We start from the raw sequence: 124,752 nt of genomic DNA on the forward strand, positions 1-124,752 counted from the left end.
CCTACGCTCATGAGATTCTGTGCATGATGACACTTGCAGCATCACACCTCCATTGGAGCAGGGGGGGGGGGCTGCCCTGTCTGTGAGTCTGGGCCAGGTGCTAATTGGGTCTGAAGCTTCTAATGGCTATTGTGCTACCTATCTCGTGGACTAGCTTATGCTATAAGAGAGAATGGCAGCCTTTGGGAAATGACATAGAATAGCAAATCATGTAGTCACAAATCCTCAGTGGAGAGAAAGGGGGCATCAAAACTGGAGCAGGTGCTGGCAGAAGGGCTGAAGAGGTGCTAAACAAATACACCAGTGGAGAGTGTTCAGCATCACTGAAGAGTGCATTTACAAGCAAAGGTTTGCATATGTGTTTGCTTCAGTATTATATCTGAAATATCTATGGTTGCCTAATTTGTCAGCTGCAGTCGACCATTGGTTTAATTACTTTCCCTTCGTGAGCAATACTCCAAGCCTCCTACAGCCATGATCACTTAGAATAGCAGATATATTGAGATTAACAAGATCTTGATTCTGGTTTATAGCTAAAGCTGAGAAAAAAAATCACCTCCTCCAATTTCATACTTAATCATTAACTGACATTCCCCTTGAAGAATAGAAAACTAAGAGATGGAATGAGGTCTGGAAGTTGTCCGGACGGAGTCGGGTATGTAAAGGCTGGATATGATCAGAAAGAGAGCTGAAGTCTACTGATTGTGCAATTTGAAGGCCGTGCAGGAACAGGGTCAGCACTTTACTGCGCCTCTGCAGGATCTTATATGAAGAGATACTTGAAGAGACTGGCCCTTAAGTTGCAGGAAAGCAGAGTTACTGAAAATCTTGTACCTTTTTGATAAGTCTACCAGCCTGTCCTCAACATGTTGTAAGTTAAGGATGCAACAGAATTTAGGGATGCTGCGAGCTGCGAGATCTTTACAACATCTTACAACCATAGAATTCCCGTATGGCCAGTAAATGACTTAAGTCAAAGATATAATGTGTAAATTGGCAATGCAGATAAAACATAAAATTTGCTATTCAGGATGAACTCTTCATTGACTGAGCCTCAACTAGGGCTAACTTCAGTTGATCAAACATGCAAAAATAAAATTAAAACACCGATTTAAGGGTTTTAAGTGCAAACTTATATTTTTAACGAACATTGAGAGCGTAGTAAAACAATACTAGGTCACAGATCCTTTATAATTGCCCTCCAAGATCATCTTTCTGATGGATGTCAGAAGTTTCTCACACTGCCTAACTGTTGAAGTAAGGATGACAATGTTTCCATAGACATTAAAGCCTAGAATTACTTGAAGCAGTATAGCTCATAAGGGAATGTGAGAAACCAGCCAATGCCAGAATGCCTTGAAAATCTCAGACGGGTCCCTTCAAAGCAAGGATTTCAGTGTACTTTAATGGGACCATCTAAATGGATGAACAACTTCAGGGTGTTCTGCGTCACTCCATCTATAGTTATTATACAACAAGGCTGTGTGCTTGTAGCAGCATCGCCTCCACTTTCTCTCCCCAACCAGTGGCACGCACCAGGAAGCTGTTCCTTGTCCCATTTGAGCTAATAACCTGAATCACCAAGTAGTAGTGGATGATCAGATGCAGATGCATAGATAATGGCAATTTAAATGAAAAATTAAAGTCTTTTGAATTAAAAAGCTATTTTAATCTCAAATCCTTACCTGAGGGATTTGGAGTTCTCAATGAGCACTAAACTGATCAAGTATGATTACAAGACATTGAATAAGATTAAAATCATTTATTTGTTACGGTAATTAACATCAGTTAAACTGCAAGACAGTAAATGACAAATAAAAGGACGAAGAGACCTCACCACAGCATATGTGCCACCCCATGCTCAGGGAGCCGGGGGCTCAGTTCTTGTGCATTTTGCCAAAAAGGTTTATTGTCTAATCTGAGATTTAGCGGGCCTTCAGGTGGAGATGAATGCTGAGGAGCACTTGGCCCCCTCATGTGACATGTGTTTGTCCATTGTGTGGCGTACGACACGCAAGGGAGTCTCTCTTACCTCAGCTTCCATCCCGGCACCTATTCTGCGTATTGTGCTACCTATCTCAGTGGACCCTCAGCTTCTGCTGCTTACAGAGGAATGGCACGCCTTTGGGGAATATGTGGGAATAGAGATGCAAATCCATTTAGTCACAAATTCCTCAGTGGAGAGAAAGGGGGGCATCAAAACTGGAGGCAGGTGTGGAGGAAGGGATGAGCAGGGTGCTAAAACAAACATACCACCCAGTGGGTAGAGTGTCTCAGCATCTATGAAGGAGTGATTTAAAGGCAAAGGGTTTTGCATATGTGTTTGATTCAGGATATTATCATCCTGAAATATCTATGGTTGCTAATCTCTGTCAGCCTGCAGGCGACCATTTGTTTACTTTAACTTCTCCCCTTCGTGAGCAAATACTCCAAGCCTCCCTACAGCCGATGAGTCCAGCTTAGAATACAGATATATTGAGATTAACAAGCATCTTGATTCTAGGCATTTATAGCTATAAGCTGAGAAAAAAAATCACCTCCTCCAATTTCATCCTTTAATCTATTAACTGACATTCCCCTTGAAGTAATTAGAAAACTAAGAGAAGGGAATGAGGTCTGAAGTTGCTCCCGGCGGAGTCGGTTATGTAAAAAGGCTGTGATATAATCAAAAAGAAGAGCTGAAGTCTACTGGATGTGGAATTTGAAGGCCGTGCAGGAACAGGGTCAGCACTTTACTCTGACGCCTCTGACAGGATCTCTATATGAAGAGATACTTGAACGCAGAACTGGCCGTTAATGTGCAGGAAAGCAGCAGTTTACTGAAAACATCTTGTACCTTTTTGATAAGGTCATACCAGCCTGTCCATCATAATGTTGCTGAAGTTAGAGGATGCAACAGAATTTAGGAGTGCTGCAGAGCTGCTGAGATCTTTACAACATCTCTACAACCCTAGATATTCCGTATGGGCCATGTAATGACTTAAATCAAAGGATATTAATGTGCTAAATTGGCCCACAGTCAGATAAAACATAAAATATTGCTATTCAGAGATGATACTCATTCATTCTGAGCTTCAACTACTGGGGCTAAAACTTCAGTTGATCAAACATGCAAAAATAAAATTAAAAACACACAGAAGTCTTAAGGTTTTAAGTGCAAACTTATATTTTTAACAACACATTGAAAGCGTAGTAAAACAATACTAGGTCACATGATCCTTTATAATTGCCTCCAAGGAGTCCATCTTTTCTAATTGGATTGATAATAGAAGTTTTCTGCTGTTGAAGTTAAGGATGACAATGTTTCCATAAGACATTAAAAGCCTATAATCTACTTTACGAGCGCAGTATAGGCCTCATTAATGGGAATGCTTTGCAGAAAACCCAGCCATGCCCACGATGCCTTGCAAAATCTCAGACCTGTCCCTTCAACACACAGAGGATTTCAGTGTACTTTAATGGACCCATCTAAATGGATGACCCACAACTTCAGGGTGTTCTGCGTCACTCCATCTAAGTTATTTATAACCAACACAGGCTGTGTGCTCTGTAGGCAGCATCGCCCTCCACTTTCTCTCCCCAAACACAGTGGGCACGCACCAGGAAAGCTGTTGTCCTTTGTCCCATTTGAGCTGAATAACCTGAATCACCAAACGTATGTAGTGGATGAATCAGCATGCAAGGGATGCATCAGCATACATGGCAAATTAAATGGAAAAATTAAAGTCTCTTTGAATAAAAAGCTATTTTTATCTCAAATCCTACCTGAAGGGGACATTTTGGTTCTCAATGAGCCTAAACTGCATCACAGGTATGATTAAACAACATTAGAATCATATGATTAAAAGTTCATTGTATTTGGTTACGGTAATTAAACAATCAGTTAAACTGCAAGTACAGTAAATAGACAAATAAAAGGACTGAAGAGAAGCCTCACCACAGCATGATGCTGCCACCACCATGCCTCAGGGAGCCCAGGCCTCAGTTCTTGGCATTTATGCCAAAAAAGGTTTATTTGCTCATCTCATCAGAGCACTTTTTTCCCCTAATGGATATATGCTAACTGAAAACAGCGTCTCTAACCATCTTTTTCAGCTCACCTATTGCTTCCTGTTTTCCTGTAATAATAATAGTTGCCACGTCAACTGATTTTCTTACTCTCCACTCGTTGATCTCTGCAGCTCCTCCAAAGATACCCAGTGTCTATTTATGTGAATGTTTTTCTCCTCCAACAAACCACCCACAGTTAGACAAAACTCCAATCAGCCTTCAATGGCCCTCTCTCCCTACCATATTTCACAGGTGGAGGTGTCTTTAGGGTCAACACCTGTATTTCTACAAAAATAAATAAAACACAGGTAGAACCTATTTACTATTCAACATCTGAAACAAACTGTATTGAATGTAGGGATGTTTGCCATTAGGGTTCTGGTTTAATATGTGAAATACAATGCACAAATGTTCCTTATCTTTTATAATTTGGCACTACTATGCTGTTTAATGTGTCGAAACCTTACATTAATGGTGCAAAAATGTCAAGTTTTTCATTAAAATGGCTTCTTCACTACCTGCTTCCTCTTGGTCCATCACTTTTCAATCTTCAGGATATTTCCTATCATTGTTATGCTGATGATATCCAGTTCTACATCTCTTTTACTCCAAAAGAAGTTTCAAAACCCCACATTTAATCAAGCTGCCTGGATTTTATTAAAAAATTGGTGTCTTAAAGGTTTATCTAGCTAAATAATGATAAAGTAAGGAAATAATCTTTGCACCAGAAATAAAACGTTCTGTCATGTAACTCCACTATTATAAGATATTTCGCTTTGGGTTCAGCATCATCTGCATTTCAAGATTTGGCAGGCATTGCATGGACAGACACACATGTACATTGATTAACTTTTATATCCCTTCACCCCTATCAGGTTCTGTGATCAAGACCTGCTTATTGTCATACAGAGAGAAACACCCATTTCTTCTTTTGCCCAGAGACTTTGGAAAACTGATCTTTTTAAATCTGCTTTTGCGTAAGTATTTTTTTATTTATTCTGTTTGTTGGTGCACTTTTTCATTTTTTTATCCAGAATGGTGCAATTCAATAAAGTTTTACATACATGCAGGCTTGCACAAGGTGCTAGCAGTGAATATGCACTAGGTAGCCGTAGCTGTCAAGTCTCCTGTTTTGGCAGTGGAAACTACAATGTTTTACCCCTCTTTCCTGCCAGTCTCCCGTATTATCAGTCTCCCATAAATGTTGGATATTATTGTATAATCAGGGTGCAGTGGATAGCTTGCATCATGTACGGAGGTCTTAGTCCTCGACGCGGGTTTGAATCCAGTCTTTGGTCCTTTGCCGTATGTCTCTCCCTCTCTCTCATACCCCCTTTCCTATCAGCCTACTGTCAAAAAAAAAACAACAAAAAAAACAAGCCAGTAGTAAAATATAAAAACATTATAGATAAATGAAGCTCCAATAACTCTACCCTTATTGTAGTTTACAATTGGTTGACAAGTTCTTAGACTTGGCCAATTTTTATTGTCATTTTTACACACAGAGAGCAAACCAAACGAAATGTCGTATTGTACAGCTTTCATTACATTTCCATTTCTTAAAGTGCAGCATTGATCAAACGTAAACAGAGTGGAAGAAAAAACATGGTGCAAAAAATGCACTGACAGAAAGTTCAGAGTATTAAATATATATATATATGGTGCAATTATGCAGTGTTTAGGTTCGGTGTTGACAGTGTGATGCTGAGTCTGTGACATGATGTAGAGTTTTCTCACCAGTTCAACAGTCTGATGGCGGTGGGGAAGAAAGCTGTTGCAGAATCTGCTGGACCTGCATCGGATGCTGCGAAGCCTCTTTCCACAGGGCGGCAGGGAGAACGGTCCATGGTGGGGGTGGGAGGGGTCATTGATGATGTTACAGGCTCAGGACAAGCAGCTCTGGGATGGAGGGAAGAGGAACCCCCATGATCTTCTCTGCTGTTCTCACCTGCTATTCTGCTATTTTGGTCCAAACGTCTTAAAACATAAGACATACCTGAACTTGACAGGAGCAGTCAGTTGGCTCGCAGTGGATATCACAAAATTCCCCATATTTCTAAATCCAAAACTTGACAGGTATGTAGTTAACATGTTTATTTCTAAAGCAGTAGAGTAGCTCATCTTGCTTCTGAGCCATTACTGTCTGATAATGACAAATATTCACAAATCATGTAAGGCGTTTAGATCAGACTCAGCAAACGGTTGCTGGGCAGAAACATTATTTGCGTATGCATCTGATCTAGTGCCAGTATGGCAAGTGCAGGGTTGAGGGGGGGTAGGGTGTCCCAGAAACTGGCAAACATCCTGCCCCCCCCCCACAACATGCTGGGTATCCACATGGATAGTGACAGACCTGGAAAGGAAGAAGACACAGAGGGGATGGCAGGATGCCAGCATGTCTTCCCCCTGGCGCCCAGATCATCCTCATAGTCGCCCCCCCCCCCCCCCCCCCCCCCCCCCCCCCCAACACACATTATCAGTTGAAAACAGATTAGGGATTAAACAGCTTCAAACCATACAGACTCCCTATATAGCCCACTTCTTCTTCAGCTCCTTCTCTTCTTCAGAATCCCTCTCTGAGCTTCACTGTACATCCAACACCTTTTCTCAAGTCTAGACCGGCGTTAGTCACTATCCCGTGGTTGTCTAGACTTCTTTCCCCTGTGGCTGAGCTGATTAACTCTAACAGGAGATAACAATGCATGATAATTTGAATTATAATGGACCAATGGCAGCGGCCTTTTGCCCCATGCTCCATATAGAAACAGTGGCTCTGAAATGCTGTACATGAACCCTGCAGGGACAGGCCAGACAAAGACATGCCAGATTCCGGGCTAATGTAAGTGGAAAGGACACAAGACGCCTGGAGGGGGGGGGCAGGGGGTGTTGCAACCCTCGCCATTGTGTGCAAAACAGCCCAACATGAAATACAGTTCAGTTTCTACCGCGGACACGTCACTGTTTGTCAGAGTGAGCTCATTAAAACAATCAGGTCATGGTGAATAGGGGCCAGATGTCAGCTGGTGTGCCTAAAATGAAGCAGTTTGCTTTATTGGACTTAAAGTTTTTTATTTGTGAGCAGCCGAGTGTGTTCAAAGTTTTTGGCTGCCAGCTGATGATGGGACAGCTCAGCACTCAGGCCTTCTTGGTGGGGGTCTTACAGGATACAGTGCCAAAGCCAGAAAACAACCGCAGTGACTTTTATACGTCTTTTTACTCTGAATTTGTCTTAGGGGGGGATTAATGAAGTTTTCTTTGATGAAAAACATAGAAGGGGGAAAAGATGTCGGTGCCTTAAATAAACAAGAATCAGATGGTAAGATGCACATCTAAAGTTTGAGATGGTATTCTAGTTATAGTCAAATAGTCAAAATCATGTGCATACATAAAATTGAGACCTGACGTGTTTTTAACATATAAAAGAAAGCAAAATAAAAGCAACCTTTTCAAAAAGGCACAGGTTCTTGTATGTCAATAGCTTTACATCAGTATTTATAGTAAGAAAAACTACATTACATTAAATTTCTATATTAGCATAATTTATTAAACATGACTTGATTGGTTATGAATAGGAAATTAGTAATCATTCTGCTTTTTTTCCTGCTCAGGAAATGAAATACAGAAAAATCTATTTTTCATTCTTCAAATGCAGCAAAACTAAAACCTCTCATCATATATGTTCAATAAAAAAGCATCTATTTGTAGCTGGGCTCTCTTCTTGGTTAATTTAATTTGATTAAGTCTTGTCGGCCAGGAAAACCATGATCTTTTTCTTTGCATTAATGTAACCACTATTTCATTTCTCAAAGATCAAATCTAGAGACGGTGCAGGACTCTGGCTCTATCTAGTGGAGAGTTTTGTAAACGCATGCATCCCGCCTCTGGAGTGTTTCTGAAGAAACTCTGGAGATCTGCTCAGATTTAACTGCTTGTTTTGAATCCTGCAGCCTGAGATGCCTGAACTAAGTGTCCAAAATCCCTCCTCATAACTTTACATATCTCTATATCTATTGAAATTTTATATTTTATTTTGATTTGGGGTCTATTGTTCTTTTCAAAGTGACAATGTTGTTCTTAAACCTGACAATTTAACCTGAGGGAGATGCTTTTGATGTACAGAAGCTAGAAATGGAGCTGTTGTGTGTCTGACTGACTGTAATTGTCTTTTCTAGTAAAGTCTCTTAGAGGATCAATAGTAGATGTACTTTAAAACATTATCTTAATTTTTAAGGATCTCAATTAATTTCAATTATTCATTTTCCCAAAGATCGAGCACAGTGAATTCCTGATGACTCCCATTCTTTAAATATTGGCTACAGCACCCTTCCCTGATAGATCTGGATTATTTAGAAGGGATATTTAGAAAAAACAAAGTGAAGAATCTACTAACAATTTCTTCATACTATTCCAAGACATAATCACATTTGTAATAACAGGGCTGTCTCTTACCATTAGTGGTAATGCTTGTCTTGTCCAACAGGTTTAGTGTATGAAAGGGTTTGTTTGGATCTTGTACAACAGTGTTTTAGGCTTACTTTAGCTTGAGTTGATTTAATTTGCTCCACTCTGCTACTATCCCTATTATGATTTCTGTAAAAAAAAAAAAAAAAAAAGTAAAGCTTAGATGTTTTAAATATGGCTTCACATTCTTGACACAAATTTTTAACCTCACAGTATGTGAAGCTACCAGAAGCGCCATCGAAATGGTTTCACATATTCAGGCTCATCCTCTCCTGAGGTTCTCATGATCTCAGACCAAAAGAGGTTAAGATATAATTAAAATAGTTATAGTTAAAATATAATTATCAGTTTAAAATAATAATAATGATAATGCTCAAATGGAGTGGGGAGAAGTACAACTTAAAGAGCCAAAGCCCAGAATTGAAAAACAATAACACAACAAACCAAATGACGTCCTTCTCCATTCAAAATGAACATCGAGATAATCATTGCATTGTAGAAAAATATATTACCACAGGAAACACTGCTTGTTTAGTTCACTTCATTAATGCTGGAACCGGTTTTGTAGGATCAGTTAAAGTCAAAACAACGCCATCTGCATGAAGCAGAACTGTGTGGATCAACATTTCTAAATAGTAATAAATAACAGAAGCAGTTCTATTGCAGAAAGGCAACTGGAATTTGTTTTAAAGTTAATCTTTTCTTTTGATGCAGTAATTACTAAATACAAAAATAAAACTGATGGCATACGTGATCTTATGGTGGCATAAATTATAACATTGAATTTGAGTTTTCAATAAAAAAACAATTCTTATTATTTCCCAATAGAATAAACACGTTTTATTCTGATAAAACTCACTAGATTAGTATTTGCAAGAGCTGCAATAGATGAGCAGTAGTCAGGGTTGGATTCCTTGACTGGAAGGTTTTATTTTAGTTTTTAGTCTATTTTAATGTAATTTTTTCTTTTTTTAACAAAGCCAGTGAATTTAATCACCTTCTCACTGGTTGCATCATACAGCAATACAAAAACTGTTAGCTGTTAAAGACTATTTTAGTTCTTTTTTGACAAGAGGAAAAACTTTAGAGTTCATTTTAAAAGTTTTTACTGGTTTAGATCTGAATAAATAATCAGTGTGTGAAATTGAATGCCTTCATTTTGCTTTAAAAATGATCAAAACAGCTCAAAAATAAAAAAGGCCAGTCAATGCTTTGAGTTTCTAAACCACAGATCCAGTTTGATACCATCGTTAAGCTCAAAAATAAAAACTGTTCCTTTTACATTTTTCTAAAAGTCAAATCATTTTGGGAATAAGTTATTTGAAATAATATAATGCAATCATTTTAATATGTAGTATTTTAAATAATGGGAACTGATTTATAAAAATCATGAATTAGATTAATTAAATGCAGAAATATATTAAAAATATTTCTATTTTTGGCTTACATCTATCATGAACTCTAAATATCAGACATTTAAATTCTAAGATCATCCAATGATGAATAAATTCAGATTAAGTCAACAGGCCGAGGCTGTTTGAGTAGAAATCCATATTTATTAGAAGAGTCAAATATAATGGTGAAGTATTCGGTGTCTGGTCTGTTTCGCTCTTATTTCACAGAAATAACTCTTGAAAAAACGAGACACAACCTAATATTCAAAAAAACGGTATAAAACACGAAACACAAACAGTAACACCTGAAAATGATGATGGATCCTCTCCTCCTGCAAGGCAAAAATAATAAAACTGCTGGGACTTTTTTGTTTTTGTCACTTTTTGTTGTTTAAAGTCTCTAGGATGACAAAGAAAAAACCGAGGTGGGAAAGCAAACACGTAAAAAAAAACGAGGCAGATGAAGGAGAAGATTCAATATCTGTATTTTGTGGAATAATCCTTGGGAGACACGACTAAACCGCGTCCTTTCCTCGCTCCTCGGTACACAGTCTCAACAATGTCGATCATCTCCTGCTTATCTTCTATGATCCAGTTGATCTTGTTGTTGTTACCAGTGCCTAAATCAATCATGATGTGTTTGTTCCTGGAAAATAATAAATAAAAAAAATAAATACACAATAGCCTTATCCTATAACAGTGGAGGAGAGAGTCCCTCCTCAAGTATTAACGCTTGACTCAGTCTCCTACCTGAAGAAGAACATGACAGTGCAGGGGTCATACAACTCGTACATTTTATTGAAGTCAGGCACTTCTGTTATATCCACCAGGTAAATGACGGCAAAGTTTTTTACCTGTTCGGGAGAAAGAAGCTTTTATAAACTACGTCCAACAGCAGATAATGAAAAAGGAAAAACTACAATCATACTCTACTGGCTAACAGAAACAATCAGAACACAAAGCTGTTTTTGTTTTGCAATATTAACACCATCATGTTGTGAAAGACGGACTCGCATGAGATCACACGGGTTCACAACTAGAATGAACAATTAATGATGCACCAATCTAACACCGAACAATAAAAATCAGAGCCATTTTTTTGTTGTTGTTTTTTTTTTTTTACAATACACTGATGTGATGATGGAAATAATCCTGCAGTAGAAAATTGAAGGGAAAAAAGGGATTATTTAAGTAATGACATGTTTTCTATAATCTGGAGGATTTATCTGTGTTTGTTTATTATCAGTGATGCAGAAATGGAAAGAAATTGAGACATAACTTCAGGGGGTGTTCCTCAGTGCAGAGTTATTATGTTTTCATTTATAAGAGTTTATTCATACAGGGTTCCTACAGCATAAGGCAAGTTAAATTCAAAACTTTTTAAGACTTTTTAATGCCACTTGAAATAAAATTTAAGACCAAATTCACAAGAAACACAAGAAAAACCCGCTTGCAACAACTTAACCCAAAGGTTTATTTTAACATAAACCACTGCACTAATGTTTCAAATTTTGAAAAGCTTCCCATACAGGAAGAAAGCTAAAAACAAACAAATGACAGATATATTTTAACAATTATTTAACTGAATTCACAAACTTTGTTTTAGCAGGGAACAAAACAAATCAGTTTTAAAGCCACAACATAACCAGTGCTAAGTCTTTTTTGCAGCTATTTTTCTTTGTATCGTTTTCTTAGTATGTTTGATTTGGTGATAAGTGGAGGCGTTGCAGAGACAAGGGTGGAACAAAACCGAGAAATACCAGCTGTTTCTCGGTAACTGGATTTTGACGCTTTGTGTTTCGTGCTTTGCATGTGCGACTCCCCTGCCTTAATTCCCATCGTTCCGAGCTTGAATGACTTCTTGCACAAAATACACTGAGCCTCATGTATGTTCCCTGGTTCTGGTTTTAGCCATGGAGAAAACTCTTGGCTGGATAGCCAATTTTCGTTGCATTTACACTTGCTCAGATTTTCCAGACAAAAAGTAAATGGAGCATCTCCCAAATGTCCCGGCTGCAACAACGCTTTTATTGGTTCCGCTATCGGGACAGAACCAATAATGGCAAGCCGTTATTTTTTTTAATTAAAAAAAATTGTCAATTTTTATATTTTATTTAGATTACAAAAATAAATCGTAATAAACCTGATTGTATTTATGATGTTTTAAAAATTAAGACCTACGAATGACTGATTTAAGACATTTTAATACCAATTAAGGCCTTGGTTTTATTTTGAAGAATTCAATGCCTTTTAAGACTTTTTAAGGACCCGCAGGAACCCTGTCATAAGTTTTGCAGATAAAAAAAAAGTTTAACAACACAATAGAAATGGTTCATACTCCAGCTCTTTGATCTCTGCTCTTGCTCCTTGTTTATAAAAGGATATTACTGGCATATAAAGATCTGACTGATATTCCAAGCTCTTCTCCTCTTAAAATAAACTCCCTAAAAACTCTAACTCTACAAAATCTGTTTTGATGATTGAAGAGTCCGATTTCACAATTATAATCTATATATTTTATTGTCATTGCAAATTATACTTAAATAAAATGTGTTGTATGCATTTAACCTATCCATTGGGAACGACAAATCGCTACCAGTGAGCATTTTGGGCATCAAAGTAGGGCAGAAACAATTAATCTGATTAATCGTGATTAATCACTAATTGAAATAATCGTCAACTATTTTAGTAATCGATTAATATTTAAATGAAGTTTACAGACTGTATAAAAAGCCTTTAGTTGACAGAGTGACCCACTTAGAGCAGTAATTACATCAAAATCTCAAAAAAAAATATATGTAAACATTTTACATTTAAGAAAAAAAAACTGGAAACTTTTTTGTCTGTCAATATGTTCTATCCAGAACTCCTGAAGTGGAAACATTTAAGTTTCACCTGGTTTAATTTAGTAAAAAATCTTCTCTAAGGAACCTTTTGTTGTCTGTTTATTAATCCATTATTTGAAAAAAAATTATTGAAAAATTAATAGATTTGCAAAATAATAGTTAGTTGGAGTTTTGTTGGATTCAAACCAGGGAACTTGTTGCCTTTCCAAGATGCAAACACTCTGCTCTAACAACCACATGGATTTGTAGGATTATTTTAGCTTCTCTAACTCAATGTGTTCCAGTGTTTCTAGTCTCCTTTTAATCAAATGCTGCTGCTTTGGTTATATAAACGTCTTTCCTTTAATTTCCCATCAATTCATTTGGATTCTCGTCTTGCATGGCTTTTAATTGTCACCGTACAGAAATGACAACATTGTGATGAAGTCTGTCCTGAGAGCGAGGGGGAGAAACAGCGCCCTCTGCTGGGCGTTTATATTCTCTCAATACAAACGGACTAACCGAACCTTTTCAGCGATGCTGTACAGAACCTCGTCCATTTTCATACACGTTGGGTCCCAGTCGTGTCCGAATCGGATAACCAGGGCTCGGTCCTCCTCAGATAGGATGGCCTGGTCCACCTGCCAGCCATTGTGGAGATGCGGCAACATGTACGACATCTTGATTCAAATGTAGCGAACCTCCAACCTAGATATGAACACATCAGAGTTTTATTAGGAGCGAGAGGAGATGCACATGATGCAAACACAAGAGGCTGGTTTATTTAGGGCGACGCAGCTAACAGCTAAAGGTGTTTACACTATCAAAATGTTGGGCTAATGAGCTGTGGAAAGATCTGGAAGGAGCAGAAGAGAAACGCTAAATGAAGCACAACCCTGAGGAAAAATATGGAATCGCTTACCTTAAATAAACAAATATGTGATATATTGACTACCAGGCAAATCAACTCGGTTATATCAAATAAAACAGTTATTTGTTGAATGCTGCCTGTCTTGGACTGTTACGTCGCGCAAAACAAACGTCCCAGTAACTACTACGTCATCAAACCAGCGACAAGGTAGACGCGACGTGTTTACGTCATGATGTTTTTCCCCCCCAAAGATTTTTAACCCTGTAATCACTTTCTGTGGCGATTTAATTAAAGCGAAATTAACAATATTTGTCTCCTCAATAAAAAATGAAAGAAAAATATTTTATTTTCTCTGTGGAAAAATTAAAACGCATTATAATGAAACATCTATATAAAGGGAGGATTTAATGCGCTGGACTCTCCAGCCATACACCCAAGTTAAAATGGCTTAAAGCATTTATATTGCAACAAAATTCAATGTGGTTCCACATCCCCAATTGTATGCTATCTATTTAATTCAATGCAGCTTATTTATATAGAGCCATTTCACAACACATCCCATCTAACGGCACTTTACAGAGACCATTCAACTAGATCACACAGTCAAATTGGTTCAAAACTTTCTATCTAAGGGAAACCAACTGATTGCATAGACTCATTGACTCAAACACAATCCCTCACACCAAGCATGCATGAAGTGACAGTGGAGAGGAAAAACTCCCTTTTAACAGCAAAACCTGGCTCAGTGTGAGCGGCCATCTGCCGAGGCCGACTGGGATTGAAGAAGACAGGAGCAGAGAAGCAGAAAGAAGCAGAGATACAAAAGGCAACTGTAAACCAGCTCCACAGGCGGCCCCGTCCAGGAAACACATAGCCAGGCAGATGAGCTCCCAGCCAGCTCCCATGTCAGAGAATGAAAAAGAAAAGATGATCGGGGGACTTTTTTTTTGCATGCACAAAGTTTTGTGATTGACATTGGGAACTGGGTTTAACTTAAACTCAACAATCCTATTGGTTTGATTCTATTTTATTTACATTTTTAACTTAATTCCAGCCTTCTCTGATTCCATAGATAGAACTTTTATTTTAGCTAAATACATAATTTTCACTGCAATAAGTGGGAAGGAAAGAAACTCTCTGGTTCCTGTTTTGTCAACAAATCTAAAATAGATTTATCATCACTATGTAAAAATAAAAAAAGTAAAATTGCGTAAATTGTCTTGCAACAGATAGCAAAAAAAATCTTTGTTCTGATTTCTGTTTAGAAGTTTTAATAAAAACACGTGAAGTTTTAGGATCAAATAAAAATGATAAAAAGCCAAGACTGATGTAGCAAAAACCTATTAATTCTAAGGCAAAGATCTTCTTATAAGTTATTATTCAACAATATAAATCCCTTCAACGCACGAAGCACTACGTGGGTAAAAAATATTAATATATGTGATCATTCTACTGTTGTTGCATTCACATAAAGTATATTTATGATTTTTTCAAATGTTTTAGTGAACTTGAAAAAACACAATACAATTAAAAACACAAGTTTAAATTATGTCACTTTCATTCATCAGGACAAAAATATGTATTTTTATTCTATTGTTGTGTGCTGCAGCACATACTCTGCAAATTAAAATAATATAGCTACTAACATCTTTATAATACTAAATCTGTCCACATTTTATTAGGTTGTACAGATTTAATAATTGAATAATTAATCATTGTTTTGCTGCATTGTTGATTGTCTAAAACTTTAATACACAAAAAATATATAAATATAAAAAGTCCCTGATGAAGACGGGAAATCTTACGGTAAATTAAAAGTTGTAAAATATTATCATTATTCTGAAAAATATCAATGTTTTAGAGCTGTATCCAGACACTTTTCTAATTTGGCACGGTAGCAATCCTAAAGAAAAGCCATGTTTGCGTATCTTTGCACTTGATAAAAAAAATTCTAGATTTTTGCAGATTAAAATAATGGTTCAGACATCCTTAAAATATTTCAATTGTGTTATTTATTTTTCATTATTTGCACAATTCAATCAGCATCAGTGATTCTGTTGAGGAAAAGAAGAACGTCCCGCATGGAGACTGAAAGGGTGGATTTTTCCTTTGTTTTTGCCTTTATTGCATCATTTTTTACCCAATAGTTTTGGAAATAGTATCGAGTCTGTATTCAGGGTATCAATATTGACTTAACAATTTTTCTATCATGATAGCCAATAATGATACAATAATGTTTATTAGCAAGAAAAGCAGCATTCATTTTAATAAGAGCATTTTTCAAAAGTAGGAAAAAATTATTCAGGTGGGAAGTAATTCAAAGTGATTTAACTCCTTTTACCAGGAGGATATTTCTCAGTCTTCCACACTGTTACATGAAGTAGGAGCAAAGTGCAACAGAGGGATCTTTGACCTTTGCTACCTGCAACAATATTTTATTCTGTGAATTTCTGAGTTTCTGGTTCTAAAATTGAAGCATTAGAAAGAACCACAGATGAGTCATTTTCATCAGGGGAGTCCAACAGGTATTTAAATATCCAATATGTCACACATCTTCATATAGAGAGAACAAGGCCCCTAGTATGATAGGTCCTCCACCATGCTTTAACATTTTCAATGTGAGAACAAAATGTCACACCTGTATTGTCTTAATTAAAAAGGGCTTATTTTATTCAATGCGTAGGAACACTGAACTTTAAAATGGTTCGTTTACTAGAAGAAGACACGAAGATAAACCATTTATTGTGTCGCAATTAATTACAGTACAAACAGAGAGAACGACAGACAACGGACAGGCTCAAAGGTTACAGAAAACTTTCCAGTCTATGACATAGCAGCACATTATGGCACTCCTTAGAGAGAGTAAGGGTCACAATTAGATATGTCTGAATCTTTCTTTAGCTTCAACACTAAACTACACAGTCACGCTACTGTGCTACATAACCGTCACAAGATTAATGGAGCTTTACAATCTCACGTTAGACAATTTTGGTTTAGGCGGCATGATTGTTTAACAAACAGCATCGGTAGCCAGTTTAGGAGGGGAAAAAAGGCTCTACTCACTGACTAGCATCAACAAAGAAATCAAGCCCTTAAAAGCAGATAAAGGCTTCGCTTTATATATTTTGTTTGGCTATTTTTCATATTGCACAACATCAACATTCTGGAGCAGTCACTGGACCTAAATCAACTTCCAACTTCTTGGATTTAAAGGTCCTCTTCTACAAAACAACACCCAGTCCTAAAAGGTCTGGACCAGAATCCGCTTTGCTCAGGTCCACTTCAGGCTTGACGGGTTGAAAAAGGAGCATTCACAAAAACAGAACAAAAAAAAAAAAAAAAAATCGGAGAGAGATGATTTGTCCAGCAGTGGCTTTTTTCCATCTATCAACATAAGGACAAACATCCAAAGTCCATCTGTGTTCAATGAGGCAATATAAGGAGTCCTGCGAGTCGTAATGTCCTGCAGTCCCTGAGGAGAGCGTGATGCTCATCTGGACCAGGCAGCGTTGGGATAAGGTCTGGGTGTAGAGTCAGCCTCAGTGATGAACTGCAGAGTTAAGCTGCACTTCTGCAGCGTCTAGTCGGCAGGATGCTCCGGACAGGAGCGATTCACCTCAAACCACTCATCTATGCACCTGGAACAAACGTTAGAAAAATGAAAGCAAGAGGTAATTAGTGCAAGAAGATAATTTCTATTTTTTTTTTTTTTTAGATCATTTTAAGCCTAAATGTTGATATTACACACCAAACACTGAACTCCTAAAAAAGGAATTGCTAGCAGCCCATGCTATTGAGCTAGATGGAGCTGTTGGATAAGAGTTATCAGATATGGAGAGAAATATGTTCCACTATTATTGCAAATGAAAAAAAAGTTCAAAAAATAGAAAAAAAAAGTCTAAAAAAATAAAAAGGTACTGAACGTAATTTTACAAAGTGTATGTAAGAAATGAACCATCTTTGCATTTTGCAGATTTTCTTTCTTCCAAAATCATTAATTTATTTTCAGATTTAATGCATTCAATCATTTTTTATATCTATAGAAAATGTGTGTATTTTTTAAAATTAAAATATAAACAAAACTACAACTGATTTTTTTTAATTAATCCAATTTAACATAAATATGTAAAAAAGACAATTTATTTGATAAATCTAAAGCCTTTTGTCAATTTGCAATTTTTTTTTAGATTTTTTGCTGTCATCTATTTGTAATATGAACATATTATAAAAAATCTTTGAGGGAAAGCAAATTAATGGTTGATATTGTATTTTGTTTTAAAGGTTTTTTTTTTTGTCTGCAATAATATTGGATGAAACTTCTTTTCTTACCCATAATATTAACAACATTCATCTTTTTTTTTTTTTTTTTTTTTTTTAATAAACAATCTAAAACTTCAACAAACCATAGAGTTCAATGAGAAGTTCAGACCGGAGCTGTTTTACACACAAAAAAAGTCCCAAACTGTAACAGGACATCCTCACGGTCATTCTTGAAGATCTCTAGAGCTCCAGAACTTAGGTGGCTGTGAAAAAAACACCATCTCCATAGAGAAACATGGTGGTGGCACCATCATCCTTTGGTGAAGGACAAGTAAGTCTTGCTAAACACTGGTTATAGATAACGTTGGAAATACTCAGCAAGATTTGATACTAAGCTTAACGTTTATCTATGAGCAGGATAAACTGTAGCTACATGTAAAAGATGCAGCTATAGTAAAGTCAATCCCTCCGATAAAGGAGGTTAGGGTTAGTTTAGGGTGTTTTCAGTTGCGGTTGTTTGTCTGCGACGAGTACTTGAAAAGCTATGATTGTATTTTAGTAATATTTCTACCAGTGGTGGTGCTCATGCTAAGGAACAATACATTACATTATGGTGAGGATCTGGATCCAGGAGTTTTTAAAGGATTTCTTATCCTTATTTGTTGGAACAAGCAGTTCCTCCCTAAACCAGAGGGTGGCAGCAGTGACTATTGACCGCTTCAGCATTGGACTTAAAAAGTACAGAGGTGTTATACTGAAAACAAAAACCACAAAAACATAAGAAAGGAGAGCCCTGCCTCACTCGAAGTGTTGATCTGCTGCTCAAAGAAGAAAAATCAGAGTGCAGAGCGAATGAAGAAGGTGAGAGCAGGAAAGACACCAGAGGCTGCAGACACAAGCTGTTCCTTACTATAAGGATTTAAATGGAATTTTAACCAGAGATGCACCTCATGCCAAGGCACAATTTATTTATATTTGGTAATGATCCAGATCACGAGGTTTTACTTATAGGTGTAAGTAGGGTTGTTAAAAGTATCAATACTCAAAAAAGTATCAATACTGAAACGTTGTATCCGGATACAATACTCATTTTCAAAAGTATCGATACAGTGCTACCACCAGTGGCACCTAAGCAGTCATTTATCTAAAGTGCAGAATAGAGGAAAATTTACTTTCAGAACACTGTATGATTGAATAATTCAGTGCGCTTTTCAGTTTCAGACTTTTTTTGTAACAAGTGCAGCTGCTGATAATTATTTTTGTTTCTTAACCGGTTTGGCTAGTGTTATGTGTGCAAAGCACAGCCAAGTAAGGAACACTTAATTTTAATTTTGTATGTTTTTTTTTTATCAAGCTTGCCTCATACTGTGCACAGCAAACAACCTCAAAATATAGTTTTTATTGTTTATTGTATTTATTTATTGTATTTTTATTATTAATGAAAATATTTCTGTTGAATTTTGGAGTCTTTGTTTTTATCTTTGTGGTATCGAAAATGGTATCGAGTATCGAATATTTCGGTATCGGTATCGAGTTGAAAAGTTTAGTTTCGTGACAACCCTAGGTGTAAGCACAATTTGGGGCAAAATGTGCTGCATGGTGGAGGTCTCCGCTCTTCAATGAATTTTCTAGTTTAGATCTGTGAGAATGGTCCAGTTAAAGTCCACTAAATCTTTTTTTGGAAGAATCTGTGGAAGGAAACTATTAATACCCCAAACAGATTTAGGTTTAAATAAATTTTTTGATTGTTTCCTTGTTGTATCTGTCAAAATACATAATATAGAGGGAGTTACGAGGCATACCTACTTCTGGCCATATTGAGTAAAAGTAAAGAGAGTCCTCACAATAGTTAATTCTTTATTTAAAGAGATCTTTATAACATTTCCTCTACTTCATGTCTCTTCTTATAACACTACTTTTTAACCTTTTTTTTTTCACTTTTTTACTGGTGAGTTTAGATGGAACCCACCTGGTTCATTATAAAACTCTTACAAAGGTCAATTCTGGATCTTGTGACTGAAAACCGCAAAACAGCTGCAACTTAAAAAGCCGTCGCTAAAGTCTGACTAAATGTGTATTTGTTTGGTTGCTAGAGGAATGCGTCGCTGTCACTCTCCTTCTTTTATGACGGCGTCTTTGCATAAAGATTAGAAACACATTATGACAGACGGTCTTGCTAAATTATATCACAGTCCTCAAGGTTAGAGATAACCAATGGTTGACGTACATCTGTTTCTCAGTGCATCAGAGCCTGCTGGCCATGTTTTAGCACGTCTCCGCTCCAGCTCATCTGATCCATCCACAGTTTGCATTAACTCCTATAAAAGCCTGTTAATCAGCCTTTCATTTAAACATGCAGAACGTGATGAGAACCAAAGCTCTGTATCATAGAACAAAGAGCAACGCGTACTAGAAATATACGGTATGAGGGACGGTTAGTTATCACAGCTGGTTGATTTAGACTGCTTTATAAATATAAATATGATTTAATGAGGTTCAGTTGAAAGTTGTGAGCCAAATGCTAATGGTGGGTATTGTAAAAAAAAATGAAAGAAAATAGCAAAAAAAAAAATGGGTGCTTCAGGTGTTATTGTTAGGGCTTAGATAGTCTATAGGAGACATTTTTTACTTTTCTTTAAAGGCATAGTGGAAAATTATCACAATTGTTTTGAAAAGACCTGCCCTCTTCATTTAAAATGAATAAAAATGCACTTGTACATCCCCTGTACTCGCTCCTAAGACTGAACATCTATGAAAGGCATGCCAGAGCATGAACAGGCCCATTTCTCCTCGTGCACGCTCTGTTTAAAAGTTTCTGTTTGCATTGCTCATTCTAGCTTACTTTCCAAAAGAAGATTTGCAATTTTTCCAATATGTCAGACTCTCCATTGGTAAGCGAAAATAGGGACGAGCACGTTGGACGGCCTTACGTAAACATATCACCAGAATGATTGACAATAAGGAGGACCACTTATTTTGATGATCCACCCGGAAAAAAGAACATCCTCCACTAGGGCTGGGTATTTTCGCCAAAGTCCTGAATCGATTCGATTTTGATTCATAAAGTTCTAAATCGATTCATTTCGATTTGATCTGTTTTTACAATTATGAAAGTGGTTTAACTGTGTTTCAAAACACTCATGTATTTTATTTTTTCCTTTCATATTAAACACAAAGTGCAAACTTGTAAATCAGACAGTTTAAACTTGAGATGTGAGCAAAACTGTCTCAAAAGTGGAAACTTGTTTGTGAAAAGTGAAAAAGTGAAACCTCACTCGAGCAAAAAGACGTGACACAGCAGACATGCATGAGCTGCATTATCTTCAGTGCACAAACCATATTTGCAGCTTTGTCTATAATAACCACAGGGTGTTTGCTGGTCAGCCCCCATGTGTTAATGTCTTCAATCAACCTATTGGCTTTATTTGCAGCTGTCTGGCTTGAAGTCATTTTAATTGCATCTTTCCTGCTCGTTTGAATGTGAACGTTACGTGCGTCACTATAAAACAAATCTATCTCATTCCCTAGACATTGATTTTGCAAAAATGTAAAGGAATCGATTCAAAATCAATTAAATAGATTTTTTTTTACCCAGCCCTATCCTCCACTAAACCTTTTACAACTGGAATGAGTGCACATATATGCAAGGAGACATGTGATACTTCATGCCTACTGACAGATTTCGATTTAAAATAATACAGATTTTTCTTTTTTTATGGACATATGGGTCTACTGACTGGAAGAAAAATTCATGTTTTAGCCTCTCAGCTAGAGTCCTGATTTAAATTTGAAATGCAAACTGTGGAGAGACCAAAATGGTGAGCAGGTCTTTAACATCAAAGACTTGGACCTACTAAAAAATTCAAAAGCACTCCAGATGTTACACCAATCACTAATTTTCCAGTAGTAATTCCAAAGGGTATATATAATTCATGCCTTAAGTCTCTAGTTGAAATGTAATTTCAAAAAATATATTTTTATTTTTCCTTATACAATACCCTTTAAACCCTGTCTTATTATCTGATAAGGAGACATCTGCCTTGTCTCCTATAAGGAAAAACACTTTGTGGTTGAGTGAAAGCAATATAAATGAAAGAAATGCAAAGAAGGCCGATGTCCAAGGTGCCCATATTAGCGAAAACATTCATGACGGCTGCAGCTGTAGCTGTGGCTACCATGTTCGGCATATATAACGTCTTAGGATTTAATGTTTCCAGGAAGAGGGTTGGCTCAGGAGGAAAATACTCAGTTCCTTTGCAAATTAGTGCAAAGGCCCAACCTCAAGGATAGAGAAAACAATGCAAGGCAGTAATATTTTACGATGCTCAACATTGAAATTCTCACTGGCAGTTTTCGCTGAATGAACTCTTAAAACCCTCTGATGATTTTATTGGCAATAATTGTGATATAACTTGTAATAACCCATTTTCATCTGTCCTTTGCTGATAATCCATGCTTTTTGACAGCTGCAGCAGATTGATCATAATAACCAGGTCAGGTGAAAAACATCTACTGCTCTACTTTGATTTGCGTGGAGAAGGTTTTACAAAGTGCATTAATGGTTCCTGGCCAAGTGAAAAAGATTGATTCAGTTAGTACCCCACATTAGTGTCTTCTTCAATATTCCTTTCCTTTACAGATCTGAACGCTTTTATCTTGCAGCTTTCAAACCAATAATAAACAATCAGACTGAATCTTATTCCTTTGATGGGTTTGACAGTTTCTCATTTTCATTTCCGCTTTTTGAGCTTCTCTTTTAGAGCTTTGCTTACCCTTTGTGATAGATGCAGAGGCAGGGCAGCCTGGCGATGGTGTCTCCCTGCTCCAACTCTTCTAAACAGATTGCACATTCCCCAGAGTCTCTTGACAGGATGTCCTCTGCAAAATGCATACAAACTGAGTAAGCAAAGAGCTGCAAAACACTTCAAATCTCTGCATTTTTAAATCTTAATGTGTGGAAATAACTGCATTCTCAACATTGTAATGGTCTTTTACAACATGGTAATAAAGATAGAATAGGACATAAACGCTGCGTCCTAAGAAGTTGAACACATCTACCTGTAGGGGAAATATAATGGCCCTAAAAAGTGTACACACCTCTCTTAAAAGATGAGAAATACAGGTCACCTTTGACCCAATATCTTAATATTCCTGCTGGGAGATAAGGGTTTTTTTGTTTTTTTATTCGAGCATACATTCAACAAACAAAGGAATGACTTCATGAAAGGAACATTTAGGACCAAAAGAGATCTGGGAACATGGGGTTTCCTCGCATTCTGAGAACCTTGCTGTTAAGTCTAGATGAGAGAAAAAATACTAAATGCGGCAATTCAAGCAAAATGTGTTTCAAGAAAAATGTTTGTACACTTTTGCAGTGGGTGTTAGCACCTTTATGGTTTAAAGACAATTACAATGTCGGCTTTCTATCACCTGAAGAACATTTCCAGGATTAAAGTACTGCGTTTATTTTTAGTCGAATTGATTACTGCAACGGTGTTTTCACAGGTCTGCCTAAAAAGTGGATCAGACAGCTGCAGCTGATCCAGAACGCTGCTGCCCGTGTCCTCACTAAGACTAAGAAAGTAGAGCACATCACCCCTCCCTGTATCTTATAGAATAGACTTTAAAATACTTCTGTTAGTCTATAAATCTCTGAATGGCTTAGCACCTAAATACATCACAGACTTGCTATCAGTGTATCAACCCTCCAGACCACTCAGGTCTCCTGGCTCCAGCCTGCTCTGCATACCTAGAACCAGAACTAAACATGGAGAAGCAGCATTTAGTTCCTATGCTCCACTTATCTGGAACAAACTTCCAGAAAACTGTAAAAGTGCGGAAAGCCTGAGTTCCTTTAAATCAAGACTAAAAACACATTTGTTTAGGATTGCCTTTGACTGTTCTAGTTAAACAGTTCAACTGAAACATCATTAGTTTAATTTTTTTATTTTCTTCAGTCTTCAGTTTCTGCATTTCTTATTTATGTATTTTTCCTACTTGCTTTGATTCTGTTTTATCTTCCTGTATTTTAATCATGTAAAGCGCTTCGCATTGTCTTTCTACTGAATTGTGCTATACAAATAAATTTGCCTTGCAAAATATTTTGTTCACTGGAATTGTAAAGGGTATTCTGTGACGATAAAAAGTTTTAAACCCCTTTGCAAAAATTATTTTTAAACCCAAGTCTACTTTAAAGGGGCGCTATGTGCAATAATTTTACCTGTTTTATGAGTTAACACAAGGACAACACCTATCAGCAATAAGACCTTTCACCAAGTAAAGGACAGAACAAATGCGCCCAAAATAACCAATCAGGATTGTGTTACATCCCAAACCAATAAGAATAACATGTTCTGTTCACCTAAACAGACAGACCGGATTAAAAGGACATTAAGCAAACAAACGGGGAAGGAAAGGTCTTTGTTAAAGATTGGAGCATCGATCCATTAGATATAAAGTGGATGACGACACAGAGAACACGATCCCTATAATGAAGCATAGAAGTGGCAGGGTCATGATGTGTGTTGTTTTTTTTGTTGTTGTTTGAGATTTTTATGGATGTTTTTGTTTTGTTCTGTTGAAAATAAATTTAAATACCCAAAAAGTTATTTTTAAAGAATTGAACATTAAATGCTGTGATATAAATAAACATAAATGTAGGAGGTTTGAATAAACTTCAGGTAACAAAACAAAGAAAGTTTTAAAGGAAGGTCAATACTTTTGCACCCTCTAGATCAGTGGTCACCAACCATGTCAAGGCTGAGGGCAACTTCATGACTATCAAATCATAGGAAGGGCTACCAATACTGACCTATGAACAAGAGGGGTCAGCGTTCACCTAAACTTCATCCAAATTAAACACATTTTTATTGTTAACTTTTAATTTCTAATTTTCCTTTAAACATTATAATTTAAAAATCTCTATAAATGCTAAAATGCCCGATATGATTACTATGATGAAATGCTCTATAAATGATTAAAAAGAAGAGTCACAGAATAAAATAAAATTTCAAACTTAGCCCACTGCTGAGTTGCTGTTTTCAGAAGGCGTTGAGGGCACCCCATGTGGTCCTTGAGGGCCCCTTGGTGCCCGCGGGCACCGCGTTGGCGACCCCTGCTCTAGATGCTAATATCAGATCCGTCTTAATAGGAAATGTGTTTAATAGGTAACATTTTCAATTACAGTTTTCTTTAATTGAAACTTTTGGATCTATTTTTACATTTAAATGTAAATTATTTTTCATGAAAGTGAATGTGAATCTCTGAGTAGGAAAAGAAGGCTTTTTAAAACTGCTTTCGGGTTTTGTTGGAATAAAACAAAAGGAAGGTTCAATCCAAAGCAGTTTTTACAGAGAAAGTCTGACATGTAGGTAAAAAAAAAAATAGATGTGGTGCAGGTCTTCCACATCTGCAAGGTTGTGATAACGTAATTGACACTGTCTAGCTGATGCCCTGGATTTGCACATTTATCAGCAGCATGCAGGCTGTTGTTGGGTGTGTGCAGGGAAAACGCTAATTGCAAAGTCCTAAAAACAAAGAGGATTCCTCTCCTGTTGGCATTCATGCAACAGTGACGAGGTTGGAAAGAAGTTTGCGACTAGCATCATTTATGTTAATGTTTAGCTTCTGATGTTTTCCACAGATCTGCACATCTTTCCTGTGTGTCTGGCCCGTGCAGGTGCTCACAATGCTTTGATGTGCAGCTGCATCACACATTTGTATTTTTGGTTTTTTTATCTTTTCCTGTTGACGTTTCTCGTGGTTTGGCGAAATGTGAAGCGTATATTTTTGTCATTTCAATTGATAGGGTGTAGGTGAAATCCATTCTCAGAAAAAAAGGTAATTTTCATCATTTAAAACATAAAGCTGCAAAAGAGCTTTTTTTATGTACGGTAATAAAATGAATATCCAGTTTGGGTGTTTCCAAATGTGTGGACCTTTACAAAAATCAAAAGCCAGGTTTTCTGTGAGGACTTTTTCCATGTACTAAAATCAGAGTCCAAATAACATTCCACATATGCAGATGATGCTCTGCTTTGCCCATAAGGACCATGACCATCATTTAAAAAGTCTAGCCTGCAAATGCCTCAAGGTTGAAAACTAGCATCCATGCTAAATTTATCTTCAAAGTAAGCGATTTATTTGGCTCTGTGTCGACTATCATGCGGCCAATTAAAATTTGTGATAAATCTGATATGAGCTTTCGCAGAAATGCACCATGAAACCTTCTTCTCATCACATTGACCAAAAATAATGAGTTTCTCAGTATGAAACGTTAATTGGAAATATTCAGGTGCCACATGTGCTTAAGTGGCAAAGCAGAACAGGCTTTTGAAGTCTCTATATATCATGTTTTTTAAAGCCTTCAAATTTTATATGATTAAATATTGATCTTTGCACTATGGATTATTAATTTGTCACAAAATATTTTTTGTTTCTGTTGTTTTTTCCAATTCAAGAGAAATACACTTGCCTTTACTGGGACACTGACTTTCCCTATGTGATGGCGCCCATTTCGCGACACCGTCAGAGCCGCTGCAGCATTTGTATAACACCGTTTCAGGCAATTAGTCTCATCCTTAAGATGGCTTAAAAAAGTAAGAGACCTTTTATCACTGAAAAACAGATTCTCATGACTTACCCAAAGTGGGCAAGTAGTTTATTTTACCAGAACAGGAAGGGGCTGCTGCTTAAAGACCAAAATTAATTAGGTTTAATAAGACATACATGAACTAAGTGAAATAACACTTTTCTACATGATTATGATAATATGGATGAAAGCTATAAAAGAGTTGATTTTGCAAGACTCTCGCTCTTTGATCCCGACGTTTATCTTAAGGCGGAAGCACCGGCCGCTGGATGCTTCTCTAAAATCTGTTCTATTTTTTTATGCGTGATATTATACCTTCACATCAATCTGGAGTAGGGTGCATCGTTCAGGCAGGAAGTCAGTTGCTAAAAAGCATCCAGAGGAGTTTCAAAGTTAAGCACTACATGTGCAGACTTAGGATTGCATTTTACTCTGAAACATCAAAAAAACATTAAGCCCTGAACATAGCGAATCCAATTTTGCGTCCGATCAGACAGAAAATCGTGTTGGACGAGGTCTTGGCATTTAGCGTTAATTGAAAGTCAATGGGGATGATGACACCCGGCGTGATTTTACGCAAATGAGCTTATGTAGAACCCTGGGTCTATATTAGTCGGAGTAAGCAGCAATTCAGCGGCAATTTCAAGGGTCTGACAGGAAGAGAGATGCAGCTACAAAGTAAAAGACATGCACTTTGGGGGAAAATACAAAATAAAATCTGTTAATCGCATAGGAAAAGATTCAACTTTTTGAGATGCACCCTGCGTAAATAGTAAGCAGGTCAGACTCGTGCAAAAACAATCAATGAAACATTTTAACATATTTTACCCATGATAGGAATTCAGGAGGACAGAAAACGGATAAAGTAGTGATCCTCTCTGAGTCTCACAAAAACAACGAGGGACAGAAAAGCGCAGTTTATCAATCAATCAGGAGGAGAAAAAACGGATAAAGTGAAATAGTGATTCCTATTGAGCCTCACAAAAAACTAAATAATGAGGGGCAGACAGAGCAGCTAAGCGCAGTGTATCTCTATCACCCCTATATGAAAAAAGAAAGAAAAACTTTGATAAACTTCACAGATCCCTCTCTGAGAATCACTTCTCCCTGCCTCAGTCAGCATAGAAACTGTCCCACGGTGTTCATTGCTGTTTTTTTCTTTAGACGTAGATCTCATTATGTTTTTAATATAGGCATATGAACATTCTCTATCTGTTCTGGTTTGAGATGCTGCACAGACTGGGTGGGTCTTTGCTTTATAGAATGTACCAGGTTTTTTTGTTGTTGTTGCTTTGTCTGTCTTTGTAATCAATTTTGATAATCTCTCCAAATGTGGGAAATTGTTTTAATTTGTGTAAAGCACAGAGACAGAAGTGAAAAAGATCTGTGCAGATCTGCCCCAGTACCTAGTCGGAGCCTCTCCATACGTAGTCAGTGTGATATGGAAAAAAATCGTATAGGAGATTAAAAAGTCGCACACATCCGGTGTGTTCAGGGCTTTACCTGCAGCTCCAGCACAGAAATGAATCTTACTTCATAAGACACCATAGATGACGAAATGTTAATTTTGGAGGTGTAAAACACACCAATAAATATGAAACGACTCCTTTTAACGTTAACACCAGAAAGGGAAAGGCATGGGCTAAAATTGATGAATAATTTGGTATTGAAGGTGGGTAACATTATTTTGGTTACATATGAAATGCTGCATGTGCAGATTTACAGTCAAAAGTTTATTGTTCTAGTCAAAGCCTACATGTATGTTACTATGACACGATGAATAAATCCTTGTTCGATCCGAGTACAACCACTCCGCTCTGAGAAGCGGAATAGGGTGCCGGGCAGAAATGCCCCGCGGTGCCTGCGTGTTAAGTGGAACCTGGGGTTTATTTGTTTATTCTCTTTAGACTAAAGGAGGACTTTTAAAAATACAGCAGATGTCAATTAAGTATTGAGTTATTTTATAGAAAACACTTTTGTATTTATTATGACCACTTGACGCTGAGTAATAATCCTTTATTTCAGAGCCTTAAATAGCTTCTATAATGCAGCAGCTGGTTTCTTTTCCTGCCACCATATTAATATTCTAACTATCAGCATCCTTCTGCATTTTATTAGTTCAGTAGAGTCACGGTTTGCTGCCTTCCCTTCTACTGGCTGTTATTGATGCATCTGTAAAAATATGAGAAATTATGGCAGAAAAACAATGTTGGATCTTCACGGTTCTGCTATTAGGAAGGAAGTATAGATCTGGGGTTGTTTTTATGGGCCTCTACCGAAGCTTGTAAGCCTTTTTTTTTGCCCTGCCTCATCTACCTGGGTGTGACTGTATAAAGTAAAGGCCTTTAATTCCATTTTATGACAGTTACTGTCCTACAACTTTTACATGGATCCCTGCTACAACTCATAAATCAAATAATTGGCTCTTTATCAGGCCTCAAAAGGAGTTGGAATGATGCTGTTCAAGAAAACTAAAACATCCCATGATTGAAAATGCATTTGAACAATCACAATGATCTATTATTTTCTTTCTTTCTCCAATAAAAGCAAAGCCACCAAAGCTGCAGTTTCCTATACCACCTAGTGTTGCACAGATACCAATACCAGTATCGAGCGGGGCCCTGAGCCAGTACTTAAAATGGGGGTAGTGGTATCAGTGAGTACGGACAAATACAGCATGGATACCATTTTAAGAGCAAAAAGTTTATTCAACTATTGTCACCAATTTCAGGTAGGCAATAAAAAGTTCATTTTGTATTAGTCTTTTTCCTTTTCCTTTTTCCAAACAGATGGTATCCGTATCTGCCGATACTGCACAGCCAGGTATCGGGTACTAGTATCGGGGCTACAAAATTGCATCGGCGCAAGACTAATACCAACCATGATGCTTCTTTCTCTTTAAAGACAACATTTTATATTATCATAACATAGGAAGATTCAAAATAAAATAATAAAAAATCTTACTGTTGTAGGTAAGGCGTGTTTTACTGAAACACACAAGTAGGTGCTTCTCTATCTCATCCGCTGTCATAAACTTGGAGCAAACAGGACAGTGGAACCCTGGAAGTACAAAAACAGAAACACAAACAGCATTAGGACCCATATTTAACTTGAACATGCTTTATTTTTCCCAGTAGGTTAATGAATATGATTGTAAACTAAAGTTAAACATTGCCTTCGAGTCATAATAGATGGTCATGGTTTGGTCTCCAGAGGAAGCTTCTGACCGAAGATACTCTGATATCCTGATGAAGTGAGAACTGAGAGTTGTAGCGATGTCACAGCATGAAGTAATGTAGGACTGTTAGCATGTACTGGATCTATTGTATGTCTGGGACAATACAGAACGATAGCTTTGTAAACAAGATATATTGTGGCTGTTTATTTAGGGAAGCCATGTTTTTAAAGGTTGGTTTCTAGCCAGGATTGTGCTGTATTCAACTCCATCCATTGGTTCCCTCACCATCACACTGCCATCACCATGTTTCACTGAGATAATGTATCCAGGGCGATGGTGAGTAATTTTTGCATGACAGGTGGTCTCAAGTGACCAAAACAAGTGTTTTTTGTGTGTTTTTTTCAAAATCTGAGGAAAAGATTAATTGCATTTTCTAGAGGACAGGTATTCACTACCAAGGTAAGCTTCAAATACAATAGGTTGAACTGGATTTTATTTAAGTATCATCTTTACAATTACATCATGTGTTGTTCTGTAACTAAAAATACAAATACAATAAAAGGTTTTACTTTTAACATTATGAATTGTTCCCAGTTCAAGAGCTGCTAAACTTGGGATAAACTGGCTAGGCCGGCTATACCCCAAACAAGCACTTTGACTACTCAAATGTAATTTGCCAAAAGGCAAAGGCAGAGGCCTTCTCTGCAGTCAGCTCCCACCCCCACTGAACATCCAATCAGAGTCAAATATGCAAACAAGCCAAAGAAGAGCCTGTGGTCTGTTGTCGGACCTCTGTCTCAAACTTGGGCAGATTAGAGCTCAAGTGTTAAAATTTTAAGGAAGCAGTGAAGCTCAGTTAACCTCCCAACAATATTTTATCAATAATTAACAACAGAAGAGAAAGGTAAATATAGCATCTATTTATTCTGACGACTAGGGAATGCTATCCTGTTCTTATCCAAGTGTGAGCCTGTCGAGTGTTTCTCAATCACTAAAGCCGAAACCCAAGCCTTGTCCCACCCTCCTCCTTTACTCAGCCTGGAGGGGAAATTGCAGAAGCTGCCGCCACACCCCTAGACAGGTAATGTCAGATTTATGGAATCTCAAGTGTTGCTTGGTGCAAAATTAACCACAATGATGTTGCTGTTGAGAACATTATGTGGCTGGAGGAGATTTGGGCATACCTCCTGCTAAACAGTGCATGCTTTCTTTTTTTATATCCATGCATAGTTGCATTACATATAGAATACAACTTTTGCACTTATGAAAACTGAGATTTCAAAGCCTTGTCCAGCTGTTTTCCTATGTTGTCAAATTTAATGGAAAGAGAGACAAAGAAGGAGATTCAATTATTGTCACGTAAAACTCAAGCAAAAAAAAAAAGCATGACCACAACGATTTTGGTGTAGAATGTCAAGTAGCTCTTAGGTGTTAAAAACAGAAACATATGTGCAGTATTTTATGCTCGCAGCATCCATTCAAGTGCAAGAAAAGTCACCTTTGGTCAAGGATTTTACACCTGCCTTCTGTCTCCAAACTGTTCTTTTCTGTCCAGTCGTCTCAGATCACCCACACACACCTCAGATCACCCACACACACACGAGCCCAAAGACTGTCACAGGGAAGATACTGCATTTTCACATCCCTTCAGTAACCAAGGTTGTTGAGTGGCTCAGGTTATCTGAAATATCTCTATAGTTATGCTGCTTTAGGCTTAGACTGCTGGAGGACATATGGATCACTCTTCCTCAAATCCAAACCACTGCATTTTCCTCCTAAAGTTACAGATCATAATACCATAATATAGTATAAATTGGCATTTATACTTCAACAATACATAGTATTAATGGTACTAATATCTCTAGATAATACCATACATCCATTTTCTCCCTCTTAGTCCTTGTCAGGGTCAAGCAGGAGTCGGTGCCTATCTCCGGCAGTCTATGGGCGAGAGGTGGGCTACACCCTGGACAGGTCGCCACTCGCCAGTCTGTCGCAGGGCAACACATGGACACAGAACCATGCACTCACACACCTAAGGTAAATTTAGAGAAGCCAATTAACCTAACAGTCATACTTTTGGACTGTGGTAGGAAGCCGGAGTACCCGGAGAGAACCTACACATGCACCGAGAGAACATGCAAACTCCATGCAGAAAGACCCCGGGCCGGGAATGGAACCCAGAACCTTCTTGCTGCAAGGCAGCACTGCAATAAATGGTGATATAGGCAGGTCCAAACCTTAGAGTAATCTATGCCGTGTTCTTAGAGAAACATTATATTGATTATTATGCACCAGACAACATTGATTTGCTTCATTTTCATATGCAGCATAATGCCAAGAGACGACAGGCTACTAAAAGCATATTTACTTTTTTGCTGTTTTTGCCAACACCTGCTGTCAAATACGTCTGTAGTTGGAACTACAGAACTCCTAACATTAACTGCATTTACGATCGACAAATATCATTTCAAAGTGGCACTTATAAAAACCCATCACCATCCCTGACTGATGATTTAATGTTTGAAAACGATTAAGTTACTTCTAAATGGGATTTTATTTTTATTTCAAGCCACACAGGGACAACTATTTAGATACAATTTTCACATGAGTACGGTACTTCCTACAATACAAAACCCCAAAGCTGTTCTCTCCATGCCTACATTTTCAGAAAACGTTTCACAGCTCTGAAGAGAAGATTGCAGCTGCAATGGGGCAATGTTTTATATGGTTAAAATTGCAATGTTTCTTTCTTTTAAATGTTTTTTTTTTTGTCACATCGGTATTTAACCAATTGGTTCTAACACTTTCCGCTGACTCTATTAGTCCTGCCTATATGAGGATACCCCCCCTGCACATTTCTGCCTGCCTTCTTGCATACGGGTGTGCAGTACAGGCCCTGTGAACTGGCCTCCTTTAAAACATGATAAAAGCTTAAAACCTCCAAAGAAAGATAAAGAAGTGCAGCTTTTGTAAATAGCACTGTGCCTGGAGTCTACACCGTGCTTATGTCATGTGTTTATGAAGGACTCTAAAAACAGCGTGAGGCCTGGAGAGTCACATGGCTCCCATGGTGCAAAGGTTACAGATGAGGTTATCAGTGATTAGACTTCCTCATTACCTCTACCAGTAACCTCAAAGAAGGAGGGGGGGGTGTTTCAGTTGGGCTTTTTATGGATCCTTTTTCTAAAACTGCAGCACTGTTTCCTCTTTCAGCCCCATGACCGTTACGTTTCTGTCGGTTCGACTCCGGCTTTTGTTGCGCTCGGATCTGGTGACTCCCTCTCGTTCTGAAGAAAACAGCTAGACTTGCAGATTCAGGAAGTTTGTGAGCGTTCTTTGTGTTTCAGCTGCGTTTGTGTCTGTCCATGTCAGGCAATGTGTAACCAGCAGGAAGCGCTTATCTGTTGACCTACATAGTGCACTCTTCCCTCTCAGAGCAAGGAAAAAAAAAAAAAAAGTTGGCCTGTTTTGCACAACGTAAGAGAAGCAGAAGAAGGAAGACAAAAGGGCAAAGCAGCGCAGCAGCAGCACAGCCACCTGTGGCTTCGATAAAGAGGCTAAACAAAGCGCTCAGCCGTCATACAGCTATTAAACGTATCCAGGTATCCAGTGTCAAATGGAAAAATACTGAGCAGCTCTGACTGCATCAGTAACATCTAATGATCGTGAGCAGAGGTGACGAGACCGAACACGATTTGTTCATGAGAGCAGCAGCTTTTAGCAACTCTGTTAGGGCGAACTCCTAGACGTTCCTAATTTAAAGAAAAGCAGAGGTTCCTTTTTTTTTTTTTTTTTTTTTGGACAAAGGCATATTTCATATTTTGCTGATTTCAAAGAAACTTTTCCAGACTGTGCTTAGTTACCAGAATGAATATAGGTTCCTGTTTCCTTTGAAAAAAGAAACAGCTCTGTGCCTTCAGCTAAACTTATTGACTGGTTGGACCTGAATCCACTTTCAGGTAAAGGCTGCTGGATGTTTGAGGTCCTGATTAATGTGAAATTAATAAGAAAGCAAAAAAAACAGATGATAAATAATAAACGAATAATTTATGATTTACTTTAAAGTTATAGTGGAGGATTATATTTTTCCGGGTGGATCATCAAACTAAGTGGTCGTCCTAGTAACTTTTAAAAAGAGCGTGCACGATGAAATAGGCTCCTGTACGCTCTTGCACGCGTTTAATAGGCGTTCCCTCTAAGGAGCGGGTACAGGGTTGAGCATGTGCATACATTTTTTTTACATGGAGAGGGCGGCTCTTTTCAAAGATATGCAAACATCCTCCACTATACCTTTAATTCTTTTCATTTTTAAGAATTTTAAACATTTATTTACTTTGCTTTCATAAATAACTTCCATATTTAATGAGGAGGTAACCTTAAAATATCAGTAAGGCAATAGATGTCGTTAAATAGTAATTACATGAGGTTGACGTAACACAAAAAAAAACAGCCAATCGGATTGGAGATGTTTCCTATTTTACAGAAGAAGAAGAATTTATATGTTAACATAGTGATTGTGTGTTGGAAAATAGGGGAATAAAAATGATTTGGTATAAGCAATCATGTTGACTTTATCATTAGTTATTACTCTTTGCTCTCTCTCTTAAAAAAATGGAAATGGTGCTATAAAACTATACCTCAATATTTATCAAACCATTTAAAAAAAAAAGTTTTATCTCGATCCAATATTACCAAAAATAAAGTGCCTGATTTTTTAATTGTAGAGGACTTTTTCATTGTCTATGTGTCAATAAGACAGGACAACTCAATAAATATTTCCTTTCTTATTTCAAAATAAAAGTCCCAAACACTGATACAAAATGGTGCCAAGTTTAAAACTGTCGTCCACAACCCAAAATAAAAGCGTACACCAACTTCTCTAGTTATATGCTAACAAACCCACCTGACCCAGAATTCACTTAGACACGCATCACTTTACGTTAAATTTATAACCTTTTAAGCGGTTATAAATCCTGTTAAAGAGATGCTTGAGTAACCTGACTTAATAGAGAAATGAGGTAACATATTGCTGCCCCTTCACCTGTTGCTGCGCACTGCCAGCTCAGGTGGCAGAAAGAAATGTACTGTTGTTATTCATTTGTTTAACTTTTAATATTAAAAACTAAAGCTGATGAACTACAATCTGTCTGACAACAACAGCAGTGATCATATTTCTATCTTTGCTTTACAGTTGGTGAAAGTTTGTGATTTTTACCTGGATAATCCCATGCCTGGAGGGTAAAGTAACAGAATCTGATATAATAAGTCAAGCATGAAGGCATCACCTGTCAGTATGAAACCAGGAAGTAAACCAGTTCTGCCCTTATGGGTAAACAATTGAGGTATATTTGCTAAAATAAGTGAAAAGGGGTCAAATAAATCACATAATCTACCTTAGATGATGCAAATATATATTCAGAACCCCCATCTCAGGTCCTCCAGGTGTTGTTGTTTTGGTTGTGTAATCTGTGCTTCAGGATCTTACCTCCCAGCAAGCGAGGAGACAGGTGAGACGGTAAGGAGCCAATAAACAGCCTGTGCGCCTCTGGGGACAGCTGGCCATCATCTCCATCTGGGCTATCCAGACCCTGATTGTTTGACCCTGACCTTCCACCGGTGGGGATCCTCAGCCCGGAGTCGGTGGGCCCTCCACCCGTGTACCGGATCCTCGGGCCATCGGGTCCATTCGTGTACCTAAACCCCGTGATACCTTCCGCCACAGCCGTGTTCCGAGAAGGGAGATCTGAGCTGGAATAAGCGCGAGTTCTGCCGTCAAACCCGGGGCTGCTCTGCTTGGCCCCCATGTTGTCTCTTTTGTTGTTGTTTTGCGCTGGAAAGTTTGGGTTCTTTCAACCACGTCGCATGATCACAGTGATCCCTGAAGAGCTGACACTAACAAAGGAAACACAGACACGCTGGAGCAGGGCGAGACCGATCCAACATCTCACAGTTTAACGGTGCGCTCTGTGCGTAAAGTGCACACTCTGAGCGCACTAACTTGATATTCAATTGTTCTGTTTTCCTCCTACTAAGCGGAGCCCTTTCCCTTTTTGCAACAAAGAAGACATGAAGAGGAAAACGCTTTTTTTTTCTTTCTTCTGAGCCCCCACTCCCTCCACAGCAGCCCAACACGGACACGCAAATGTTTGCGTGAAGCTCGTCTGGCCCAAGTTTGTTTTTGAGCTTTACTGCGGCCGCGAGGAAGGAAAAATAAAAGCAGGGATTGCCCTCCCCCTCCTCCTGCAGCGGAGCGCTTGGATCAAACTCACTCTTGTGAACAACTTAAACAAGCCCCGCCCTTTCAAAATAAAAGCATAAGCTTAAAGATGATTGAAACTAAAGGTTAACTTATTAACTCTTTCAATGCTCTATCAAATTAACTAAATGCTTTGTTCCAACTGGATGGAAAGCATCTCTTAAATGCATTTTTTTAATCAGGCCACATCATTTCAGATAGATAAAGTTTTAGATAATTAGGCTATAATCAAATCCAAACCATTGCATTGTAACCCTTTTTTTGGTTTTTACAAAGTTTTAAATGTTGCAGCTTTTCTCTCAAGATCCTCCTTAATCTTCTGCTGATCTCCACCAGCTTTTCATGTGGGATTTTCTCCCACCTGAAATGTGGATCTCTGCAGTCCCTTCAGAATTATTAAGGCCTTTGTTTGCTTTTTCACTGGTCAACTCTCTCCTTGCTTGACTTAAAGCGTCTCTGTAGGTTTGCAATTGCGTCAAACCCCTTTTATGCAATATGCCATGTTTAAAACTGTAAATGATGTTTTACGACTTAACCCTGATTTAAGCATCTCCGCATCCCTGACCTTTCTGCCAGATGGCTCTCTCTTCATGATATTTGTTCATTAATTTTGTCTTATAAAGCCCTTAGATCCAAAGAGAACAACTGCAGTTAATCTCAGATAAAGTTAAACACAGCTGGATTCTCTCACTATTTGCACTGCATGATATTTAGGCAATCATGTGAAATGGAATTGAATTTTATTTTTATTTTATTGTCTGCTTCCTAAAGCTGGTTCTCGTTGTATTTTAATCTTTCCTTCACTCATTTAGGATTGAATTCAATTTTTTTTATAAAGTGTTTAACACATCAGATTATTAAAAATTAGCTGCTACTTAAGCTGCTGTTTGCAGGCATGTCAACCTTATGCCTGCAAACGTTTCAGAAAAGGCATGGTGAAGTGCTGAACTTTACTAGATAGAATTATAAATGGTGTTCTTGTTCTCTTAGATAAAGCATCTTGCACATCAAAAAATATCTGAAAGCATTCAAGGTTACTGTAATAAAATAACAAATGCTTATCCTGTTAGGAGAAATTTGAACTTGAGTAAAATCGTTGTCCATTAATGTGAATTTCAGATTAATAGCCTTTCAGGTTTTATTTTGAAGGGTAAGCCTTACATCCGGTTATTGCTGTACCTTGTCACAGCTTTGGAAGGCTGCAGGTCAGGTGCCTCCTGACGTCAGCTCCAGTAACCCTAGCAGGCTGTTAGCAGAGCAGCAGGTCGAGGGTCCTCAACTGAAACCTGGAAAAGGAAAATCTCTGGTTCCAAAAACCAAACACTGGCAAAGACTTTTAGTTCACGCCATTTATTGACCGATGTCACACATGTCAGAGGACAAACAGAGGATACACTGCATGAAAAAAACAAAGAACAGACAGGCAAATTATATTAAAACAAAATAACAAAACATTTACAAGCCAAAGTAACTTGGCAGAGGAGCAGTTCGTGATTTATCTTGACCTAGTTGTAGAAAGCAATAGGAAGCCTTGCAGTGCATTGGGTGGGATTCGAATGGAAAGTTAAACTGTGGAGGGCCAGAGGCAGCAGAGAAAAACAGAGAAACAAAACAGGAGTTTTCATGCATCTTAGCTACAGAAATGATGTGATGAAACAGCATGTTTGCACATTGTTGATGCATTAGATATACAGCATTTTCCCTCTAGCGGCCAGTGTAGAAACATTTAATCGACCCAGGTCGGACTTAAGAAGCAAATTATTAAGCTCAGGGACCTTTAAGACCTTTGCTTCACGAAAGCTTATTTTTTCTTTCAGGTATGTGTGATTTATCAACTGTATTTTTTGAAGTTTAAGCCCATATTATAAAATCATCAATTCTTTGCTCCCTACATATAGATGTTGTGTATCTAATACATGTGGGTGAGGCAGCAAACTACCTCTAACCCAGGAGCCAGATTGAAGACAGATAAAAATCACATTTTTTTTGGCCTCTAGGTAAACAGGGAGGTCAACAGCATCCAGTTCCCCATTCCTCCCATGCACTCCAAGGGTGGTCGAAGGTGTCCTTTGCTAACATATGACTAAGACAAACCCTTAAATGAGACAATAGATTCAAAACCTTTCATGAAAAGAGGGATTTTGGCAAATTTTTACAAAGGTATCTCCTCAGGTGTTGCCAAGGAAGAGCAGCACGCCTCGGACCGGAAGGAAGACTACAACATTCAAGAGGCGGGGTGTCACATGGTGATGAGACACCCAAATAAGGAAGGATTAAAGCTGCAGCACGGGCTATTATTGTGACGGTCATAAGATAGCAACAGCGGTTCAATGATCCTCATGGGGGTGGGTTTTAACTAATGCTCGATGCACAGCTTTACGAACATTAACAAACACTTTTAAATGATCCATGCCTCTAAAAAAAAAAAAAAACTTCAGAGGGAATCACTGTAACTGATATAACTGCAGTATGTTAGACGTTGCTCGGGTGAATTTGTGCCACAACTAACTTCCCCCTTCTCTTTCCTGCACCTGCTTGACTTTTACTTTCAGCTGCTCCGTGTTGCCGCAAACTGTCACTTTACATTTTTTTGTTGTTTACGTGTGCATCACTTATGTCAGACGGGCAGAAAAAAGTAACCATCTGTCACATTCATCACCACGGGGAGGACGTTTGCATATTGCCGTAACATTCTGTTGTTTTTCTGCATATCCGATGTAATATTGCTGTGCTGTCGAACTTTAACTCACTGGAAGGTGAATGATTATGACGCCTGTTATGGCCTTAAATATCACTACAGCTCACCTAGCTCTGAAGTATCAGTAGAGCATGTTTGTATTTGTGTGTACCTGTCTAGATCACCTATTTTCTGATATATTCCAGAGAATTTTAAAGACCTTGTTAGGGATAAAAACCAGTTCTAACATGGTGGGCACTGTTTTAGGGGTTAGGCTTAGTGTTATGGTTCAGTTAAGCTGTGGTTAAGCTTAGCTTTAAGAGTATACTGGTAATGGTTTGGGTTGGTGATGTTGGCGAGGCGTATATGGAATTACTAGAACAAACAAAAAATCCTTATATATTTAGAAATACAATCTTTTATGTGTTTCTCTGATAAAAGGAAGAGGAAGGTCAACAAAGTGCACTCTTTGGAAAGCAAAGCCACTGAAACATTCAAGAACAAGGTGGTGATATTTCAGCATGTCTACTATAGGTTTGCAAGAGTGTGTGCTGTTAGGTGAGCTAAGGTATCAAGGCCCAAGTCTTCTGGAGCAGGTTTTTGGGGCGTCCTCTGCTTGGATCATCACTGCTGGCTGACCCCCATCTGCTGGTGGTCGGGCCCAGGCTCCCCCTCCATGTCAGCGTGGTAGTGCTCAAAGCTGTCATCTTCGATGTCTGGAAGACCTAGCAGCTGGAACAGAATAGAAAATCCATTTACTGTCCCACAATGGGGAAACTGGGGTGTTACAGCAGCAAAAGATTATAGCAACAGGGGTCACTGAAAGGTGGACCTTAAAAAGTGTACAAAAATAACAGAATAAGGGACAAAAGCAAATAAAAGCTAACAAACAAAGAGGGGAACATATTATTGGTATCAGACTTGTGTTTTTAACAAACTGTGAAAGCAAAAATGTAATTACCTTCAAAACCCCAAAAGGTGACAATTAATCCTATTGTTACAATGACAATTTTAACTATTCCTCATTACAGTTTTAGTGTTTGTCATCCACAGCATTAGTTTTTGACCTTTCAAAGTAAAAGGAGATTTCCACAAGTTTGTTGACCAAATCATGTAAGCTACACTATAAAAATGATATTAAAATTAGTAAAAAATAATTAAAAAAAAGTTTATTTACCCTAAATTTGAACGGAATAAGTATTATTATATAAGTATATTTAGCTTTAAAATACGATTATTTGATTGCATATGCTTGAAAGAGAGAGATTGGAGATTAGATTGTTGTTTTTTTTAAATGTAAATTGTCTAATTCCATCGTCAAAGTGCCTTACTTGCATGCTCAATTCAAGAAAAAATGAACTAAATTTAATAAAATTACAAAATTACTAACTTAGATTAAAATTTTTTGCAGTGCAGGCTTTCTTTCAGCAGGCTGACAAGGCAGTGTCCAGCAGCATGTAGGAGAGGGGCAGAACCATATTTCACAAAATGCTGGAGAAAACTCAGGTTACTCTGGCACCTTCTCAAATGATTTTAAAGCTTAGCAAATGTATTATAAACCACTTTAACAATATTGTAGTAACATTTCCAAATTATTTTTTACCCTGATAAAGGAAACCGGCCCTTCCTTAAATGCTTTAGGTGTAACAATTAGAGGAATTCAACTCTTAATGATTCAAATTATTTTATTCTTAATGTTAACTTGACTAAATAAATCCTCAGATTTATGTTATAATTAGTTTTTATTGATCTGAGATTGTTTTTTATTTAACAAATGAAACCCTTAACGTATTTCAACAAGAAGACTGATGTTTAATTTGGCGAGTCGTTATTCTTATTTATCCTGGCCTAGCATCTCTACGGTTCCACTCTACGAATTCTGGGAAGAAATTATGACAGAAAATCTTTATCACGATCTAAATGTAAAAATCGATGAGTTCCTGGTAAAATATCATCTTTAACCTCTTACACCCTAAGGGGGTATAAATAAATTTCTGCCTGACAAAAACACACAAAAGTAAATAACTTATAGCCTCACAGCTATTAGATTTAAGAAGAAACTTTTGGTACGTCTGTAAAGGTAAGATGTCATAGAATGGTTTTCTGGTGTCAGCACCATTGTAGCTTTGACCCTGTCTGAAATATTAGGGACAAAATACAAAATATTTTGCATTTTTTGAACCTCGCCAAAATTTTCTTTGAAATAAACATTGTAAAACACTACCAAAATATTATTTATAGCACAAAAAAGTAGTACAGACTTTTAAATCTAAATGTTGTGTAAAAATATACCAAATTTGGACTCAATCAGATGAATCATATTTATTTTAGAATGGTATTAGTGAGAAATTTCTTAGGCGGAGGGGCCATTTTGGCACATTTATCCAAAAATGTCACCAAACTGTGCCAAATGTGTTTTTTACATCAATACTGGGGGTTTGGTAGAATTACGAGGTCACGTAGCAGCTGGACCCACCGGTGGGTCCGTAGGGTTCAAGGGGTTAATTCATTCCAGATAGAGTAAAATAAACTGAAGCTAGTACAACAACATAAAAGAAAAAAGCATATTAGCGTATGTTTGCTATCCGGTTTATCAAACCAAAACCCTGTTTATGTAAACACCACCTTAACCTTAAACCTAATGTTCTTCTTGAACTTGTTGGTAAAATCGTTGGCACTTCTTTTTTCTTTAACCAGCTGATTTATTTTGACTTTCATTACAGTCTGGTATGTTTTCAGGCTTAATAGTATCTTAAATATTCAACAAGTTTAAAATGATCTTATGTTTTAAGTCAGTTTTAAATACAGGAAAGGATTAATGGATGAAGATATAATTCTTTCAAAGGTATTTTGTTTAACGCTCCCTCTGCATTTTAAAAGTGCAAGAAAAAACAACTTTAATCCTTCTGATATTATATAAGGTAACAAATACCATGAAAAATATGCTAATAAAAAAAAAAAAAACATTCTAAAAAAATAAAAAGAATGTCTAAATATATAAATCATCTGTCGTAATGCAGATCATATTAAAAAAAATCATAAAAAGTCTTAAATTTAAGATCATATTTCAGATCCTTGAGGTAATTCCCCATGGTGTTGTTTAGTCACAGAGAGAACAAACTCAATGAAGTCAAACTGAGCCAGCCACAGCAAACAGAAGCTACTGTGCTGCTACTGCAGCAGCAGGGTGTTAAAAATTAAACCTTTATTCATGCTCTTAGTCTCTTACAGGCCTGAAGGACGTAAAGACTTTCTCCAACACCTCCAGCAGAGTCTTCTTCCCACAAGAGGAAATGTAGTCCTGGGCCAGCTGCAGAAAGGGAAGGCAGTCCTCGCTCTCGCTCCAAACATGCTGCACGCACACAGGCAAACTCTGATTAATGACACGCCTCCCATGAAGCACAATTTTAACTGCAACATGATATTAATAAGGTAGAGGGTTAGAACGGGTCACTAGCACAGATACTGAGTTCTCTACAATAATATCTACAATTTCTTGATAGATAACCTTTTTTTATTCTTAAATGCACCTTTACTTCATAATCACCATCCCTTTGTTTTAACTGATGCTTTTACTCTTAAAGGTATATTGGAGGATGTCCTTTTTCTGGGTGGATCATCAAAATAAGTGGTCCTCATAACTGTCAATCATTCTGGTGATATGTTACATAAGGCTGTCCTACGTGTCTGACATAGTGAAAAAATTGCAAACAAGCTTGTATGAGCGATGCAAACAACTTTTAAACAGAGCGTGCACGAGGAGAAATGGGCTTGTGCATGCTCTCACACATGTTTTAATAGTTGTTCCCTCTCAGGAGCAGGTACAGGGTTGTGCATGTGCATTTTTTTTAGGTGCAATTCATGAAAATCCCCCACTATACCTTTAATGTAAAATATGTAACTTTTTGTTGTTTTTGCCTCTCTTCTTATCCATATACAGCTGATTATAAATGTATTATTACACCTTAAACATGTTAAGGATAAAGACTTCTTTTTATTTCATTGACTAACACAAAGTGGAGGATAATTGCGAAGCGAAGGGCAAGAGATCCAAAGTGTCAAGAATTAAAATCTAATAAATATGACATTAGTAATCAGTCCCTTCTTATACGTAGCTAAGATTTACTTCCATCAGATACATTTGTGAGCAGAGTCCCCCCCTTTTTGTCTGCTTCATATTTTGTCCCAATAGCCATGCTTGGAACACAGTGAACAAGTGGAAAAAGGTTCTCTGGTTTAATTAGACCAAACTTTTCAACTTTTTAAACACTGCAACCTGCAGAAAACATTGCAGCTGTAAACAATGGTGGCAGCATCATTACTTTCTTAAGCATGGCCGAGGAAAGTGAGTTTAGTTGTTTGGAAGCTGGATGGATTGTAAATGCTAAAAGGTAACTTGTTAAAGGCAGAATCAGGCTAAGAAGTGGGGCGGAGTTTAGCCTCCCAGCAGGACGATGACCCAAAACATAGAGCAGGAACTGCAAAGGAAGACTTGAAAATCAATGTTCACAGGTGCTCTCTGTCCAACCTGAGTAAGCTAAATATATTTAGCATAGAAGAACGTGAAAATATTTCTGTCTCAAGATGTTCTGTGAGACATTAATTCTGCTTCTCCGCTGGGAGATGTGACCCCTTCCAACAAACACAAGGAATCTCCACTAACCACAGATATCAGATCCAAGAGTACCGAGATGATTAAACCAAACTTCCCTTTGCTTAGTAGACTTTCCTTTAATCAGAGTCTAAAGGCCAGACTGTTAGGTTATCTATTATCAATGGTATTAAGGTGTCCAGTCACGCTTGCAGGAGAAACTATGGCACAGGTTACCCAGTGCTGAAAACGTCTGAGGGCTTTTATTCTGACACACAGTAGGCCAGAAGGAAGACTTAAAATATGCTCCTCTAAGACCATTTAGTATCACCTGTTATAATAAAAAATAAATATTTCATTGGGTATTAATTATCATAAAGAATAAATATCAAAATGTAATCCATGACTGTATATTACTCATTGTCTAACCTTTTGTTGACGTTTAGCTCTGATGATACAGCCCAACACAGTAATAAACAGAGCCCCGACTGGAACAAGATAAAGAGTTAAAGACAAATAAACCTTCTATATTTTAACCTTTCTTCACATTTATGGATCACATATATAATTAAGATCAAGACAACATTTTCTAATCTTAATTAGACAGTTTTTACATGTGTTGATTCTAAAGAGAAATTAGTTCTGGTCACCTTAAAATAGCATAGAATGATTCTATCTAATATATCGTGTCAAATTTAAATGTCTTATGGGTAATATCGAGTTGAAATTTTCAGCTTTTATGTATCGTAGAAAAGCATACGGTTGGTTTTTTGTGAAAATGAGGTAGTGCCTTTTTGAGTGGCCTTAAAATGTTGTTTTTTTTCTCCATAAATCACAATAAACTACAATGTGTAAAAGGTTAATAATGACATTTCTGAGAGAATAAATGCGTTTATATTCTTTCTGTTATATCACTCCTCTGCATCCGATCCGTCCCAGACTTGGGATCCTACTGTAATCTACATCCAGCAGCTAATTTTATTTTTGGCTTTGGATTTGTACTGTAGTAATTTAAAGTTTTATTTTTCAAATTCTTTTATAATACATCATTAAAATAAAGACACAACTAAATACAGATAGGCACAATGTACTCAGATTATGCTCTGAGCATATCCCATTACTACAATCAATATAATGGACAGAACGTAAAACATTCAATTCACTCAGAAAAGTCTTTAATAATTTTATACGATGTAGTTTAGCCTTCGTTGATGTTTTAAGGATATGAATAATTACATTCAGCAGTTTAATTCTATTATTTATGGCAACCCGGATGAATTTCTTGCATGTGTGTTATGGCTCGGGCAGCATCTCCATAATTTCCCATTAATGCCAAATGACCTGCCTATATCACAATTATTTTTTTCCAATACGTCTGCACTCCTTTTGATCATCTTTAAGTCCAAAATACCTAGATATATAACGATATTTTGTCACTGAAAAGAGTTTCTCTACATCCAAGAATCAGAATAATCAGATCTGTTACGGAAAATATAACAATGGAGCGTTTTAAGATTTTTGAACAGGGATTTTAGCAGAAGTGGTGTTTTGGTGAGGTGCCACCAATGGGATTTCTATGTAGGGCTTCATATCATTTTGCATGGGCTCTGATGTCAGGGGGCCGGTGACAGGTTGCTATTGCAGCAAGTTTGAGACTGCACAGCTGTGAACTCTGACTGTTTGGCTGTGCATGTAGGAGAGGATGAGTACATGAGACGAAGAGCTGCACAGACATCTGACATGGATTAGATTACAGAGAAGGAGAGGACTGTAAGTCAGCAGGGAGGACTTAAAGAGTAAGGAGAAGACTACAGGGGAAAGTGATAGATATCATACAAAGGATGTGCTGTTGTTTAGTTTGCTTTTTGATTACAATCTGCTTCTTTAACAGTGTTTGATAATGCAGACAAATGATTCAGCTACATTACATCAGCCGCAATCTACAAGTCCCACTGTGGTCCTGCTCTGCTGTCTGTGGGAGCGTCCAGACGAGGTGTGCAAACACAAAAGAGGCACGGTCTGTGTGACATAATGTGTTATTGACTGAACAGACGTCCCGACTCCTGGGTCATCTCCATCTGCTCCCGCCCTATTGGCCATGTCAGAGAGCGGGGGAGCAGGAGGAGGAGGGAGAGCAGATTGGGCTTCTGGGACTTTAGGACTCATAACTCCACCACTGCATCACATGGCTGTAGGATAAAGCAAGCTCTTAGAAAACAGTTTGTGCCTGATCCAAGCTGTGCTGCATTTACCACTAGGATATTTAGCTTATAGAAGATTTGTGCATCAAGAACATATTTTGAAAGCAGTCTAACATCAAGGCCTCTTCTTATGTGCTACTGGGAATGAGTTCAAGGAAGCATCTGATATGAATCTATACTTAAGTTTTCGGAAATCTAACTTGTTTTGATGTATTTGATGATAAAATACATAAAAACAAGCTTTCATTAAGCTATAGGCAAATATATCTATTTCACCAATCATGAGACTAGCAATGAAATCGACTAGATTCTATTTATGAAGAGCTTTACAACAACAGACTGATTGATGTGCTGTGCAAAATTAAATAAAATTACAAAATAGTAATAATAAGGAGGAAAAAAAAGAAAGAAAGCAGATAAAATACAGACATATAAGTGGAATAAAAAAATCTGTCTTTCTTTCTGGTTGTATGTCTGTCTATATCTTTCTATATCTATCTATCTATCTATTTATTATCTATATATATATATATATAGATATAGATATATATATATATATATATATATATATATATATATATATATATATATATATATATATATATATATATATATAGATATAGATATAGATATAGATATAGATATAGATATATGTGTGTGTATCCATCTATCCTATCTATCCTTTCTGTCTGTCTGTCTATATCTATCTATCTATCTATATATATATATATATATATGATCCTCTTTGGAAAACCTCAGAAACTGTGCATCTTTTTGCAGATGATGCACTTCTGTTACCTTGGGGATTTTCTGCAGTAAGGCAGGCCTATCTGGTCTATTAAGGAAAATAAAAAGCGCAGCTCTTAATTTGCAGGTCTGTCTGCATTACAACCATCACCTATGAGTTTCCATGAGGACAAAAAGCTTAGAGACCTCAAATCAGAGCCACTGCTTCAACACACTAAAAGAGTCATCCTCCCCCAGCCTACGCAGCCCTGAACAGAGAGCCACATCGATATTAAAACTAACAGTTTAAGCTGGCCATCAATTTCTGCAGGTAATAATAAGGAAAACATAAGAGTGAAAGATGCAAAGGTAGACTATAATGACATCATAGCAGGTCCCCCTCCCTCCCCTCTCATCCCACTTCCATCATTACTTCCCACCCAGCCCATACACCTACAGAAACACACACATTAGCCAAGTTGAGGCCCTGCAGATTCTCACTCACAAAGCTGTCGGTGCCGCCGGGACACAGCACATAGAAAGACACCCCGGGCTCTGCGTAGAAGTCCAGCCTCCTCTCGTCGTTTTCCTCGGCGAAGATCAGGTCGAACGGGTTCCCGGAGCACCACTTCTCCGCCGCCTCCACCAGATGCTTGAACTCCATCCTCTGCTGTCCTGTCTGCCGTGTTCCTGACTCCCCCTCCGCCTGCTCTCTCTCTCTTTAGCCGTCGCGGCGATGATGCTCAAGACGCAAAGATCAGCAGCATCAGCAGCCTCCGCTATGGCGCATCTCCTCTAGCGCAGCGTCTGCACGGCACCGGCGGACAGCAGGGAAGGTTTCTGCGCTCTGCTGCTCTGCACAGGGCCCACCGATGGATGGATGGATGGATGGATGGATGGATGGATGGATGGATGGATGAGCTGATATCTCAGAGACCCATTCCTCTCTCTCTTCCTCACCACGTTATGAAATCACACCGTCAGTCTCATGCATGCACACGCACTGATAAAAGTAACGGCGCGATCGCAAACAGCAAAGATTTGCGCACTCCTATAGACTCACATTTCACTGCTACAAATACTAAATATGTAGAAAAAAAGGAATAAGAAAAGCAAAAATGGAAGATGACGCCTTTGGAATAATTTCAAATAAAGAAATTCATCTAAATATTTATTCAAACATGATTAATGATCAATTTGATATGAATAGGCCTTATATAATAAACAAAACAACTATTTCCAATAAGCTTTGGGAGCCAGTCCCCCTGGCCCTGGTCACTGTTATTCACCCTGTAACACAGCAAAAATATTCAATAGTAGGACGGTTTTCTTCAAATAATTGTACTTTCCTTTGATTTTTAGGAGTTAAGACAATTTGCAGATGGAATAAGATAATTTGTGTTTAAAATAAAACAAAAAACTATGTGCTAAATATCTGATTATCCTGTCTAAGAGCGGAAATATCAATTCCATTGGAAGGTCATCTCATTTAAGGGCAAATGCATTTGTTTCAAGAATGCTTTTACTTTTTAGATCTTTTTTTGCAGCTCTGTAAAATACTTCCTTTGAAATGCAATTTATGCAATAAGAGAAGAGACTGTTACTGATGTCCCTTGGATCAGTTTAATAGTTTGCCTAGATAATTTACCTTAACAAATCATCTAATTTAAGCCAGCTTTAAACTTAAGCCACACTAAGATTGAATCACAGTTTTTGCCTGTTAAATCAGAAGTGTGCAACCTTGACTTTATGGCTCACTTAACATACTAAACAATGCACGCTTGCATGGGTTTCAAAATGTTTTACTAATAGAAATGAGAAGAGCATGCCACCCCCTTCACTCAACCTTAAATTGAATCCATTGCTGCTGATTAGCTACATCTAACTAGTAAATAGAGCCAATTTGTTTGCAATAAAATCTCAGTATAAGCCAGGTTGTTTCTGTAAAGGTTATTTTTTTAGTGGTTCTTCTTATTTTTCATGAAAATCCTTCTCTTAACTACCAGAGCCAAGTTTTCAGTCATATTCATTTGGAATTTTTTTCTTTTTAACACAAGGTTTAAAAAGCTTATAAACAACTTTTAGACTTTTTTTTATTTTTAAAACCTAAAACTGTAAATAGAATATTGGTTCTTTAAAAATGACCAAAACAATCCCATAAAGGAAATATGAATTGCCTTTTAACATTAATTTGTGTCTCTAAAGGACTTTATTGGGCTACACTGGTAGAAAATGTCACTGGGATGCTCCCTGGTTTACATCAAAGCATATACCATTCTAAAAATGGCCTAGTCAAAGAACAGACCTAAATTAATTGTGGATTTGTGGCTTGGTGCAGATGCTGATTCAGCCACTTCAATTGCAGTGAACTGTATTTTAGTTACAACCAGAGACAGAAAGGTGCTTATGTATAGTGTTGCACTGATGCCATTTTTTGGGCCCGATGCCTGACTGTGCAGTATCGGCTGATACCAATACCATCTGTTTGGAATTGATGTGTGTGTGTATAATGAAGAACTGCATTTTGGATGTAAAATAATTGTCATCGTGGCTTTGTCAAGCTGCTGACTACCTTTGTGAAGCAGGAAAAATACTAATACAAAGTGAATCCAGTACAACTTTATATTGCCTACCTGGAATGGGTGACAATAGTTGAATAAACTTTTAGCTCTCAGAGTGGTATTGGTGCCCTATTTGTTGGTAGTCGGTGATATCGATACCACCATTTTAGTGCAGTATTGGAGCCCTGTCCACATAGGCGGATCTACTGGGGTGGCATAGGGTGGCAACTGCCACCCTAAATGACAGCCTTGCCACCCCAGCTGCCACCCCAGTTGGCGGTAGGGGTGGCGAGGCTTATAAATTATGGATCATTTGAGAATTACGACTGCTAATTTCTAATGTCGGACTGCAGTGAATGCAGCACGAGATGACGCGAGAGTGACTGAGACTGATTGTTTTGAAAACCGAATGGGGCAAAGCGAGGGAGCCAGGGGTGATGGGGAGAGGAGAAACGGGATGAAAAAGGTGAAAACTGATCAACCATCTATTGAGAAATGAAATCATAATGAGAGCACAATGTTGCTAGCATAGCTGCAAGGCTGATTTTGAGATGATAAAAATCAGGTTGCAGAACGTTATTTCTCTATCTATGATGTTAGTTAGGCCTGACGTCTCAGCCTCATAAAGACATATTTGCGGTCAACTATGACAGAAAAGAGACGATCAACTTTGGTTGAACTCAAATCCAAACGCACAAAGGCATTGGATCTAAATAAATTTGTGAAGCGTTTTGCTGAGCAACGTTGAAATCACTGCATTCAGCTGTTATAGTCATGTTAACTTTATGTTATGCTCTCTGGTGAGCCTTTACAGAGCTGTTACATTTTGTTTTGGCACCTGAGAAAATCTGATATTTCCTTTAATAAAAGCAAAAGTGTTAAAAGTTAAAATGTGATACTGGTGTGAATCCTGCTTAATATGAAGCAGTGTTGTTGTTTCTTTTTTGTATATATAGTATGAAATTATCCAGAAATGACCTGTATGAACCTACTCACAAGCAAAATGTATTTTTATGTTGCTTCTTTTCAGATTTGTGGAGATTTTGATGTAACATACAGAACCCGCCTTTTTGTTGATTTGTTGATACAGCAGTATGGAGGACCAACTCTGCCATATTTAAAAATAAATACATAAATAAATAAATGCTCAATAAATAAATAAGCATAGAATTGATTGCAACAACAAATAAATGTAAGTAGAAATTAAATTATACAGCTAGTCATAAAGGTATATAACTCTTTTAATTGGCTTCTTTATTTCTTTGCCTTTTCAATATTTACCTTATTTATTTTTTTGTCATTTACTATCTTCAACTTCATTTTTTCATTACTTATATTTTTAAGTATTTATGTGCATGTTATCATATTTTTGTCTGTTTTATTCTTCCTTTGTATTTTTTTACCCTAATTATTTCTTCGCCGCTATTTCTTTCTGCCTGCCCTCTTTACATTTCTGGCTGCCATTATAATATAATTTCTAATTACATTTATTTGTTGATTGTACTTTTGGTGGCAATTAATTGTATGCTTATTTATTTATTGAGCATTTATTTATTTCTGTATTTATTTTTAAATATGGCAGAGTTGGTCCTCCATATTCAGCTCTATCTACAGCATTTACATGCATGCAATGTCCCTTTCATGTTGCCTTAACTGCTGTATGTCAAATTACTGAGGAACAAATGGGGTAAATGTGTGTTCAGAGTAAACATTACATAGATGTCCAGTACCTTGTTCGGGTGCCTTGACCCATTTATTTCTACTGTGTAGTTCTGCTCACTTTAGTACAGCTCAGTCCATAGATCTCTGATGGGGAACTTTTTCTTTCTATAGTTTCTTCTTGGTCAAATGCTGCAAAGCTGCCTCTCTGACAGTCAATCTCACACATCTGCGACTCAGCACCTGTGTCTTACCTTAATACCTTTCCTGTCATAAGGCCCCTCTAGAAGTAGTGTTATCATTCTTCTATCTCCTATTAAGTGAGATCTCATTGTACGATGTATTATTAATATGAACTGTTTCACATGAAACACCAAACTGTGATAACTGTGATTAAATTCAGTGTAAACAAATACCATATCTTGCCACCCCTAAAAAATTCCTGCCCCCCTCTTGCCACCCCATAAATATTTTTCTAGATCCGCCCCTGCCTGTCCGATACTGGTATCGGTATCGGTGCAACACTAATTATATCCAGGAAAAAAGAAACACTTTTACAGGAATGTAGACTGTTGGAGTCTTTCTTTTTTCTCTCTCTCTCCTCGCTCTCCAGCGTCCTGACCACCAGATGGCAGAGAGTAACCACGGGAACGTGTCTATATCCAGGAACTCCAGCAAACTGCAAATATCTAGGTTCCGCTGTACTCTTCAAAATAAAAGCACTGCAAATTTCAGACGATAATAATTGTCGTCATAGTCTACTAGTTGAAAGGTAAACAAAAGCAGATGTATTTTCTGTGAATTCATGGTGTCTTTTCATACTTTAAACAGAGATCAGTAAAATGAGTTATGATTTGTGTTTGATAACATAGTATCAAAAATACTATTATAAAAAATACTATTATAAAAAATTTATCTTTTTATTTTAATCAACATCAATCAGTTTTTTTTTCTCTTAATATTTCAAATCATCAATACTATAGGATACAGGGATTATAACTATCCTATCGTGGATGGATGGAGGATGGATGGATGGATGGATGGATGGATGGATGGATGGATGGATGGATGGATGGATGGATGGATGGATGGATGGATGGATGGATGGATGGATGGATGGATGGATGGATGGATGGATGGATTTTCAAGCTGACTCTGTCAGCCATTTTTATTCAGTCTTAAGTCAGGGACTGCTGACCCTGCATGTGCTGTAAGGATCTCGTCTGCCATCATCTGCCGGATTGACAGCATCATGGCAAATTACTTTGAAAAGCTCAACAAGCTACTTAAGAAGGTCGGCTCTGTTCTACTAACTCCTCTAAAACCTCTGGACATGCTTTCACAAAGAAGAATTCTTCATAAAATGAGGGACATTATGAGCAACAGTGAGAATCCTTCTCAGAAGATTTTTATACAACAACAGTGTCTTCAGTCAGAGGCTTCTCTACACTCAGACAGACTGCTACAGGAGATCCTTCCTGCCTACAGCTGTTGATTTCTGAAAAATAAACCCTATGAGTTACTGCAACATGTAATTTTTCTTTGGGATTAATAAAGTATTTTTGGATTTAAACTGAATTCAATTTCTGTTTGACTTATCTCATTCTGCATGTTGCACAGCCAGCTGCCTTTTTCAACCATGCTTAACAGTAAGCAAACTAACCAAACTGGATGATTAGAAACATGACATGTAATGATGGGATAGTGCTGGATTTTTCCTGTCATGCCTCTCAACAACTGCTTTCTGTAACTTGGTTACTTGTATTCTCAGAGTTTACAAGAAATTAGTGCAAAACAAAAATGCATTCACACTATATATTTATATTCACAAAATCACACACATATGTATAATAAAAACCTGAATGTTACAAGTCAGTAATTAAGCTGAGTATTTAAAACTCATTATTTTGTTTTAAGGTAGTGCAGCATGTTCTTTGTTTCATGTACATGTATTTTTTATTATTTGTGCATTAATTAAACAACTAATTAGGGCTGAAACATTAATTGGATTAATCATGATTAATCGATTATTGAAATAATGGTAAACTAATTTACTAATCGATTGATCGTTAACTGGAGTAGAAATCCTCTAAAACATGATGTGTAGAAACCCACTAAGAGTAGTAATTATGCCAAGATTAAAAAAAATATATAGAAACATAGTGAATTCCGGTATTGAATGCAAAATGTTAATATATATATATATATATATATATATATATATATATATATATATATATATATATATATATATATATATATATATATATATATATATATATATATATATATATATATTTACAATCTGACAAAAACTTTTTTTTTAATCTTGAATTTCAAGATAAAAATATATTTTTTATCAGTCATTATGCTCTATCCAGAACTGAAGTGGAAAAGTTTTATTTTTAGTTTAATTTCGGAAAAGGTCTTCTTTGAGGAACCCTTGGCTATCCGATTATCAATCGATTAATCAAAAAAAAAAAAAAAAAATCAGTAGATTTATCAATTTGCTAAATAATTGTTAGTTGCTGCTCTAATGCTAAGGCTTTCTAGCATTTAAAATGATGATACTTTTTTCCAAAATAATCAATCGCCAATTTTTTTTTTTAAGGTAGTATGGAAGGCCGTTTCTGCTTCATGAAAGTAAATAAATGCCAAATAGAAAGTCATAATTATTCAAATTTATTTTTCAGACATACAATTATATAACAAAGACAGTATATGTCCATATAACATAAATTAAAACAGTCTGAAAAAGGGTGTATTGGCAGAAGCAAGAAACTTATAATGCCCACCATCCAAAGCCAATTAACATTGGGCTAGAAAGCAAAAGAAAAAAAGATAATAATGATTATGACTTTCAAAGTCATAATTATGACTTTGAAATTCGAAATTATGACTTTGTATCTCATAATTATGACTTTCCATCTGGAATTTTTTTATTTTCATTTGGCGGAAACGGGCTTCCATACAGACCTTAAAATCAGGGGGGAAACATCGCAGCCATGTTTGCGCTGTTTGAGCTTTACATTGAAGGTCTGATTCCGGAAACGATCCCATTTATCAAAGTAGGTAACTTTTCTTTCTAGCGATTCGTTTACGGCTGAAGTTATGGTCCTTCTCCGGCTCTTTGAGGACGTCTCCGCGGCCGGACGCGGCGCTCTGCGGCCCCCGCGGTCACCTCTGCTCCTGTGCCCACAGTAGATCCTCTGAGCGCATGCAGCCTGCAGGGCGCACAGTGTGAAGGTTAAACAGGGCGGCTCACCGCGCCTCAGTATTGTCTGCACTGAGGAGGACCCTCGCTTCTCTACCAAAGAGAAAGGGGGAAATTTTGCAGGTATTCTTTTTAGGATGGAGCGGAATGGGAATATCTGTGAGGATGACTCTGTATGTGCTGAAGAGGAGGAAGAAGTGGATCCAAGAATTCAGGTGAGAGATGCATAGAAAAGGATGAAATAATCCTATGAAGGCTGACCTTGTGTGGAGTTTTTCTTATTATGTTTATTAGTGTGGTAATTACTATTTATTACCTATGTAAAACACTTTTTAATACTTTAGATGTACTCACACTGAAGACATAATGTGAGTCCCTGTTAATGCTTTCTTGGCACATGCAGAGACACACAGTTAGTAATTTGACTAAAAAGAAGTCACACAGTAGAGCCTCAGTCTGATTCCTCTGTCTGCCTGTCTTTGTTCTCCCATGTTTGCTGTAAACAGGGAGAGCTGGAGAAGCTGAACCAGTCCACAGATGACATTAACCGCTTGGAGAGTGAGCTGGAGGTAAGAGCGAATAAAAGAAGAAGCTTTGAGATCTCTGTCATTACTGGATCCATCCTGCTGGGGTAAACACTCTCAGCCCACAGAGCTTTCCAAAATCAACATTTAGAACTCCTGGAAACTTTTTCATTTAAACAGTGAGGTTTCTGTTTAGGATTTTTCCTTTTTTTCCCATGAGCAGCTTGCATAAAGTGTTGAAACCTCAGGAGCACAAACACCAGGGCATCTTATTCTGTGTAAAACTTTGGATTTCTGCAGATTCTCTATTAGATTCATATCTGAATTTTGACTGGGCCTTTCTGTATGAATTTAATTCAGTTCAAAATCAGTGGATTGTATCGACTCATTGACTCCAAGGCAATCCCTCACACCAAGCATGCTTGTAGCGACAGTGGAGAGAAAAAGCTCCCTTTTAAGAGGAAGAAACCTCCTTCCAACAGATGATATGATTTGAAATATTTCATTGTAGTTCTATTTCTATGTGCTCTTTTTTGTTTTTCTTGCTCAAGAGAAACATCTCCTCAGCATAAGGCTGCCACCTCCATGTTCCAACATTGTAATGATATGTTCAGGGTAATGTTTGAAAGACGGTTGGACTCCTGATTGATTTAAGCCTATCAAAATAAAGGGTCTACACCTGATATATTTTACTTCCGCCCCCCACAATGGTCAACATAGTGTTTGAAACATTCTTTTTTTTGGACTACCACTCCCTCTTCCCCAAAGGCGTAAAAATATACAGTATATATTTTTTTCATCCCTATTTTATTGTATCCCGAACTAAGAGCCTATTAAAACATTGAGATATTGCTGCTGTATAAGCTTGAACATCAACTATACCCTGCTACCAGTCAATGCTTTGTACACAGTGGTGAAAATGATGAAAATTAGGAATGATCCCTTCCAGATTTGGAATAATACAGGATGGATATAAACTACGGTGTGTTGTTCGTTTATAGAAAATCACATCATGTCAAAAGAGGCATAAAAACTGTTGCAAGACGCCTTGTTTAGCAGCAGGATGTGGGTTCAGAAGTGGCTAGTGGGTAATCTATCAGAAAGATGGAAAACTCTGGAACATGGCGGTTTCTTTCTGGAGAAAAACTTGGAACAGCAACTTAAAGCGTTTTTATAGGAGCTGAGATCCCATTGCCCCGGCCATTGTCCTGCTGCTCCCTTCCCCTGAGCGTTAAGGCAAGAATGAAGCACTTTTTAATGAGAAGGAAAGCTGTAAAGTCCATGCTGGAAAGATTGATAGTTAGTAGAAAGGATTTTTTATTGCTCTGGCCTGTATTCAGGTATGCTTGTTAGGTTAGGGTTTTAAAAGAAACCCTAAATATTTTAGAGTGAGACTAAAGTTTCTCTTATCCTAAAAGTGGACCTCTTCTGTTTTTCATTAGAGCAACATTCATCCAAACTCTACCAGCCGAGAATGAAAACACCACACTAGGGTGGGATTTACTTTTTTCCCTCCCTTTATTTTTCTTTGCTTCATGATGTTCAAGGAAAAATTTCATGCTTGAAGAATCCCAGGCTTCTGGATGACTAAAATAAAATCCCAATTTTGACATTAGCTAGCAAAAAAACAAGCAATGTCCCGAGGCTTAGCGCTCTTACTGAGCAGGCATGTCGGAAATGCTGCGGCTGGGCTGTTTTCAGGCCAGGAAATGATTAAGGAAGATGTTCTGTAGATTTAGAGGATTTGGGGGAAAAAATCAGGCAGTGAAGTTAAACCTTTGCTTACAGTGCGTGACTCTGCAGGCGTGGTTCTGCAGCTCTCTGTGTGTGTTTTACAGGCAGGACCACAATCACTAAAATATCTTAACCCCAGATAAAATATGTAAAATTCTTTCATCTATTTAGTAAACAAGAAAAATAAACAAATAAAACAAGGTAACCTTTAATTTAAGTGTTTATCTTAGAGCGGAACATTAAAGGTTTGGGTTACCTTAACATTTCAGCCTGTGATCATAAAAATAACAAAAAATATTTTTTCACTTAGACAACTTTTATTGTCATTTTGTATACACAGGGTGCACACAGAATGAAATTTCGCTTTGCACAGCTTTCAGACAGTAAATGAGCTGCAGCTTAGCAGTAAAATTATCATTTCCATTCCAGAAACAGAAGCTGTGACCAAATGTAAACAGTGTGGGAGAAAAAAAACATGGGGCAAAAAGCATTGATATAGAAGTTCAGAGCATTTCAAGTCAAATATACAGGTGCTGGTCATAAAATTAGAATATCATGAAAAAGTAGATTGATTTCAGTAATTCCATTTAAAAAGTGAAACTTGTATATTATATTCATACATTACATACAAACTCATATATTTCAGATGTTTATTTTGTTTAATTTTGATGATTACAAATGACAACAAATGAAAATCTCAAATTCATCATATCAGAAAATTAGAATATTGTGAAAAGGTTCCAAATTGATGGCCCCTGGTGCCACACTCTAATCAGCTAATTAACTCAAACCACCTGCAAAAGCCTTTAAATGGTCTTTCAGTCTAGTTCTATAGGCTACACAATCATGGGGAAGACTGCTGACTTGACAGTTGTCCAAAAGACGACCATCGACACCTTGCACAAGGAGGGCAAGACACAAAAGGTCATCGCTAAAGAGGCTGGCTGTTCACAGAGCTCAGTGTCCAAGCACATTAATAGAGAGGCGAAGGGAAGGAAAAGATGTGGTCGAAAAAAGTGTACAAGCAAGAGAGATAACCGCACCCTGGAGAGGATTGTGAAACAAAACCCCTTCAAAAATGTGGGGGAGATTCACAAAGAGTGGACTGCAGCTGGAGTGAGTGCTTCAAGAACCACCACACACAGACGTATGAAAGACATGGGTTTCTGCTGTCGCATTCCTTGTGTCAAGCCACTCTTGAACCACAGACAGCGTCAGAAGCGTCTTGCCTGGGCTAAAGAGAAACAGGACTGGACTGCTGGTGAGTGGTCCAAAGTCATGTTCTCTGATGAAAGTAAATTTTGCATTTCCTTTGGAAATCAAGGTCCCAGAGTCTGGAGGAAAAGAAGAGAGGCACTTCATCCACGTTGCTTGAAGTCCAGTGTAAAGTTTCCACAGTCAGTGATGGTTTGGGGTGCCATGTCATCTGCTGGTGTTGGTCCATTGTGTTTTCTGAGGTCCAGGGTCAACGCAGCCACATACCAGGAAGTTTTAGAGCACTTCATGCTTCCTGCAGCTGACCAACTTTTTGGAGATGCAGATTTCATTTTCCAACAGGACTAGGCACCTGCACACAGTGCCAAAGCTACCAGTACCTGGTTGAAGGACCATGGTATCCCTGTTCTTAATTGGCCAGCAAACTCTCCTGACCTTAACCCCATAGAAAATCTATGGGGTATTGTGAAGAAGAAGATGCAATACACCAGACCCAACAATTCAGAAGAGCTAAAAGCCACTATTAGAGCAACCTGGGCTATCATAACACCTGAGCAGTGCCACAGACTGATCGACTCCATGCCACGCCGCATTGCTGCAGTAATACAGGCCAAAGGAGGCCCAACTAAATACTGAGTGCTGTACATGCTCATACTTTTCATGTTCATACTTTACAGTTGGCCAACATTTCTATAAATCCTTTGTTTTTATTGGTCTTCAGTAATATTCTAATTTTCTGATATGATGAATTTGAGATTTTCATTTGTTGTCATTTGTAATCATCAAAATTAAACAAAATAAACATCTGAAATATATGAGTTTGTATGTAATGTATGAATATAATATACAAGTTTCACTTTTTAAATGGAATTACTGAAATCAATCTACTTTTTCATGATATTCTAATTTTATGACCAGCACCTGTCTACCGTATGATGCAAATATGAAGTACTTTGGTTTGGTGTATCAGTGTGATGCAGAATCTGTGACTTGATTTAGAAGTTAATTACTTCGCTTCTAATTCATTTATACACATAAAGTCAGGTAATTATATTCACTTAAATTGAACTTTTTATATCCTCATCCTAAATGTTTAATATTTTTAGAATTTAAATATACATCTAATGTTTGAATGATGATTTTAATAAATAAATATGACATCCATCTATTTCATGTAATCTAACAAAGCTCTCAGGAGCTGGAAGAGAGGCAGGTCTGAAGCATCATACTTCCTCCCCTATGCTTCATAGGGAAATCATATTAAAATGTCAAATCATTCTGGCTTAAACATGTATATAAATATATTCTTTAACAGACTATATTGTCCCAAAATTTAGAAAATTTCTATAAAAAAAAAAAAAAACCTGTCTTAAAATCTGTGTTTTTCTTCTCGTTATCTTATGCAGACCAGTTATACGTCAGCTTGTACACCTAAATTCGTCCATTCATATATCAACGGTCATCTGTCAATCACATTTTTTCTGTCATAGCATCTTGATTCATATGTTGTTGCTAATATAATATATAACGGTTGAAATAAGAAACAAGAATCATTTACTCTCCCATTGAGTTCCGTCCCAGTGTTCACGGGGATGGACGTCTGTGTCTTCAGCAGGCGTAGAGCTAACAGAACTGGCAGCGTTACGAGGCAAGGGCTCAAACATGTACGACTGGAATCCTTCTACACCAAACCAAGCTTCTGCCGCCCTGGCGTCCTCTTCCACAACATCTTCGTCCCCGCTTTCCTCCTCTAAATAAAAAATGTATAACAGAGGAGACTCATTCACGACCTCCGACACTAAACTTTCCTCCTCTTGCATGTTTCTGCTGTCCATAGCGTTCCTTGACTTTGTCCCAATGGAATTTCCCATTGGGAACCTATTAGCTTTAAGTTGCTAACCAATCTTGCTTGCAAATTTTCCTCCACAGCAATCCCGGCCTGTTGATAAACAACCAATCACATTCACTCTATTCACTCGTGTAAAGTCATGGACCACTAGTAAGAATTCAGAAATGCAACAGTTGGAACAGCCATTCCCTGCGACTTTAACGATGAGCTTAATATATTAAAGCATTCTTTCTAAAAGTGTCTCCTAACCTGAACAAAGCTTGAGTTTAAGTCCCTGTTAAGTCTAGAAAACTTTATATGCTTAATTTGTGATGTTAGGAAAGGGAATGCTCCATCCTAGGAGGCTCCCTGTGCATCAGGTTAGTGTTTTGAAAGAATCTTACAATTTATATTCAGACTAAGAAAGTAAAGATCATCTTTGCTGTGTTTTTTGCTGTAATTATGTTCATGCTTTTCTCATAAACATTTGCCTAAGAAAAAAATACTAATTTAATCAGAATATTGTTTTGTCTTTTCCATCAACTGTAACAGATAATGAATAAATTAAACCAATTTTATTTATAGGAATAGTCCTGGGTACCAATAATTCTGTTATCGTGTTCTTGTTAAATTAGGGTTTTTCGCCATGTTGTTTTCTGAATAAATGTACTCAAATTAAAGGCTGGATTTATCTTAATTTTTAGACTTAAGTTAAAGTTAGATTTAATTCCATCCAATATTGAGATAACTGCTTTTTAAACTCCAGCGCGGCGGGGCGGGGGCTGTAAATGTCAGGGGCGCTGTATACACAGCAGCATTGTAGGATTTACCTCCTGGATTCAAAGCTGCGTCATTATATCAGTATAGGAAGAGTTTGTCAGGAAGTGTTGTGATGTCACAGGAAACTCGCTTCCTGCGGCACCCTCTCCGTTTTCCTTCGTTAACCTCTCATTTGCTGCTCGGTCAGCTTAATGAACAGGATGCAGGTGCTGCCTTTTTATACCCGGCTTCTCCAGGTCACCATCAGAGCGTACATGACACATGAACAAACTTACATGCAAACAAGCAAGTGGCAAATGACCCAATGTTTGCATCATAGAGCAAATCTTAGTTTGTTGAGGTTCTCAGTAATTTTTAACCTATAAATAGGGCTCAGTAGTTGGGGAAGCTTCAGTTTATACAATTCTTCACACCCATTGCTGAAAGGCCATAAATGGAAACTGCATGGGCGTTTCTGCAGAACATACTGTAGGAAAGAAGGAACACTTACACCACTCTGCATTACTGTTGGCAAGACCAGTTTTGCAGCCCCACACTGTCACAGAGCCTGGCTTTTAATCCTACCCTTACTTACACACTGGATGTTGTTTTAGTTTTGGTTTAGGGTGAGCAACCTAAAAAAAAGAGTCTGGGAGGCTGATTCCAGATTCCTGCAAACTTGGCGAGGTTTACATCTCCTACCCACAAAATTATACACAAGGCTTCCTTTTTGAACAAAGTTTTAAGTTATGATGCTTATTCCTGTCATTTTTTTTCCTCATACAGGGATTGACTGATTCAGGGGCTCCCATGTTCTGTAACTAGATCATATCTAGAAGCCTAACTTGATAAGTAAATTGAGAAAACCGTTTGCCTGAAAACATAGAAAATCCAATTAAGTACATTTATTGAAATATTTTTTTTCCATTTTTCCCCCCAAAAATTTAGTGGGCGTGGCTTATAGTGAGTATAGTTTGGAAAGTACAGTTTATATCAATTGCACTTTATAGTACTTAGCCTCTTTGACATCAGTGGAGTTTTAACCGTCGGTTTTTACTAATTTAATGGATAATGTTATAATTTAAGCAGTACTATAGGAATGATTTCATTAATTAACCATGCTAATGTTGAGTTTAAATACATTCCTCTTAAATCTAACAGAAGCCTCACTCATGGTGTTGCAGCACTAGCCACAACTACTGTCAGCTAGTCAGCCAATGAGGTCTTATGTCAAAATCTGGTGCTTCCTCCTTAATGATAAATTGTTCCTCAGGAATTTATTTATATGCTTAATTATGGGGAGTGTTGGCCTATTGGTTAGATAGGGTGACCAGATATGGGTTTCTGAAAAGGAGGACATCTTTTTTTGGGGGGGGTCTTGTTGGGTGGGGACACTCGCTTAAACATCTAATTAATTAATGCTTTCCTATTTTTGAGAAAACCAGACCACAACACACTGATATCTGTATTTATAGATGTTAGAAAGATGTCTTTTAGTGCATTACAAATATAGGGCCCCAAAACATCATCCATCCATCCATTATCTGACCAATTGTCCCAATTGGGGTCACGAGGGGTGCTGCTGCCTATCTCACGCTGTCTACAGGCAAGAGGTGGGGTCCACCCTGGACAGGTTGCCATTCCATCGCAGGGTAACACAGAGACAAACAGGACACTAGATTCACCCCTAAACATCAATGCTTGAAAAAAAAAAAATTTATAAGATTCGATTCCATTGCCAAAATTCATATATCATGCATCCCTGGAAGTACAATTTCAATTCCATCCAGAAAAAATTAGATATGCTGCATTTTAAATATAGACTAGCATATTTTCTTCTTGTAAACTTTCTGGTAAACTTGGAGATATATTTTATTGCACATTGCATATCCCAATCTGTTTCCCCCCTTAAATCTGCAGCTCTCCCTACTTCTCTCTGTGCTCTGTTTAAAAAGATTTATGAACCTCTTTACTGATATAATGATGCCAGAAACAACATTTCAAGCTACATAGAAGCTCTGAAGTCTGATTCTGTCTGCACAATAAGAAAACATGTAAATTTTAACCTGTAACTGGGAGTCATGGTCCTCTGAGAAGCCAAGCTTTTTTAACTATAAAGAAGAACAAACTATGTTTTCTCAAGCTTCTTACATTATAATACTAAGTTGTTTAAATTTTCAATCTGTTGCCATTTTTAGTTTAAAAAGCTCTTTATGTCTACCAAACAGATTTTTTGGTGGCATCTCCAATGTTTTTAATCAATCTGTCTCCTAACTTTTACTTAAACATCAAAGTAGCTGCTGGTTAATATTCACTGGGTGCTGCTGTGTGTCTCTTCTCCAACCACGTAGCTACTCACTAAGCAGTGACATGTGTCCACAAATTAGATGTCTCAAAGTGACAGATCTGATAATGTTAGACCGAGAGGCGGGACATGGGAGCAGTGCGAGAGAGGAAAAGAAACACGGACTCAAAACGCTGTGAAGACAGATAGCTGCACCCAACCTCTGTTACCTCCGCTGGCTCTCTGCCCCCGTCCGCTGGGAGACCAGCTCCAGAGCTGACGGCTCGGTTGGTTTGACCACCTGCTGCACTGTAGTTGACCAAAATCCCAGAAGATTTTGAAATTCCCCCCGGAAATTTTATTAGGTATGAAAAGTAGGACAAGATGAGGACGTCTGGGAAGAAGAAGACGTCTGATCACCCTAGTTTAGAGCAGTGCCCTAGCACTCTGAAAAGGTTGCAAGTTCCCGGTTTGATCCCCACAGCCTGCACCCTGAGCAAGACCCTTAACCCCACACTGCTCCCCAGGTGCTGCACAATGGCAGCCCACTGCTCCCCAAGGGGATGGGTTAAATGCAGAGAGGGAATTTCCCCATTGCAGGACAATAACAGGATTAAAATTTTTTTACATTTACATTAATACATAAATAATTCAGACGAATACATGTACATGAAAAACAAGAACATGCTGCACTACCTCAAAACAAAATAGTGAGTTTAAATACTCAGCTTAATTACTGACTTCTAACATTCAGGTTTTCATTTTGCATACGTATGTGTCTGATTTTTTGAATATAAGTATATAATGTGAATGCATTTTTTATTTGCACTAATTTCCTGTTAACTCTGAGAATGCAAGCACTATCCCATCATTCCATGTCTTGTTTGTTATCATCCAGCTTGGTTAGTTTGCTTACTGTTAAGTATGGTGGATACCTATGATGCTGTGGGAAAGTGGCTAACCATTATGCCCCTGATCCAGTTCAGAAGGAAGGAATAATCCATTACCCCTATGACCTGTAAAGGGGAGTATGGGGTAACAATACTCTGCGTATTTGTTACCTCTTAGCAAAGAAAAAAAGCATCATTCAGTATATATCTGATCTGGGGAAGCAGAATCTAATGGTAACCAGCTGAGGTTGTTGTGAAACACCTTTTCCTGTAGCGATAGCACTCATACAGTTGTGCATTGTGTTGTGGTTAGAGCTTAGCCCGGGGAAAACCTCAAGCAAATTTGATCATTAAAAGACTCAAACTGCAAGCCACGCCCCCTTTGATTCAGCAACAGCATCAACATCATCGGTTGACTTGTATGGCTTGTGAATTGACCCCAGTTCTCCTTTCATTTATCATTCAGTCATGTGATTTTTTTATTAAAACAAACAAGAAAGTAAAAAATTAAAAATAACATAAAAAAGGAAATATTTACAAAGACAAACGTGTCGGATTGCTTAGTATCTCAGAAGTGCTTATAGATTGTCGGTTCAGTATTCCCTAGCCTGTCGTTTAAAAATAAATACTCCACTTCTCCAATTTTTCTCTTTGACTAATGAGTCAACTCTTCCATCAAGTATATTTCCTTCACAGCTTTCATCCAGTCGCCTCGTCTTGGTGGATCAGACTTATTCCCTTTTCTGGTGATTGCGTTTTTACAAGCTGCTAAAAAAAAATCCTCAGTAAATATTAATCTTTTTTTTTTTAGCACAGATCCTTCCTTCTCATATCTAAAATGCAATAGAATACATGACCTAGATATATCATTGATTGAACCTGTAGAGAGTCCTCTAGATTTCCTGCCTACCATAGTATAAAAATTCCAGTTATGTTTAAAATTGTGTTTATTAACAGATTGGTATAAATGCTTGATTTAAAACAAGCCGACTTACACCTGCTTTTTGTTCATGCTCAGCTTATCATGCGTGACTCAATAAGCTTATATCTGCTCCGTTCTGCATGTCGTCCCCTGTGCAGGACTTCCGACAGAGGTTTCGAGCTGTGCTGGCAGAAGCGACAGTGAAGCTGGACGAACTGATGAAGAAGATCGGGCGAGCTGTGGATGAGTCCAAACCTTACTGGGAGGCCCGCAAGGTTGCAAGACGGGTATGCTCACACATGCACACACATGTAAAAACTGAAAGATGGATTTTGTGACGTGAAAACGGGTCCCATCAGCACTCACAACTGCCCCCCTCATTATCCCTGACATGCTGACATCAGAGCCCACGCTGCCAGAGCGACTAGATTGTCACATTATAAACAACCACAAACAAGAACACACACGCAAACACACACACAAATCCTCAGTCTATTTCAGTGCAGCAATGACACATGAAAGTCAGCCGTCTGAAGTATGACTCGTATGATCCTCATTGAATGGCCAAGAGAGGCAGGCGCTGGATTCCACGCTCCTTCTTGTGTCCCGTCAGACTGAAACATCAACATCAGCTTTTGAAATTGGACGGTTGTATTGTTCTGCAGAGGGGAAAATGTGAGTTTGGGGTTTAAACCACAGGGGAAGCTGTTCTACTACCTGCAGCAGCGCAAGAAGCATGAACATTTGTAAAAGAAGGAGCAAGAACATGACATTTTTTGCATCTCTTTTAGTTGATTGTACATACATAACTATTCATATTAGTTTGTGGAGGTAAAAATAGTTGGCTCCCTTTAAGTAGCAGAGCACCTTAAACTTGTCAGTAATACTCAGTAAGCCTCGCGTTAATTGCAGCGTCAATTCAGCTATACTGTACTCTACGTGTGTGTGTGTGTGTGCACACACACACACACACACCATCACAATGAGGACCAGTTATTGTAGAGTGAGGAAATTTTGCTGGTCCTTTCAAGGTATTTTGCTAATAGTTATGCTTAGGGCTAAGGTGTCAATTGGTTTAGGGTTACGGCTGATTTATACTCAGAAACCATGCAAATGTGCCTCTGCCACTTCCGCAGACACTCTGGTGCACCTCTCCAAAATTGTAGGTGACCGCAGACAGGAGGCCTCTGATTGGTTTAATCTACATCCGCTTTACACTATGCGTATTTCCTGTTTGGTACTTTACCTGTTTGTGGAAAACGACTGGTGAAGTTGGACCATCTAGAAGAGCGAGATGCGCGAGAACGCTGGGACCCTTTTTCCACCTGGATCCCTGCTCTTTTTCGCCCTCATATCCCTACGTTGTCGCACAAACTTACCCCACTTCCTCGCCGCCTCTGCCATATCTAGGCTCAGAGCTAGTTCCTGATTGTCCCTCTTGCATTGTGCCATGGCATAACATAGCACAGACCACGCTTCAATATTGGGCATAAATCTAAAATATCTGCGACAAGCTCACTGTGACACACTGCTGCAGGAGGATAACCAGGCCTTTAGGGTGAGGTATGCATTGGTAATATTTAGGTTTAGGGTTAGGGCATAGAAAGGGTTGAACATGACTGAAAATCAATGGAAGTCAATGGGAGTCAACACATCGTCCTCACTACATATAGCAGAAAAAACGTGTGTGTGTATACCTGTTGAGCTATCAGAGTTAGGACCATTTTTCCAATTTCACCATCAGATTGAGGACCAGTTGCTGCAAAGTGAAAATGTTGCTTGTCCTCACAAGCTATTTTGCTAATGGTTAGGTTTAGGTCTAAGGTGTCAAGTGGGATAGGGTGAGGTATGCATTGGTAATGGTTAGGTTTATGGTTATGGCATAGAAGGGGTTGAAAATGACAGAAAAATCAATGGAAGTCAGTGGGAGTCAACACATGGTCCTCACTACATATAGCAGAACGAGTAAGTGTGTGTTTGTGACCTGTTCGGATATAATGTGGTAAATTAAGTCATCCTCTGAGGATCAGTGGGCCTTATGGGGATCATAATCTGATCCTAATGTTTAGGTCCTTTTATTGTTATAAATACAAACTAGCGTCTCTGTTTGTGTAAACCAAAGCCGATAGAGACCCGAGGTCAAACTGGAAGATGCTGTGGGTATGATTTATGGATGAATATTTAATATTTCATACAGGACCCATTTCCAAGGGTTTCAGAAATGTCCTCTCTGACCCTGCAGCAAAAAAAAACACCCCAGAAACATCAACAGTCATTCACCGACCCCCACTCATCAGCTAGTCTCCTCCCCCGCAGCCCCCCGTGTTTCATCCCCCTACATTCCAACAGACTGAGTAGGGGGTGTAGGAATTTGCCTGGGCCTGCTTTATCTTTTGTCCTTTTGGGATGCTTTCCCTTCAATTTCGCTGGCTGTCGGTGTGGATGTCTGTGCCCACACTCACAAGCATCACCCACCTTCACCCGTTTCTGCCGACCCCACCCCTTTGTCCCCCTACTCCATCAGAAACAAAATACAAGGCAAATGAATAGGTGGTAAAAAAATAAAAATAAAAAAAGAAGAGTGACACATCAGACACCAGAGGTGAGATGGCTGATATGATGGCTCCAATCCAACTGATCTTAAGCTCAAAGATATCTTGTCAGAATCTTCATGGACTTTCTACATATTATATCCACCAAAAACTACAATGCATTATATTTGCCAAGCCTAAATGAATTATGATATACATAAACGGGAAGATTATGCATGCATGTACAGCCTCCCGCCTCAGGATTTACACATCTGAAGAAAGCATTTTCAACCATTCCTCTTTGCAAAAAAAGACCCTATGAAGAGTTTCTATGTTATCTTAGTTTCCCAGAAGAAAATGAGAATGGAAACGCACATCTAGCGTGTTTGGTTGCAGACCACAGCTTGTTGTGTGCGGGGCATCAGGGAAAAGAAATCAACTCTTTGTGAGGAAAACCCCGCTCCGCCCGGGAAGTCAAGGAACTCTGTTGTGATCCTCGCTATTCACTTTGACGTGAGAAACCGAATTGATGGCCATAGCTTTAAGCTCTTGAGTTTGTGTTCTGTTTGTATCGCACAGTTTTACCTCATCAAATATCCATCACCCTCCGTCTGTTGTCCTCATTGCGCTTCTTTTTTTCACACTCTATCTAATGGGGTCATGATTGGATGAGGCATTCCTTCTAGTTACGAATTTCAGAATAATAATAAGTGTTTAAATACCAGCTTTTAAATGTTCCACACTAATATAATATCTAGTCTCCTTTTGTTTCTTTTCCTTTAGTTATAGCTATAGGTTCTTAGGAAGAATATTAAGTACTTCCACTCATTTAGACATGAAGCAACCGCCCCCTTCGATTGGATCCGGATGCTTCACTGTTGGAAAAGCACACGAGCGACGGAAGATCTCACCTCCTTCTCCTCTTGACAAATGATTTTCCACATGTAGGAAAATCCCTTGTCATCTGGATTCTTAATCAGAGTATAGAACTTTACACCAATCCACTAATCTGTTCTCCTTCCACTTCCTGAAAACCTTTTGCCTGTCCTTGATATTTTTCTCAAACAGAAGGGACTATTATGAATCTGTCTTTGTTGCAAATGTTTAATCCATAAGTTGTTTCTATGTTTTGGGTTCAGATGCATCCAACCCCACCCACTGCCATTGGTGACTTTAAGGCCAGAGAATCTGGAAAACTCTTCTACACTTAAAACAGCAAATCCCTGCTCATGAGGGCAGTTCATTTTCTTTTAAGATAAAAAAAAGGGTTTCCTGCTCTTATTTATAATACATCTACTAAATAGATTTTAAAGCAAGCTATGTGCACAGGATCAGCCTAATATTTGTTAAACCAATGATTCACTTGTAAGCTTTTCCAACCTGTTATGCAAATAAACCTATTTGCAATTAATTTGCCTGAATATTTTTATTTTTTTTGTAATTCTTACTAAACTCCCTGCAGCAATGTATGGCTATTAATAAGGAAGTAAGTCAGTAGTAATAGATTGTTATCAGCTCCACCAGCTCGGAGCTACAGTGGTTATAAAAAAAATAAAAAAAAACAGGGAAAGGCTTTATTTTATTTCAGGTGACTTTATTCAAATACAGCAAACGTCATTTCTAAGCAAACATGTCTGAGTTCTGCTTGAAGAAACTCAATCCACATTTATGTCGCATTAGACAATTTTAGGCTATAAAACTGAAATAAATAAACTTTTTGGATGAATGAAAATAACTGTAAATCAAATTCTTCCAGGATAATTAATCATTATGCATATATTATTAAATTCAATTCAGTTTATTTATATAGCACCAATTCACAACACATGTAATCTCAGATTTTGGTATCTAAGGAAAACATGCTGATTGCATCGACTCATTGACTCAAAGGCAATTGCCCACACTAAGCATGCTTGTAGCAACAGTGGAGAGGAAAAACTCCCTTTTAACAGGAAGAAACCTCCAGCAGAACCAGGCTCAGTGTGAGCGGCCATCTGCCGAGGCCGACTGGGGTTCAAGGAGATAGAATTAAGATTTCCTATAGATATGATGATCTGAGTGAATTACCATTGAAATCTTTAAGATCTTTATAGATAATATGAACAATGATTGATATCTATAATTAAAAGAAGAAGGGGATTTTTTAGCACTCTCAGCACAATTTTAAGGAAATGAAAATCTCAAATATCATCTGATGTTTACCAGCATCAGTTATAAATATCTGGTATAGTTTCCTGTTGATCTGTTTTTTTTAGTTTGTTTTTTTCTTTCCATCTTGTATAGCTTGCTGTCATTATTTGACACCAAAGCAACACCTTTGGTTGCAGTGCATGATTGGAAATGCAAAGTAGCATTGGCTGAATTTTACTGATGCAAAGTAGAACTTTTAAAAGGGCTGAAATCCTCGGGGTGCCGCTGCTGCCGACTCACTTTTTTGTCCTTTTCCTGGATTAACTTCTTACCTGGATTTGTAAACCTTAACCTAATATCTACTAAAGCAAAGTTAGCCACTGTATTTTTTATCTGATGTAAAGTCATCTAATGTGTATCATGATGACCTTTACACTATTGGACTGAAGCGGTTGGGTTCAGATGTTTACTGCGGGGGTTTGACGATAATCCCCCCATTGACTGTGGGCCATAGGAGCCCACTGACTGCATGTCAGAGCTCCTCAGAGACAAAGTGTCTGTTTGTCTGCGGGATCAAGGCACGGTTGTCTTTCTAAATGAGTGTGCATGCAGCATCAAATCCGCTGCCAAAAAAATCAACCATGGATCCTTTACGTCATGCATAGAAATGACAAACACTGACTTTGTGTAAGACAAGAAGACTCAGTATGGAGAAACACAGCTTGGAAATTACGGTTTGATGTAACCTGAAGTAGTCACTGCGCCGATGGCTTAACCTTCCTGTCTCTATGTCACTTAGAGCTTTTAATAACCTACTATTTTGGGGGGAGCAGGGGCCGTGCATACCTACAGTGCTTTTCCTTCATGAGTGGAATCTAGACAGCTGATTGGGTCAGGGAAAGTAATGGGAATGGGCTGGATACCTGTAAACACTGTGTGTTTCTTCTGAAGTGGTTCCCAGCATGCCAAAAAAGATGAATCTCTTTGGGTCTGTTTATGTGCATCAAACTAAAGGCAGTTTTAAAGCGATCAGACAGACATTTAAGGCAGGGCCCTATGGAGATAGTCCCTCGTTGAATTAATGTGTTCATATTTGGTTTAATTTACTGGAAATTTTAATGATTTTATTGTTGTTTTTTTATGTGACAGACTCAGTAGTAGCAGTTCATAATTATTAACTTGAAGAACAATCGTAAATGTTCTTTTTTTTACTATCAAATATAAGAAAATTTCATGCATTTGTTCCTGTCCATTCTTGACTAAATACTCTTTTGGGGTTTGTGTCCAATAGCTTTTCTCAGATAGAAACTTCAATTGTAGGTCGTTTGATTTTGCAGAGTAGCTAATCTGAGTCAGATTGGTTGAAGAACGGCTCTGAAACTTATTCTGCTTTCTTTCTCAGTGTCTACTATGTTTTTTTTTCATGCACAGGAAATAATTTTACTTTTAATGTTTCTCTTTTGATCCTCCAAAGATACCATCCACCTTCTAAGGGCCTGTCTGCTTAGGTTTTATGCTGAGATGATACTACACACAGCACGACTCTGATAATGGCAGAGACTTTTTTATTTTAGGATAAACAAGACTGAGTACCACTACCATACCTTTGTTTGTTGAAAACAAGGTATAATTTGTCGATTACATCGCAGTTCTGCCTTGTAAGACAGGGTTGTCCAAAGTTCAAAGGGAACTAATTTGGTGCACTGGCTTAGGCATTTAAAATGGAGACACTTACTGAGAAATGATTGGGTTAAAAAAATAAAAAGGACGTTCAGTCACATTTACTCTAAAGCTGAAGTTTTAAAGGATCTGTATTCTACAGAAATAAGATTGAAATATTGTGCATTTAACAAAAGCTATAAAGTAATGTATTTTTTTTGGCTTAACACATTTGGCCCCTTTGGTAAAAAGTTAGACTTTCAATATTAAAATACCCTTTGTGTGTTTATTTAAATTAATTTGTAACATGACAACATCTGGAAAAGCATTATATAATGCTCTGAACTCCCTAAAACCTCTGCACAGTCAACACTTTACCTTAAAAACTGTTTATCTTACCAAAAGGAAACCCCAAAGCCAGAAAACTGTGATGGAAATGATTACCCTATGCTTAATTATTGTACCTCTAAGATGAAACCAACATTTTCCTGCAGAAATAGGTGCAGCTCCTGTAAACTCATCTCCAGAGCTTCTCTGAGAAGGATTCTTTGTTCCCAACCTAATAAGTTGGTTTTTGTACAACAGGCCCAGATTGAAGCCCAAAAAGCCACCCAAGAATTCCAGCGAGCGGTGGAGATCCTCCGGGCGGCCAAGGATACCATCGCCCTGGCGGAGGAGAAGCTTCTGGAAGAGGACACCCGTCAGTTCGACTCCGCCTGGCAGGAAATGCTCAACCATGCCACCCAGAGAGTGAGTACATCCACAGTGTCCATCCCAACATCCTGCTACACCAGCAGGAGGGTTGGAGGTGTCTTTGATGGATAAATTGTTCTCTCTGGGTTTGGCTTCCAGGTGATGGAGGCGGAGCAAACGAGAACACGAAGTGAAGCTGAACATAAAAAAACAGCAGCAAACTACAACTCCAGCATCGGTCATATGAAGCAGCTAGAGAAGAAGCTGAAGCGCTCCATAAACAAATCCAGGTCAGTACCTCCATCCTGATTGGCTGGAAATGACGCTCACAGACTTCGCCCTTTCTTGGGGCCTCTTATTATGCAAGCTCCCTGAGAAACACAGGGCTTTTTAAACGTCATCTGATGCTCTCCAGATGTTGCATGCGTTGATTTGACAGTTTTGGGGCGTGCTCCCTTTTCCACAGCCAAGGAATGTGACTTTTCACCAGAGGACTGGTTTTCTTCTGCCAGTTGTTCTTCCCTCAACCCTCACTTCTTTTTGTTTCCTCTTTCTCAGACCCTACTTCGAGCTGAAGGCCAAATATTATCTACAGCTTGAGGTATGTATGTAGAGAGGCAGAAGGTTTTTGTAAAAACATCTGTCGAACTTTGCTCTGAAAATAACACTTAAAGCTAAATTGTTGTGTTTTAAAGTTGTAATAAAAATGGATATAGGGAAGAAAAGTCATGCAGGGACTTTTTTTTTTGCATCTGGGGCTTTAAAAACAAAATCTAAAATTACCATGAAGTAAAAAACTAGAAACTCTGAGGGCTGTTTTATGAGATAATATTTGAAACACAGATACATAAAACAGCAGAGATATGGTTTTAAGTACAGTTTTAGATATTTCAAATTTTGTATTTCAATTGTGTCAGACCTAAAAAAACAACAACTTTATATTAGGTGAATGTCATTGCAATGCTGAACTAGATTGTCTGAAAAGCCCACAGAGAGCTGCTTATTTTGCTGACAGAAACATGATGCTTGTTTTGAAGATGATCAAAGCGTTTGGTGATATTGATCCGTTAAGCAACAACTGTTCAGTCAGGAAGACTAAAGAGCATATTTTTAAAAAATGTTTCTTATTACCGTATTTTCACGATCAGAAGGCGCACCGTACTAAAAGGCGCAGTCTCAGTTAGGTGTGCCATTACTGTATTTAACACACACATAAGGCGCGCCGGATTATAGGGCACATGTTTTATATACCGGTACATATCCTCTACTACGTTTAAATACCTCTACTGCGTATTTAAAAATAGAGCGGGAGCAAAACTGAGTATGATTGTGCTTTATTCATGTATTTAATACAAACTATTAATCAAACCTGGGAGCTGGCCGTGAGACAGACACATCGCTGATGACACAGAGCGCTGTGATCACTCCTCTGAAACAGTTTATTGACGCATAAAATAACTTAAAATGCAGAAACCTGCCGGCAGAATATGTTCGCTTTTATTATCCTGGTGCCTGCAGTTTAGATTATTTAGATGAAAACACCTACCAGCTGCCGCGGTGAACCGCGAGGAGGCAACCTGGCCATAGTCTGCTGTTGAATGGGATTCCTACTGACAGCTCACCGCTGGTATTTGGGCGGCTTTTGAGCGGCTCCGACAGAAATAATATCGGAAGGCGGGATTGTAATCTGGATGAACTGACAACACAGCCAGAGCAGCAAAGCTGCTTCAGCCGTGCGTCAGAACTAACTGGTACAAGCAGCAAAAAGGAAGCAGCAGATGCGATTTTGCTGCTCTTGCTGCGTCCGATGTGAACGCAGCCTTACTTTGAACGGCCGGTTCCACCGATGTCGAGCGGTTGAAGTTCCGCTCCCGGAATAACAGCGAGCACAGCGTTCATTTGTTTCACCATGTTTTTCACATCGGCTGTGAGATGGGCACGCATGGAGTCACAGATTTACAGCGATGGTGATGAGTGGAAAAAACCACCTGGTCTCCTTACATACACCTCCCTCAGCCACTCTTTCATCATCTCCTCAATGAGGAGATGAGGAGTTCTGCATAAAGCACATACCTGTTCTTTTATACACAATCCACGCCTACACTTCCCCCTTTAATGTTCTCATGGTGGTCTTAACAACGTCCGCAGTAACAACACACATAGGGCGCTCCGCACTATAGGGCGCGCCGCACATTTTGAGGGGAAAAAAAGACGTTTATATGCGCCTTATAGTCGTGAAAATATGGCAGTAAAAGTGTTGAGAAATGTTCATGTTTTTTGACTTTCATACACAAATGAGTGAAATATCAAAGCAACAGGTGGGGGAGGGGAGGTACCTTTAACCTCCTATAAAGGGTCTCTTGTGTGTTCGTTACTGTTTGTAATTCTTTCTCCAGTTTTTCTCTGATTGTTGGTTTCATGGATTTTCTCAGCAACTGAAGCATCATGTGGACCAACGTCAGGCCAAGCTTGTGGTTGCCAAGTCCGAGTACCGAACGGCGTTACGCAACCTAGAGAGCATCTCAGAGGAAATCCACTCGCATCGACGCTCCCATGCTATGGGGACAAGGGAGCAAGGCGTCGGCGCCGAGGAGGACGAAGGCCATGATGACATCACTAACTTCAAGATGGAGTCGGACGGCCTGTCCAGTAAGTGTTTGAAATAATTGATCCCCCCACGTTTTTTGTCTGTTTTAATGTCGGTGCCTGCATGTTTAATGGTGTGTGTGTGTGTGTGTGCGTTTCTGTTCTAGTGGTGTCCGTTTCGGTTGACGAAGAGGGCAGTCAGAGCTCAGAGGGGGAGGAAGACACCCGAACCACCTCCTCATGTCGAACAGCGCCCTCCTCGCCCTCCTCTTCGTGCTCCCATCCCTCCACGTCTGCCTCCACCCCCATGAGCATGCCCAGCTCCTCTGGTTACCCTGCCTGCTCCTTCCTCCCCACTTCCACTTCCGCCTCCATGCTCTCCTCCTCTTGTCCTGAAGGTCTGGAGTCAGAGAGCCTCTGCAGCGGCTCTCACGGCCCAGACCTGGTGTACAGTCCTGGTCACGTCTCACCTCTCCTGGGTCCTCGCAGCCAGTGCAGCGGAGCATCTTCTCCGGACTGCGATCAGGAGAGAGGTGTGTGATACAATAATACCTCCTGAAGTCATTAAATGTTATATTTGCTCTCCCTACAAGGCATTTCTATCATTCACAGTATTTTTCCATTCACTCCTTCTTGTCTATGTCAGCATTTAGGGCTTTAGGAATATGATTTCTAGTGTCAAAATGTTCGGAATATATATTATCAAAATTTTAGGTGCTGGCTGCCATATTGAATTAGCCTACTGGTTTGAGGAGCAACATTTTTAAGATAAAAACCCCAGTTTTGTTTATCACACAAATATTTAAGACAGATGCATAGTATAGCGTTAACTTAAAGGCAGAGATACACAATGACATTTTTAATCTTTGTACTCAGCTACAGCTCAAACTGTACGACCAAACAGCAGGGTTTAAAAGTTCACAGCTCACTACTTCTTACACTGTACGGCCCGATGCAATCTACCTACTCACACTGCAGGTCCAAAACCCACACGTTGGACGCAGAGAGATGGCACTGGTCAGACTCATCAGTCTGGAAGCCAAACAGAGACAGTAGAAGAAGAATACCCTTGTTTGCACAATGTGCACGGTTCTGGTAAATCGGATCGTAGACGCTTGTAACTCTGCATCAAAATTAGGATTTACCCACCAACGTTTAATTTTTTCCAACCTTGCGATTACTGATTGGGAGGTGGTCTTAAGTGGCAAAAACCCCTCGTTACCCCATGTATACTACAGGAAGCAGGATGAGGCTGAAAAAAAATCCAGCCTGATCCTAAAAAATACTCTGACTGCAGAATCGACCTGATAAGGTACTTTTTATGCCCCCCTTAAAAGTGAAGGAAGAAGCTGCTTTAGCTTTCACATCATGACTGTCATATTGTTTATTAGCAACAGACAGATTTTGCTTACTCCTACAGTACGAGGTAACAATGGCAGCTTTTTTCAGCTAGCTTAGAAACGGGTGGGGGAGGGAAACCTACACTATGTTCTTTGCAACCAGAGAAAACTTCGGGACTTTCTCTGACGCCCTTATTTAAAAAACCCTGTGGGAGATATTTGTTGGCAAAGTTTAGGGGTTTTTAAAAAGTTGTAAATAGCAGCTTATGCTGTTTTCACACTGAAATGTGCTTTCAGTGTCAAAAAGGCGTCAAAACGCCTCATCTTGGACACTGAACGTGCACATTGAATTCAGATGTCCAGGAGAACTTTTTTGACACCCTGGATGTGCGTCGAGCAACAGAGGACGCGTGTCGTTTTCTTGTATACAGTGAATCGTTGTATACCATCTGTCACTGTATGCAGTTCATTTGCTTTATTTATTGTGATGAGTGGGAAAGAAGTCATTTTTAAGATATAATTCCAATTCTAATCATCATCCATGTCCTGACTTCATCATGATTATGATCCTACTTTTAAATATCTTGCAGTTGTTGGGAGCGCTATATCCCCCCATAATGGCAGGCGATGGCACTGGGAATCCTTAATAATAGCTCCCTTAAACCGGAAAATCACTTTGGAATTTCTTGCTGCCTTCAGATGTAGCTTGAAGTGAATATAGGCAATTTTTAAGTTGATGTGCTGCTTTGAACTGCAAAAGTTTAGATTTTCCAACTCCAGTGTCTGCCACCTTGCTAAAGCTTGATGGGCATCAAGGCTGGAAATCTCACAACACACCGGCTGGATGCTCCAAACGATTCAAGAGGCACAAACTCAGACCTTTTGACGCCCTTGACGCATATCCACCTGAGACTTTGTGTGTACAACGGATATTCCTTGAAATGAATTAATTCTGATGGCAGTATTATAATTTATAAAACGTAGATAAACTGTCCAAAAAAATTTTGGAACATGGAGAAAGTCTGGTCTTATGGGTAATTTTCTTGAAAATGTTTTGCTTAAAAACTGATTGTGTTTCTTATTTAGTTTGTGATATAAATGTTTACCTTTTTAAGATTTTACATAATTTTAGCTTAAACACCCCTCAGCATGGTGACAAAAATTTCTAAATTATCATACAGCTCCACACGAAAAATCTATGATGGATGAGCAACAACTCCCATATTTAAATAACTTTTGGATGACGTGAAGAGGCTTTAAAAAAAGTAGAAATTACCACTTCTTACCTGCTGCAGACGAGGGTTGTCATGATACCAGCATTTCGGTATCGTTACCAACAAGTATTGTGATACTTTTCGATTTCAAATGGATTTTAGATAAAAACACCGAAAATATAATTACTGATTTTTTTATAAATTATTTTAGAAGCATAACATCTCAATTAGTAAATAAAACTAAGACAATATTTTCTAAAGGCCAAAATTTTAAAGAAAAATGTAATATAAATAAAATATAAATTGCATATTGGAGCAAGACATTCAGACAGAGGGGGAGACAAATATCAAGGCTAGAAAAAAAAAAAGATAAAGCCGTATGAATACGAATAAATATGGTTTTAACTAGTTACAAACTTAATAAAACAAATTTCATTACTTTGTGTTTATTTTGTGTGAGGCAGAAGTGCATGCATCGAACCATGGTTACACATTTTAATTAAGAGATCAAAGTCATAATGTTGTCAGAATAAAGGGATGATGATATGAGAGTAAAGTGTTGGTATTGCCAGAAAAAAAAAGCTTCTATGTTTGACATGATGAAATCAGCTCAAACCGCAGACACAGGAAAGCATTTGAATGCAGAGTATAGAGCGCTCTCTCTTTTCAAGCAGAGATTAATTTCAGTGCAATGATGGTTCAGTAAAAAAAAAAAAAAAAATATATATATATATATATATATAACAATAATAATGAAAACTTCCTGCAGGATCCTTAGCAGTTTTGCACATGTGGACACTTGTGGTTTGCCATAGTGGGTCTCCTCCCTATGGCAGGAAGCATGCTGCACGCAGGGACAGAATTCTGACTGGTGTACAGCATCACTGACTGCTCACTAAAATCAGTAAACCTGCTAACAGCACAGAGAAAAGTCACCTGGGCCCTTATTTTAAAAAATAAACCAAAAAAACTCCATAAGGGTGCATGGGCAGCTGGTATGTCCATAATGCTCCCATCCTGCACGCTGCTGCAGGCAATGCTACAAATACCTATCCCAACCAAATGCAGTATAGTACCATTGTAAATGCTGCATGACCTTGGTACCAAAAACCCACTGATATACCGAAAAACCCTTCTGCGAATGTTTTGTCCGTACATTTTCCAAGCGGAGTGCGTCTAGCATAAACTGAGCTTCAGAGGGGCTGAAAAAAAAAATTCAAGCCACACGTTTAAGATTTTCATTTGTTAGGAAAAAAAAGAACAGCTTTGAGAAGTGCAAATCATTTAAAGTAAGGTAAACCTTTGTGATTCTATACTGCTGCTTGTTGGTTTACCACATACATTACAGACCAAAAGTTTGGACACACCTTCTGATTCAAAGAGTTTTCTTTATTTTCATGACTATGAAAATTGAAGATTCACTCTGAAGGCATCAAAACTGGGGATTGTTTTTCAAAATAAAGGCATTCTGAACCAACATAGCTACCACAGCATCTTACAGCGGCATACTATTCCACCTGGTTTGCGTTTAGTTGGACATTAATTTCTTTATCAACAGGACAATGACCCCGAACACACCACCAGGCTGTGTGAGGGCTATTTGACCAAGAAGGAGAGTGATAGGGGGAACCCAATGGACATGGTTTGGGGTGAGCTGAACTCCTTCAAGACTGTTGGAAGACCATTTCAGGTGACTACCTCTTGAAGCTCATCAAGAGAATGCCAAGAGTACGAAACAGTAATCAAAGCAGAAGGTGGCTACTTTGAAGAACCTAGATTATAAGACATATTTTCAGTTGTTTCACACTTTTTTTTGTTAAGTATATAATCCACATGTGTTAATTCAAAGTTTTGGTGCCTTCAGTGTTAATCTACAATTTTAATAGATATGGAAATAAAGAGAAAACTCTTTGAATGAGGTGTGTCCAAATGTGTATATGTAGAAAACCTGAGAAGCATTTAAAAAGCAGCCAGACTTTCAGTTTTTCCTCTCCTCTCTGTGTTCCAGGCGACAGAGCAGAAGGAGCCGAGGCCGCACTGGAGGGCGGCCTGAGCAGGCTGACCTTGTCTGCTCCTCCAATATCCGCAGACTCTGAGGAAGACAGAGATCCGCATTACATCAACCCGGAAATTACCTCTCCCAGCTCTGCCACCTCCATTCTGCTTCTGAACGGTGTCTAATATTTTCGCTTCACACCTTCAAGCCCCGACAAGGAGCCACTGGCAGAGCAGGATGGCACAATGCAACGGAAAGTAACAAGAAGAGCTGAAGCTGCTCTCCTGCATGACTCCCTGTCTCAGTGTTGTGTAAACATCAGTGTCGTCACATGGAAGCTGCTGTGTTTAGCATCGTTTTACCCTTGTTGAATAAATTCTGAAGCTTTTTGGACGTCATAAACAATAGAGACTGGAGGGCGGACAGTAAGTGGATCTCTGCAGTGTTAGTGCTGGTGTTATTAAAGGGCATTGAAGATCGACATTTTTGCAAGCCATAACGATGTCCTAAAGGTGTGCAGTGCTCTTCGAGTTAACGCCAATGCTTTAAACATTTCATTTTTACCCTAATCTGAGATTCCTATTACTGGTTCCACACAGGGATCCGTTTTTTTCCGGTTTTAACATTTTTCACTCTGGCCACTGTGGAAAGCTTAGCTCGCCAATTCTGGTGAAATGTGAAGGAAGGAACTGGAAGGAACTGTGAGCACTAAAGAGACTTGGAGCCTGCTAACCCTTTAGCTCCATAACTGGTCTTCCATTCAGACTTGTGAAAGAGTGAATGTGTCACTAAGTGCAAAGGTCAGAGAGCATTCTGGGCTTTCTCTGTGTGGCTGAGTAAATGATTTGGTTTTTGGACTGTCTGTGTGTTTGAGTGACTGTGTGTGTGTTTGTGATTTGGACACTTAACCTGTTGTAGAGATATTCTTTATATTTATACTCATGTATTCTATGTGTTTTGTGGTTACTGTTGTAATTGTTTAGCACAAGATAAGCATTAAACATGGCCTTTATGAAACTTTCTAATGAGTAACTCTCGTTCTTCACTGCAAAAAAGCGTCATAAATTAAGTGTATTTACCCTTAATTTGAGGTGGTAAATAAGATGATCTGCCAATGGAATGAGCATTTTTACTCTTAAAATAAGTATAAAATAAGATAATTAGATATTATGCACTTGAAATAAGAAACTGCAGTTGTTTTTTCTTATTTTAAATGTAAATTGCCCTATTCCATTGGCAAAGTGTATCACTCAACTGCTCAATTCAAGAAAAATGCTTATTTGAAGAAAAATAAACTTACTTAGATTTAAATTTTTTGCAGTGTACTTCCTACCTCTCTGAGCTGCTCCACCCTTACTCACATCCCACTGACTCAGGCCTGCTAGTGAGCTGCTCCTCAGTGTCCCACTGATAATTAGACAGGCCTATTCTCTCCCTGCTTTTAAATTAATTCTTAAATTGCATGATTACTTTTACTCCTGCATTTCTTAGTTAGCTTCTATCTGTTCCTTAATAAGGTTCGGACTGGGGTGTTCCCCACCTCTCGCCCATTGACTACTGGGATAGGCTCCAGTCCCCTTGTGACCCCATAAGGGAATAAGCGGTTACGATAATGGATGAATTTACATAAAATGTGATCTTAGTGAGTTATTTTTTCTTGATTTGAGCAGATAAGTGAGATATTTGTACTTGGAATGAGATGATTTACGTTTAGAATAAAGGGAAGAAATGTGATTTCAATTAGATGATATCTAATTAACTTGTTTTAAGGGTAAAAATAGCTTTTTCCAATGACAGATCATCTTATTTACCTGTTTAGATTAAGAAAAAATACTCCTATTCTTAGAAAGTTTATCTTTTTTTTGAATTATTTATGTTGTGCACATCCCAATAAACTTGCACTTGTATTGTAAAAAAACATTGAAAATTGAATCCTCATAATGGAGAGTGACTTTTTTTTCTGCGTTGTCAACATGTGCAAATTCACTCGAGAAGGTAAAACATATGGTAAAGGTTTTGTGTGTAAAGAACCAAATGTAGGCCAAAAAAAATAAATATTAAGTGAAGCTGAACTAATGCAGCAGTAACAGAATGAGAGAATGAAATGAAAGGTTGTCAGTGAATCAAAAGTGAGAAGCAGATAGACAGAGGGCCAGAACAGAAAGCAAACACTGAATAGATATCAATAAATGGGTAAAAGTCAAGCCACAAAACTAACAGATAACAGAGAAGCACAGAATAATGTGAGAAAAAGAAGCAGGAAGTAAGAACAGCACAGAACAGAGAGTTTGAAATACACAATATTAAAATAGGAAAACCACAAACAAGAAACTCAAATGCAAGAAATATTAAAATACCCAGCTACCCATCACAGATTCGAGGTGGTTATACCTATGGGCTTTTTATAAAAAAAAAACTTTTGGATAAATAGAAAAAAAAGGAATAAAATCTCTATTCATCATTTTTTCTTCTCATATACTGCATCCAGAAGGGCAAGAATGCTCTAAAGTTCAGCTCTCGATAGCCTTCACACTTCTGTGTCACTAATGGTAAACTGCCCAGTTTCAGAGGCTTTCTATTAATCATTGTGCTTTTCAGCGATTTGTTTTCTTCTGGGTTCCCAAACTTTAAGACACTGGTTGCAGGAGAAAGTGATCCTCCATGTGTAAGAGGAAGAATGTTATGTCTAAGTTATGACATGCTGATCTGATTTGGAGGCAGAAAAAAAAGGTGGTCCTGTTTGCCTTTGAGGTTTGGTTTCTTTGGGGAAAGATGTTGTGTAACAGCTCTGAGCTTGAGTCATCAGATTACACTCAGACAACTTTCAGTGCTCTCAGGGTTATGCTACCCCATAATTAGTACTATATGTGAGCAAGGCTGGGTATTTAGACCACCTTATTTCTTTATCAACATGCTTTTTCTGCCTTAGATGAAGTTTGCATTATTTTCTACTCTAAAAAGAACATCAGTTTTCTCTGTTTTCTATTTAAAGACACACTTAACAGTCTTCTCATGACTTAAGTTACTGCCACCAGATTGATGTCTGCTACGGTTAAATGCATTTTAACTTCTTTCATGTACTAATTCAACACTATCCTGACTGCAGGCTGCCAATCAGTTAAATTAGACAACCCTGGATTTCAATCAGAGACTCTGTAACTGGACACAAATCATGAGGAACCTATTTATTTTTTGTGCAGTTATGTCCTGTGCCATACTGACACCAAGTGGTGATATTTCATTATAGATTCATATGTATTCAATATATATTCATATGTATATTGAATACATTTATTTAAGTTACTTTTATTAGTAACTTAAATTTGAGGTTATTTAAGTTACTTTTATGTCACAGCTAGGTAAGTAATTTCTAATAAAATCAAGATATAAAATGAAAAAAGCTGACATAGATAACTCAGTACCTGTGTTTTTTTGATAGATTTCTTTGTCGTATTATGTTTACAAATTGATTATCCTTTTTCCTGGTAGGTTTTCACATTTATTCAAACCAATTTTTACTTTTTTTACTTTAATGGAGACATTTTTTTGATATTTCTGAAGACACATTAAAACTAAAACTATGTAGACTGTGCAAACAGATTTGTTTATATTTCGTGTCATCGTTCTGGTGGAAGGTGAACCTCCTACTCAAACACAAGTCTCTAACAGGTTTTCTTCCAAAATACCACTTCTATTATTCCTTTCCAACCATTCTTAGCAGCTTTCCATTTCTAGCTGAAAAAGAAAACACCTCCATAGCATGTTGCTACCACCACCATGTGTCACTATGAGGATTCCGTATTCTGTACAAGTGGATGATAGGTTTGCAATGATGCAATACCCTTAATATTGTTAATACTATTCTCTGAAATTTTGAAACATTACTTGAAGTTCATAAATGAAATAATGATAAATTAATCAATTTGAATGTTTTATTCCATCCGTTCATCCATCTATTTTCAGACATGCTTATCCCAAGCGGGGTCGCGAGGGGTGCTGGTGCCTATCTCCAGCTATCTACGGTCTAGAAGCGGGGTCCACCATGAACAGGTCGCCAGTCCATCGCAGGGCAACACAGAGACAAACAGGACAAACAACCATTCACACACACTCACAATTTTTTAGAGAAGCCAATTAACCAGCAGTCATGTTTTTGCACTGTGGGAGGAAGCCGGAGTACCCGGAGAGAACCCATGCATGCTCAGGGAGAACATGTAAACTCCATGCAGAAAGACCTCGGGACTGGAATCGAACCAGGAGCCTTCTTTATTCCAATTACGGTAAGCTAATGTTTTGCTTAAAAAAGAGATTTTAAAATAATAAAAATGATATTTCATTTTTATTCAACAAACACCTTACAGTAGGTGACAGTGAGCAGCTTCATTAATACTATTACACACCAGCCAACTACTTTCAATAGTCTGGCACACAACCCACCTTCAAAACTCTGCATGTTGAGATGTGGTTGAAACAATTTCAGTTGTAGTTTCAACATTGAAAAAATGTTAAACAAAATTTATTAATTAAATATTTGTAAAAAAAAAAAGTTAATTTTCATAAATCATGTTTTTTCATAAATTCTCATATTTAATTTTTGCAATCAGATCTAATGCTTGTCAATATATTTTTTCAAGCCCATATGAACTGTAATACATCAGGGACCCAGTTAGTCAACTATATTCCACCATTTAGCTAGTTTTAACTTTTAAACTTAAAAGTTTGCGTTTTTGGAAGATAAACATATAGAAGTTGTATAAACCATTTAATGATTTTGTTTATATGTTTAGAAAACAAGAGTTTTTAAGTTGACAATAAAAAAATTAGTAAATGGCATCTCCTTTTTTATACTTAATTTAATGTGTACGGACATTACAGACTGTTCTTTTTTTGACACAAGGTACAACTTTAAATCAACATTTAACATACTTATAAGGACTATATTAATGTTTTATTTTAATTTTAAAATATTAATTTATTTTAAGCAATATTTGAAGCATCCTATTGTTGGTGGATTTAATTATTAAAAAATCAATATATAAAAATTCTAAAGTAAGTTGAGATTCCATTGGACTTCCTTTAAGATTATCTCAGGCTGCAGATTACTAAAGCATATCAATACTTTTATTTGTAAACATTATGACAAAAACATTTATTTTTATGTTCCATAGATCTATCAGGAATTATTTCAGTTTTTGCTCAATAAAACAACAGTTAAAAAACTTCGACAAATTGTTTTATAATCTCTCATCTCTCATCTAATTATGTGATTTTATTAAATAACAGCACAAAAAGCTGCTCCTTGGTCCGTTAAAAATGTGCAAAGAACAGCAATAAGTTAGTCAACTAACATTACTGACCGTCTTAGGTCATATGACCCACATCACATGATACTGAGCCAATAGAACCCGCCTCTGAGATCTAATTGGTCAACACCTTTCTTCTCTCTGATGTGATTGGTCGAGGCGGGACGTCAACGGGTTGCTCCATTTAAATAGTCGGGAGGGTGTTCCGGGGGCCAGCATTTGGAGTCATGCTTTGACTTTCTGCGTTGTTTGTCCCATTTTCTGTCTCTCTTTTCTCAGCTTGGTTTTAAATATGCGGCTTTTATTCATCACCGTAATTCTTTTGTTGGTTGCCTGTGGTAAGAGACTTGTATTGTATTCGCCCTTTGTTGTTTGTAGTCAGTGAAGGCTGATTACAGCCGTTAAAGGAGCTAGCATGGTTCATGCTATTGTTGTGATGCAGCAGGTTTAGAAATTAGCTGATAAATAAAATAACTTATTTTAGTCTCTTTTGCTGTTAAACTATAGTTCCCTCCATACAGCATTAAGTATTTACATGAGTTTTTTGTTTTAGCTAACCAATTAACAAAATGTATGTCATCTATTACTGCAAGGTAAAATATATTTTGAAACATTCGTTCTTTCTATTTTCAATTGTCAATCAAAAAATAAAAAATTGACTGGTTATTTTGTTTTTTGTTTTTTTATGGTTAAAGAAAAAAGGATTTGTTTTTCATATATCAATTCTAAGCTCAGATCAAGAATACGAAATGGAAAAACGGACACCAACGCAGAATTTGATTTTAATATTTAATCGGTACAGTTTACGTGACCCGGAAATAGCTCTTTGCGCGGCAGTGGGGTGATGAAGTGGCTACCATGGCGACGGTAGAACGCTGTTTGTTGTTGCTAGTTAAAAGTACAGTGCACAGAAAAGTTTCAAGAAAAAAGTTATACCTGGAAAATCCTGCTGATTTTCTCCGTTGTCATGTCCTCGTCCTTAAGAGTCACACGCTTGGATCCTCGAGCGTAACTGTCCATGGCTGATAGGTCCGACTGCCTTATCTGGTGCAGCTTGATCAAACGTGGTGGTAAGCCAATTGTTTTTTTAGCTAAACCTCCACCAAACTTCCGGGTCACGTAAACTGTACCGATTAAATATTAAAATCAAATTCTGCGTTGCTGTCCGTTTTTCCATTTCGTATTCTTGATCTGAGCTTAGAATTGATATATGAAAAACAAATCCTTTTTTCGTTTTTGGTTTAACCATAAAAAACAAAAAACAAAATAACCAGTCAATTTTTTATTTTTTGTTATTTGATTGACAATTGAAAATAGAAAGAACGAATGATACACGGATTATTTGAAGCATCTGTAATTGTTTTTTTATTTATGTACCTGTCATTTATTTTAATGTATCTATGTTTCTAATGCAACTTTGCTGCCTCTTGGCCAGGACTCCCTTGAAAAAGAGGTTTTTAATCTCAATGGGATTTTTTCCCCCCTGGATAAATAAATGTAAAAATGTTTTTATTGTTTTATCTTATTTTGGATTATCTGCAGCCGCAAATGGAAAAGCTGTGCCTCCCCTCCCTGACTTTGGAGACAGTTATCATGTCAAAGGTAAGCTGTAGAAATGACAGGATCCGCCTTAATGACAGGGATCTGTGGAGTTATACCTAAAGTGTCATCCCTGTTACAGGAGTGATCTCTTTGCCCTATGCTGAGATCGTGGAGCCATTTGAAGGCTGGTTTGACCTCTCAGCAAAGTCCAGCCGAATTGATTATTATCATGGTAAAAAAAACTGCTCAACTACATTATAATCTTGAAGCTGCCTCTGTTTTTTTTTTTTTTTTTAAGAAATGTGATATCCTGTTGTGTCAGAAAAGAAGCCCAGACTGCAACATCATCAAATATGAACTGGAAACTAAAGAGATAAAGTTCAATTGCAGAACCTGACCTGCTCACTCATGTGACATTCAGGCTTTTTATTGAACTGATTTTTTCCCCTCCATATATTTAATTATAGGTACAGATAAGAATTGTGTAATGTTTAAATTTGATGTTTGTAAATGACTAAAAAAGAGCTACAAGACTGTTTGGATCAGGACATATTGTCAACGTTCACACAGCAGCCGCTTGGCTATGTGGTCCTGAATTCGATACGAATCTGATCTTTTCATATGCGACCTCTGTCTGAACGGCCAGGTCGCATCCATCCGACATACCCGACAGTGGTCACTCTTCGGATCTTGCTAGGCAGAAGTAGCAGGAAAAACAACACCAATGGTGGACGATGGTGCGGAGAGCAGTATTTATGTTTAATCATCTTGGAAAGATTGAGGTTTTAAGGTTGGGAAAGATTGGAATATATTCTCCAGCACTACCACCTATGTTAACTTCTGTAAACTCAGAGCATGCTTGCTTGTGACCTCATTGCGTCCTCTACTGCGCATGCGGGACACTTGGGTTGTATGAATGTAGTTCACACAGGAGATCACATTCAAGTCACATATATTTGGACATGTGAACAGCAATGCAAAAAAAATTGGATTTCGCGAGAAAAAATTGAGCATCAAGGCCTGCAGTGTGAATGTTGCCATTTATGTTTTAGACTATCCCAGTCCTGCACTTTGTCTTCAGTCTATTTAACCGAGCTTTAGCTATTTAGTAAAGAAGACTGACAGCAAACCGTAGGAATGAATATGGGCAAAAGATTACCATTAACTTGCAACAGTTTAATGTAAAGGTATTCCACATTATGAGGTTTTCATTTCTTAAACAACAAAATAATACAAAAAAAGGTCAGGCTTAGATATTAAAGCCTTTGACTGTAATTTGACAAAAAGTGTAGAAGTGCTAAAGCGTCTTCTCCAACTGAAATATGAGCCATAATTTAACAGCTGGTATTCTGAAAGTGAGGAGGCTGACTCGATACACTGACCTGATCTGGTGCCGTAAGAACAAGAGTGAAACTAAATTAGCATTTGATCTGTCACTAAGCAGCATCAATTCTTTTTTTTGTTTTTTTGTTTTGATGGAATATAAAAAAATAAATCATCTCTTGGCTCCTGTAAAACAATGAAACTGCAGGAAGATTAATGCTGCATCAAACATCCCTCTCTATCCCTCCTACCAGGCCAGGTCTCTACCTACCAGTTGGCGTCTCAGCAGCAGTTTGGCGTTTCCTACAAAATAACTCCTGAGACCACAGAGGTGGAGCAAAACGTCATGAAGTGCTTTCAGATTAACGGCACCAAGGATGAGGTGGTCAAACCACAAGCATCCCTACCAGATGTGCAAGGCTTCCAGGTACATTTATTCCGCTATATCAACTTTAAGAACCCTTTCCAGGTTATCTGTTGGCAATAATGCATTGCATTTTGTTTGTTTTTTAATTTAAATTTGCATTTGCATTTAAATCCAGATACCATCATGGAAATGTTAGGCTTAATCTTTATCATTCTTGATAAGCACTAAAAACACCTAGTTTGTTCAGTATAATAAATATGTACACCTCGATAAGTTATGTTTTGCGTAATCTCTCTAAGCAATAAAGTAGGAGGAAGCAGAAATCCCTTTCAACCAGAGTGACATTAGGCCTCTTTATTATGCAAGACACACGGTTGGGTTGAAGAAAATGGGAAGACACAGAACAGCTCAAATAGATATAAGAGCTAGGCAGTCAAAAAAAAAAAAGTGACAAGTATCGACATTTGAGAGCAGCGCTGTAAAAATCTGTTCATTTTCTCTGTATGATTTTTTTTAGATTTAATCCTGTTAAATTTTAAGAGGAAATTGGTTTCATCATTCTAAATATCTGAGTTCTATGCATGAGTTTAGGCCCTTTTTTCTTTCATAAAGCTCTCGTCATCTGTTGTATTAATTACCAGGAACAACCTGTTTTTACAGGTAAAAAAAGCCCAGCAACCCACAGAATCCTTTCTAGAAGCTTCTTATGCCTTTAATAATAATAATAATTAAAACGTATTGATCTCATATTGGAGAAACTTACCTCTGCATTTAACCCATACCCTTGGAGAGCAGTGGGCTGGCATCGTGGGGCGCCCGGAGAGCAGTGTGTTAGTAAGGATCTTGCTCATGGACCCAGAGTGCAGGCTGTGGGAGTGGGGCTCGAGCTCAGAACCTCAGGATTCCAACCTCTATGCCCTAACCACGAGGTCGCCACTTTCGTTGACTTCAGTCTGAAATGCGTCATAACAGTTTTAAGTAGCCACCTTGAGGTCCTTTTATCTAAAACAGCTTCACCATCTAAGAGGGATGTTTCTGTGACCTGAAAGCGCTTTATGATAGAATCTACTGTAAGGTTTAGACATTAGACAGGTTTACTGAAGATAGACTGGATCCTTCAGTTTGCCAATTCCAGATACAACTTTTTCATTTCCAAAAGATGCCAACAGATTTTTGACCTGATACGATATCTGCGTAAATCATGCTTGCTTTTATTACTCGTTTTGTAAAGTAAAATGTTAGAAAAGGCTTGATCTAGTGATGTTCCTCCAACAGAAAATAATTTTCCACAAAACTGTTGGAGAGCAACTCACCCATTTATTATTAACAAGTATTGGTTACATAAATCTTAGACAGAAGCAAAGTTTTTTCATCAGCATGCCAATGAGTTGTTAGATGCAGGCTGATATATTCTGGTAGTCATTCTATGCATTTATTTATTTGTTGCTTATATCGGACAGATGTCTGTTTCTGATTTTTTTTAAATTTTATTTTAGAAGCATTTATTACATTATTAATTTTTTTTGACCCAGCATTTCATTTAGGCTAGGTTTTAGATTATTAAGGCCCACTCTTATTTGTTGCTGGAAATTTTTCATCACTGCTTCTTTATTGATTTAAAAACAGGGATAATGACCTGATAATGTTAAGTTGGCTGTTTGCACCAAATAAGCAACATTGTTTTGTTTAGGTGTGTTAGAGATCCTTCCTGCTAGAGATGGGCCCGTACATCGACTGGCTGACATTTTAGCATTTTTTTTTTGTATCTGTATCAGCTGATACAGTATGCAGCTTCTTTGGAACCTCCACAGTAGCTTTTAATAGTGGCCTAAAATGATATTAAGAAACAACTAAATAATGCATATCAGTCTTAGAAGCTTTATTTGGTTTTTTTAAATATAATTTGATTAAATGACATTAAAATGACAAATTTGTCTTTAGATGTATTCTTCTTGTTGTTGGCTTTTTTAGGCGAAATAAAATCCTATAGAGTAAAATTTGCACTTCATCTTTATGAAATGTTTAACCGTTTTCCTCATTTTAAAGCTAAAAATAGTGTAGTTAAAAATGGAAACACATTTTTTTACATTAGATATGAAACAATAAGTCTTGTTTTATTAAAATATCATAATTAGTCATCAAATCTTCAATGTTTGCAGCTTTTAAGCAGCTTTTAATCTTTCAGACTCCTGCAGAATGGTTCTTTTACAGAAGAGGATTAGGGCCACTGGAAAAAAAAAAAGTTAACTGATGATTTTTTTTTTTTTTTTTTCAATATAGTATGGGGAAAAAATTCTGACTTTTTTCTTAGAATTCTGACTTTTTTCTTAGAATTCTGACTTTTTTCTTAGAATTCTGACTTTTTTCTTAGAATTCTGACTTTTTTCTCAGAATTCTGACTTTTTTCTTAGAATTCTGACTTTTTTCTCAGGATTCTGACTTTTTTCTCAGGATTCTGACTTTTTTCTCAGGATTCTGACTTTTTTCTCAGGATTCTGACTTTTTTCTCAGGATTCTGACTTTTTTCTTAGAATTCTGACTTTTTTCTTAGAATTCTGACTTTTTTCTCAGGATTCTGACTTTTTTCTTAGAATTCTGACTTTTTTCTTAGAATTCTGACTTTTTTCTTAGAATTCTGACTTTTTTCTCAGAATTCTGACTTTTTTCTCAGAATTCTGACTTTTTTCTCAGGATTCTGACTTTTTTCTCAGGATTCTGACTTTTTTCTCAGGATTCTGACTTTTTTCTCAGGATTCTGACTTTTTTCTCAGGATTCTGACTTTTTTCTCAGGATTCTGACTTTTTTCTCAGGATTCTGACTTTTTTCTCAGGATTCTGACTTTTTTCTCAGGATTCTGACTTTTTTCTCAGGATTCTGACTTTTTTCTCAGGATTCTGACTTTTTTCTCAGGATTCTGACTTTTTTCTCAGGATTCTGACTTTTTTCTCAGAATTCTGACTTTTTTCTCAGAATTCTGACTTTAATGTCTCAATTCAAATAAATAAAAAAAATAATAAATTACTTTAATCTCAGAATTCTGACTTTAATCTCAGAATTCTGACTTTAATCTCAGAATTCTGACTTTAATCTCAGAATTCTTTTTTCTCAGAATTCTGAGATTAAAGTCAGAATTCTGAGATTAAAGTCATTTTTTATTTCTTAATTTTTATTATTTATTTGAATTGAGACTTTTGTTATGTTTATACGTGCATGGAAGAAAAAGCAATTGCGGCTTCAAGAATCAGCCCTTCCAAAAAGATAAAGGCAGCAAACTTCAGGAATCCGTTAGACTGATGTCAAACTAACTGCTACTGGTTTTAGCCCTTAAAAATAACTTAATATCTGTCGATCTTGGATTCCTACTGCCTTTCATTAAGCTTCTGATCAGGGCAGCTGAAGCTTTGGATGTCAATGTCTACAGCGTCATTGTGGCTAAATGTCAATGTAAAGGGAGCCCTTGATGTTAATCTCATTCATTTAAATTCTTGTATTAGTACGTCTAGGAAAAAATGCAGCCTAATTTAATAAGTGCTTACATAAACAGAAACACAATCTGACCCTTTATGCATCTTTAGTTGATGGAGATTCCACAGTCATCATTTAAAGTTGGCTGCTGTGGAGGATTATTGGCAATAGTTGCAGATTTAATCCAGTTATTACTTTTCTAAACGAGCAGAGGTGGATAATCGAGGTCCAGAAGATAAAAAGCCTTTACAGAGATCATTTTAGCCATTTGGATTTTCCTGTTTCAAAACATAGACTGGAACTGATCATGTAGTTAAACAGGATGACTGTTTTCTGGTTACATCCCTTCATTCACTGAGTTACTGATTATTTTTCTCTGTAGTTCCTGAGGATGGAGTATTATGGCGGCTCCCTGTGTGAAGTCTGGCAGAATGTGACCACCATGGGTCACAAGAAGAACACCTACACGCTGTGGGTCAAGAAGGAGGAGGGAAGCTCCGCCGGACAGAAAACAACATCTGTACCCCTGCACTATGAGATGATGGGCTACAACACGCTGCTGGGTTCCCATTATGACAAGTACCTGGTGGACTACAAGGAGTTCAGCACCCGATTTGACCCCAAAGTCTTCTCTCTGCCTGAAGGTTTGAGCGCGAGTCATGGATCTAACTGAAAACGTTCTGAAAATGAGTATACATTTCTTAAAATAAGTGTATTTACCCTTAATTTTAGTAAGAAAAAAGATGATCTGCCATTGGAATGAGCAGGTTTACCATTAAAATAAGATGGATATTATGCACTTGATATAAGAGACTGCATTTGCTTTTTCTTATCTTAATGTGTCTCACTTACCTGCTTAATTCAAGGAAAAGTGAACTTATTTTAAGAAAAAAATGACTTTCTTAGATTTAAATTTTTTGAAGTGTAACCAAACCTTTCAGTAACCATAACCTGCTTTTCTTCTGTCCTTTAGGGATGAGCTGTGGGGGGTTTCCTGGTCCGGGTGTGGAGCACCACCTGCTGGCTAATCCAATGAAAGATCTCATCCATACCTCTGCTTCAGGTCACTCTCAGAAGGTCTTCCTTCATTTCAAGGAGAAGTTCCAGCGTCAGTACGGCGACGACAGGGAGCACGAGAAGAGGGAGCATGCTTTCCTTCACAACCTCAGGTTAAAGGAACAAGCCTCACTTTGATTTGTAACGCTTAACAAATATATTTTTGTTTAGAGTTTTAAAAACGTCTCTTGTCATGTTTTCTTGGTGTTGTAGATATGTCCACTCTAAGAACAGAGCCGGTCTGTCCTTCTCCTTGGCTCTAAACTCTCTATCAGATCGCACCTTGTCAGAGTTAGCAACCATGAGGGGGAGAAAGCAAAGTAAGACCCTGAACAATGGGCTACCGTTCCCATCCAAGCTGTATGAAGGAGTGAAAGTACCAGAGTCCCTCGACTGGAGGCTCTACGGTATGTCTGAGACTTTATATTGGCTGAAGTTGGATTTGTCCATCAGGGCTCCTGTTCATCATCCAGAATTATTTATTTTTATTTAGGTGCTGTGACTCCAGTGAAGGACCAAGCCATCTGTGGCTCCTGCTGGAGCTTTGCCACCACTGGAGCAGTAGAGGGCGCTCTTTTCCTAAAGGTGAAAATGGAATTGGCGCTGTTCTTTAAGGTTGCAGATATTTAGCACAGTGCCTCCTCTCTTCATGTTACTTTATTCTGATTGTGGGTGAGTCTGGTGTGGATGAATTGATGACATTGTTCTGAAATTACCAAGAAAAATGTGGAACTTAGGCCGTATGACATTTAAAATGTATTAATAAAAAAGTTTTTTTTTAACTAGGAAGTCAAACAAAACAACGATCAAGTTATGAGTCCTTAGGGAGAGTATATTCACACCTTGTAACATCACCTTAAAAAACACAAAAAACAATCCAGATTTTAATTGTGTTTATGTTACAGAAAGACCTAAAAAAGTGCATAAAGTGATGTATGGTTTTGAAACTTTTTTTAGGAATAAAAATCTGAAATGTGTGATGTGCAAGCAAAACTTTCCTGGAAAAAAGACTGAAAATTATAATGAGACTTACTGCATGAAAGTAACGTCGCAAGCTTCCCTAAAAATGGTCCCATGGTGGTAAAACATGGTGTTGGCAGCGTCATGCAGTGGACTTTGTTTCCTTCAGCAGAAATAGAAGCAGGTCAGATCAGATGCTTAACCTTTAAATCTTTTACATATGGGAAATAGTTTTATATTGGCAGAAAAAATATAAATATTGATATTTTGCTCACTGTTGGCAGACATAAAAAAATGGGTCACATGACACCTTCAGAGATGGATATGACGTTACATAAGGGAGTTTTTAAGAAGTGCTCCACATTGACTTTAAAACCATCCAATACATCTCAATTTAAGTTGATATTTGCTTGTTGCCTGAAAATTTCAAAAAGGATCATAAAGCTTGTACCAAACAGCTTATAAACGCACAAAATTTATTTTCTTTCAAAAATTACAGCGTGCGGCTTGTAATCAAGTGCACTCTATAGTCCGGAATTTACGGTAATCGGCTCTCAAAACTTCTTATCACTACCTTTTAGGAATAACAGGGTTTTGGAAAAGCGGTATGAAAGTTCACAAATCTGTTCTCAAACGTAGCGAGTAAAAATAAAATGTCCTCAGAAAACTTTATATTCAAATAAAGTACACGTACTGGAAACAAGTGGTACTTAATAGAGTAAAAAAATATTCCCATCATGAAATGAGCCAGGTGGTGTACACTCCCACCACACTCTACAGAGCAGAGGGTCGGTCCACAACATGATTCATGGTGAACGTTTCCGCACCCAATGGACGGGCTTGGCAGTCGCTGTGAATAAATGGCGCCGGGTAAATGCAGGTTTCTGTCTCTCCTCTTCCGTCACAAAGAAGGAAAGGTTCAAAGGGATTCCTTCTCCTGCGTTTCCTAGCAACTGATCCAAACATCCAAGCGGTTTATTATGGGGTCTGATGGCACCCCATTGAAGTGACCAAATTCTTCGACTCGGCCTCTCTCACACACCGCTCTTAGTCCCGTCTTGTTCTTCACCAGTAACTGGGTGAACGATGGGCTCAGGTCCAGTTTGGAGTAAGATGGGTTACTTTAACTTAGCAGAACCATTGTGTTAATGGTACTTGGTACTTTCTGTTAAACTTGACCCTAATTGATAACCCAAACCTAAATTGTTGGTATTGTTATATATTTTTTTTATAAATGAGGCTGCATAAATATTCTCACCACACTTTTCAGATTTTATTTTCAAAATGTTTTCAAACTGGCTACTTTCATAAAGGACTGTTGAATTTATCCTGGATTACTGGTTCCTCTGATCGTTAGATTAATCCACCTCTGATCGGAGGCTTGTTTATGCTGTTCTTTTTGGAAGCCTTGAGTTAGAGTCCTAGCGACAGATGTCGAGCTCAATCAGGGACCTGTATGGAGTCGGTGCACCTAATTGTTCTGCAGCCATGGCAGGAACAGAATGTTCTGACTTGGAGGAAGCACTGGTGTGAGCGCCCCAGCGCTCTGCCTTTGTACATCTGCCAGGATGTGGCGCAGCAGGACAACGACCTGAACAAATCGGTGACCCCCAGGCTTCACCAGCAGCTTCGTAAACAGAGCCACTCCTCGGGGGCCGTTTTTAAATTTACTTCCAGACGATCTCCCAGCATCTGTCTAAAGATTCTTCGGAAACAGCTGGTCCAAATGTTTAATGTTCCCTTTGTGTGGTCTTCGGAGCTCTGGGCTTTGGTTTTGGTGATGAAAAATTAGCCGATCTGTTCCAATACATGTGTGCAGGTTTAGGACAGTTTTTAGGTGTTTTCCCACATGAATTTTCTAGAAGTCTGCATGAAAAGTATTTGGATTTTTAGAAGTCCTATCAGATGCTGTGATTCCTATTTTAAGCCTTTATCTACATTTATCACATGATTTTTTTAAATCATTTTAGACAAAAATTACTGTATTATTACTGTATTATTTGTTAAATCAGGGAGTGGAAAAACTCAGATCTCCGATTTAAAGTTTTCCTGGGAATTTTACTGAAGGGAAGGAAGAGCTAATGATAAAAAGGAGGCATTTGTAAAGAATACATGTAATAACCTTAGTATCCTTCCACACACCCAGATCTATCTTTCTTCCTTCCTTCCTTCCTTGCTTCATGCCATTTCTCCTTCCTTCCTTCCTTCCTTGCTTCATGCCATTTCTCCTTCCTTCCTTCATGCCAGTTCTCTTTCCTTCCTTCCTTGCTTCCTGCCAGTTCTCCTTCCTTCCTTCCTTCCTTCCTTGCTTCATGTCATTTTCTCCTTCCTTCCTTCCTTGCCTCATGCCATTTCTCCTTCCTTCCTTCCTTGCTTCATGCCAGTTCTCTTTCCTTCCTTCCTTGCTTCCTGCCAGTTCTCCTTCCTTCCTTCCTTCCTTGCTTCCTGCCAGTTCTCCTTCCTTCCTTGCTTCATGTCATTTCTCCTTCCTTCCTTGCTTCATGCCATTTCTCCTTCCTTGCTTCCTGCCAGTTCTTTCCTTCCTTCCTTGCTTCCTGCCAGTGCTCTTTCCTTCCTTCCTTGCTTCCTGCCAGTGCTCTTTCCTTCCTTCCTTGCTTCCTGCCAGTTCTCCTTCCTTGCTTCCTGCCAGTTCTCCTTCCTTGCTTCTTGTCAGTTCTCCTTCCTTCCTTCCTTGCTTCATGTGATTTCTCCTTCCTTCCTTCCTTGCTTCATGCCATTTCTCCTTCCTTCCTTCCTTGCTTCATGCCAGTTCTCTTTCCTTCCTTCCTTGCTTCCTGCCAGTTCTCCTTCCTTCCTTCCTTGCTTCCTGCCAGTTCTCCTTCCTTCCTTGCTTCATGTCATTTCTCCTTCCTTCCTTCCTTCCTTCCTTGCTTCATGCCATTTCTCCTTCCTTGCTTCCTGCCAGTTCTTTCCTTCCTTCCTGCCAGTGCTCTTTCCTTCCTTCCTTGCTTCCTGCCAGTTCTCCTTCCTTCCTTCCTTGCTTCCTGCCAGTTCTCCTTCCTTCCTTCCTTGCTTCCTGCCATATCTCCTTCCTTCCTTGCTTCATGTCATTTCTCCTTCCTTCCTTGCTTCATGTCATTTCTCCTTCCTTGCTTCCTGCCAGTTCTTTCCTTCCTTCCTGCCAGTGCTCTTTCCTTCCTTCCTTGCTTCCTGCCAGTTCTCCTTCCTTCCTTCCTTGCTTCCTGCCAGTTCTCCTTCCTTCCTTCCTTGCTTCCTGCCAGTTCTCCTTCCTTCCTTGCTTCATGTCATTTCTCCTTCCTTCCTTCCTTCCTTCCTTGCTTCATGCCATTTCTCCTTCCTTGCTTCATGACAGTAATGTCAGAGAACTTCTGTTTCTGCAGTTACAGTGATTCTTCAGGTGATGATTAAATATTCCTCCCACAATAAGACTGCTGTCATCCTCCTGCTTTTTTGCAAAGTGCTCTTGCACTGAACATCCTTTGTAGAATAATTGTGTGTAGATCTAGAACCTTTTAGGGTTGGATAGTAAAATGTCAGTAAAGATAAGAGGAGTTGCCATCAATCAAAGATCTATGTGTAAACAAACTTGTTACAAAAGACTGAGCACTGTGGTGTTCAGTGCTGTTTGATGCCATTCAGAGCTACAGAGCAGCACAGGTTGCTGACCTTGGTTCTTGTCTTTCAGACTGGCTCCCTGCAGGTCCTGTCCCAGCAGATGCTGGTAGACTGTTCCTGGGGCTTTGGCAACAACGGCTGCGACGGAGGAGAGGAATGGAGGGCGTACGAGTGGATTATGAAACACGGAGGCATCGCCACCACAGAAACATACGGAGCATATATGGGAATGGTGAGATGAATGAATTTCAGAATCAGAACATGGATCATTTAAAAAAATAAAAAATACCAGCTGAGGAGGTGTTTCATATTAGTTTTAAAAGCTGAAACACTGTAGGTGTGATTGGAACCTGTCGCCTCATTTTCCACATTAGTCAGGTCAGCAGTTCAGAGCCGCACAAAGTTTTCCAGATGAGGTCATTTTCAAACATTTCCCACCTTAGCTCTGTATACATAAAAATATTTTTAAGCTGCTTTTTGCTACTTAGTTTTAAAGCTTGTTTTTTTTTCTCACTATCCAACCATCAAATAAACATTTTATGTACTTAAACTATGATATAAAATGAATCAGGCTTTGAACTTCTCACATAGAAGGCTTTAGTGTCTCATGTGTAAAAGTTTTGCATCCTGGTAAACCCGGGTGGTGGTGCCTGTTGGCTGTGCAGCTGTTAAATGTGCTCTCCACAAAGCTGACTTTTCTACTTTTATAGGTGTCAGGAAGATCAAAGCAGCCCGTCACGGCAGCATCATGCTGCGCGGTCACTCTTTAGAGGAAAGACAAGAAGCCGGGCTAAGATAAAAATCTGTATAGCTAATTTTATGTTTAAGGTGTAGTTTTAGCAAAATCTGAGTTTTTTTTTATTTTCCATTAATGCACCTCTTGGGCTTCAATAGGTCAGGATGACGGCAGTTCTTGCAAGATGTTTACTTACAGCCAGAGTTGGATAATCCAGGTCCAGAAAGTAAAAACCCTGCCTTGTTTTCCTTCATCCTGTTCACTTAACCAGGTGATTAGTTTGCATTGTTGAGCTGGAAATGCAGATGGTTGGATCTGATCTCTGTACAGGCCTTCTACTTTCTGGACCTGGATTATCCACCTCTGCACAACTGAAACCATCAGACTGTGTTAAACCTCATGTATGTGTATGCTCATTTCTTGTGGTGAAATATTGTTTGACAAGCATTTTTACCACCCTTTAATTATGGTTCCTTTTCTCAAAGGGGGGGATTTGAAATGAAAGCTAGTTTCTTTAAGCATTTTGTTATGTCATTTAAGAGGGGAAAATATCAATTTATTGGATTTGCTATGAAAAGAACCAGAGATTAGATTTTTAAGCTATATCGCCCAGCCCTAAACTGCTAAGCACAGGATGATGCTGTTGGAGGCTACAGAAGACTAGAGACTGTAGTAGAGCTTCAGTTTCCAGCTGGACATCATTCATAAATATCAGAAACCACAAAACATGTAATTATTTTTGGAAGAGGCTGTAGCTCCCAGATGAGACCAAATGGTAGAATAGGTTTCTGAATCCTGGTTCTGTATGACTGCTAGCATAGCTTAGTCTCTTGTAATCAGGTCTAGTATGAATCTTTTTCTTTTCCTCCCTGAACAGAATGGATTCTGCCATCTGAACTCCTCCCAGCTCACCGCGCACATCAAAAGCTACACCAACGTCACATCAGGGGACGCCGACGCCCTCAAGGTGGCCCTCTTCAAGAATGGGCCGGCGGCTGTCAGCATCGACGCTTCACATCGATCGTTCGTCTTTTATAGCCACGGCGTTTACTATGAGCCAGCATGCGGTCAGTTGACTTCTTTCTTGTGTTTCAACCATTTTTGGTCCTTTTTTCAGGCTAATGGTTTTGGTTCTGTGGTTCCTGTAGGAAACACCACGGATGACCTGGACCACGCTGTGCTCGCAGTGGGATATGGCGTTTTGAACGGAGAGCCATACTGGCTGATTAAGAACTCTTGGTCCACATACTGGGGCAACGATGGCTACATCCTGATGTCTATGAAGGACAACAACTGCGGCGTCACTACAGACGCTACATACGTCACACTGGCCTAAATACATACACTTTGATGTTTATGCTGCTGAGCTGAAGCCACTCTGTCAGTGCCTGAGTAACTCTTATTGTTTGTGTGGCAATGGAGCTCCTACATCACTTTAAACTGCCTGGAAAATAATGTTTTGCACAAAAAAAAATCATTCTTTTTATTTTGTTTTTCTTTCAAACAAGTTTATTGCTGGAGCCACCAAGGCGCTAAGCCTTTATTTCACATACAAAGTTTGTTTAATCACATATTCTAAGTTGATCATTAGAAAAAAACCTGTTGCATTCAAATACATCTGACAAGAAATCTGTACAATAAAAAAGTCAAATGTGACATCTTTGCTTTTTTTCCTGACCACATGCTGCAGCCAGAAATAAGGCATGCTTTCTCTAACTCATGCACCTCAACAAGTTAGTCCTTAACAGTCAAGTTTGTTTTTCACAGCACCTGCAGAAGCATTCCTGCTAAATAAGTTTTATTTTTTGGAAATTATGATAGACCAACACAAGGGTTAATTTAGATTTGGCACCCTTTACTTTGACACCCATAAATAAAAAGAAGACCTGACCTATCACAGAGCAAAGTTTAAATGATCAGCTGAAGATGGAGTATGATTAAAAACTGCTAAGCTAACTAGCATAGCCAGGAGCATGGGTGGTTCTAGACATGGGCCAACATGCTGGTGATTAACCCTATACTTAAAACATTATATTACATAAATGCCTTATGATGATAGACATCAAAACCTGGTTCAAAACATAAGGTGATGCACTTTAAGCTTAATAGATTTTTTTAGATGAGATCACCATTTTACATCTACTTGATCTGAGGTCTCGATCTCAAAGCTATTTTGAAACTAAAAAAAAATATTTTTTCTGTAAGTTTCTGATTTCATTGAAACTGATAATTTTCATTAAACATGTGTAACTTTGTACTATTCCTGAATCATGATTGTGCAGTTACATAATGTTCCAAAGCATATCTTTAACTTTTAATCTTTATTCCAAAGACGTTGAACATAATACTCTTGTAAAACCCATTATTTCACTGTAATCCTACTCTATTGACAGGACAAGAACTCTACACAGCTGTTCCATTAGTTCTTACGAATGTAATAATGCAGCACACAGGGGGGGGATTTACCATTAGGCAGTACTACGCAGTTGCCTGGGGCCCCATAAAACTCTGTTTACATGTATGGTTAATACAACTATTCCTATTGGGATTTTGATAAAAATACATCAGAGCGCCTATAACAAATGTGTCTCAGCCCTCCCTCCCCTTCAGTGTCCACCATATTGGATCAGTCCATTTGCGGCACATGTTCAGAAAGCTCCAAACAGACAGCAGCAAACTATTTGAAAGCAAACATTGCGCTATATTAAGAAACTTTTCAGACCACTCTAGCACTTTTATTTCAAAAAAGCACCTAGCGCCAAAATTAGCAACTTTTTTTTCTGGTAGTGGAGACTTTGGCAGCAAAATATAAAAGCAGCTAACTCTGCTCTCCAGAGCAAGTAGACTGGTAACCCCGCCTCCTGCTCTCCTCTATCTTGTCTGCTGTCTTGATTCATGCAGCTATTATTATTTCATACAAATTAAAAATGGAGAACAGATAAGCAGATCACAGCTTGTCTACAGTGAAAAGGAGGACTGGATTATTTACTTTTGCCGTCGCCTTTTTGGAAACACAGGAAGGAGCAATCAGCTAAGTGAGCTTTGTGCATGGAAAAAAAAATTCATTCCTTTTGAGACAGCATGAAAAATCAGCTGAGTACAAAACATAGAGAGGAAAACAACAAGAAAAGGGACAAAACGTAAAAGAAATAATATATATCTATTGTATCAACATTTCTGTATAATTTTGCCTTGGGCTCCAAATTTCCTAATTCCGCCCCTGGCAGCACATATTCTAGCTTTGACTAATTTGAACAGTTTTGAATAAGAAATACTGAAACATGAAATCCAAATGTAACTGAATGACACTGAATTTTTTTCTGTTCCCTGAAGGAAATACATTTTCCCCACCCTGGTAAATTTGGACTAGTGCGCCAATAGCCAGGAGGCCATAACTGGAGAAGCAGCAGGTTGCTCTCTTCATCGTCTTCGGGAGAAGCAAGAATCTGGTTAGCTTTTAGGGAAAAACTGACAATCCTGGAAGACAACCTCTTACAGGCTGGAGAACACTTGGGAAGAAGATTTAATTCACTTTGATGGCTTAAACATTCAGCAGGACAACTATACTGTATATACAGCGGGACAATGGGATGTTCTAGTCAAAGTCTAACACTAAATGCACATGAGAATGTTTGAAGGGCCGGTCTAAAGCGTCTAAATCATTAAAGCAGGTAGAGGCATATCCAAAACTGCCTCAAAGCCATAATGCTGGTTTTAGAAAGTATCAACCAAATAGAATTAAGCAAATTAAAACCATGGTTGATCGATGTCCCCTACACCTAAAAGTTATCTCCCAACCCTACCCTCACTCCCCTTTATGTTGGTCTATCACATAAAATTCAAATTTCTTTTTTTGTTTTTATCAAATAAAAAAAAATCAAGCGACATAAAAAATAATCTGCATAACTCGTTAACAATGATTGTTTTAAAATGCAACAGCCCTTAAATTTTATAGATAAATCAAACAATGCAACACAGTATCGATTTACACACCATTATGTAAAACTATAAATGTCTACAAACAATACTGAAGTCAACCACCTTGGTTCATGCTCATCTGTTGGTTTCAATATGAAAGTCTATCAACATCGTACGAAAGCTAAACTGGGCATGACAAGATCAACTAAAGCATGCAAACTAATCTTATTTAAAAAAAAAAAAAAACACTTTTAAAATACAGCAATCATATTTCACAAACGGTCAAAAATGCTGAAGAATAATGTCAAGGATTTACAGTCATTTTAGTTTAATGCTTCTAAGAACATTTTAAATGAGATCCTTCAAAATCAGCTAGTTAGAAACCCCAAGATGCTTTATTTTTTTTTTGGTGAAAAATAAGTTTAGAAAAACTAATTTATTTATTTTCAAAAAAAGTGATTAGAGGTGGAAAGGTTGAGATGCATATTTGCTGAAGCATGAGAGATTTCCAGGGTGGAAAATCATCAGCAATGATTTTAGTTGAGCAGGTGTTGCTGGTTAGAATGACAGTAGAATTCAACTTTATGTTATTAAACTGTCACAAGTACAAAGCAACCAAAATTACTCTCTGCAATGTGCGGCACCTGGGGAGCAGTATGGGGGTTATGGGTCTTTGCTCAGAGACGCAGAGTGGCAGTCTGTGGGAGTGGGGCTCAAACTCAGAACCTCTAGGATCCAAGCTCTATGCCCTAACCACCAGGTCAACACTAATAACCAACCCTTCGTAGATTGGTTATCAATCTATAAGGGGTTATGAGTTAATTTCTAAATGATCCATCAATCTACAGCGACACATGTTGTTTAAAGGTTCAAAAGATTTAACAAGGCGCTCCAGATATTTTTAAACCCAAAGTCAGACCCCATATTGCTGGCCTTAAGGACACAGACCACATCTGAAAAAGTAAACCTTTCGCATGCACTCATGTCTTCCGTAACATTTTCTATTTCTGACTCACATATTAAAAATATGCCTCTCACTTTATTTTCCTTGATAGTTTAGCATTTTTAAGGCTTAAAGGGATAGAAGACTCTGGTTTTTACAAAATATGAGCCCTCGATCAAACCAAATAACTCAAAGAAACCTGCTGATAGATTTATTCCCTGGAATCCTATCATCACATTTCCTTATAGCAGACTATAAAAAATTATGTCTAGAACTTTAAAAAAATCACTTTAAATCAGGCTTTCAAAGTTGGCCTGATATCTCCTTCTAGTGGATATGTATTAAATACAAAACCTCCCATGGCTGGTGGCTCAGTTCAGTACATATTAAAAACAAGAAGGGGAGGATAACCAGCATCAGCGACGCCTTTTGTTTTGTAAAGTTGTATCTAAAAAAAACAAACATGATTTGTGGGAATAACAAACTACAGATGACTTAGCCTCGTGAGACCATCCTGATCTCATGAGCTTTCAAGGTTTCACTCACAGATCACTCTGCAGACTCTCCGTTAAAGAAAATTTGGAGCCGTTCACTAAACGAACGTCCAATCAGCGTTGGCTTTGAGGCGGGTTGAGGTGTGACACAACAAGAAGCGCAACAGTTCAGTCTAAAGAACATGGCGGCTTCAGCCGATGAAACTAGCGTTAGCGTGGCTATCGAGCAAGTTTTATCGGAATTACAGAGTATTTCTTCACTGAAAGAAGAGCAAAACACTGCTCTGGAGGCTTTTCTCAGAGGAAAAGATGTTTTTGCTCTTCTCCTGACTGGTTTTGGCAAGAGTAGCCTGGCTTGTGGTTGTGTTTTCATCGTCGCTCTGTTAGTACGTCATATGCTTCGTTGATCTGATTGGTTTATTTGGCCCGTCTATCACCAACATAGGCCAATCAGCTAACCAGTATTTTCGCCCCTTCCCAAAATTACTTCAACGGAAGGTTTCCAGATGGATATGCGAAGTAAATCCATCTGGCGGAGTCAGGTTACAGATGACTGGCATTAACAGAAGAATTCAGAACAAATGTTATGCACGGTAGTGGATGGTTCAGGAAACTGGCTCATACAAAATAAAAAGCAAACACCTGCACCAAATCTGCTAAACCGACGCAATAGAGTTTTGTCTAAATTAATGTCTGAGGTGAACTGAAGTTAAAGAAAAGATGGACTAAAACTAATGATTAAATCTAATTGATAATCCATGGCGACATTTCCTATACACTACTGAATTTAGTGGTTATTTAATAGGAATTGACACTGTAAAATGTTTTGCTTATCAGAGATTGTACTTACAAAATTCTTAACCTTTCTAAGACAACAAAACCATATGCTATTACACATAAATGCTTCGATGTGAGAGGTGTTTCTGCTTTTAGCTGTGGCTCTGTGGAGCTTGTAACATAGCTGTTGATCTGCTAGTTCTCCTCTCTCTGAATGCAGTTCTACAAAACAGTTTATAAAAGTGTACAAACATGCAAACATTTCTGCAAACTCCCAGAGTGAGTTGCTATTTCCTATAGGACTCTATTATTCGATCTTCTTCATAAACTGGGTTAGATGTACAAATTGGGTAGCGGTCAAACAAAAGTGTTGACTGCAGCTATGCCGGAATATTGGTTCTTACCTCGTCTGCTTCAAAAAGTGAGCTTTTTATTGGTCTTGGCAGGGAAGCTGAGTGCCCTCTTTGTGTGTATGTGAATACCTTGTGCTTGCATGGTTTCTGAAACATAACTGGCCTTCTTGCATAGAGCTCATAACCACTTCCTGACATGTAGTTGCATAGATGTTGACTGAGTGTGTTAGATATAGATCTGAGGCAGTGAAATGTTATGTTGACGGACCGAGGTCGTCTTTGCTACGGCAAAAAGAGAGTTCTAGCTGGCTAGATGTTGAAGTTCCTGCTTTTCGGAGCTGCTCTCTGTTGGGCCGAAATCTTCATCTGGTTCAAGGTTTTCCAAAATCGGAGTCAACCTGTCAGAAATTTAAAAAATATATTAAAAACCTTTAAAGGTACCTTGATGCCGTCAACTTCAAAGAGTCTTATTGAGATTTTTTCTGATAAGAACAAAGGGCAAATACCTGACATCCCAGTTCTCTACGTCCTCCAGGGTGTCCGGCAGGTGTCGGTCAGCAGTTTCAGGTAGTGCCAAGGCGAGAATGGCTCCCAGAAGGGGGGAAGTGCCGAAGATGATGAGCGGTGTGGTGGGGCTGTGGTTATGTAGCATGTTTATAGCAGGCGCTAACACACCTCCCATCCTTGCAAACATGCTGGACATGCCTATTCCTGTCTGCCTGCAGGTACAACAGAGACACCGGCTGTGGGATTGGGTCTCAAAGGAAACCTTAAATCACTTGGTGAAAACAACATGAAAGTCCTACCTCACAACCGTGGGGAAAATCTCAGCGGTGTATACATAGATGACAGCAAATGAAGCCGTTATACCAAACTTCCCTACCATGGCGAGCCCAGTTAGGACGTTAGGATGATCTATATGGAAAACAAGTATAAAGATAAGCAGGAGCAGAGCTTCACCTTCATCCATCCATCAGGATAGATGGATGGATGGATGGATGGATGGATGGATGGATGGATGGAGGGATGAAGAGATGGATGCACAGACGGATGAACGGACAGATGAATGAACGGATAGATAAACAGATGGATGAATGGATGGATTAATGGGTGGATGAACAGTTGGTTGGTGTGATGGATGGATGGATAGACGGATGAACGAAATGGAGAGACAGATAAATAGATTAATGAACGGTTGGTTGGTTGGTTGTTGGTTGAATGTACAGACGGATGGATGGATGGATGGATGAACAGAGAGACGGAATGATGAACAGATAGATGGACGGACGGTTGAAAGGATGGATGGACAGGTGGATGAATGGATAGATGAGATGGATGGCGGAATTGCTGGATGGATGGATGGATGGATGGATGGATGGATGAAGAGATGGATGCACACACGGATGAACGGACAGATGAATGAACGAATAGATAAACAGATGGATGAATGGATGATGCATTAACGGAAAAACGGATGGATAGATGGATGGAGAAATGGATGGATTAATGGGTGGATGAACAGTTGGTTGGTGTGATGGATGGATGGATGGATCGATGGATAGACGGATGAACGGAATTGAGAGACAGATAAATAGATTAATGTAGGGTTGGTTGGTTGTTGGTTGAATGTACAGACAAATGGATGGATGGATGGATGGACAGACGGATGAACGGACAGATGAATGAACGGATAGATAAACAGATGGATGAATGGATGATGCAGGAACGGAAAAACGGATGGATAGATGGATGGACAAATGGATGGATTAATGGACGGATGAACAGTTGGTTGGTGTGATGGATGGATGGACAGAAGGAACGGAATTGAGAGACAGATGAATAGATTAATGAACGGTTGGTTGGTTGTTGATTGAATGTACAGACAGATGGATGGATGGATGGAAAGATGGATAGATGAACAGATGGTTGGATGGATGAACAGACGGATGGACGAACAGTTGAACGGATGGATGGATGAATGAGTGGATGGAGGAATTGCTGGATGGATGGATGAAGAGATGGATGCACAGACGGATGAACGGACAGATGAATAAACGAATAGATAAACAGATGGATGAATGGATGATGCATGAACGGAAAAACGGATGGATAGATGGATGGACAAATGGATGGATTAATGGACGGATGAACAGTTGGTTGGTGTGATGGATGGATGGACAGATGAATGAACGGAATGGAGAGACATGAATAGACTGATGAATGTTGGTTGTTGGTTGAACGTACAGATGGATGGATGGATGGATGGATTAATGGACGGATGAACAGTTGGTTGGTGTGATGGATGGATGGACAGAGGAATGAACGGAATGGAGAGACAGATGAATAGACTGATGAACGGTTGGTTGGTTGTTGGTTGAACGTACAGACGGATGGATGAACAGATGGATGGATGGATGGATGGATGGATGCAGATATGGATGGATTAATGGATGGATAATCATTTGGTTGGTTGTTTGTTGGATGGACAGACCAATGGATGGTTGGATGGATGGATGAATAGATGCATGGATGGAGAGATGGATGAAAGGATGGATGGATGGATGGATGGATTGATGGATAGACGGACAGATAAATGGATGGATGGATGGATGGATGGATAGACGGATGAGATGAACTGATGGAATGATTCAATGGATGGATGAATGGTTGGTTGGATGGATGGAATGATAGATGGATGGATAGATGAACAGATGATGAACAAATGGATAAATCAGTGGATGGATGAACAGTTGGTTGGTTGGTAGATGGATGGAAGCACAGATGGATGGATGGAGATATTTCTTTAATCCTTAAGGAAAACATCCAACTTAAAATCCAATCTTTTCCAGTCTGGGTAAAAACCCCTTGAAACGAAGCTGCACTGTTCTCCTGAAAGCGTTCACTGGTTTAAGAGATTTTCTTCTTCTATTCTCCAAACTATAATCTCCACCGTACCTGCAGGAACAACCAGCATCAACAAGCAGGCGAGACCGCCGATAGCCAGGAAGCCACTCAGGGTGAGGCGTCGACTGAGGGGCAGGACGACCAGGACCAGAGTGCGGGCTGGGATCTCAACCAACCCAAACACAAACTGGGTCAGGTAGAGGTCTGTCCCTAACCGGGAGACACCCAGGGACAACCCATAATATACCAGCACATTCACAAACCTATAATAGTAAAGAAAGGAGAAAAAAGATGGTGAAAGAAGCAGAAGTATTCCAGAACAGCGCTGAGAAAACCAGTCAGAACATACCAGATGTAGAACAAAATAAGGGCTCTCTTTCTCATCTGTGGGGTCCGGACTAGATCCATTGGTGAGTGGCTTCGCTTCGAACCACCTAAAAACTCCCACTTTTCAGCCTGATATGCAATATTAACACAAAAGTAAATTCTCACATTTAAAATAATGCATTATATATTTTTTTTCTGACTGTTTAGTCCCTTTATTTCTGCAGACAGGACATCTCCATGCTAGTCTGGAAATCATTTTGGGTGTAGAAAATTCACTTTGGTTCTGGAAAGAGGGAAAACTTAAAGAGAGGAGGGCTGCAACAAGAACACTGAAAGACCTGAACAAAAGGTAACAAAGAGTACCGAACCTTTGTATGCACTTTATTAGCATTTAGCTTTATAAGTAGCACATAGTTTTAAATGTAAAGAAAAAAAGACAGGATGAACGACCACACATGCCCTGAAACCTTAGCCAATATAAAGAAAATAGTATGGCATTTGGGTGTAGGAGGACACAGGAGTACCTAGAGAGAATCCAAACATGTACAGGGAGACCATGCAAAATCCAGCCTTTTGCTGCCATCCTGAAACCCATCACATGATGTTTTAACATCACAAAACGTGGAAATGTTTCAGATCTGACATCCTATTTGCTGCACCATCACTCCCTGATTATCATCAAACAATCAAACAATTGCAGCTCTATATGGTGGCTAAGTTATCTAACCTTAATGCAACATTGAGTGCTATAAAACCAACAACAAACAAACAATCAAAGAGGAAATGATGATGCCCGAAGCTTTCAGGCTTTTGCTAGTCATCCACTGCAACATTTCACATCCACTTCTTGTACGACTCTTTCGAGAAGAGTCATTTCTAAATATATAAATAAATCCTGTATATGAACAATGTTTACTTCCTGGTTTCTTAGGCTATCTAAGTCTATATTTCAGCCTTCAATCAGGGCTATTTTGAGCTTGAATCAGATTAGTCTAAAATTAGATTCATCTTGCAATATGACCAGATAAATTCATAACGCAGTTGAAAAAACATTCAAGTTGTGGTAAGATTTACCGAACATGAACCGACCCGAGGTTTTAATCTCTCCTCGTTTTGTATTTTATAGAAATAGCGGCAAAATGGAACAACTACACTAAAGAAGAGGATATCTATTTATCTCTCTTGTCAAATTCACACTGATCCAGACTCCTATTTCTAGAGCTGACCTGTCTTGTTTAACACACACCTGGACAGAAGGAGGTAGGACTCGGCCGTTAACAAGGGCTGCTTTGCGAAGGAGAGCGATGGCCTCCTCTCTCCTGTCGTTGGCCAGCAACCATCTCGCTGACTGGGGGAGCACCCTGACGGGAGACAAGATCACGCCGACATAAAGGATGAGGAGGAAGTGCGCGCCACAGGGAGGGCATTCATCTACACCATGAATGCACAGTAGATCCAATGTTTAGATGTTATTTGCACCTCCCACCGTATGTAGAAGATAAGCAGGAAGCCCGGGGCCGATATAGCGAGCTGCAGCTTTCTCCAGTCCCGGATGAGGTAGGCCACCCCAGCAAGCAGCATGTAACCCAGGCCAAAGGCGTAGTCTGTGATGATGCCCGCCAGCATGCGTCTCTTGGTACATGTCCACTCGGTTCCTGGTGGAGAAGGATTTAAGGAGGTTTCGGGGACAAAAGGAAGGGAGAGGAGAGGACGAATCGTGGGTTTTGGGTTTGACTGAGGCTTGGAGCTGTGAGGTGGAGGATATAGTGGCAAGGATTAAAAAGAAAACATCAAATTAATATCTTTTGCAGACAACAATAATAAACAGGTGAAATGAAATAGCTGCTGCTGCAAATTATTCAAACCTAACCATCAATTTTGTTGAATGCATAGAACCTCTTCCAAACCAAATGTAATGTAGACCTAAGCCTTGTCAATAGCAGAATTTTTCTATTGATTTAATCAAAATTTTTAAGCTTATCAACCATTTTCACTCTATTATAGAGATTTAATGATAAATTGTACTCAATCACACCGGCCCACAGCATTACAGATCCTCTACCATACTGTACTTATATTGGACAAACGATACTTTTTATATGTATATTCTTCAATTATTTCATAAAGAAAGGTGTTTGTTGCCCAGATATTGCAGCATGGTCTTATTTGAGTGAACTAATTGATTGATATTTTTTCCATGTTAAATAAAAATAACTTGCTTTTAATCTCTCATAAACAAACAATCTTCTAATGTTTTCTATAAACTGGCTGACAGTCATTTTAAACTTGCAGAACTCTGAGGTCCTTTTGTCAAGCTCATAAACAGGGATGCTTTATTATCTTTAATTATTCTGACTGCAGTTTTGGTTTGTAGTATTTCATGTTATTGTCTCTATTTGGACATGTTTTTTTGTTTGTTATTTTAAAAATAATGTTGTATATCAGTTGTCCTGCCTAACTACCTTCAAAATAATATTTATTTATTTATTTTTTTTGTCTGGGATTTTGTGTTTCCATCCTGCTGACCACTTTATTTTTTCTATTTTTTATTGTTTTACTCATATTTTTTTCTTTCTTTTCCTTTTTCATAACTTATATATGTGTGTTTGTTACAGCTTCTTTGATTTATTAACAACAAAACAGGCTTAAATAAGAACCAACCATACATTTTCTAGTTTTTCCTGAAAAACGACATTTTATCCAGGAGTTTTTGTCTATCCTGTCGGCTCCCATTAGAGCAATCTGTAGTCGGAGTGCTGATATTTTTAAGTAACATAGAGTCCCATCCATCTAAGCACATTTGTTTGCAAGTGAATTGATTTATTTTGCCTCCATTTCACCCATTTTCAAACATTTACATGACTGTTTTTTCAGCACCAGAGCTGGCTTTTTTTTTGTCCTGCTCAGGTGTAAGTAGGATCAATTATGGGTAGGGCTGAAAAAAACCTTTGGGAATTTTATTTAGTAGAACCAGGCTTGGTAGAGCTGCTTGAAAAAAGGCATGTGTTCTAAAAACTATAAATAAAACAGAAAAAAGCTTTATACCAAGAATAAAAGCATTGATAATGACTCCTGATATGGTGGTCCCAACTGCAAAGCGAAGAATCACATAGACCGGGAAGTTGGGTGCAAAAGCTACAGCCACTCCGAACACAGTCTGCAGAGCGATGGACAGCAGCAGGACGAAACGCCGGCCGTACCTTCCAGGGAGAGAAAGGACAGATGGACATTAGTCCCCACAGCATCAGAGCTGATTACTTTAAAAAGCCCAATGAGTTATTTGAGAAGGCCAGCTCTGTTTTAGGATCTCCTCAGGGGATGATGTCACAAAGAATAATTCTTCATAAAGTGAAGAACATTATGGAAAACAGTGAGCATCCTCTTAAGAAGATTTTTAATCAACAACAGAGCATCTTCAGTCAGAGGCTTCCACAGATCCGTTGCAAGACAGACAGAATACAGAAGATCCTTCCTGCCTAAAGCTATAAACACCTGGATAAAAAATGTCACGTTTGTGTTTATGTAACATTTAATTCCACTTTTGGATTAATAAAGTACTGAATTTGAATTGAATGGCAAAAGATATTCACCCCAATGTATCAACCTTTTCTATTGTTTAATAGAAGGACGATATAACTAAAAATATGTATTTATCATGACTGTATCCACATTATGAAAAAAAAATGATTTGTGTAAGGATATTCTGAATATTTACAATTAAGCTTGAAAAACATAAGAAGGAAGAGTTTTATTGAAACACTATTCTTTAAGTCTTTGCTACTCAGGCCTCGGAGGGGTACATTAACAATGAATTTCACTTTGATTACATCCATGATTGAGATGATTGAGAACAGGAATGAAGCCCTAGACCTGAAACTGGTGGTGAACCGGAGATGGTATGAAGAAGGATGCATGCTATAAAGCGACATTGGAGAGAAATAAACTCCTCTTGGGAAGAAATCTCTCACAGAACCAGTCTCAACAAGGTAGCCTTCTGCCAGACTGGCTGGAGATGATTCCCGAGAATTACTTCAATAGGCAGCAGCATCGAGAGGGAGCTAGGTGGAGCTTGGAATGATGGTGGAGAAATGGATGAAGGAGGGCTGAATCTGGGTCATCAGAATCAAATGCTGAGTTCGAATGTATTCTTTTTGCCCATTTCGAATGACGGGTCCGGTGTCCCACATAACTTTGGGTATCCTGTGATTCATTGTGAGTCCAAGCAATCCGGCTCCTCCGTGCTCAGAGGAAAAAGGTAAATAATGCTGAACAGTGGTGAATATTGAAATTGTAGTTCAGTTCAGTCTGAAATAAATGAAAATAGTTTTTGAAATGGTTATTGAGTCAGATTTGTGGCGGGTAACGTTAGGTTTATTGAAAAGTTTTTATCTGTCACTGTGTAAATGGGTTTGGCTGAAATTTGTCTTGAATATCTCTGCAGTGTGGGGACTATAAATCTGATATTCATGACGATGGTACTGCTGCTGGAGGTCCTCGGAAATGTTATTAGCACCCAGAACAGTAGTGAGCATTTCGGTATCCATTCTTTGTCTGCTTTGTGCATCAACTGTTACGGTTGCTAGGCAACAGAGCATACAGACAGTGAATACCGAAGAGGGCTGGTCCTGTTTGAATCCATAGCCAAACTCTTCTGGTCTCCTTTTTATGGACCTCCAAGGACCCAGTCCAGGTAGACCGGGTCCTTGGAGGATGCAGCCTTTAAAATCAAACACACCCCTTGATTGCATGAGGCTAATTGATCCAGTTTATTTAGTAGAACTTCTGCCTAGGCATCACTTGTAGAATAAAAATCTCTTAAAAAACGAATGTTATTTTCTACATCATTATTTACAGCTTAGAAGTTGAGACTGGATTCATGACTCTTTATTAGGAGGCGATAGTTCTCCATCATTTCTCCCTCTACCATCAAAGTATGAGCTGTGCTCTGACTGGCAAACATATTATCCATCAACTGATGTTTCAGTTTTGATTTCTTTCTACCATGAGTTTTTTTTTATTTTTTATAAATGATTGGTACTGATGTTTTCTTTCATATTGTATGTTGCTGAAATTCACTAAAATTCTTTTAAAATCCATAAATCATAGCATAAATCGCATTCCCTTGTGAGAATAACCTGCCCAGGCAGGTGGATAACTGGATGTTCAAACGCTGATTTTTAAAAAATATGCATTAAAAAAGATTTAATCATTGTGGTTTTAATATCTTCAAAAAGATAAATCTCTAAGCTAATATCGGGAATAAACAGGGAAAAAGTATTGATTTGTTTATTGATATTTATTTAATAATTTGTACAAAAGCATTTGTTGTTAGAAATAAGCTTTAAGGCTCAATCTGTACAGAAAGACATGCTTATTTTTCCCTCCTTGGACAGAAATCTATTGAGGAGCAGCCGGTTATAGTCAGTTTATGGTGGAATGATGATCCATACACTTCCAGATAACGACCCCAGCAGCGTTCGCTGGACATTAAGGAGTTTAGAAATCCTTCTGTAACCAATCAGCCATCAGGAAGTTTTAAAACAATAAGATTGTGAAGATCTTTGGATAAGGTTTTGCTTTTGATCATAAGATGTTACTTGTGTGACACCTTGGTGATGACACACCTTTTTAGAGCCCATCAGCTGTTTTTCGTTATCCCTGACGAGGGGCAGGGTGGCTTTCTGATCACTGATTGATTTCAGCTGGTCTCTTTCACTTCCCTTTCTGCATGTGTTTAATACATTTTTTCTGTTGGTATTTCACATTATTACTCATTACTTAATTTCTGATTTTATTTTTCATGGTTTCTTTCTTTGTATGGATAACTTGGGCTTATTAATGTCAACGAAAATTGGTGACTTATTTTCCATCCTGAGGGAAGCCTCAACTTAGCTACTGCCATCAATAACTCAGATTACCGATCATATTGCCCATTTTTAAGTGTTTAGTTCTGTTTCTCTCATAGACACAGATAAAGGCTCAGCTTTTATTGTGACAAACTAAATATGCTCTCTTTCATCCCTTTGATATGAAAACTGGCCCAAAAATCATCTATTTAACTGCTTCTTTTCTAGATAGAACCACCAATCAAGTTTAAACTTACCATCTCTAACATAGATAGTATTTATGAATCAGTGCTTCTTTGTTCATATTCTATGTCTACTACTGTCTTTTTGAAGTCCCAGTTAGCCTCAGCTGCAGGCCGCTCACACTGAACCTGTCTCTGATGGAGGTTTCTTCCTGTTAAAAAGAGGAGTTTCTCCTCTGTAATTATAGGAGGGGACATGGTGGAAAAAAATAAAGGACCCATTTTGAGAGGTTTTTGAAAATAAAGTATTGATAGAGATGTTTAATTACTTTTAATGTGTGTTTTTTTTACAAAGTAAAAATAAGCTGTTTAACTGAAAATAATTATAATTATGGAATTTACCGCCTTTTGTTTTTTCATTAGTCGCTTTGTTGTTTTATCCTGTTTTACACAACATTTTCTGTCATTAAGAAACATCTTATCATCGGTGCTCTGATATAATTTCATTCTTTGTGGCTCCGCCTCTTTCCTGGCCCTTGATCTTGACAACCTGTCCCAATAAATCGTCTTGGTTACATCAGCGCTTTTCTTCCACACTGACTTACAAGATAAAAACCAAACCTCACAGCCAGTTCATGGCTGGATTTCTTAATCAAATATAAGCATGTAAGCTAAAAAAAAACTTTAGTTTGGGAACCTTGCTGAAAGAAAAACAGGTTGGAATGTTTAAAAACTATTTAGAATCTAAGTGTACGACCTGTCATTTAATCAAATTTATGTCGTTCAAAAATTCAAAAGGTCATTCTTCAGCAATTGTTTGGGCTGAAAGCAGCGCCACCTACAGCAGAGGTCAAACAGCCTTGTGTATTTTTAACTTGTGAACCAGCTCGCAGTGGTTTGTCAGCTGCCCTACTGACACATAACAAGCACATGCCAGAGGACTCCAGCTGCGCACGCCCCCCTTTAACAACCCTTTGATCCAGAAGATCCGCCCGGATCAAGCGTCAGACGCAGAGTCAGAGAGCTTTGGGGGGTTGAGGGACAGCTGCAAAGCCTTACCTGTCAGCCATGGCTCCGAACAGCACAGATCCAACCAACAGGCCGGACATGTAGATGGATGATCCCAGGCTGTTCAGTCCAGCTTTGCTGCACACCAGGTCCCACTAGAAGAAGAAGAAAGTGAAAAGTTTAAAATTTCCCAATGAATCTTATGTGTCTTTTTTTCTCGTGTGTGTCCAGGTGGATCTTTATACTTTTGAGCTGTTTATTATCGGGTGTATGCATCATTTATTGTTTAATGGTGCCACAGACGGACTACTGTAATAGCTGAAAGGAGAGATGCGATTGGGTGGTGAAGGGATGCATGCAGAGCATTAGGCCTCTAATAATAGTTTAAAACATCTTTCTAAAGACATCTGGAGAAGAACGGAAATGAAAGGATGTAAAGAGCGAATGTGTCTAACAATAATATTCATACCCCTTCAACACTTTCACGTTTTATCCTGTTACAATCGAGGACTTCAACATGTATTCCTGCATTAGTGTAAGGGGGAAAAAAACAGCCCAAAACTACATAAAACTCCACAATTAGCTGAAAAAGTTTAACAAATAAAAATCTGAAAACTGAAGCATGTGTTTTTTTTCAGTTGAAACGATTGTAGGACCACATTTCGCTGAGATTACAGCTGAAACTATCTGTAGTAAAATCTGTCCTAAAATCATAGGAGTGAACCAGAGGGACTTGCTTCCTTTTGTAATTAACAAACTGCAAAAAGCGGTGAACTGATCCTCTCTTCATCAGAAAATGGTTTAAAAATGAATTCTATTTGTTGCCTTCAGGACTCCGCTATATTACGCCTTACTGTAAAACAAACCGCTATGCAAATTCTTTCATACCAACAGCAATTCGATTCCATTTTAAATTCTTTGATTCTTTTAAATATGTATCTATTTATTTTATATTTTGTGTTAGGTTTTTACTATCTTTTTGTGTTTTTTTATTATTATTAATGTTGGTCCTTAAACTCCCTGTCACATTTCTTCTTTTTTTAATCATCTTATAATTTTTTTTTCTGTTATTACATGATTATTTTTGTTTGTTTGTTTTGTGTGCTGTTCAAATCAATTGCCCACTATTGGTCTAAGTCTGGGATCTCTATTAGGTTTGTTCATCCAAAGACTAAAGTTTAATTTGGACTCAGACTGGATTTGTATTCTTAGCATCAGCACTGTTCCCATAGCAACCGTCTCCAGCCATCTATGATACACAAGTTTTTGATATTTTTGTCATATTTTTTTGTTCGAAAACCAAAGTTGCAGAAATGCCCAATGAATTAGAAATCCTGTCCCATCAGGCCGTCTAATGGCTTTTTTTCTTTCTATTCATCCAGATTTTTTTGAGTCTGAGCTGGAAGTCCCTGCATTGCAATGAGTCACATGGTGGGGGACGTGCCCCATGGGGGGCCTGAGTGTAAAAGCAGGGGAGGGGCTGATAGAAATTAATAAATACGGACACTTTTTTAGTTATTCTTTTTTTTTACAATAAAGGGTTTTTGTATTTTCTATTCCCTTTAAATGTATTGATAGCGATGTTAAATTTGTTAGGAATCCAGTTTGTGTGGGTTGTGCTTTTGTTTGTCTTCCCTCCACCACCAGGCGGCGCCTCGTTCTCGTTGGCCTCCTCACACAAACACATTACCTGAGGAGTCTTAAGCTGCTGACTGCCACTACCTCGACGCCAGAGTGTTTGCCAGTTTTGGGTACTCTAGCCAAGCTGAGATTTGCTGAGTCAAACTGAGTTTTTGTCAACCTGAGTTTAACCTTGTTGTTTTGTCTTAACCTCTCGGCAGGAAGTCATCCTGCAAACTGGATGTTTTGGACCTTCTCCCACTGGAAGGATTCTCTGAGCACCAAACTGAGCTGAGGATTCGAGCTAGTGGTTTGGATCAACTTTTTCCCCAAGGATTTTTTGTCCCCTGAGCAGGGGATTCATCTTCACAAGTACCGTTCAAGTACCACAGGAAAACTAAGTGGCAGTCAGCTCCTCCGTTCCTCAAGGAAAAACCGCAATCTGGGTAAACCCTGTCCGCCCTCCAACGAGCAAGTCATTCACTGGAACAACCCACACCAACTGGATTCAACAAGAGACACCGTTTTCTGGAAACGTGAGTCCACAGCCTTAATTCCCTTCCTCAAGTCTAAGACACAAATTTCCCACTGAGCCTGAACTAACCGCGAATCTTCCATTTTATTTTCCAGTTCCGGTTCGACAGTGTTCTGAGCAGCATTGGACTCTTATCACCAACTCTCAATAAAACCTGTTGAACTTTTCCCTGGTCTCTCTATTTGCGTGTGTGTCAGATCCTTAATTAAAACCATAACAAAATTCTGTTTAAGAGTGAAATAAACTCTTAAAATTAAAATAACTGAACTATGAAGGTTTTAGTTTTGTAACTGCATTATTTAATGTACTGCAGTTGACTACCTTTAGTTCAGAAAACTTTGGGGGAAAGCTTTTTGCAATCTGAAGGGAGGCCCAGGAAGAGAGGTTTGTGAACCACTGCTCCAAAGTTACTGTAGTCCACATACCTGCAGCTGTGATTAATGCTAACCTCACTTAGACTGACAGTTTTGGTGATCTTGCTATGCTTAGCAATTGCACTGTAATTATTTGATTTTGAGAGGATAGATCTGATTTTATTGACATATTAGTATCTGTAATGCACTTCTCAGATTTTTCTCCTTACTCATGGTTATAAACTAGTAATGTTCGTCGATTACGCTAAAATCACAAAAAGATCAAATAAAGTTTTTGGCTGAAATGGGACAAAATTTGCTTAAGTTAAATATTTTTCTACAGCCTTTTATGTTCTATACTCCCTTGGAAGGAGGATCCAACCTGCACACAATTATACATTATTCTTTATACAGCTTTACTGTATCAATGATCTGTGCTCAAAAACTGCTGGGCTCGCACAAAAACAGGCATTTGAAAATATCCCCATATGATTCAAATTTTAAAAAATGTGGCACAAGACATAACAAAATAACTGCGGCTGTAAAGAATATCCAAAAGGCATTTTTATATGAATAGAAAAATACCAAAATTAGATGTTTGGGTTTTTTTTAAGGAGGCTCAGGGGATAAAATTAAAAAGCAGGAGAGCCAAAACGGCCACAATGTGCTTAAATGTTGCAAACTATTTGTAGCAGGCCCTTCTGGAAGCACAACAACAACCAAAAATCATCATCTGTGTTCTTAGTGGTTTGTTTTTTTTCTCTCTGTCAGAAACTCTGTGTGTGTGTCAGTCATGTTTTGGTGGGTCACAACCATGCAGAAGGGTGTTATTATTTGGTCAAAATGATGGGGCCGTTCTATACTTAGCTCTGTAATAGTTGCCATAATAAATGCTTAGTAAGCAGTGGTGGTTTTCAGCATGGCTCACAACCCAGAGGGTCCTTTTATTAGCAGGTGGCATCAGTCTGTTTTGTTAGAAAACAAGTTTCCTGTTGTTTGAAGGCTAAGTCCATGTAGGACTGATTTAAGAAAAAGGAAAAGTATGAACAGGAGTGAGCAGCTGCTGCTAAAGTCCAAGCAGATCCAACTGAAGATTGCAGAGAGGAATGTTAAGGTAATAACTGCTGTAATAAAATACAGTTGTTCAACCTGGTTGGTTGATATTGCTCATTGTTGTCCGATAAATAGTTACAGACTGAAGAGTTACTAAAGTGTTATTTTTAAGCAATATAAACTGCACACATAAAAAAATGATAGATTTTACCAAAACAATGGAAAGTAACAATTTCCACTCAGTTTGGTTTATTAAATTTACTCCACTTATATTAGTAATTTCCTTAGCTATTAAACTACGAGAAATTAGGACATTTTTACTCAAACTTAGAAATTGTCAATACAGAAACGCCTCAGGCTGGGATCACATTGTGTTACAAACATTACCACCATCCAGGCTACTTTCCAGATACTATGAACCCTACAGGACTGCATAAATAATTGCATCAAAATTGCTGACTTTTTAAACAGAATAATAAGAAAACATAATTATAATGCTTTATCTTCAGTTAGATTTAAGAAACTCATTGGAAACATTGCATTTTTTGTCTTGTTGCAGGGTTTTTCTTGTTCTGAATGGTTCAGCAGAGCAATCACTTCCTGGAAGTTGCGCACATCGCCATGCTCAAAATACAAAACTTTGTTTAACAAAAAATAAAAAGAGAACAACAAATGTTTTTTATGTAGAAATCTGTGTTTTAAATCAAAATTTTCAGCATTATTTTACATTTAATCAGCAGAAGTATATCAGTGTCAGAATTAAAAATTATATTTCATCCAGATTGAAAGTGGGGAGATAACCATTTATTTATTTAGACCTTAACCTTAGCATAAATATCAGCTAAATGTTATTATTAAAGTTATTTAATGTCTTCACTGACTGTCAATACAGCATATTAATAGAAGAACTACTTCCTTTAAACTAAAAAAATAAGAGTTTTAAACATGAATGCATGATTTGCAGGTCCTGGTGAATGGGGTTCGACATTGGCTTTTTTTTATGTTGACTAAATTCACACACGTGTAAATACAAGTAATCAGCCTATGCATTCAGGTTAAATTTTGTTTTTTGGGTCATTAAACCTAACATGCGGTCTTTAGGTAATCTGCAGACATTCCTTTATGCTGTAACTAGGTTGTAACTTTGTGATGAAAGTTGGTGGGGACAGTATGGCTGATGAACCTACAGTTACTCGACACAAACGCTTTAATAGGGTTTGCATTTTCCAAAATTAAACTCAAACATATATTTATTGAATATTTTCCTATAGTTGAGAACACAAAAGAACCAAAATATAGTGATATTTATATGTATGGGTAGTTAAAGATTAATGTATAAAAAAGGATGAATATAGCTGATGCCCACAGCATAGCCAACAGCATGCCTCCCCAGTATGGACACTATTTCAGTTTCATCTATCCATCAGTCCATCCAGAAACATGTGGATTGATTGATGGACATTTTCCCTTTCAGCTACATCAGTGATCATCCTCCTTCAAAATCAGCAAAATCAAATTAAAAAATTTGACCCAGATATTGCTGAGAGCAAAATTCTATGAATTGAAATTATTTGTAAGGGCATGTCCCCACCAGTCCTTCGGGAAGTTATGCCTGTGCCTTTATGGAGCATCTTCACATTGATAATTAATATATCCTGTTCAAATATGGTCAGGACATCTGCAGCAGATTCTATAAAACATATTTTGAGGCAATAAAGGTTTTAGATGGTTAGTGTGCTGGTTGTTTGAGGGGGTGAGGGAGCTCCAAAAAAAAAAAAAAAAAAAGCCCCATGCATGAAGCCATTTACACAATACCCTGCCATGTGGCAACTTTGCCTTATTTCTGCATCTCACCCATCCATGCCTACCTCAGTGACAGTGGTGCTATGGAAAGTCTCCCTGCTGTAGACCCATCCTTGGCCACACGGGACGCGCTCCGTCCGGTTGCCCTGCAGCAGCATCACCTCCGAGGAGAAGCACGGAGAGTCCGACAGGTTCCCTGAAGGTGCATCTGCCTGGTTTTCTCCTAAAGTGGAGCTTTCCTTGCAGTGAAAGGGCGGCGTGGCTCCGGTGAAGATGCTCACCATCATGTGGAAGGCAAGCAGGATTTGAGGTAAACAAATCCAGATGTAGAGGATCTTCTGGTATCTGCCAAAGCCGTCGATGGTAGAGAGGATCTGATCGAAATTCATCTTTAAGAGGAGGCGGTGGATCTTTTTGGAGAGGATCAGGCTGACCTGGAAACTGGGGAAAAGGCACTAAGGGGCAAACTTCGATGATATAAAGGTAAAAATGTGGATGTTTCCCTTCATGAAAGCAGAAGAAAAACGATGAAGTCCTCTTCCATCAATCCCATTCCTATATCATCTTCCCAGCATCCAACCTGCTTTCTCCAAACTACGACTTCTCCCGATTCACGCCTGAGAGCGCATTTCATTAAAGTTTCTCCTCTGCTTCATGCAGCGCCTGCAGAGCCCCCCTGCAGCCGGAGGTGGTGGGAACCGGTGTAATTAACTGTAATTAACAGGCATAGATGGCAGCGGAGGCACGCGCGGTGTGGCGTGTGTTACTTAATGCTCAGGGAAGGGCCTTGTTACAAAAGCCGCTCAGAGAGGCTTCAATGTATGGATCGGAGCGCGCGCGGCTGGACGCGCTCAGCGCACGGGCGCGTTCATTACACAGTATTTAATGTGTTGTTTTTTCTTATACTGTTTGACATCCGACGCTGATCCAATGTGAAAATAATGTTTTTCCAGCATCTTATTTACATAAATTGGTCGTGGAACACGTGCCGTTTAAGGCATCAGCTCTCTGCTGCCATCTACTGTTTGATTGGAGGATATTCCTGATTGGAAGATTTGATCTGTGGAAATGAATGGCTTAGTCTATGGAAGCAAACCGTTACCATATTTCAAATGAAAAGGCATTTCCAGAAATGCTTTTTCATTTTCAAATTTTATATTTCAAATTGAATTTTGGTATATATTTGCTGGGGTAGATTTTGAAAAATAAATCTCAAATGTCTTTTTCTTTTTCATTTTAATTAAGTAAAAGGATGAGCACTCTTGAAGAAGAAAATTAAATGCAAACAGGATTACTGATTAATAATTTCATTTATGAGTCAAACAATGCAGCCACATTCTTAAACAGAAAAAGCATTTCTGAAAATTCCTTTTCATTTGAAATATGGTAATGATTTGCTTCCATATTAGGCCTGTCATGCTTTGTCCAACAATGTAAACATTCAAACAGAAAAATAAAAACGTTTATTTAAAATGATGCATTAATTGTAATATTGTGTTTTTCTTTACATCTATGCCCTTACTGATTACACCAAACTAAAATACTGCATATTTGCACCATATGTATTTGTGTTGAAATGCTCTGAACTTCCATATCAATGCGTTTTGCACCATTTTTTTTTCTCCCACACTGTTTACATTTAATTGCTGCTGCACTTTATGGAATGGAAATGTTTATTTCACTGATAAGCTGCTGTTCATTTACGAAATAACGAAATAAAAGTTGTTACTATGTCTAAATAAATGCATTGGTATTGTTATTAGTTAAATACTCTTAAGGAAATTGAATTAAACTTGTCACCGAATGTTATTCATGAATTTTGTTTACATAGGATCTCTGCTGCACTTTAAAAAATGGATATGAGAGCTGTACAAAATGACAATAAAGTTTGTCTAAGTCTACAGAGACCTTATGTCTTCAGTGGTGGAGACAGAGCATTGATAACATGAAAATGACTGAGCAAATAAATCACTCAAATAAAGTCCTTGCGTATAAACCTACGCACATATTTATCCTGTCTAAACTAACTATGGTTTTGCTTAATATACATATAAAATGGGTTGAGCAGTTGTTCTTTTGCTCTCTGGTTACAAAGAACAGGGGTTTCTAAAGTGTGGGATGGGACTAGTGTTGCGCCGATGCCATTTTTTGGCCCCGATACCGATACCCGATACCTGGCTGTGCAGTATCGGCTGATACCGATACCATAATAATGTAAAATAATTGCCATTATGGCTTTGTCAAGCTGCTGCCTACCTTTGTGAAGCAGGAAAAAATTTAATACAAAGTGAATCCAGTAGAACTTTTTATTTCCTACCTGGAATGGGTGACAATAGTTGAATAAACTTTTGGCTCTCAAAATGGTATCGGTGCCCTATTTGTTGGTACTCGCCTATACCGATACCACCATTTTAGGGCAGTATCGGGGCCCCGTCCAATACTGGTATCGGTATCGGTGCAACACTAGTTGGGACCCCCAGGAGGTCGAAAGACACCAAAAATCGGTTCCCACAATTATTATGATGTGATCCCTGAGGTATAAGAATGGCCAAAAGTTATTATAAAATAAAAGTGTGACCTTTGCATATTAGCTAATTTTTACATATTGTTACCTTTACTTTATCAATACCTGTTTTTTGCAGAATCTTTCAATAAAGTTCCTGAATACAAATGGTGATTCGGATCATTACCAAAATGTAATCCTTTTCTGTCAGTCACAATATGTATCTTCTCTAAAGATTTCAGCAAAATTTGTCAATAACTTTTTTAGTTATTTTGTAACAAACAAACAAGGCGATGAGAACAGAATCTCCTTGTTGAAGGTAAATTTCTGTGATCATTAAATAAATTATTCAAGAAATAAATGAATGAATCATGAAATGAACAGAGGTAACATTTACTTAAACAAATTAGAACATGTACGTTTTTCTATTTACCTAATACATGATTACATTTTTAAATAATTACTTTTCCCATAAAATGATTTAAAATAACTTTAAAATAAGGAAAATAATGTAATTTTAAAAAGAAATGTATTCAAAAATGTAAGTGGTTACTGCTATTGTGATTCTACAGTTATATCTGAAAGGGGTCTATAAGTTGTTAACAGTTTCTGTACTTTTGTTCAGTTTATGGTTGATACACGAAAAAATAAATAAATGTCAAATCAGAATGTTCCATTTTAGAGTACTCTGCTGCCACCCGCTGGTTCAGAGGGGAACTGCTGGTTCCGGAAGTTGAATGAGGTCATATGGGGAAAAAACATTGTCTTATTAGAAAGATTACAAGGTATTTGTCGCTTCATTCTGGACAATGTTTAGTATAAATTCGAACTTTATTTTAAGGATGTTTTATTTGGAATTACAGAATATAGAAAAGAACACTCTGACCATTTTTTAATGTATTCTTTTGCTTCTGTTGGCCAAATTTTATATCCATAAATGTAAAATTACTCTGACTAAACACTCATGTATTTCTTTCTTAAAGGAAGCAACAATTTATTTCTCTACGTACATTATCCTCTTCCAACAACAAAAAAGCTGTTAAAACTTTATGCTCTAAATTTAAAATATTTATGTAATCCCCTTATATGCTTCTATGTCTTCACTTTAATGTTTTTAAGTATATTCAGTTATTTTTTTTATTTATTTATTTATTATTACTATTTTTGTTCAAACCTCTGGCGATTGTTCTTTGGAAATTGAACTTATATCTTCTTGTAATACAAAATTCTTTAATGAAGCTTTAAAAAAATCTTATGAGAAACTTTAATGTAAGTTAATGTTTTCTGTGTGAAAAATCAGCACAAAATTAAGATAATGTTTCATTATTTTAAAACTAAACAGCTGATATATTTTTTTAAGTATGAATCAGGAAAAGCGCTCATGTATTTCCTACATGAAGCTTTTATTTTGAAAGGGGACCCAGGAGCGCTGCTGCCTCTGCGCTCTGACGCGGTGACTGCAAACAGGCTTCATAGGAGAAGAGAAAGGACAGACAGGGGGGATGGATGGGAGGACGAAGGGGTGGACCGGGCCTGGACGCAACTTGGACACCCGTGGAGGTTCTCACTGAGCAGCCGGAGCTGCAGACACACTCCCCCATCTCCCAGCTCTCTCCTCCCGGCCTGCGCGCCTCAGCTCCTGCCCATCCCTGGAATATTCCCCATCATCATCATCGTCATCATCATCCCGGCCCCACTGGCTGCTCCAGTCCCTCTCTGATGTTTCACCGAGTCTGGAGGATAATTCATCCAGAGAGTAAGTAGAGCGCATTTTACGTTCCTGCCAATGTCATCCAGCATGAGGTCAGCTGATGAGGACACATGATACATAACAACGCGGATTTTCATCCATGACGCGCCCTGCTGATGGAGATCAGGCCACACCCCTCAGACAGCATTCAAATGGCATTGTTTCTGGCACATGCATGAACCCTGACCTATTTCCTGCCAAACCCTGAGGAGGCGGCTTTATCTGCTGCAGGACACCCAGCCACACCAATCACCAATGTTGACTTAGTGTTTGCCACATGCACTAAATCCTGACCGGCTCAAAACAAAACACGGTTTGATTCTGGGGTTTGATTTGGCATGCTGGGCAAAGCTGCCCTTATACTGAGTAAAGCTATATATATATATATATATATATATATATATATATATATATATATATATATATATATATATATATATATATATATATATATATATACATATATATATATAAAAATATTAGTGTTGCACTGATGCCATTTTTTCGCCCCGATAACTGTCTGTGCAGTATTGGCTGATACCATAGCGATACCATCTGTTTGAAATTGATGTGTGTGTATATATGAAGAACTGCATACTACTTGGATGTAAAATAATTGCATTCATGGCTTCATGGCATCATGTTAGCTACCTTAGAGAAGCAGGAAAAAGACTAATACAAAGTGAATCCAGTTTTATTGCCTACCTGGAACGGGTGACAATAGTTGAATAATATACAAAATAGACTTTTGATAATATACTTTTGGCTATATATATATATATATGTATACACATTCAAATTCAAATATCTTCAGATCATTAGAGGTTTGTAGAGTATCTAAAAATGTAATAAAGTGAGAGAAACCTTTAAGGAAATTACTCAAGAGTAAAAAAGTATTTCAGAAGGTTACTCAAGTACTGAGTTACTAATCTACTCATTACCCATAATTATAACTAGTCTAATATTTTACAACATGATGTAAAATTCAACAAAATATGAAGTAATAAGCAAATTCTGGAGTTTCAAGGATTAAGATATAAATAAACAAATACAAGAATGGCACAATAAAACAAATAAGGTGAAACAGACTCTTTCCAAAATATATTTTTTTAGTTATAAAATGTATTGAATCAATAGTTGTAGTGTGTAGAATAGGTTAGACTACAGTAACAATCTCCAAATAGCAAGACACACTCAGCACATGGAAAATAACTTTAACCACTAAGTCTTGAGTAGAAAAAAGAAGAACTTCTGTCTCTTCCTGGTGGATATGTGTTTAAAACCAGCTTGTTTTTTTATTATTGAAGTTTTTTTTTTTTCTGCTGGCTTTTAGAGCTGTTTAGATAATTGAAATTTTGAAAGCACCAAGAGATGCTGAGCTTGCTGTTCAGGGTGCTGCACTGGAAAAGAAAAAAAAACAGATAGTTTGTCTTATGCTGAGATGATAGAAAACACACCCATTCATCCTCTGTTTCTATTATATGAATACAAAGAAAAAAAACAGCCCCACTCAGCTCGGTCTGCTCATGCATGCACACAGATGCTTAATTTAGCCTCTGGTTTTTGAAGCTTGTTGTTTGATCCAGTGCAGTAGTGATCTGAGCCTGAAGTGTTCACTATTATTATTCTGCAGAGCCCAGATGAACCTGCAAGCTTGCAGATCTGGATACAGCTGTAAGGCCTGTGGCTCTGTTTTAGTTGCTGATGTGATTTAGTTCTAGAAGTGGTGTGCGATTTAAAACAAATGTTCTCTAACTATTTAATTGGTTCACTAAAGCTCCTTGCTGTAGCATTCATCACTCGTAAAAATCGATGATTTGCACATTTAGAGATTGAAATGTATATTTTTAAAAATCATCTCAGACTTAAATGGATCAGACAGAGAGGATCTGTGAATGTCAGTTTTCATATCCAGCTACAGATTCTCAGTTTGATTTGTCCTTCGACCTGAACCATACCCTTGTGTCCTGCCGTGGGTCAAACCTTCTCCCTGATTTCAGGTTGTTTGCTGTCCTGTTATGTAATTATGATGCATCTAGTGCCCACCCCAGTAAGTGTGGCAAATATTTTATATAATCAAATAATATTCAGTCATATATGTAACACATATACAATTAGCTGTGTGTTAGAACAAGAAATGAAAGTTTGAATTGAGGTTAAATTCATTGTCGAACAGATAACTCTGCACATATATGGAATACATTCATAACT

General features: G+C 38.2%; 6 protein-coding genes across 7 annotated transcripts; 2 read left to right on the top strand and 4 right to left on the bottom strand.

The window, feature by feature from the left end:
* Positions 1–10,046: 10,046 nt before the first annotated feature.
* On the bottom strand, positions 10,047–13,681 carry txnl4a (thioredoxin-like 4A). 2 transcript variants are annotated; one of them, XM_038300385.1, is made up of 4 exons: positions 13,653–13,681; positions 13,258–13,438; positions 10,656–10,759; positions 10,047–10,551 (listed from the first exon to the last, which is right to left on the bottom strand). In XM_038300385.1, the coding sequence occupies exons 2-4, from the start codon at positions 13,408–13,410 to the stop codon at positions 10,380–10,382; spliced, it is 429 nt and encodes a 142-aa protein (XP_038156313.1). In that variant the 5' UTR covers positions 13,411–13,438; positions 13,653–13,681; the 3' UTR covers positions 10,047–10,379. The 2 variants fall into 2 exon arrangements, with proteins under 2 accessions (XP_038156313.1, XP_038156314.1); XM_038300386.1 differs by having other exon boundaries at positions 13,258–13,434; positions 13,651–13,678.
* Positions 13,682–16,244: 2,563 nt separating this feature from the next.
* LOC119793290 (E3 ubiquitin-protein ligase znrf2-like) lies at positions 16,245–35,888 on the bottom strand. The gene is made up of 4 exons (XM_038300389.1): positions 35,118–35,888; positions 29,416–29,511; positions 22,634–22,739; positions 16,245–17,239 (listed from the first exon to the last, which is right to left on the bottom strand). The coding sequence occupies exons 1-4, from the start codon at positions 35,434–35,436 to the stop codon at positions 17,182–17,184; spliced, it is 579 nt and encodes a 192-aa protein (XP_038156317.1). The 5' UTR covers positions 35,437–35,888; the 3' UTR covers positions 16,245–17,181.
* Positions 35,889–39,001: 3,113 nt separating this feature from the next.
* mturn (maturin, neural progenitor differentiation regulator homolog (Xenopus)) lies at positions 39,002–46,970 on the bottom strand. The gene is made up of 3 exons (XM_038300376.1): positions 46,589–46,970; positions 41,795–41,917; positions 39,002–39,297 (listed from the first exon to the last, which is right to left on the bottom strand). Exons 1-3 carry the CDS (start codon positions 46,745–46,747, stop codon positions 39,190–39,192), a joined length of 390 nt encoding a protein of 129 aa, XP_038156304.1. The 5' UTR covers positions 46,748–46,970; the 3' UTR covers positions 39,002–39,189.
* A 6,351-nt stretch (positions 46,971–53,321) lies between these two features.
* On the top strand, positions 53,322–78,843 carry sh3bp5a (SH3-domain binding protein 5a (BTK-associated)). The gene is made up of 9 exons (XM_038300375.1): positions 53,322–53,732; positions 54,024–54,086; positions 63,832–63,960; positions 70,579–70,743; positions 70,846–70,976; positions 71,245–71,287; positions 73,119–73,335; positions 73,440–73,805; positions 77,835–78,843. The coding sequence occupies exons 1-9, from the start codon at positions 53,655–53,657 to the stop codon at positions 78,005–78,007; spliced, it is 1,365 nt and encodes a 454-aa protein (XP_038156303.1). The 5' UTR covers positions 53,322–53,654; the 3' UTR covers positions 78,008–78,843.
* A 4,464-nt stretch (positions 78,844–83,307) lies between these two features.
* On the top strand, positions 83,308–97,828 carry zgc:110239 (uncharacterized protein LOC550326 homolog). The gene is made up of 11 exons (XM_038300384.1): positions 83,308–83,463; positions 84,668–84,727; positions 84,807–84,899; positions 86,245–86,417; positions 90,206–90,467; positions 90,797–90,992; positions 91,093–91,286; positions 91,373–91,464; positions 95,507–95,668; positions 97,050–97,239; positions 97,321–97,828. The coding sequence occupies exons 1-11, from the start codon at positions 83,418–83,420 to the stop codon at positions 97,506–97,508; spliced, it is 1,656 nt and encodes a 551-aa protein (XP_038156312.1). The 5' UTR covers positions 83,308–83,417; the 3' UTR covers positions 97,509–97,828.
* A 4,122-nt stretch (positions 97,829–101,950) lies between these two features.
* Positions 101,951–119,204, bottom strand: si:dkey-166k12.1 (solute carrier family 22 member 13). The gene is made up of 10 exons (XM_038300363.1): positions 118,354–119,204; positions 112,976–113,079; positions 108,934–109,088; positions 107,375–107,543; positions 107,135–107,249; positions 105,911–106,017; positions 105,613–105,824; positions 103,464–103,572; positions 103,164–103,376; positions 101,951–103,055 (listed from the first exon to the last, which is right to left on the bottom strand). The coding sequence occupies exons 1-10, from the start codon at positions 118,675–118,677 to the stop codon at positions 102,959–102,961; spliced, it is 1,605 nt and encodes a 534-aa protein (XP_038156291.1). The 5' UTR covers positions 118,678–119,204; the 3' UTR covers positions 101,951–102,958.
* Positions 119,205–124,752: the final 5,548 nt, after the last annotated feature.

This window comes from Cyprinodon tularosa, unplaced genomic scaffold (genome assembly GCF_016077235.1).
Source record: "Cyprinodon tularosa strain WSP-4 unplaced genomic scaffold, ASM1607723v1 ctg449, whole genome shotgun sequence".
Lineage (NCBI taxonomy): Eukaryota > Metazoa > Chordata > Actinopteri > Cyprinodontiformes > Cyprinodontidae > Cyprinodon > Cyprinodon tularosa.

Excerpts from the sequence above, each read along its gene's own strand:
- txnl4a (XM_038300385.1), bottom strand. The coding sequence starts at position 13,410 with ATGTCGTACATGTTGCCGCATCTCCACAATGGCTGGCAGGTGGACCAG. Across the intron at positions 10,760-13,257 it reads TGTACAGCATCGCTGAAAAG|GTAAAAAACTTTGCCGTCAT; the intron begins GTTCGGTTAGTC and ends TCTCCCGAACAG. Across the intron at positions 10,552-10,655 it reads ACTGTCATGTTCTTCTTCAG|GAACAAACACATCATGATTG; the intron begins GTAGGAGACTGA and ends ATTATTTTCCAG.
- LOC119793290 (XM_038300389.1), bottom strand. The coding sequence starts at position 35,436 with ATGGGGGCCAAGCAGAGCAGCCCCGGGTTTGACGGCAGAACTCGCGCT. Across the intron at positions 29,512-35,117 it reads GTCTCCTCGCTTGCTGGGAG|GGTTCCACTGTCCTGTTTGC; the intron begins GTAAGATCCTGA and ends TTGTACTTCCAG. Across the intron at positions 22,740-29,415 it reads AACACGCCTTACCTACAACA|AGGACATCCTGTCAAGAGAC; the intron begins GTAAGATTTTTT and ends TGCATTTTGCAG.
- mturn (XM_038300376.1), bottom strand. The coding sequence starts at position 46,747 with ATGGAGTTCAAGCATCTGGTGGAGGCGGCGGAGAAGTGGTGCTCCGGG. Across the intron at positions 41,918-46,588 it reads CCGGCGGCACCGACAGCTTT|CATGTTTGGAGCGAGAGCGA; the intron begins GTGAGTGAGAAT and ends GTGTGCGTGCAG. Across the intron at positions 39,298-41,794 it reads TCTTTACGTCCTTCAGGCCT|CTGCTAGGTCTTCCAGACAT; the intron begins GTAAGAGACTAA and ends ATTCTGTTCCAG.
- sh3bp5a (XM_038300375.1), top strand. The coding sequence starts at position 53,655 with ATGGAGCGGAATGGGAATATCTGTGAGGATGACTCTGTATGTGCTGAA. Across the intron at positions 54,087-63,831 it reads GCTTGGAGAGTGAGCTGGAG|GACTTCCGACAGAGGTTTCG; the intron begins GTAAGAGCGAAT and ends TCCCCTGTGCAG. Across the intron at positions 71,288-73,118 it reads AATATTATCTACAGCTTGAG|CAACTGAAGCATCATGTGGA; the intron begins GTATGTATGTAG and ends GGATTTTCTCAG.
- zgc:110239 (XM_038300384.1), top strand. The coding sequence starts at position 83,418 with ATGCGGCTTTTATTCATCACCGTAATTCTTTTGTTGGTTGCCTGTG. Across the intron at positions 86,418-90,205 it reads CAGATGTGCAAGGCTTCCAG|TTCCTGAGGATGGAGTATTA; the intron begins GTACATTTATTC and ends TTTTCTCTGTAG. Across the intron at positions 97,240-97,320 it reads TTACTATGAGCCAGCATGCG|GAAACACCACGGATGACCTG; the intron begins GTCAGTTGACTT and ends TGGTTCCTGTAG.
- si:dkey-166k12.1 (XM_038300363.1), bottom strand. The coding sequence starts at position 118,677 with ATGAATTTCGATCAGATCCTCTCTACCATCGACGGCTTTGGCAGATAC. Across the intron at positions 109,089-112,975 it reads TTCGGAGCCATGGCTGACAG|GTACGGCCGGCGTTTCGTCC; the intron begins GTAAGGCTTTGC and ends TCTCCCTGGAAG. Across the intron at positions 103,573-105,612 it reads GATGCTGGTTGTTCCTGCAG|ATCATCCTAACGTCCTAACT; the intron begins GTACGGTGGAGA and ends TTTTCCATATAG.